Source organism: Saccoglossus kowalevskii, chromosome 3 (genome assembly GCF_978046115.1).
Source record: "Saccoglossus kowalevskii chromosome 3, keSacKowa6.1, whole genome shotgun sequence".
Taxonomy (NCBI): domain Eukaryota; kingdom Metazoa; phylum Hemichordata; class Enteropneusta; family Harrimaniidae; genus Saccoglossus; species Saccoglossus kowalevskii.
This window is the reverse complement of record NC_140643.1, coordinates 28,273,810-28,417,988: the sequence shown is the minus strand read 5'-3', so window position 1 is coordinate 28,417,988 and position 144,179 is coordinate 28,273,810. Positions and strand designations below refer to the sequence as shown.

Genomic DNA, 144,179 nt, shown 5'->3' with positions numbered 1-144,179 from the left:
GCAGAAGAGATTTGTTCAGTTCCCGCACGGTGATCAAATAAACAATGTCAACTCAGTAAAATCATTTAATTGCAAACATAATTGCAATGTCTATGTCTTATTATTGCTTAGGAATATTGAAACGTCGTGCCTAGTATGGATCATGGTAAAACTACTAACATCGCCGTACAGACTGTAAAATTTCGTCACTTATTTCAATGTGGCTATCATTGTTTCTCAATAGAAGCAAATTTTGTAGCCATCAAAACCCAGAAATTCACATATCTAAGATATCGAGATTGCGATGTCTTGATGATTTTTTCCCAAATCTCCATTTCATTGGATGCTATCTTTTGCTATTAGTTCTAACCACCGCTATCTTTTTCGATCTAGCGAGATTTTCATTTTCTTCTTTTTGATTTCCAAATTCTCTGTCGATTTTTTTCCCGTGCCGTGATCTATGATTCTTGTAAAGAAGAGGTGTGTTTTGTTGACTACACACTATCTGGCAATATTTCTGATGTTGGGGCTGTTCACGCCGCCTCGAAAGGTCAGCGGAAAGCTGTCAGAGATGATGTTGATTTCCCACTCCACTGACGAGATAAACGTAACATACATGCAGTGCAAAATAGACGCCGTGTTAACATTTGAAAATGAATACATCACATACGCGATGTTCCACAGATTGCAAGCCGACGATGCTGTTTTTAGTTTCAATCATATTTTACCCTAATCTCAGCGGATAGCAAGATTTCAAATATTTGCTGATTAATGGTATTTTTATCCTTTTTAACTGTGACAAATATGAATAGTATTTGCGCAACGTGATCAACTTTAACATTTCTTTCTTTCTTTCTTTCTTTCTTTCTTTCTTTCTTTCTTTCTTTCTTTCTTTCTTTCTTTCTTTCTTTCTTTCTTTCTTTCTTTCTTTATTTCTTTATTTCTTTATTTATTGGTTTGTTTTAAACGTTTATTTGTATTTATTTATTTTTAGTTGTGACACATGACATGATTATGTGTAGGTGGTGTAATTTGTCTTTCCGTTAAAACGGATTCTAAATTAAACTTTTTTAAACAAACAAGGAAGTAAAGAAAAAATGCACCATCGCTCTTGTCTCTGTATGTGTGTGTGAATATCCGCCCTCTATTGTCCAAATTATGTAAAATAGTAAGTCATTAGCCCATGTGACGGTGCAAATCTACGAACTTTATAACACACAATCTCTTCCATTAGTTTAAAAATAATGTTGACAACAATTCACGTCGCTGGAAAATGTATTCAGAATAAAATGTTATGTATTTTGTGATAGTAAATCTGATCCTACAGCGTATACGACCATTTAATGTTAAAGTGTGTTTTATGGAGAAGATGAAGGGCACCGACGCCACAATCTTTCGTAGGAAATCGATCATATCCTTGAAAACGGTGCTAAGTTAAGATGGACATCAAACTTAACTCGCCGTTGATAGTTACACAATTTGTCATGTCAAGCGTACGCGGGAGATGTCGAAGATTCGGCACATAGATGTCGCCATGCAGACGTTTCAATAACAAGTGCCAGGTGAAAAAAACTGAGAGACAAGTCACTGTTCTGCAATTTTCCATTGCCCTTTTAAATTGCGAGGTCGTGCTCAACCTAAAAAGTAAATGATGTGTTGTGTAAATCATGTGGAACTAAAAAATACGATGAGTCACTTCTAGCAGTGAAAGGAGCTGTTCCGAAGAGGAACAGAGGAAAGCAGTCACCACTACTGCAATTAGCTCTGCTTCAACACCTCCGTGAAATACTTGATGTGTTTCATAGCAAGAAGAGCCTGCACTATGTACACGGACCCTCACTGGCCGCGTAATGAACGCAGGTAAGTGTTCCTCTAACAACACCCCGTTATTCCGACAAGAAGAAAATGAGTTTTCGGTCACGTGATATATTTATAAAAAACTAAATTTATGCTTTGTGGGCACACACGAAAATATATGGTGACAAATAAACGTAATAGTAAGAAAATACGTTGGCGCCAATTTCGACTAGTTTAATAGCCGAGGTTCTCGTTTCAGAACAATGTTTTTTTTTAGATAATTGGGACCCCATCTCACACATACATACTAGTACATGACTGAAATGATTACCGAGTTGAAGTCCTATTTGTAATGGCTGACACTCGATGTACTTAATGATACTCGGAAAAAAAAACATAACATAAGTCCCCTTTTGAATATAAAATTTTGTCCGTTGAATTGTCCCTGGCTTTAGGTGAAAACCCGAGGGAATAAACATCGTCAACTTTACGATTTTAAAATCTGTATTTAAAAAAAACACGCTAATATCAGTATGTTGTATACTAACTCTACTCCGACCCGTAGTGGAACCATAACAGAATAAAGATAAATAGCAACAAATCCAATTTCGCTGATTTTAACGACTTGACACAGGTTAGCTTGAGATAAGGCAGCATCAGCAGTTGGTGATATGCAAATGATGACAGCGGCCATTTTATCGAATCAGATCACTGCACAAAGCTATTAATAATTAATTTATATTCGATAATACTTTCGATGATTTTCATTCCTTTATGATTGAACAAAATCGATGCTATTGTGTGTTTCTGTGGTATGATTGCACTGGCATTGTGATGAAGGCCTGCCGCACAACAAAGGATTTGCCACAAAGTACCATGTTATTTCTAACCGGAAGACGGTTATTGGTGACGTGTGCGCGACTAATATCATGTTGACTTTCTTTTTTAAATATGACTATTGAAGAAACGTAGGACAACGCACTTCCGAAATAATTTTCGCCCTGTATGAACAAAGTATTTGTCGGGTATTACTAAATCATCCTTAACGAACTCTCGTGTATATATCCGTCGGCGCTCCACTGCAAAATATAGAACATGCACTTTCTCAACAATCTGAACAAAAAAAAAGGTGTAGTATTAACAGCAAAGGAATTCGTCATGGTTCCGATACGGAAAAAAAACAGTATTTTATAACTATAAAATAATAAACCACATTGTAGCTTCTTGCCTGAACGATTTCTCGGATTCTTTGTTCCGTCCCCACTGGGACCTCACTGAAAACATCTTACACTCGCACTCCGAATAGATCACTACCCGAGATCTCAGGCTAGGATTTCTTCCACAACAGTGGAACTTGTTTATTTTCTTTGAAAATCACCTATCCACTTAGATTTACACGCTGGAATGCACACACACACGCCATACGACGAGCACAATGTACTGGATACCCGTTTGCCAATGACGAATGCACGCAACCCTGCTATTAAATGGCATTAACTTTTGAATAACATCCACCGGGTTATCGTGAAATTTGTCAAAATTACTCAAAATCACTATCGCGTGTTATTTCGCATACATTTAATACGGAAAGCACTTTTTGTCCCATATTCCGCTCTACTGAGAACAGGCAATAGTTGTTCCGCCGACCGTCTGTAATTCCAAACACACTGAGAAAGGTGTGAATTTCTAGTTCGGGGGAAGAATGCAACAACATAATGTGATAATGTATATTAAACGTGAATTCCAGTTAGCAATTCGTACACTAACTTATATTTATTGCGAAAAAATGTTGTACATGGAACAGCACATCTATATTCACTTCGTGTTCTGCATTTGCATAAATCAGATATTTATCTGCGGAATTACCATAAAACTAAGAAAATGGGAAATGTGCTCCGATAACGAACCTCACTCGATTCGAGAAAAAAACAAAACGTCGATTGCTGTTTGTTCTATTTATGCCTGCTTCTCAGCTGTAATTATAATAATTCGCACATAAAATAGAGAAGCAATAATCGGTAATGATAATCAGACTTTGGCGAAAAAGAATGATATAGGGTTTCGTATTAATGTGGATTGGAATGTGGAGCTTATCTTTCGGCCAAAAGAGTTGACGCCTGTAATATTGCTGAAGGCAAGTTTTCTCATTTCTAATGTCAAAAAACAGCGGCATAAGCCTGGGGAGTCTTAATATTTGATCACGTGTTGTAATATATTCCTGTGTACGGTCACTGTATATGGCAGGACCTCTTTCATAATTGAATTGTTTTATTATTATTTATATAGATCATTCGGCACTGTCGCATCTCAAACACATGACAAAACGCTGTTACGCATTACTTCGACAAACTGCAATGTCTTGTTCAACAATAACATGCTCCGTTACGCAGTTTTAGCCATCTGTACAAAACCGATGCCTCTATGTGTTTTCCTCTGTGAAACAAGAGAGATAGTTTTCTGGTCAAGTGATGCGGTCGCCGATAAGTACGACGAGAGAGTTTTTTTTTTACTCCAAATGTGTATTGAGCACGCCACGCTGTGAGGGGAAAGCGGGCCGCGTGTGTGCTAGAATCCGTGGGTAGATGTGAGGCGCGACGTAGCGTCGCCAACAATCGCCTGGCTCACAGACACTACAATGGAGGCTCACTGATTTCAAAGCTCCACCGCTGACACTTTGAAAACAAAAAGTGAAATTCAGTACCAGTCCGGGCTGCCATGAGGGGATAGAGGGGTTAAAAGTGGGTCGCTGGAATACCGACTGAAATAAGATAACAACTCGTACATGTACGGGTTTTATGTTCGTCTTTTATTCGAGCAATGGGGAGAGTTTAGACGAGTCTTCCTGTCTCGGTTTGCACAACATGCAGTCTAATATCAAACAGATTCCATGTCAAATACAATTAAAACCTCAAATGAGAGATTAGCCGCTCACAATCTGGTCAGAAATATGTGTTAAAAACTTAGCGCGACCAACTCATTGCTCCCACTCGTTTCCTTTCGTCTTTATTGAACTTTGACCTCACTCACGATGGTAACTTCAAAGTCACTGTTACGTTCAAATAAAAGAAACGGGTCGGGAAATAACTATATCTATCAAATAACGCTCTGTCTTCAGTATTGCTCTTTCTTGGGGGTATAAATCACATTTAAGTACACTGTTTGTTTGCCCCAATGCACCTTGCGACACTATAGCCAAAAGAGAAAACACTGTCGCCTTGACGGTCTAAACACTTATTTATTGTGTGCTGACGTGTGCCGCTACCCGTAGTATGTAATTGTTCTTTATTCGCAGTCCTTGGAATAAAAGACTCTCGCTAACAAATACCCCTCAATCCAGCAGTCACCAGCTAATAGTGGGACACTGATACTACTAATTCGTTTGCATAATTAGAGATACCACGGACAATATCCTCTCGCGGACCCCACGTTTACTCATCGTCTACCTTAAGTATCTTTACAACGTTATATTGGTCTTGTCGCAGCGAATAACGTAAGTCGGAATTATTTTCTTTAAAATTCATACGGTAATTTCAAATTGAAATATCCTACTAGTCACCGGATTATCTGTCAAGTTCTTAGTGTTACATCGTAAAACTATAGCATTTGGGAGAAAGAGGAGTTTTGTTGGATTAGCTGAAAGTTCATGCCTTCCGGCCAAATTTGTTAGAATTGTCAATTTGTGGTATATTTCCAGAATATATATATATATGCAGATGTACAATGCTTATGTGGTGGCTGTTAGGAAGGTGGTATGGCTGGTGGTTGTTGAGTTAGATCCACATCATCTAACTGCCGTGTTATTGTATAATGTGATCTACTTAAAACGCCTTTCCCCCGCTGCGTTTTCCGAGTCAGACTAAAAAAACACAACAACATTCAAACTGAAGAAATTTGCTGCGGTTCGAAGTAATTTAATTGCGAGCATACTCTGAGTGTTTTCTGGAATCGACTTGGAGATATACACGAAGACATCTCTGTTGAATGAATTATTCAAGATCCGAACAGCCCCCAGTCATTTGATACTATCAATACTACGACTTGCCTTTAATTCTGTTTTACTGGAGTTTTATTCAGACTCTCTACTACATTAAGCGAATGCTCCCAGGGCCGAGTATTGGTAACCGTTCTCTTCACTTGTCACACATAGCAAAGAATACACCTGATTCGGGGTGGGTAGGGGTGTTGGTTTTATTCATTTGTTTTATTTATTTTTTTCCCTGGGGTATCATTCATCGCTTCAATGTTTCTAATGTTGGTCGTCAACTACAATTGCTACAAAATCTCTTGAGGCTAAGTCAATTTTCCTGCCATCTTCATGGAATCGCGACATGACTAAAAAGTCTTTCTTTCTTCGCATCTATTTGGTGGATTTCTACTACGCTTCTTCACGCTACTTTTCAATGGCACCAACTTTATATGAAATTCTCCTATTTGCTTTGCGAGTTAATGAAACCAGTGTTTGAAAAGAGTGTTGCCCACAAGTCATTTGGTGCTGCAAATGAAAAAGACAATGAAGTAGTAATTTTGTTTACTTTCCAGACAGAGGGACAAATCAAAACACACCCGATTTTACAAAAAACGTGTTAAAAAAAATCCGCAAGAGTAAAATAGGGTTTTGGTTTTGCACACGAAATGTAATTTGGACACGAATGGCTTATTAGGCACGCGCGGAACAGGATCAAAACTGGTATTGTAACGGAGACAGCTAACACCGATTTGTCAGTATTTAGAGCTTCACTGGCGTTTTAGTTAAAAGTCAGAAAAGCTTTTCTTGTAGGGAGAAAGAAAAAAGTGGGCTGAGTTTACAGCGATGATTACTCCGCATTATGCCGAGTGGCTCAATTAGGGTAAGGGGAGGGCGGACAATACAAAGCCAGCAAAAAGCTAATGAACTCCTCCACTATTCACCGACTATGGATGGTCGTTTTGCAGGCCGATTGTCCGAAAGAAAAGCTTTAGTTTACAAAAAGCCCGTGATCTAAAGCCCGTGATCTAATTAGGGTGGTGGCATGAATACAGCGGCGGCTAACGGAGCACTCAGCGCGCGGAACCTGGCCACTTGTGAAAAACGAGATCTTAGTCACACATGATGGGCTTGTCGGTATTGATCTTGCGCGCTATGAAGTGACATGTGCGACCGTGTCGGCTACACTCAGTCTTCATCTGAAGACCTATATAGCCACAAACGATGTATATATGTACAGTAATGGAATCAAAAATCAACCGTGCTAGTTCCTACCACCCAAGCTGTTCGGCGATTGCCGTCATCGGGAGCCGTGGAGCGCATATTACGGGCTTGCTGAGTGTCAAAAGTCATCCCAGTGCTTTCACAAAGTCACCAGACGTGGGACGCATGAGACTGAATTTAGAATAACAATTCTACGCCCAATCTTTTTGATCAATTGTGTACGGTAATCCAAACAGATTTCCCGTGAATTTACGATCCGCAGTGCAATGGGGAGAACTTTGTAATGCACAATACTCGCACGATTACCGAAAACTATTTGTTTATAATGTTTATAATGTACCACGAAATTTCTCCGGATTTTGGTGCACATTTTTGCAGGGCGTCTGCAACGTCGAATCTGTTTTCTCTGATGATAGTACTGCACACGTTTTTTGTTTTATTCGGCGCAATTACGATGAATATTGATGTCGGTTTCATCTTACCCGTTCAATTTCATCCAACTCACATGTGGTAAATACAGATCGAAGATACGTAAACACTAAGTTGACTTCAATTGAAAAATGTGATAATAAATTGAGTCGATTTTTTTTCGTGGCCGAAATCCCGTCGATTAAGGTCACTTGTAGCTGCGTGTCGTATTTTACATTACCACTCATATTGCAATTACGCTGCCGGATCGGCCGACCACCGGTTAGCGTCGATGAAGGCAGTCCATTTCTCGTTAAATAACGACATGTATTACCTCTGGAAAACACTACAGTGTGAAATGCACTTTAAAACCGTCACTGACACCTCTCTCCCAGTTACACACAACTCTACGTATGTCGTATAATCTTTGCCACAAAAGATGAATTGCAGCCAAGGGAATCTAAGCGTCTGCATTTGTCCCGATTCTCTAGTTTTTTTTCTCGCGAGAGCCTTCACTAATATACAATGTTTTCTGAAAACGAGGAGAAGTGTTGGTATGAATCGCTCTACTTGACATCTGCCTTCATCATCGGGCAAAAGTGTCGTGTGGCTGCTCTCGCTTCCAAACACGATTTGGCTATTATCCATTCCGACGTCAATTGGCAGTTCGATAGGAACATTTATAAGCGAATGTCGTTCACAGCAACAAGCGATTTGACAGAGAGAGCGAGAGAGAGGACGATTTTAGTATACGCAGGGCTTTTATTATTTATATAGACAGCATCGAAAACATACTAGATAAGGTTATCAAATTATGCATAAATATTCTTGTATTTTTTGCGCTTATATACATATTTACACATGTGTGTCTCGTATGAATCCCAACCTTAAAGTCAAGTTATTCGGTGTTTTCATTGATGTACTTACAGCACAGAGTGTTAGATGCATGTTTAATATCCATCATCTTATTTAGTTGTTGAACAATTCCAACCATTATATTATTAATAATCTTACCGTTATGCTTTAACCCCCCCCCCTCATACACACACGTATTCTCACGACAAAACACACAACGCGTGCAGGTCAGCGCTCAGACCTTTTTTTGGCAAAACCTGTGTTTTCCATATTAACGAATCTCGTTAAATACTGCCAACATAAATGGCTAAAATGTAGTTGCCTTCGTCAGTTTGTTCTAAAATATGATTCATGTAAAAAGTGATGTGTTTTACGAGTCGCATTATAAAGTTGGACGCGCGCGCAATAAAAAAAGTGCGATGTTTACTGATTCAGAACGCCACACCGAGGCATTTCTCCAAGGGTTGCTGGTTTGATCCGAACACCTACACCAAGGTAACATTATTTCCTACCCTGTTCGCTGTACCCATAGTTCCGTCCGTCGCCAGCTGCGACAGATCTCGGTAGTGATATTCAGCAAAATTACCGTTATCGGGGATGTACTGAAATGTGCTATAACGTTCTTTTGTGGTAGGATGTTACAAACCGGAAATTGTAACCATACCTGAATAGAAAATGACGTCAATGACACGGTTTACGATGAAATAGCTCTTAGATCATAATATTTGAAGTAATATTCCCATAACATTGTCCTGTTATGAGGACTTTATTTACGTGAAATACAGTGACCGCCTAAGGAATTAATGTCACGTGTCCTGGCGACTGTGATACAATCCCAGACACGTTAGACACAAGAAGTAAATAATACACAGAAAAATATTACACTGTACCCCAAGTTCATCAAATTAAAAGCCTAAGTAGGCGGTAATCGTGGAACAATGTTTTGATTCCTGGGATGTATCTATTAAAATATAATATGTTATATATTATACCCCCTCCTCTGCTCATCATCTGCTCCATCTCATCCTAACAGAATTTAAAGCGCTCGCTACAGTCGTCGTTCCGCGTCGGGTTCGTCGGAGATACGACGCGTGTAAAATACGTTGTTTGTTTACATGATATTTAAACAGTGCTGCTCGAGGACTTTGGCCCTTTAATGAAAATTTTGTAGAGAAAAATAACGTCATATAATCAGTATGTGTAGTTAAGTGTGATGAATGTGACGCTCTGTTAGGTGGATGCGACAACATTGCTACATTTGACGTAGGACCAACAGCAAGACGAATATCATGCTTTAAGCAATTATGGAAAATGGTACAAATGAATGAATTGTAATTTATTAGTACGGTGCTATCCCAGTCATTGTTCCATGGCCACGTGCGCTCCACTTCGGCTTACATTAGATATTGCAGCACAATTCGCTGTATACCAGTCGCGCAGACACTTCTAAAACCAAACTTGTTCTTTCCATCATTTGGCAGGGTTTTAATGATTTTGCCAAGTGAGTGCTTTTGCATGTAACATGTTTAACAATCCGATATTAAATCTCTAAGCCCCGAATTGTGGCTTGTTGTTTGGCATCGTATTTGGTCAAATCAACCCAATGAAGAAATGGCATAAAGATAGTTATCTTCTGAAATACGGATCAGAATCATCTTCTTATGGGCTAATCTGACTGGTTTAACCTTTAATATAATCGCACGCTGGTTTACCGACAAAATGAGATCCCTGTAAGTTCCCCTTAAATTAATCGATTTTACGATTTCATCCTGAGCTGCTAACTTTAATCAGTTAAATATATCAAGACCTGTCTTTTTTCAGAGCAATCTTTTAATTGCTAAATTTCGCGTGTTTTTTTTTTCTACCATCAACTTCTACCCATCTTGAGACTGGCAGCTGTTGTGGTGGATCTGACAATATCATGGCTTTTATTGCAGATTTGACTTCGCAATGAAAAAATGCAAACACACAGTCGTTGTAAATTTCCTAATTACATAATTGATCCGGCACTTAGGATGTGTATAATTTGTTTACGCCATCATCGTGTCATACTTGGAGTCGCCGCCATTACTCATCGCAACCACATCAGTCTCTTCATTGCAAAATTAACGAAATGTCAAAACATTTTCAGAAATTTCAACTAATTAAGCGATCTGTTTCATTTGCGTCTATCTGGTCCCATTTATTGATGATTCTTAAAGTTGTCAGTTGTTTCTACATCGTGGAAATTTACAAACAAAATTGAATGAACGTCTGTCACTGATAGATTGCCATCGAGATCTAGGTTCAACATATTGTTCGTTTTGTTCAGCTAATACATCATCGTAACCTGTCACATTTCTTGATTTTTAAAAATGATCAATGTTTTTTTCCTTCTTATCCCGTCTTGTTTGTTTCACCGAGAATTTATCTCAATCGGCGAGAAATATCGCTTTTCGTGGCGTTGGACGTCTACTTATAAAGTTTCGAGCAATCTGCGTGAAACCATGGCAACTGGCGCATTATAGCCCCACCCGTATCGATAAACTCGAGATGGCGATGTCTGAATGGTGATAAATGGCGACCTTTAACTTTTGTGTTGGCTTTTAAGCCATTTTGAGGTGTCCATGTTGAAGGCTTGATTTGGGGCCAATCTAACCCTTTCTTTGAATTTGATTCTCTGTAAGGATGACATTCGTGAATGGCGACACGTGACCTTGTTTACATGGCAATGGCCCTAACACAAAGAGTGAACCTTGTACGAACAATACGCTCTATGCAAAGAGAGCCTAGAGTGGGGGTACTTTGTGCACTCCTCGAATTGAGTATTGTATTGACTTTGCATGGGGCACTGGGGAGGCCTCTTAAAATAGGCAAAGACCCCACACCCTGTTGTATATAGTATTTCGTTGTCATGTCATTGCCCTTCATTTGAGCGTCACGAAACGCAACATATGTGTCCCAGCTAAATGTTATTAGATCCATCTAGAAATTAAATTTATTTATTTATTTATTTATTTATTTATTTATTTATTTATTTATTTATTTATTTATTTATTTATTTATTTATTTATTTATTTATTTATTTATTTATTTATTTATTTATTTATTTATTTATTTATTTATTTATTTATTTACTTACTTACTTACTTACTTACTTACTTACTTACTTACTTACTTACTTACTTACTTACTTATTTATTTATTTATTTATTTATTTATTTATTTATTTATTTATTTATTTATTTATTTATTTATTTATTTATTTATTTATTTATTATTTTTTTTATTTATACCATATGTGTTTCCAGAATGAATATAAAACGCAAGTTAAATTAGGTACTTGAACATGGACTATTTCGTGAAGTGGTACCTTAGTTGTGATCATGCACAAACATTGTGAAGAGAGGTATTGATTTAGAAGCAGTTTGGAAGGAAAACCGTTACCGTGACAATCGCAATTCAATGTAAATTTGTTCGATTTGATCTTCGTTTAGTAGATATTAAACAAATTATTACGTTAGACACATGTTACAACTTTTAAAGAAGCACTAGGGTGACATGAAATGATAAGCAATCTGAAATCAGTTACGCAGACTCTTTTATCCTCGTCTCATCCGCGTCTGCCCAACTCATGCACGTCATTTTATCAATCAGCGCTCCGCGGATAGATAGATAGATCGGGGAATCGGAAAACTTTTTGTTAATTTTTCACATCACGACATGAATTCACAAATGATTAACAGTTTCAGGGGGAACTCTACTTGAATAGAAAAGAACTTGCTACTTGGCAGTTAACTTTTCTTTTATTTACAACGTGTGTATTTGAGGATACACGTGTGTTACGTCATTATGAGGACAGTTACATTCGCCTGATAACTTGAAGTTTGACGCTCTTTTGCGCAATTATGCCAACAATGCGATGAAAAAAAACATCGTTAATAATATTGCCACAGTGTTCAATGTGGGTCCCATGCTACGTTACAGAGCATGTTGAAATACGTTGATTATTTACAAGAAATCTGACTGTGGCGCTTTAACCAGAGTTCGGGTAAGGGTAATCCACACATACTGATTATACGGAAAACCGGAGAGAACAAAGACTCGTGACTTGTTACGGTGTCCCGAGAGAGACGAAAATATAAAGCAAACAAATTATTGAGTACATCGTATTTACAGTCAATGTGCTGATTTTGCACTGTGTGTTTTATTCATTGTAGTGTTTACAACATTGTAGACTATTAATTATTATATATATTAATATTTATTTGGTGATAATAATTCTGTTCATTCTAGAATTTTAAATATATACATATATATAAATATATGTCATACCATCGAAATTGCAATATAGTAAAACTATTTCCATCGTCATTGTTTGAAACAACGTGTACGTGTGACATTGTATTAATTAAATATCTATATAATTATTAAATAAGAGTATTCCGGAATGATGAGGAATCTTGACCTTTCTCGTATACTTACAGCTTAAACTTAACTTCGAATTATGATATACGATGCAGCGACAAGTAAAGTATTCATTATCGGCGCAAAAAAAATGTGCTGAAATATACACACTGGTGATTTGTACCATACCTCATCGACTCCGTGGTTCAAGCAACGCTGTTACGTCTTTAGAATATTTTTTTAATTGAAATGATGATTATCTATAACTGTGTTATTAAAATGTGCAGGAGAGATTCCTGCAACGTTCTAGGCTTCGAACCAGCTGTATAGGAGATAAGAACGCTCAGTGCGATACGACCGTTTATTGTCTGAGCCGACCGGAAAAACCGTATGCGGAATTCAATGAAATCGTCCATCGCAATTTCAAACCTTTTTTCTTCGTACTGGCCCAAGATCAGATAGAATTATTCGTATCTTCGTGACGGATACAAGAGATGAGAATCAGACATCGCAAGAGTCGCCGCGTTTTATTAAAAAAATGATGTCCCATCATTCACTGATTTCAATAAGAACAACGCGGGAGATGGCTGTCACAGATTTGACTATTATTCGCTTAAGAACAGCGGAATGACCATGCACAGCTCGTGGCGTTGTTTTGAACAAATTGTTACTTTCTCTTCAACATATATAACAGGGTGAAATCAGGAAGTGAAATCAGAGAAGAAGATCGAGCAGAAAGACAACGTATCACATCGTCGTGAGATACTAGCACTGTTAGAGCTACCGAGTTTTCCCCACACCACGATAAGCGGTAAGCATTTTCTTTCTTTATCGCTACAGTTTGCATTTTTTTCTTTTGCTAGTTTATCAGCGAAACTGGCAACTGATCAGAAGGTTTTTTGGCGATGAACTTGGCTTTTATCGTTTACGTACGTGTTTCGTGCAATATCATGGGCAAGGATATCGATCTATTGATTTTTTGTTTATCGGTAATTTCAACGTTGTTACCTGGGATATAAAACTCCTCCGCGAGTGTAATGTGTATAGTAGCTGATACCGACCCCGGACTTGAATGTTATATGAACTTCACGTGTTTATTTGGGCTGCACGTTTGTCACTTTGAACTACTAATACCATATATTTTACAAATTCACTACACTCATTTCTTGACTATAAATTTCTACCGAGCCTCGCACGTGAATGTCAAATTTCAACTTCGTCATTTTTTTTCCACTGGGGTAAAATTTGACAGCGCGGGACGATGTTATTGGCATTTTACAGGTTTGCGAGTGGAGATCCAAAAACGCTTTCGTCGTTTGGGGAGTACTGTAAGCGATCAATTACATTTCCGCAGTAGACTGGACAAGTTTGTCGGGGGATTGCGGAACATTTGTAAAATAAATAAATTTCTCATGCCTTTTTGTCTCAGTGTGATCAGCTAGTCTCCACTGAGTCTAACACACCAAGTCAGTAGCATATGTATGATCATTTTGTTAGAATCTTCTTCTACACCTGAATGGTTTTACAGCCGACACGGGGATAGGTTCTCTTTTTAATCGTGGCTTTTAAGACACATCGCTGACCGTCCATAATACAAACCGTGATGGATGGCAAGCAGTGTCGGAAGAAAGCTCTCATTGTTTTTTCTCTCTCTTGATCTCGTAAGGCTAATTTCATTTCCGTTAAACGTGACAAAGTGTGATCCATTTCCCGATGACTAAGAACATGCACTTGCCTTTCATTCTGTATAATTGTTGCGTGCGTCGGTGTGCTGAGTCGCGTGGCTACAGAGCCCGATAGTCGCTCAGGTGCTGACTAAGTTAAACGCGAACGACACGCAAAATAAAAAATAAATTAAGAAAATAAGATAGGGGATTTTTATGCGGCCCTATAATGACAGACAATGCGAGTTTGGCGGTAATTATACCCATTCGTTTTTTGTTGACTGATCGAGAGGAGTGCTTTATAGGTTCCCTAGGGTGGGTTTGCGACAGCAGCCATTTCAACAGGCTCCAGTAGCATCAGTGTTAATTCCCTTGTGTCCAAGTTTGCTATACCAATGCTCAATTGCGCTCTCCCTACCAAGCGCTTCTGCTACTTGCAAACTGTGTGGCTTTTAACGGAGAAAATTTCCATGATTGCGAGTCTAGACGGTTTGTATAGATTGCCAGTGCAAATCCTAACCGGGTGTTATCAGCTCAAATCTGAGACCCACCATCTGAGGGAAGCAGGGTCTGATTTTCACTCGCAGTCACTTAGACCCGGCGAAGCATTTCTAATGTATTCCTCCAATATTACCTGGTTAAAAATGTAATACGGCTGGCATAGACAGTGACGCTCTTTTTTTCTGCTGGTGGCATCACTGACTTTACTACGAGTACCAAATAGTCTTATATATCAATGTAGTTGTAATGCTTCTCACCTTTACGTGGAAAAGCTCGACGATTATCGCTTGCCCCTCGCCCCAGTACCGGCAGTAATCAGACACAGAGCGGGCAGATGCAACCGTCAGAGCCGCGACAAGTGAACAGATTACTTGGCAACGACAATAAATCACTGCCGGGGTCTGCTTGCTTCACTCCACTGCTCCCACTTTTCCCTGTATTCCAATCATCCATAATTAGAGCTTATTTGGCCGAGCTTAATATGATCATGGTTGTTAGAGAATTTGAAGGAGCCTCCCCTACATATCATGCATGCAATTCGGTCTATATGCCGTCACATCCCACTTTCTACCAGCCAAAATACACCCTTGCCAATAAAAGTGCTTACGGCAAGAAACTCGTTACTGGTAAAGTAAAAGCGATGAGTCCCATGTTAGGAAGTGATCAGTCTTGTTTTTTTTACTGTCCTCAATGACACCAGCCAAGCGTAGTTTCACAACATGAACTTTAATCCGTATTATCTCAGATATTCGAAGTTGTGTGGTGCCAAACTGAACGCAAGGGTAGATGTTATTTTCTCTCTCCTGACATGACTTCGGATTTCTGGCATGTTTTATCTCCTGCTATCGTTAACTTGCTCTGCATATTTGATACCCGCGGTGTTCTGTTTGCCAATTTTCCGCACTTAATCCCGTTTTTAATGAAGTAATCGCTCTTATCTTAATAAAATTTATACTTGTTCTCGGATTTCCTTTCCAAGTACAAAAAGTCGAGTTCGTTATTTAGCCGTCCGCTAGGACCCTCCTTCTCCTGTAAGTACTGAGTTTATTTGGAGTGGAGCGAAAATATCATATCATTGAAGTGAGCTACATGTGACTCATATATAATTTAACAGTCAATTTTACTCATGGACAATTATTCGGATAACGTTTCACAATTTCAAACCATCTGAAATGATACGCGCCACGGCCATTGCATTTTTACTTATTTAAGTTGAATCTGAACTCGGTCGCCGTTGTTGATGATGACAATTTTATTGTATAGACCGAACTAGTTATAAACCCCTTCTGACGCGCCGAAAATTGATGCAATTTTCGTATTTGTTTTCTGTATGTAAATATTTAGAGTAGAGGGGGTAGCCGAAGCACGACCTCGTGTCTCCAGATCCGACTTGGATACTGCTTATAAATTACTCATCACGATACCATTCTATCCATATGCCACAATCTTTGCAGCCCATATGCCGTTCTTTTCTCTCGCTTCTGAATAATTCAGCACGTTTCGTATAGACCTAGAATTTCCGTTAACATTTTGTTGCGCTAAATGCAGTTCCGTTACACGCTAAAGGCTTGTTATTGTTTCGCAACAACATTCAGATGAGTATTTGTTTGAAAAAGTCTGAAAATTCGTAAGGTTTTCTGAACACGGAGAGACGGGCAGAAATGTGAAGTGGTTCGGTTACAACTTGGGTGAATGAGTCATCGGAAAAGCAGCGTCTTGTAAGTGAAGAAATCAGCGAAGGCGAACAAATGTGGTCTGTTTCAGATTTAAAAATCAACAACAGCTCGAATAATGATTGCGTCGAAGAAAACTATTAACTCACTTTACTCATCCTTCTTTACAGTGTGTGGATAGTGCAGTCATTTGGCAAATTACACGGCCAACATGCCGACTACGCCTTTGTAAATGTAACAAGCTATACAAAGGCGACTTTTCTGCTAATTTGCCGGTCAGATGTGTGCCACAATGGTGTGTATGGCTGTCTCCAAATTTGAAGCGCTTTGCAGCGAACGCTTGACAGATAGTGAATGGAAAGTTAAAAAAGGACCTATAAAGCTGAACGAAATGGGCCAATTTTCTTGCTATATACGCAGCTGTGCCATACGTGGCATATTTTTCGTGTTTTAACCACAGACTTCTTTGAATTTGAGAGTTATTAATACGACAAAATTTGTTTTGTTTTACTTTGTTTATATTTTTTTAAACAAGCAAAATACGCGGATAGGAAAATATTTTTAAAAATGCAAGAAAAACGTACATATATACTCAAGAAATTCTGAGAAACAAAGGAAATAAATAAATAAATAAATAAATAAATAAATAAATAAATAAATAAATAAATAAATAAATAAATAAATAAATAAATAAATAAATACAAATAAAATAAATAAATAAATGAATACAATTTGAAAAAAAGAAAGATAAATGTGTTGTGTCTGATCTTTGAAAATTGGAAGGAAACTAAAGTGAGGACAATTGGAGGTCACTTTTCAATTGTGTTTTCCTTCAAGTTCGGTTTATTAATGATACCCCTTGAAAATATTCGGGAAAAAATCCAAATAATACTAAATATTATCATGTCAAAAAATGTTGTTGTTTTTTCAAGGAAAGTGTGAATTTTATTTTGTATCGGTGATTATATTTGACATATTTGATTACTGCATTGCACATTATCGGTTCGGCAAAGACGATTGAAATCACAATCTCCGTTTTTTTTAGTCGCAGTATCTGCCCATCTTCAAGTTTAACGCAGGTTATCTTACCGCTGAGGGTAACCCGGTAAAACAGATACCAAGTTAAACGTATCAATTAATTGGAGTAAGTTTCCATTTCCACTTTCAAGTATTATCGATTGCTACTGGAACGGTGTACAAAACACCAATTCAGCAGCGATATCACGACCATTCATTTGTGTTTACGCTTCTTGTTCTTGTTTGGCTGCATTAAGGCAGAGGCGGCGACAGGCAATTATGTAAATATTACAAATAGAAAATATCCGAGTTTTCCCCAAAACTGGCTTTTATCGGTGTTCCGCATAGCATTAACAGCTACTTAGCATATGCTAATTACGATGTGTGGTCTCAGTGTAGGACGCTGCGCAACCAACAGCATCTGTAGGCTGTGATGTCATTTCTCGTTCATCGCCGCGTTGTGTCGCCACCACTAGGTTGTAGCTACTACCGCACACTCACGGACAAGAAGACGCAACGCTGATAAGCAGAGAAGACCATAGGTGAGATGCCGCCGGCGTTTTTGATAAACCAGGTCCATAAATCCTGCCTCCCTTAACAAACCCTGCATTGTTTATTACATCAACTTTAAATGGTTCGTGCAAATTTCATTAGAGTATTTCATATTTATACAAACCTTTCGGGATTTTGACATGTGAGCCAGATATATTTTCCATTGTTGAGAAGAGGGTTGTTTGCAAACCAACAAAACAGTTTCTGGTTAATGCTGAAATGCGTGGAATCTTTATATATATATATATATGAATGCTATCTGTGTGGAAGACCTTCCACTGTTCGAAACCTTGATGCAAGGGGATTCGAAAAGCTATAGAACGTCGATAATATTGAGTTGCACCATATTATTATACAGTAATACTATTTAATCTGGCCATATCTAAATTAAGACTGGTATTGTGTTGGTGAGTTTGAAATATACATCTGTGTTAACCACTGCAGCAAACCTTTACTAATGTACACGCACACAATCTTCAAATCAGAGGAACATATTCAGTTATCGTCTTTCGATAAATAGCCTGAGTGTGACCATCCTCCTTATCGTAGAGGTTGCTCTAGTTCGCTTTTCATCAGATATCCAGCGATTCGTGCAGCGATTCCCCCATTCACTCGATGGGCCATTACATGCATGCTTCTAGAACGCTGTTTGTGCGTATTATATTCGTGACCGCTCAGAAAGAAAATGTGCATCGTAATTCATTATATGCGCTGTGTTTCCGTTCATGTCTCCGTAATACGTGCATGGTCCACTGACATATTCACCTTCTATACAACCACTGTGTTTTACGTAATCTGCCGCATATTATTTATAACATACGGGCGAAACATACTGAAGTAAACGTGGCGGAGACGCGTTATAATGGCTGATAACAATATAGGAAAATGTCGAAGTTAGATATCCCGTGGATGGTAATATTTTCAAATACTGTATTAACATTTAATACATTACTGCAAAGAAGTACACGCATATACACGTGACTTAAGTTTTCATACTTGTATCTTGTGCTGCAATTGAATAATGATGGTGCCCATTTCTATTGACCGTATAATGTACACAAGAAATATTCATATTATGAAACCGCCATTGTCATTAACGCTACAGTCCATTGTATGTGCGAACCAATCTATAATCTACCGCTCTTTCTGTGGACTAACAAACGACCGTCCGTTGTATGAGCTGTCCGACCAACAATTGGCCGTTGTTCGTGCGGACAAACCAACAATATTCTGTTGTTGGTTCGGATCAACTTACAATCTCCCGTTATACGTGCGGACCAACCAACGGTTTTGTCACTCTCGGTGTGGGCCAACCCAACAGCCTCACGGTGCCTGTGTGGGCCACCCAAAAATCTGCCGGTTTCCGTGTAGACCAACCAACAGTTTCCAGGCGTCTGTGTAAACCAGACAACAGTTTCCCGGTGTATGTGTAGGCCAGGCAAAAGTCCCTATGTATGTGCGGACCAACAAACCATCTCAATGTAAACCAGTCACGGTGTAAAGGATGTGTTTGTTGATGGCTGATCTATGACGAGATGCTTCTAATAATAACACAATTACGTCCGAGAAAGCCATGCTTATCATCATCATTATGATTTTTTTTTTATTAAACATGAACATAAGTCACTTTTACAGCTCGTATTTGCTATCAGATTGAAACTAAAAAATAATCACATAAAACGAAAAAGAAAATTGTTATTTTGGAGAGGGTATGACAGCAGCGCGAGACAGCTATCGTGGCTTTATGGAAATAAATGGCAGCTATATTATAAAATGCGGTAATTAAGAACCTGGGCTGCAATCTATCTGCGATTCCGACTGTAAAAGTATGTTAAAACGGCCTATCCCAAGGGAAGTCGCTTGTAATGTAACACAGGCAGATTCCAATCTCCGTGTACGCCGCACCTTTACCAAATTGTTTGAAATACTGAAAAAGGATGGCCTTTTTTATTTTCTTGTTTTCGAAGTTTGTGTATGCCAATCGCATCGCCAACTTGAGCATTTCAAGTCTACACCTGGTGCAGATTATCGTGGTGTGCATTGTTGCAGCCGTGACGTGAACTCTGCTTGTATATGCAAAATTAATGAATTTCAGCGAAAATTGGGTGCACGCCTATTTAATAAATATATATATATATATATATATATATATATTGTGAAGAGGGCTGTAATTATAATCAACAACATCTATTAGTGGTAATTAGTAATTGGGGGTAAATATCTCACTTGAGTGTGACAGATACTTCTCATAGCGCGGATTATCCTCTTCGTATTTAGAAGGGGGTGTAATGACTATAAATCCTATAATATGCCTCTTATTGACACTGTCTCCATGTATTCAACTTAAAATATCCGACATGAAAAAATAATGAAAACAAAATATATGATATTGACATGAAAATAAAACAATACTGAAAAAAATGTCGATATTGACATGAAATTAAAACAAAACTGAAAAATATAAGTTATTGTTGTGAAAATAAAACTCACCATATTTATTTATTTATTGACTTGCGTTGTTATATTTAATTCGCGGTTACGTAATCCAAATAGCAGAATTTGACCAAAATATCGTTACGCTAAATGTACAACATATCTGCATATGTTCAACCATCGACAAAGTTTCTTTTTATGCAGCATTAAATTGAGACTACTACATGACAAGATCTTTTTATGGGGCGCTGATGATAACGCTGATGACAATTCTGAATTCAGATATCGTCATTAAGGAGAATGTATCGACGAGTTAGAGCTTAAAGATGTCTACAAATAAATTAACTTGTAACTGAAGTAATTACACTTCTCTCCACTGAAATGAAACACTTGTGAAGGCAAATTGAAATAAACAATTGGAAATGTCATCTTTTATTTAGATTCACTTGAAATCGACACATTAACATTGAAAAGGACATGATTTACGCTGCCGCTGGACGTTTTTTTTTTCACCGAGGGAACGACTAATATTGATTTATAGGAGGCGCTAGTTCTAAAACCAGCCACGTTGGACGGCAATTATTCCAAACACGCGACCCAACGGTGAAATAATTGCAATGGCTTTATTGTATATGAATTTCTTTTACGCGAAACAAATCACTTAATATTAGTTAAGACTGGCAAAGGAGGTCTGATGGCGTTGATATCCGATAGATACGCCAGAGTGAGCTATCTTTAGCGATTTGTGTTACACTAACAAAGGTGGGCACAGTTCACGCTGATATCTCCTCTTCATACATCGTAGTCCAGGCGTGTCGGTTTCTCGCGTTTTATTCGTAATTAAACTCATTTCCCCAATGTTTTATCTCCGTGTCGTCATCAATTGTTGGATAGTCGTGCCTACATGTGTCAGCGCACTCAAACCACAAGTGTGCGGCTCAATATATGCTCACTGTGCCCGTGATGAGGGAGAATGGAAATTAAAGTTGACTTTAATTCGAGCCTTGTGAATTGAATTGAATCGAGTCGGGTTTCATAATTCGCGATCGGTTGGGCAACAAGTATGAACTATCTATCTGTGGTGGCATATGATCTGGGGCTTAGCGTGCTTACTTAAATACGGAACCCGACAAAGACGCTGCTTCCGAAACAGATCAATGGTTGTCGCATCGAATAAAATAACTCATTTGTAGTGGTCGTCATAGTGGATGACTTTGTTAGATAGAGTTAGATTGCATGCGAAATGAGAATGAGAATGCGTGTGATGATCCTCGGTGTCCGCGCAGATCAACTTGTATATAGTATTACGTCACTAGTTTTACCTGGACACGGGGGTAAATTCGCTGTGGTACGCAATGTGGCCATCAGTTTAGCCTATTCAACTGTTTTATGTTCATATTTCTCGTTATCACCGGTGAAAAACAAACAGGCTTCAGGGTTGAGTTGGCAGCCCGAGTCAAAGAAGGGAAGCATGGATGGTGTCCCGCATGGCTTGCCGAATATCACATTATAAATACGGTGCACGTAGCCGGGAGATTTATCGCGAGTAGCCGTCCATATAGTTTCCTATTAATTAATCGACCTAAGTGTAAGTTATTGATTTATGAACACCGCAGAATGGTATGCCCATCCATCAAGCACCCTAACTATGTCAGTATCTAACTCGCGCTGGTGATCCCGACGCATCCCCAGACCCCGACCCTAAGTCTTCTGGGGATCATGTTATTCCATTGCATATAATACATGTATATGTGAAGAGTAGAAAGCCTGGCGTGTATAACGTGGATCAGTAAAAAGAATATTTCCATCAACTCTACACACTTGGCACCACATAAGCCTGGTAGAATAAAAGCCCCCCCCCCCTATCCCGAAAAGATGAGCCTCCTTACTCGAGTGGTCCTTCAGTAAAAAACACTTTACTTTCCGACTTTTTCTTCAAACAAACTAAAAACGTATTTGTTCCTTGTTAAGCTGAATGACATCAAGCGTTAGCATCTGAATTATAAAGTCATCAACGAAAATCATTTTCAATTCGGAAAGATTAAAGTTGCTTTCGTTTGCCGCAAGATAAACTTTCAACACTTAGCCGTTAAAACCATTGCCATAATGAAATTAGTCAGGCCTTTGAGCGCCTTATCTGCTTTGACATATAACAACAAACACCCGTCGCTATAACCCGACAATGTTTTAATTCTCATGTTATCGCGCAATCATTAAATTTTATTAGAAAACGACAAAATTAGCTGAATCTCAAAAAAAAAGTGACTACTAAATTGATAGTTCGTTTATTCGACGGTGTCAAAGTTCAGCGCCTTGTCGATATACTACTATGCATACGTGAGCCAGGGTGCATTACAGCATGTTGCTATTATGGATATTTTCACAGATAAATTAATATTTCAGACGCTCGTAAGCTTTCTCCATTTATACTCATCAAGCGTCCCTCGTTTTCTCTATCATCGGTGCTAACTATGATTTATATTGTGCAATTAATACTTATAAGCGTAAAATATGTCAAACGACTATCGCCATCATTCCGCCTGTATCTCTGTATAAACGTACCATGTAAGCTTTGTATACCCCGTGTGGCTATTGGTCACCACCGCATACATTTGCATTCAAACCAGTGGTAAGTCAATATTACCAATATTGTAGTACTTCATATCGCACAATCCAGGGCAGATATACCTGGAGAGTTATCATCATACTGTACCCGTAGGCGCACGGTGATTATGACCAGAGAACCTCTGTAAGTAACTTGTTTACAGTAAGGTTGTTTTATTCAGCCCATCGCATGATTCCGTGAGCGCGATTCATCAGACGTCTATGTCATGATATTAGATTCAATGATTAGCGACCAATTGCTATTTTTCAGTCTCGGTTTACTAGAGTCGCGATTATTTGTTATTCATTTATTTATTTATTTATTTATTTATTTATTTATTTAGTTAGTTAGTTAGGTTGTTCAAGTCCGCTCATATTCAAACTAGAGTATAATTGTACCTGCTTGTATCCTATTCGTCGATCCGCACAAAATATGATCGGCGATCCGGTGACAATCATTTCAAACATGAATTGAAACAGACTTTCTATTTCAATATAAATTATTCATATGACTCTATATACAGTTATTCATTTCAATTCCACCAAGCATGACCGGAGTTAGTTTGCGTTGATGATTATATTAAGCGCATATCTACTGCGCATGCGCATCAAGACTGTATTGATAATAAACCTATGTTTTGAAAATAGGTGGAATTCGTCATTCGGTCACGTGTATTTGGTTTCCATAAACGAATTATCTCTTTTTATTCATTTGTATTTTTTCTCAAAGTACTCGCGTGTACTGTTTGGAACGTAAAACAAGTATTCGGCACTTTTTTTTTCTCCCTTCCTAGATGGCTGAACGTTAGAGCACAACAGCACTCTCGTGAAGTGGTGCTGCGGCGCACCTGTCACTACAACTTTGTAGTTTTGCGCTATGCACAATAAAACAATGAGGGAACACGAGAAATCGATGAGAAAGGAAAGAAATTGAACACCTATGTGCACAATGCCGACGTCCTGGCTACGAAAAATCTTGCCAGTACGTGGCAGGATTACTCTTAACAGTGTTTTAATCTGATGGGCACCTGTTTAATTTACTGGATAAATTGTGCAAGAACATGAATGTGATACAACAAACACATATACGCATTTCGTGCTATGTACTTTTTATTTATGAGTTTGTCATATTCGCCGCTCCGTGTACGACGTTGTAGACGGTCTTAGCAATTTACACCAGGCAAATGTGAACTTTTTTTAAAAGTTTTATTACGCTATTTATTTATTACGCATTGGTCGCGCCAGGTTTTGGCTTCAGTGATTCTTGGACACTTTTATTCAATCCGTATATGGCGGCAATATTTTACGCGCGGTTCGAAAAGTAAACTACATATTATTATATGAAATTATCAATATAATGAACAATTTAAATTGTTAATCATTTAATTAAATGCATAATTAGCTAATATTATTCATTTTCAGATTATAAACACCGTAGATGTATTATCTTGCGTACTATGTGCGACTTTGAGCAACATCTCTAACGATTGAAAACACACCGAGGCTAGCATTGCCCGCAGTTTTTTTTTTTTTTTTTTTTTTGCGGCAAGTAGCCAATTTGGAGGGCCTCCTGCAACTGCTCTATGACTCAAAAGATTGCAAACCGTGGCTGGGGACTTGGTGAATGAAACACGTGTTCGCCATTATGGTGATGAAAAGGTGCACCAATTTATATGAGCCGTCACTAACCCAGTCAGACAAAAGAACACAATACACCAAATATTGTACTGGAAATAAAAAATAAGGCAGCGAAAATTTTCTTTGATTTGGTTAGGAGGTCGCCCTGGGGTCACGACTCACACGGTGCACGTGGTGGGGACGACGCGCAACATCCAACTATTCCCTAAGATTTATAGTTCGTTTATATTTTTTCACCTGAAAATAATAAAATATAAAAAAACATAGCCGTGTTTTGACATGTACACGGTGCGCGCTTTATTGAAAAGTTTAGTTCTAACTGCTAGTACAAACATCTAAACGTGTTGTCAACTGATAGTAAAAAAACATGGATGAAAACACGTTTGAAATACGACTTTCTTATTCCTCAAAAAGAAAGAACGAAATCAAGCCTTCATAAAAGTAAACAAAAGTGAACAAAAGTATAACTTGAATTACGGGACAGTTATAAGGCTGTATTTATCATTCAAGACACTAGCTATAGGGGGGCTGTGAAATACAGGTGTGCGTACAAAGTAAGACATCAAGTAAACAACGGTCGAAGTAGGGTTTGCGCAAATCTTTTCTTTTCAGGAAGCAAACAAGTATTTGTTTAAACGATTTTTTTTTCTCTATATTTGTCTCGTCTTTCTTTTTTGCGCTCACTGATTTGAAGGGGTGGAAAATGGGTGCCGTGCTATTAATAAATGCCCGCTGGTGGCCGGTACTTGTTGAACATACACATGCATAACTCATGGGTCTTGGTGCTCGTTGTGTAATTACTGTGACGGTTCTTGCTCAGATCCCAGGCACCTGCTGGGGACCACTGTCATGCAAATGAGCTCGGCGCGTGTTGGAGCCTATGAAAAAGTCATAGATCCACCTTTCCGTACTTGTGTCTATTTCGCAAGAGCTGTGTGCTGTCTATTTCTTTATGATTGATGTTGCATGGGTTGTTTTGATCAACCCAGCGAAGATTTCATTAAAGAAAAAGAAATCATGTTCAACGCGATTCTGCGCATGTATTACTTTTTATATGGACAAAACTTTTACACATCTTTTTTGGGGGCATTTGTGCAGGAAAATTGTCGATTAAAACATGATAAACAAAATACGCTGCGTCATAAATAAGTTTACTAAAATAATATAGCATATGCTTGCCATTCGATTGAAGTAGTATTGCGAATGAGTGCCACAAAGCAAAACCACGCAAGCTAGTTAATGTGGCGCCGCCCGGAGGCAGAGAAACAACAATAAACTACGTCCGATTGGATTATAGTATCGCCGAGTCCACCGTTTCCGAAATGTTAGACTATCTTCCCAATAATTGCCGTCTTCTGTCTGCATAATTACAAAGTTATAAATGTATTCAAATGTGTTTCTACACCGATAGTTTGGCATAAAGCCTACCACAGATACACGAATGACAAATATGCCACCTCACGATTCTGATCACCAGTTGCAGCGTGCCGTTGTTAAAAGAGTAACTCTCTGACTGTGGTTTTCCTCAGCGGGGCGATCGAAAAGCGCTGTTGTCGTCCCCTCAATCACATGAACAATAACGAACAATTTCGTGATTATTAGCAGTTACAGTGGAAGATTGGCGTCGGCAATCACGATCGGCCAATAAAAATCGCCTTGGTTTATAATAAAAAGGTGAACCCCCCGGTGCCAGCAGATGACAACGTGACAAAATCGAACTTTTCTGACTTCACCATTAATCGCATAACTGTAATACTTTGACCCATAGTACAACAGCGCACATATTGATCTTGCATAGAACATTAAACCATTCATTTATTTATTTTGGATTTCAATAGAAAATAGTTTACCACAAGTTTGTTCGATCGCCACACACCACCTTTTTTGCGAAAAACTTTAACGAAACACACGGTCATATTAAAACAATAGAATGATGCAAACGTCAACATTTCGGCGTTTAAAGGTTGGCATAGGATTAGAGCATTGATGGCGATGCCTGCGCGCGCAGCTGCCGCCATATTACCAAAATTGCTTGCGTCCATTTGTCTGTGGCCAAGCTCTTGAAGAACAAACTGTTTTTAAAAGATGACGAGAGATCGATGGCGCGAAAATAAAGTTCAATTTCAATAGTCAATTGTGAACGTCAAGTGCACATTACAGAATCAAATTCTACCAACTGTCACCCTTCTAATCCTGTATTAAATTCACTGAGAATGTTTTAAAAGCCAGGACAATTGTACTGCAAAATCTATGGCGATGTTGCCGTCGAGCCATTCGTCAAAAGAGGAGACAAGTGTGGCAGAGTTATCCTCAGCTCCCGATCCACTGGTATCTGGTCATTTGGACAGACTATATTTTTCCGGGGTTATTCGTTCAATAAGGGAGATATTCGCTTCACGCGTTACAATATTTGTCACTTTGTCGTGTATACGACAATAACTTGACAACATTTCCTATCTATGTGGTATCAATTTGGATACGGCTCGTTTAAGAATCTTATCAGCGTTTTGGATAAAAATCGTCTCGTTTACACTTGATACTGTGTCACTATGTAACGGAAAATCCACTTAAGATACATGTCTGGTACGAGAAGCAGTTCGAAATACCTGTGAATTTCATCCAATATCACAATATATTAAGTTAAACGGCAGCAATGGACTTTTATCGTGAGCTTTGCCGTAATAAAAAGCATTCTTCTCGTTTTCATATCAGGATGTATCAAAAAACTTAATTTCATCGCTGATATGAGCTGAGTGTTGCTAATGGCGTTACATTTTGCATTGCATTGAATTTGTCGTTCTTTAGCTACCAAAGATAAACTACCAATATTTCATCTATAAACTAAAAGTGTGTGTTATGCTTCACGCGATTAATTGGTCAAATATCTTTGTTTTAACGCGCTCGTTCTTTGATCACACCAACTCAACCTGGGTCATACTAATATTATTCGTCGCTCTGATTTTTTAAACGCAATTGTATAGCGCCCATGTTGCACCGCGCACATGTTTTCCGTCCTAATATCACGTGATTGAAGAGGATAAAACTAGGAGTATCTGGAAGTATATTCCAGACTAACACAGTATTGAGGAGTATAAACTATAAAAAAAATGTTTGGAGACTAAACAAATCCAATTCTTTCTTTCGACTACCTGAACGGTCTGAAAATAATTTTCTCTGCGAAACCAATTAAACATTTTTTAATGCAATAATATGAAGAACAATTATAGTAACAATGGCACTTGATAAATGCCGAAAACTGGGTTTCGAAACACAGGCGAACAGGTGCCGTGTCTCCGTGTCGGACACTTCCCGTGAAAAACCATCCAGAACACTTTAGCGCATGCGTCTCTCATCGACGATAGTAAAGCGGTTCTTTGGAACCATACAGAGCAGCGTAGGGAAACAAAAATAAAGGGCTTCCAGAGCCTTAAATAATAACTCCTTTCAAAATACATGTAAATTTAGAAATGATATGTTTTAGGCATGCTTTGTCCAGTACTTCGAACAGTATATAAAAGCTCACTGGTCTGCTGCTGGTGTCTCACTTGTATCGTCCTTGTCTTATTAATATGCAGAACTGAGCAGTCAGGGCCACGCGTCAGCATAAAAAGGCCTCGCCCACTCTAACCACACGAGAGAGATAGAGAGAGCCAAACACGAAGTCGACTTGAAGCGCTAGGAGTCGTAGACAACCAACTCTTAACCGTGACGGTCATACTAATAATTCGTTGTTTCAGGTGAGTAGTTATTTTTCCGTTTTTGCTATTTTATCTACTTGCTAACCACACACCAGTCTTACAAGTGCTGTGCCGTTTCTGCGAACGTAGAGGAACACAGGTTGCGCAAATTGCGCTATCGCATATCCAAATCGCATCGAAATTTGTTATCATCTTCATTGTCAATTAAGTTGGCTGCGGCAAAAGATAATGTTCTTAACGTAGCACTACTGTGAGTTCCTTGGACCCGGAGATCTTGGAGAGAGATGGGTTAACATCACAGAAGATCGTCAAGCGATTGCATTTTCAGAAGTCGGTCGATGTCGTAGCGAGTATCGCTGTGACGTAGCTATATACTCTATTACTAAAGGAAATAACATATACAACCCTCAATGCGGGTCAGTGTGCCTGATCATTGTCAACGTCACCGCCATCGCCACACAGTGAATGCCCAAATGTTGTCCACTGAGTGGAGCGTGTGTGTGCGCCAATTATCTTCGTATATGTTGGCTTTCCTAAACGGTTTACGCGATAATTCGATTATATTCTCATTCATTAAATTAGCCGATTTCTTTTTTTTTTTTACTTTTTTCCCAACTACCATTGTTCTAACTTTGTTTAATTACTTTTTAAGTTTTTTTTCTTTTGTTTTTCCCTTTTTTTTGCCGGTGTATACTCTCAATAAGAAAGCTGGGTAAACTGTATCTGTTTCCCTGATCTTAATACGGTTACTTGTGTTGGGATTCGTCGAAAAAGTGCACGCACACTTTCGAGAGACTGTTGGAGATACATTTGAGCTGCTAAATAGTACAAGATGTCGCGATACATGAGTAGTGTGCGGTTCATTTAAAAAGTAAACACTTCGAAAGTAATTGCAATCATGAGTATCGACAGCCAGTCAAGCTAACGACGATAATATCGCGTGTTTTGTTGATCGGTAAGTGACTGTCGCGGTGGTGTTCGAATTATTGATACACGTATTGCGTCGGATCGCTCATCTCCACTTTCTGTAATTCGCTCACAACTCTCTGATGACTAGACGAACTTCTGTATAAATTGCCCAATTGACAAAGAAACCGTGAAATTTGATTAATATTTCAAAAGGTTTGAAAGAAGCTGGAGCACCCGAGTCGCCGCCTAGTCGTTTTTCATAGAAAGTCCCATTTCTCTGCTTGTTACGCTCATTCACGGCATCCGTTTCACTTGTCCCTTCTCATCGAGTGCACGCTCACTAAACTCAGGCTCCCCCGCCTCATCGCCAGTGTTTCTTTTTAAAGGGTGATTTCACGGACATTTGTGTAGTACAGAAGGGGATGGGGTTGGAGTCCACTTTAATAATTCATTTTACTAAAAGCACTCTCGGTGCGTAAGTGAATTTCACTGCTTTCTAACCGCCTAAAAGCGAAGGTTTGTGGACAACCCCTCGAGGTGGTGGCTGTAAGATCTGGTCTGCGTCTTCACACCGTGTCACGCAACACACAGTCGCACACGTTGGTGAATGATTTGAGCGTGCTTCCGCGACGAAAAAAAAAAAAAATATGCAAATGGTAAAAACAGATGAAATGGGTTATCGTTACGCAATAGGAAAAGCGCACTGGGAGCATTGTGTGTGTATTAGAGCGGAGAAGAAAAAAAAAAACAATAGAATGGGAAATATTTGTTTTGTTGATGTTGGCAAAACATGACATTCGGTGAAATAATACCCAACGAAACAATGGATATATCAGACTAGTATCCTGCCACAATTTCCATAATAATGTCATGATGTCCTATCAATCGCCCAAGACGATTGGAGATTAAAAACAAACGTATTTCTCACCATCTTAAAGATAAATAATATCCTGAGGGGCCGGATAAAAATTCAACCCCATTCTAGTGAATGTTATTTGCACTTTTCCCGATGGTACGGATGGCCTTTGTATCGTAGAGCTCTCACCCCATGTCATTGAATATGACAAATTGAATGGACTTTAGCGAAGCAGTGCAAATGACCCAAGAAACCTGTTTGTTGGCTCATTGCTTCTGTTTTCTTTTCTTTTTCCATCAACGCTATTTGCGCAATGGTTTCAACATTGGGGCCGCTAAATGCACGCTCCGTACTGGGTTTTATTCGACGTGACAATGCAACAAAGAAAAAATTTACACCGGGCAATTAGTACATACAGAAGTCAGGCCGAATCTGGTGATCGATGCACCTGCACTGAGCAGGCATTGCAATTCAGGCCGAGCTGCAAAGTACGGTTTGACGCGTTGCAATTATACTGACAAGAACAAGCTAGAACAGTAGCACAGACCCTACTTTCCATTATTATATACATAGGGACCTGAACTCTGTAAGCTATTCGCCCGCACTTTGTTAACCAGTGTAAGGAAAACAGACTACACCAACGTGTTGTATGTGTACGTTGCCAGTTCCAAGTGTAACGTGCGACCGATTAGTTGAGACAAAACTCATGCACCTGCTGTATCCAGTGTGTGGCAGTACTGTACTGATACCATTTCATAATGCCCCTCCTCTCTCGAGGTCGAGGTGAAATCCCAATTCATTGTGCCTTATACGGGTGCGGAGATTTCATATATGCACATATATACCCGCTAAGTTTTTTTTTTTTTTTTTTTTTTTTTTTGGCGGGCGACTGCTGCGACTCCATCGAGTAATGCGGCGACTGAACGAATGTCGGGCCCCTCGAATGAAAGAGGGCCGAACCCCGTACTTTACTGGTTCCATTGCGGCAATTTGGCGTAGTGCATGCTTTTGAAAGTATGGTACCTCGGGGAATAAAAATAAAGAAAACTATAAAAATCAAAATAATTACACTTATAAGTATCATCAATCATATTCGTATCGTCTGCGCGGAATAAGCACTAAACTATAACTTTACAGCGCAGCCTGATCATCACGCCCGGCGTTGCGCCATTTCAAACCGGTAGTCAGCTGCGAAACTTTGATGCACTTAATAACTGGTGAAATATAACACGATTTCGTTGGAAAATGTTAAATACAAAAACTTATTAATTTAAATCTCACGACCAATATGTCGCGTTTCATTTAAAGTAATTGTTATATCGTTATTAGTATTAATCAAATGACAAGTTACTAAACTACCAATAATATTAATGTTTACATCAATATTGGGCATTAACTACAAATGTAATTTCTACAAATTGAAAACAAATGCTACCAAATTGAGCATGCGTGGCACCAGACCGCCCTTCTACATTCTAATATTAATATCACATTTTATCGTCATTATCCGTTATTTCTAATTACATTCGATGATCAATTGAAACATATCCGTAGTTAAGTTACAACAAGCCGAGATAACTATGTGTTTACGTTCATCACAGGAAGTGAATAACAAAAACGTGTTAATTAGCGTCGTACGTCACTCACCTGCTGCAATGATCGAAGGGCATCAACCGCAAAATTTGGAAATTTATTTTTTAGTACGCCAATAACTGTTTTCCCTCGGTTCAATTTTTAATTAACGTAATTTTATTTTGCAAATATCGTTCGACGGCTGTCAAACAATGGATGCTGCCGGGAAGCTAATGCACAGAGAATTAGACACCGCGTCGCTGGTCGAACGGAAAGATAAAAAGCTAACGACACTTGTGGGAGTTGGTGCCCGCGAAACTGGATAGATGTATGGGCATATAACTACTTATTGGGAAGCGCTATTTGCTACGTGGAATATTCATACGTTTTACCTTCTAGTCCAATTTTGCAGCCGCCTGTTCATTTGCATATATGTTTACTGGGAGTTGTTCTGCACGATTCAAGCAACAAACTTTTGGTAGAATTACACTAGAAGCCAAAATTACTTAGATGTAGCGTGTACGTGTTGTTCACGAAGTTTAGAGTGGCGATTACGCATGTGGAACGTCATAAGCTCAGGGCAGGAAAGAACAGGTCCTTTTTGTACTCGTTATTCTCCGTTGGCAAAATGACAAGAACCTTGCGGCAACTATTTGCATTAAGTAACGGCTTCTTTCCTCGCTCGAAATTTGTCGCGTGTTTGCCTTTAGCCTGCCCCAAAGGAGAAAGACGGTCCAGTTGAATTCCCTGTGTCCCTGCAGGCAGCAGGTGCCAGCGAACAACTCCATATACTCAGTTGGCGATGTGAAGTATGGCGTGAAACTTGAAGCTCACTCTAGCGTCACAGTGCCCGTCGCAAAAGGAGAAAGCGTGAAATTATTAATAAATTGGGTCATTATATCGAGGAGAATAAACGAAATTAACGCCACGCTGAGTGTTATGACGATATTACCGTCATTTACCGCGACTTGCGTGTCAACTAAACACATTTACACCTCTGACATTCGGGACAGGATAAGGTACGGTCATCGGGAACCTCGCCTCACACAGACACTTTATTCAAGACATATTTTCATGACGTGAAAGCTGGCAAAACATTGTCAATTACAAAGAATACCTCAACCGTTTATAGGCTTCGGGCTGTCACATCATATAGGTTTGGATGAGTTGTGACTAATAGATATGATGACTGGGAGCTGTATGAATATGGGTGCATGTGGTCTACCATTGAGGCGTAAACAAACTAGTGAAATTAATACGGACTAATCAGGTTTATGCAGTGTCATAATAGCCCCCTTATGTTGACTTTGGCCGGGTATTAAGGACCGCTAAGTTAGTTTACCGGTGATTTTTTTTGCTCACTTCTATCCCTAAATAGGTAGGACAACTTATACCATAGACCCTCGAAAAAGTGCACGCACACTTTCGAGAGACTGTTGAGGGTCTATGCTTATACGCAGTGTTTGTTGCGTAGTTGACACCTATTAAGTTTGGTTCGGCGCCAACTACGAACTTATGTTAATAACTACGATTATTAAATATTATTACTTAATTTAATTTGCTTGTTTAAACAAATAATATATTTGATGCGGTACCCTGATATTCACCCTCCCCCCGTGTACATATATATTAAAATAACTCACATCAGTAATAATTAATAATGACGTAATCTTTTTACAGCTTGTGCGTGCATGAGTACTATTCCCATTTAGTTTGCAATGAGAACGCGCAAACCATAACATACAATCTCAACAACCACACATCATTATTATTGTACATTCTTTTCGTTCTTCCTAAAATTCATTTCTGATATCGTCAGGAGTGCAACTGTTATCACGATTGAGTTGGTACTGTCTAAGTTTTGGCAAGACAATGGTGTTTTAGCACATCGGTCACGAAGGATCTTGCATTAGGATATGCACAAGTAGAATTCACGGTTCACCTACATGCGTAGTATAAACTATTAAAATATAGATGACGATAACTACATGATTTAATACCACCTTTCAAATATTCATGGAGAGCCTACTTCGGCAATAATAAATAGCATTCACACTCCAGAGAAGACACTGTCTTATAGTTGGCTATCTGATCAATGTTTGTAACACGATAAGAATGTTTTCTCGAGTTTAATATTTGATGTAAGTTATAATTATTATTTTATTTCTGTATTACGGGAAACTTACCTCGGCAGAAAAAACCATAGCGATATTCATATTGCGGAAATCTTGACACATTATTGATTGCGAGAAATCGTATAACAAAGTTAGAGAAAGGGAATGTACATACAGTCGGTTCTCTTTAGAACTCTTATGTCGTCTTTTGTTTTAATGTTTACTACTCTAATATGATCAAAGATCATATTTTAACAGATCGGATTTGAATCGAGTTTGTGTTGCTCTTAACAACATTTGTAAACTTGTGTGCAACGTGAGTTGTTATATGAGTGTTTTGAGTTCAATGTAAATTCATTTACGCAAGACTTCTTTTAACTTCTCGGAAATAATTACAAATATTGACAATCATATTCTGTCATTAATTTTGAACAGTGACATGTTTTATAGTTCCTGTATATGACAGTTATGAAGGAAGCACTGCCTGAAATAAAGTAATAATAAAAAAAGTTGTAAAACGTCAAGAAGCGAAAATATCTATCTTCAAGCGATATATCACGAAAATTGACATACAATAAATAATGTAATATACAATGATATTGACATGATATTTGTAAATTACTTCTTCCTATTGCCGGGGTCACGACTTACAATCAGTCATGTTATAGCTTGACTACAACATGCATTATATTTACAGCGTTCTAGGTATGATGAGCGTTGGATACGAAATGAAAGTAGACGGCATCAGAGGCTAGCGTCCACATATCTATGACGTAGTCGTTGTTGTGGATAACGAGAGCCGAGAGATGAAATCAAATAACGATCGTGATGATTCAGTTTGTTTTTGAAAAATCCCATTTTTATGGGGCTATACAATTCCGGTTAAATGACGTTGTCGTTGCAACAAATAACTTTATATTTATATAGAGGCTTCCCGGCACAGATATAAGATGTCTGAATTAGTTTAGCTTGTCACCATTATCCATCCCACAAGAGAATTACATATACTGTTATAACGCGCATTATTAAATGTTTGGTTTGGTAAATGATCTGGATTGCTAAATCTCTGTTCTAGTTGGTAAAGTATAAACTGTTTTTTTTTCTAAACCTCTGTTAAGATTTTCACCTATGAAATCACGGAATGCGATGATCAGGATGTGCGCGTGCGATCAATAAATCTCCACTCTTTCATAAATGCTGAGTCTAACACCAATAAATAAAACATTATATGTTTCATAGTTCTCGTTAGGCGGTGACCTCAGACGTGGCCTGGTCTGAAGGCTCTTTATACCGTCCGTGTTGTCTATGCGAGTCACGTACTGATGGGCAATTTTGTGTACTCGAGAAAGCATCCTCTGGGGCAAATTGATTGAAAATAGGCGTCACTGCCACAAATGAACACGACTCTGGACGTCTTCTGTACTTCATTCCTCATTCGCTTTCCTAAAAGCATTTTTGCTACAAACAATAAAACCGACAGCATGGATCAACTTATCGATTACTGCGGGTTTTCAGAGTGAAAAGCCTCAGACAACCTTTCTTCGTTACGTGTATTAGTACAGGATCCGCCCTGTCGGTTAAACATTCCGTTACTTGGACGTCGGGGACTAGCGAAGCACTACGTCGAACTAGAAACACGTGTACTCTCCGATTCAAATTGGAACAAGCACGCGATTATGTCGCCACTAATAGCTTGAACGGGGAGTGTACATTGCCTTCAAATTACATGTGTAGACTGGTAATCGAGTCTAATGGTTACTGGCTAGTTCAAAATAGAAAGTATTGATAATATGAGTGTGTGTTGTTTTTTTAAAGAACGATTAAAATTCAATCGTGGATGTATACAGAATGTATTTTAGCTGCACATAACTGCAACACTAACATTGCTGTGGGTTTGGATGTTTAATGAACTGTCGTGTGTTTTAGTTCTGTTTATTTGACTCGGGATATTGTGATATATACCTATCAATAAGTTATGTATGGCATAATTTCCGAGTTAAATACGAGAAAGGAAATTTAGGAGATGCGTGTTTTCATCATTAGTTAGTTGTCCAATACGTCAAAAGTAGTTTATTTAATATTTTGCGATTAATACAGATCAACCTCATAAGACATAATCGGTTGATGGAAGTGCCTGATGAAGGCGAATTTCCCGCCAGAACATGTCGATTTAAAGTTGGATTCTTCCGCTCAATAACACGCGCAGAAATTCGTAGCCAACGATGAAAAAGATCGGCCTCGACTTGTTTTACTTATATTATTTAGTCGCCGTGGCGACAAAGGACCCAGCCGAGATAGAGCAATACAACACACGTGAGGGGGTTCAGGCCGCTTGATTGAGCTTACAGTATATTTTGAAACGACTTGGCTGATCATCTCCAGTCGAACGGAAAACTACTGATAATAGTAGTGAAGTATGCAGCCATGATCCTTTTCACGAACCCAGTTTACTTTAATATTAATGCGCTAGTTCTGTCAGGGGATAAACTGCGGTGTACATCGATGCAGAAACCTCCCGCTTAAAATATAGTGTTCATTTTTATTTAATGGATCTATGGAAGAGAATGACAAACTTTCGAATATCCAAAAATATAAACAAGGTAAGAAAAAAAAACAATATCGTACATCGTAAGCAAATTGGAATTTCTGTTCAGCTTAAGCTGTCTTCATTTATTATACTTGGTACTTAATCGTCGTTTGCTAAACACGTTTTACAAATTTAATCTCGTATATTTTCACTGAGAGGTACCAAATTAAAGCTCCCGGTCGTCGCAAAACGTCGTGTTTGACGTTGGGTTCAACGCGACGTAAACAACTCGCGTAAAATACATTGTTTATTTACCGAACATTCGTACGCGCGCTACGTGACGTATGTGGCGCTTTAGCGTTGAGCACCACGAACCTCAAACACTAGTGTTTCTACTAAGTGTGAAAGTGCACCACTAGGCGGTATCCACGTGAGAATATTTCTAATTTATGTGCTTAGAATGGTATGTAATTCAGTGACGTGTGAGTCTAGATTGTTTTAATAACAGTATATTCAGAGAAGCAAAAAATTATAATAATTGTATATTTGACTTTAATATAGATAAATAGATTTTACATACACCATAAGTGTAACAATTCAGAGTATATTTATGTTTCATCGCTTGGGATATTATAATCCTCATTAGCTATATAACTACCCGAAAAGTTGTTTCGCTTGTCACGTGACAAGTATGACCCCCTGCGATACCGTGTAGACCATTCCCGAGTGCCGAGATGGCGCCTTCAGGTGCCCAACTTGAAGTCCAACAGACCACGACATTTTACATTGGTGGATTGCTGCCGGAAATAACGCAAACATTTCCAACACCGGTTAACATTAATTAGCTTATTTCAACGATGATGTTAATAAATGTAATTGACATTAAAAAGCTGACGTCACGGCACATTGGATGCTTTTCATTGGATATCTTGATTGGAAACTTATCCTTATTAGAATTTAGATTCTAATACATTGTCGTAAAGATAATAATAAGTCACACACGAATCGCATAGTATAGTATAAAGCAATGGTACTGGGCATGTTGGTAATACTCGCAGTTGACTTCATATTCGTTCATTCATTTATATGTCAATCTCAATTTAACCGTTGATAAAACAAATAGTGGTGAAGATTAAGAGCCTCTCTCTCATGCCGTACTACTTGATATCTGACCCATAATGCGCCGCGGCTCAATGATGCCTCAAAGAAATAGGTGGAGCGTCCTGCCGGCGCGGACGTCAAGTAAGTAAATACAACTCCCCACCCCGCGACGACCACCCTAGTCACAAAACAGGAAGACATGTTCGTTTTCACACCGATCGATTATACATGCGCATACCAAGTTTGGCACAAAGTAATTCAGTCTGGCGCAAAGGTGCACCGCACCGCTCATGTACTTAAAGCATTATGATTACTACGATAACACGGTTGACATGACAATGAGGCTTCTTTTAAAGTTGCATAAATATTTAGAAGGTTGTGTTGCAATTAGCAATAAGTATAGAATACCACTTTATGTGCGACCGGAACAAACCTGCTCCAGTGCTCCAGGAATCACCACTCTGTCCCGTTTGCAAGCAGGGAATAATTTACATTTTAACTCAGCAAAAAAATTAATGTTGTCACACAACTATGTGTGCGTATATCCTGATAACTGTTATGTATGTACAAACGTAGCTTCGCGTTATCATTCAAATGTGTGTTTTTCGGTTAAACGTCGATTTTCACGGTCACTGACCTCTGACATCTCTCTCAGAAGCATTTCTGCGATCAAATGTGGGTTTCAAGGTCCAAATTTGTTAATATTAAACATGACTTGTGGTATGAGATCGTGTATCGGCCTGAACAGTCACGCCGCACCAAGTGCATTACACCAAACCACAACTCGTTTATACATGGCCGGAGTTGCCATGGCAAAGGTGGTCCCCGATCAATGCATTTACATTACATTAAATTAAAATTCGAATTAAGCAGACGCCATTTTTGTCGCGTGCACTTCACCATTTACATTTACACAACTATCAAAACAAGGCAGTGTGGAGTTAATGACGGGGAAAACTCTGTACCACAAGCTCGACCAGGGACGCGAGATCAGACTCATGATCCAATACCGGGATTCAATTCCCTATTTTCATTCACGGTCATGGGTATGCTCCCAATACAAATACACGGTGAGGGACCCAACATCATGCGTAAAGTGTCTCCTAATCACCCTCGGGCGACCTTCGAAACAAATGTTAACAGAAAACGGGGGGCAGACGTTGTTAAATAAGCTGAATAGTTTTGATATTCTCCGTAAGTTGTCATTTTAGTTGTCCCACACCAATTGTCACATGGTAGTGGGTGTGTCCTGGAAGGCAACGGTCGCGCGGTGAGTGTGTCGTGTTTGGCTATGTGCGTGTGTGTGTGTGTGGGGGGGGGGGGTCTGGCTTGTATGATTCATACATTCTGCCCTTGCTTCATGTTAGCGACAATCATTATTTCTAAATGCATGGCAAATTAGAAACTAAGCAATGTAAAGATTTCCAACTTACACGCGTATTCTAACCATTGTATTGGTCATAAATTCAAGTTGAATGAGCACACTGACCACGTGTCCAGCGCAAATTGTTTGCATACATGAACGAATCTCGCGAGAATATACGTATTATGTTCATATCGCCACCATGGCCTCTTATAGGCGTGTGTCGTTCCATTATTGAATTGAACAAAACAGCAGCAGAGGCCTCGAGGCCCCATGAACTTCGACACAATGAATGGATGTGATCTCACAGAGACAAGGGCGCCAAAAAAATAAAACTAGCCTTGAATGTTTCATTTTTGTGAAGTGATATGTTCCTTAACACGTGCATACTGACGCCAAGCGCCGTCCCCTCTTGTCGAGCACTGGCATATGCTTGAAAGAACATCGAGACAAGCTTCGTTTTCGTATGACATCTATTAATTGAATTCGTCCCACACTAAAACGATTGTTTAACTCAAATTCAGTAAATTTCTCAAAAAGTGTAAGACGATTCGGTCTATTTAAAATTCAGATTTCTCGAACGAGTGATATTATCGAATTCGCGAATCCTTTTTGTAATTCCCCGAGCATGGAACTTTCCCAATAACGCCTGGTTTAAGTAAGTAACATTCACGATCGTCCGATGGCTATCTTGTTCTGTAACGGGACTCAAAAGTTTCCTGAGATAGAATTTTCTCAGGTCTCCGGGACATTGATGAATCACGCGAAGAAAAGTGTCGAAATGAGACATGACCCACGTGACATTTCTCTCACCATGACAACCACATATCCTTTGTCGGTGAGATCGCAGGTGGGCGAAGCTATCCCGTGGTGCAGTGCGATGATAGAGCGAAATACAATGATGCACTTGCAGAAAATAGTTAATTATTATTTGATAATGAAAACAAAACTATAGCGGATCTCCGAACAGGTGCTATAGAGACAAATAGTCAGAAGTTAATTTCGAAAAATAAGTGACCTTCACAACCCTCGCTGTTTATCCCACAACTGCTCACAACTTTAGAAACTGTTCTTGTGTGCATAAGTTAGGTCGCGTGGAACCAGTGTGTTGATTTCTACGCGCAAACTGTCCGCAGTAACATTACAAACCACGTGACGTAGTACGTCACGTGGCCTCATATAAGCCGGGTCATGTTTGCATGGTGTTCTACCGAGTCTCATTACAGCCAAATTGAATAGCTTTGTCAGAACAAAAAGTGTTTTGAAAGCCATCGATCACTTCCACTGAGATTATCGATTTCTAGAAAAAATTAAAAATGTCGGCCGGCCGCTTAAAACACTGCAGGAAATGCTGCAAGCAGAAAACTCGCCCAGCAGGTGCCCGACAGTACACCAACCAACGCCGTTTCGCCTATAGTACCGACGCGAGGTTCAGATGCAATTGGCTAAATCTAAAGCTGCTAATGGGCTTTTTTATTTTGTTTTAATGCGATTTAAAGATGGAAACTATCGCTCCTATTGAAAACAGGGCCGGGTAACGGTGGATGGTTGCGCACAAAAGTAGCCTAACTCCGGTCTGCCAAACGCGTTTTGTTTTCGAGCACCGAAAAGTAGCCCTCATTCGAGTTGTGTCAACCTGTACAAGGGTTTACACAAGCGACGATAAGCTATCTCACTGTCCGCTGATTGCTTATGTCAACACTAAAATAGAAACATTTTGGTAAATCGAATAGGTAAACACTCCAGTACGAAACAGCGTGTCGGAAAGTTTTGTCGGGAATGTGGTGAGTAAACTGACGGTGATTAGCCTACAGGATATAAAGCTCATCACTGTCTCATGCCTGCATCAGGTAACGACATCGTAGCGATCTGGTCTGTCTTGCTCAAATCACTCCGGTAACAGACGCGTAAGACAGCAATTCAGCACACTGCCTTGATAGATATCAGAGACAAAACCCCGACTAGCGAACGCGTAAAGAAAGTGGTGGCAGTTTTCTCTCAGGTAGGCTACGGATTTTAGTCAAATGGTGTCTCTTGACAGGACTTGCATCTGATAGGAGCGATGTATCAGCTATTTTACTGTGATGTATGTATTATTATAACTGATAACGGCTGTGTAAAATATCCTAATGATACCTCACTACACGATGGCATCTTTTTCCTTTATCTACGTCATTGAAATCAACAACGAAATCTACAAATCACCTTACTATTGCTCAGCTTTTCTTATCTCTAGTTACAGTGTGCACATTTCTAGACGCGTTAAGAAAAGACTCGGAGTATGTGGGTGAAAAAAACAACAAATATATTACTTTGATAATTACGTCTTAAACATGTGCCCAAAACGAGCAACGCGTTTTTTTGGTGTGTACGCGGGTTTCAATAGTGATTATTTTGCTCCATTTATAAATATTTATTATAAATAATATTATTATTCGTCGGCACTTTCCTTCTTTTAAGTTGACGTTACATTTCTTGAAACCGCGTTCTCAGATCAGAGAGTGATCTCTTTGTTCAAAAATTCTGTGCTATGCTACACAGCGCCCTCTATGGTTCGTTAAATGTTAGTAAACTCAGAACACGTAGTGAAGTTGAATTTATAATCAAAATCATTCAATCACTCTCCCTTGAACTTTATTTCCATCATCTGTTTCATTATTATTCACCATGTTCACTTTTTTTTCCGTTTGCGTTAGTGACTAGACTGCAGCGTTAGAAATATCTGCGTCACCTAGCATGAATACGATGCATGCGAGCGCAACACGCGACACGTGGAAAATTAATATTCATCTAATTATGTTTTATTTTTCGAAACAATGTTTTAAATTGATTACAAATAATATCTTACTTACACTTTAAGAGACTCTTGAGTCGGGCGTTAGCGTCCGATTCAATGCGGAAAACGAAAAATTTAAAAATCTTTCAAATTGTCTTAACTCCGTCTGACTGGAGAAGGTGAGGTCATACGTATCCAAGCGTGTTGGCTCTCCCGGTAACGTGTGTCCACTCATTGGATCGCACCCTTGGGTTTTAAAGATAATGATGACTAATATTGACCGAGATATGAAGAAACCATTATTTACCTATACCATCGACCTCATCCAAACGTTATCGCCAAGTGAAGTCACCACACACTCACCCTATCACACGTATAACTACGTCATTCGTTATCAGATTTGTAACTGGTATAAAAAAATACGATAAGAAATTAGTGGAAGACATTTCACCTGGTCTACCCAGGTGTCCGTCCGCCATGTTCTTCTCACGCAACTTGAAGACAAATGCGAGCAATCCAGCGTCGCGAGGTTTGAGAACAGGAAATGCAAACACATCTGCGTCTATGTGTAGATAATGTAGGTTTGTTTACTGTGGTTCGTGCCCATACCGTATAACTCACAGTCATACGTGCCAAGACAGATCGTGGACAAGTACAGGACACGTACGCGGAATGCTATTTGTCAATGTATTGTGAACCGTCTTAGGACGTGTATGCGGAGTGATTGGGTGATGTTTTCAGCAGGTTTCTTGGGTGCGGTTTGCAACGTAATATTAACCAACTTAAATATATTGTGTGCACGCTTTCTTGGCACGACATCCGGCACGACTCGTAATTTTCCACAAAAATGATAACAAATAAACCATTAAAAACGATCAGCAGCAAAAGCAGACACAGTAAAGACAGTTTCGTGTTAACTCACCACAGAACAGAAACGTGGCGAGCTCAATCGGAAACCAACGCATTTGTTGACAAAATAAGTTACTGCCGGAAGGGGGCGCTAGCACTGTGAACGTCGCCCAGCCAAGCAAATCATTCAGTTGATCTGACATTGTCTTCACCTACAACATCAACATTTTCAGTCGACATCGAGACAAACTAAATCTGGTGATCTTACTCTAATAATTAAGATTGCTATTAAATCGCGTTTAAAGATATTTGATATCAAATATAGATCATGTCCTCTAGGCAAAGTCTTATCAGACGCGAGCGGAGCTGATGTCGACCAATACTGTTACTTGTCATACATCGCCGCTGTTGAATTCGATTTTCAATATAACTAAGGGATTCGTTTGTTTATGTTACGTCGGACATGAATTTTCAAATATATATTTCAAACCTCGCTGTGTAACGGCAACATTACCCATTCGTCATGTTGAAACTGTTGGCGTGTTGCACTTTGTTCCATTAAACTGATTGAAATGGCTTACAAAAACCCCTGAAACGGACAACGCTCCGTTAATCAAGAGCAGAGCAACGTCTTTGGTCAAGTTGAATATTGGTATAGCAAGAAACCAGTTCTGATGAAATGAACAGTTACGTGTTATTTGAAATAGTGATATTGACTAGCAGTGAATGTACACTGGCTTACCACTACCGTAACACGTACTTATCATGGCGTGATATTTGTATTAATACGATCCCGTGAGTGGCATGCCACAACACGTGTAATTCCGTGAATTGTGCACGATTTAAAAGGCGAGTAGAAATATACTTTTCATCCCGAGTGAAATTGCGCGATACACTAGTAGCTCAAAAACAACGTTATGCTATACGACGTCGCTCATTTGACGCATATGGTAAGCGATGGCTGAGTTCTAGCGGGCATCTATTAAATCTTAGGTATTAAATAATAATGAACTCATTTTGATTTTACAAATTAATCTCCGCTGCAAAATAATGGCATATTCCCTTCAGAAGAGAAGGGGTTGGTTGCTGCTGCCTCGAATTACCATCGGCGGGGCTTTGCTTGTATGCGTGTTTTATCCAAACTTAGACGTCAGGACAATGCTCTTAAGAGTATGTGGAGACAACTCAACCCCAAAATGAATATTGTGATCCAATGCGCAATGACAGAAATCATTCAATTTCCGTGATTTGTTCCGCAGAGTGAATACACAGCAATTTTCTTCTATGGTGTCTCATGTCAGTTTAGTCCTTAAATCCGTGTTCTGAAGAGTAAAATAACATGTACATATTGATCGATTTTCACATCGTTGAACAGAATTATCTTATAACAAAGTGTAGTAGTAGATTTAAGCACATGAATCTTCGCGAAATAAATGAATTCATTGACTCATAGCGACCGGTGTTTATTATACGGTGACGATCGACACTCGTCCAGGAATGGATCGCGCTTGATGGATCGATTTGTTGCGTAAACGGACAGGAATTGACGAAAATCACCTGAAAAAGAAGCACCTTCCGTCACTGGCTAAGCGAATAAATGGATTTGTTTGCGTTTTGGGGTTTTACTGCAACCCGTAGAACGAAGCGGCTTGAGGTTGCTGTTGAATTCAGAAAGGCGGCCACTTTACGTACAAAAACTATCGCCACATTCTTTGGCATCTCGTCTGAGTGTCGATTTTAAACAAAAATTACATAACATTTTAGGTGGTAATAAAAGCGTTGTGAATGAAATTATATAACGTCATATCTTGATTTTTACCCTGATAACTGTACGCCTACGGGTCATACGGTGATTATGCCAAACGAATTGACCTTTGGAACACGTCTCTGACAGCAGGTATACGACACTCGATGAACCCTAAAAGGGGAGATTAATTTCAGATGTAAAACTGTCTGAATAAAAACAAAGAAGAAAAACAGTTGAAAGTAAAGGCCGCATTCTATTTTACAAATTTGAACATTATTGGTTTATCAAATGTTGTTTTCCACTTGGTGAAACAGCCCGGCACAACCGACAAACCGTTCTCTATTGTTCAACTGAATATTATGATCGATTCAGGTAATCTGACCATCTCGCTCTGTCTTCGCGAAAATAGGGGACGTTTTTTATTTGAACGGTTGTCGTTCTCAGACTGTGCCAATACATTGTTGGGATCGCTTGGCTGAGCAAAGGTATCCGATTTCTAGCCATATGTAGCCCGGCACTATCGGTTGAACTTGAGACCCCTGTTGAAGGTAAGGGAGGTGTGACACGTTCAAAACTCTGCAAAGTACTAACACGACGGAAAACAAAATAAACGCAGAGACAAGGTATCGTAATTACAAAAGCCCACAACAGCTATAACATTGCAGCTTAGTGGATGCACTTGATAAAGTAAACGGAAATGCTGACACAATACGGTGTAAGGCATTGTCGCATTGGTAGCAGTGGGAGTAAAACGCGAGTGCTAATGTTGGGTCATAGGTGCTACACGCAAGAATAAATGCAATATTTTTTTTTTATTTTTAGCAAGCCGCCCAATACCCCCTCAAGAGAGTGCATTAACTATATATAATTCTTTTATATTTTCCAGGAAGGTAGCTAAAATCAAATATTAATGAGTCACAAAATTAAATTCATACGTCTCATATGTTTAATATATATCTGATGACGGTGTCGCGCATTCGTAATCGGGACAACGGTCAACTCTGCAATCAGTGCAAGGCTGCGTCACTCGGCAGTTCGTATAGAGACATAATAGTCTTTAGAGACGTGTTTATTAAAAAGAAAACTATAGCGCCAGTTTTTGAGAAAAAATAAGCTATTGGTAAATGAAGTATAATACGGCAGTTTTTGAGTAATCAGCCAAATTAATCTATAAATTATTTAACAAAGGAGTGCTAATATGATTGTTTGCAAAGGGTGGCTGCACAATAGGTTATAGGACGGCTCCGAATAGAGACGGAATCAACTCATTTAACTGAGTAACTCTATCATCAATAAACGCACAGAAAGTTTTTAGCATACCCGCACTACATGGTTAGTTGTTTGAAAGCGATCTGATTTTCAGAAGACGTTGAGTTTTCATTTTTAAACTGTACACACTTTTTGGTGGCCAGAAAATGGACGCTGCCTGCTAAGTTGCTACATTTTGGGGGTATTTATTTAACCGATGACGTCACATCCCTGGCGTCGGAGTGGCGGCGTATTTAAATTAGCGAGACCATCAAAAGCCCACCGCACTATTACCCAATTATGTGACTGTCAATCGCGAGTGCGAGTGGAAACCCAAGCACTTCCCCCCTCTCCCCACGGCAAAATAGAACGTCGTAACTGCCTCCCCTTCTGCTGTTGCTCCATGAACTATCACAATACTACGGGGTCCAGTCAGTAGTTCCAGAGTACAGGTCGAAGTTGCAAGTTAAGAGGTCATGAAGTTCCTATTGATGTCTGGGCGTGTCGTAAAATAAAGAGTGTGTTGTATATATTTGTATTGAGAGGGGATAAGAATCTGTCCGACACGTGGATCGCCCCATTCACACCTTTTGATTGGCTTTAACCAATCATTTGATTGCAATCTACACGTTGACACAATCCACCAAGTAACGTCGACGAGCAGCAACGATAAAATTACGCCACACACACACACAGAAACTCGTTAAAAGTTCTCGATTTACCCTCGTTATCTGGAACCACTTTTCCTCCTCTACTACAGATCTGTTCACACGCATCGAACTACGAACACTATGTGTCAGGTTTAAATAAAAAGGAGTCTATATACTTGAGACGAAAGATAATATTTGTGATAAGAAAATCATATTGTGTTCAATTACATTGACCTCTTACACAGCAAATACAAGCCATTATCCCTGGAAACCAATACCTCCACTTCGCAGTTCTCTGGATGAATGAAATCTCCCGACTGGTACCACTTTGTAAACAATCAGAAATCATAGTACTTTCATTTATATGCAACACTTCCAGTAGAAAAGTTCTTAAAATAATTCTATGTGCATATCCAAGTAGTTTCACGTGAGAGTGGCAATCTATTACCGGGGATGGCAGTTGCCTGCTTTCTGTGATTGACAGACTGCATTTATAAATCACTGCTGTGCTTTGTTAACCAATCAGGGCGGGGCTTTCACGGGGCACGTCGGCCAAACGTCAAAATCAACATTCTAATAGAGCCCATGATTGGTCATTAGTAGATGCGTCGCGCCATGCTTGTCTGACTAAGCTTAGCCCACTGGCGCCAGCATTGCGGGAGAATGTACCGCAAAAGAGATGAGTAACAAACGCTTTCTTGTTTGCAGTTCATACATGAGGTGGGGAGTTTTCCTTCGCATTCGGTTGCCCACAACAGTGAGTTCAAGCCATTCTCCGACGATCTTGCAAGTCTCGTCGTTTTGCACCGACTATTTTGCTCTCCGTCTACACAGTCTGCCAGGCGCGTGTACCACTCGCATGCTTCTGTGTTTACGATAACTTCGCCGATGTAAACACAGTGCATAGTAGTTTGTCGCACGTTTAGAGAGAGAGAGGGAGAGTGAATAATTTACTCCGCTTATCGTGGCAATTATATCAGTGACTTTCAATACAAAGTTCAGAGGTACTTTTCCCGTTTCTGTAAATCAAACCTCCTAATCTATTGCTATTATTGCTCAAGTCAATTTATTTGCAAGTTTTTCTACAACTCGATGGTGTCATCAACTCTCGTAAATGGGCTGATCAGCTGCACCAAAACAGTGAATGAAATTCTTGAACATCGTGCATATTTACATATGCGCTGTGTGTTTTACTGGTTATTTCTACACGTCTGGGCCGGTGCGCTCACCCTCGTTAACTTATTCAGTTTCTTGTCCACTGATTTGTTTTTATTTCTCCTTCTTCCAGACTTTGAATCCTGTTATATATCCGAGCACATCGTGTTATTGTACTTCATACTGCCAACCGATCCAATCGGCTACTGAACTTGGTATTACGGTATATTACAGTTGTTGTTTCTTCCGCCACTACATATATAACTACTACCGGTTATTCACAGAAAATGGATGTATCACACTCAACGTCTGTGACCGAACACTCGCGGTGGATGCACTCTGTCATGAACGGCCAACACGACTCACACTCCGTGACAGCAGAGCGCATGCACGCAGCGCACGCCACGGGCCTGAATTTCGTGGAACCATCACAGTTGCTACCTCCCGATGAAGTGGACGTTTTCTTCCACCATCTTGACGGCAATGGAAATCCAGTTAACCCTGCAAGTTATTACGCTAGTCCAGCTGCTGCCAGAGCCGCCGTTCACAGTTACCGCCCCTCGCATCACGGTAAACACATTGTATATATCATTCTATACTTCAGCCAGTATCCCGTCATTGAGACGATGTGCCCTCTTTAACCAATTCAATGCGTGTCTGAGTCGAGTAATTATACGGCATCCGATTTTAAGTGGCCCGAATTTGAAAGGGCAATTTTATGTAATAATTTTGCAGATAAAGTTGTTCCATTGATAAAACACTGTCCATTTCCTGCAAGATAAGGGAGATTCATTTGGTGGTCGCTTGTGGAAGCGAAACCAGATCGTTCGAATTCTCTTCCTGTTTCCGCTGCCATGCTCGGTTCGTGACTGGCAGTGAGACGAGTAGCATAGTTTCCGGTGCTGATGCGTGACACCATCCTATTCTTATCAAACTTGAAACCATACACAGCTTTTGTTTGTCACAGATTAACATAATGTTTCCTATCTTCCCAGCAGCTAGAGTAAATGTACCGGGCAGTCAAGTGTGTAGACCACACTTCCATGCACCACCAATTCAGTGGACCAGTGGACACACAGCTTGGTGTGCCAATCCGTTCAGCAAATCGCCGCATCATTCCAATCCTAGTGGGCCGATCGCCGTGCATCCAGCCAACTCAATGTCTTCGTCATCCCACGCTCACACAAGTCCACATCTCTTCAATTTCCCACCGACACCACCGAAAGAGAGCACGCCAGACAATCTGACAGGGTCGGGAACCACTCTCTTAGCACTGGAGTACGGAAATCAGCTATCGGATGATAAATCCTCGAAATCCAGTTTAATTGGAGGCATGTCAGACAACATCATGAACAATTGTTCAACTGCCTCGTCGATGCCATCATCGATGTCAATGAGTTCTTCACACAGTGGTTTTACACAGGCCCATCCAATGCCAACTTACCCCGCGTACGTCACAAGTTCTGACTTCAGTAACTCGCTAAGCTTTCACCCCAGCGTTCTCAGTGCTAGAAACGTGAACTTCCCTTCATCTGCCCGACAAAGAACGAAAACTCGATCTAATTCTGGTAAGTGGGTTGATTCCATTACGATAAACCAAATGGTGCTCTTGATTAGTATTGTCTTACCGTTAACTTGTTTTCCATTTAATACTGTAAATACAAGTGTGGGTTGTTATTGTTGTAATGGCGATTTGCCTGATAACTGCATTACCATTCCCATTGTTACACACCGCTTCCGGGAAAACGTCCTTCTCGTTGACTTTTCACCTCATATAGGATCTGTAATTTAACAAGAACAAAATACTTGTTGGTAATTTGTACGTGTACACCTATATATCCAAGTACACGTGTTGTATGGTGTACAGGTAGGTAAACGTGATGTGACTCATACAGAAGATGTGACAATCAGTGCGAGTTCGTTCCGCATATTCATCACTGCTACCACTTGAGAGTTAGCTTAAAATTGGCGTTATTGATGAGAATAACACCGGGGATAGTGGAACCCATATATCCAGCTAGTAAATTTAATTACAACGCAGATACGATCTGTACACAGTAGAAGGCGTTAACATATTATTAAATTTGTCACGCGTTTGTACGTATGTGTGAATTACCTTGTCACCGTGAACGCAACTACTTCACACCTTAACTATTGGCACACTTTCGAATATTGTTGTTTTTCGCAGCCCTAATTTGACATGTAAGAATATTCAAGCGATGACCCTATTATATACGAGCTGAAATGAGTTCTATGCCTCTTCCAACAGTCAAATTACGCTTTGCGGCTGTGGCCGGGGAGAGGAAAAAAATACCTGTCTGGTTCGCTGCTATTCCATATTTGAAAAGCTTAACACGATTCGGAGTACCTACAGTTGTTTTAATCATCGAAAACAGTAAAACGTGTTTAGTTGTTGCACTTGTCAGTCTGAGTTAGTTTGTTAGTTAGTTTGTGTTGTTGAAACTATGCGACTCGTGTTTCGAGATCAGTTCGCACCCACAACAAATTGAACGATTGCCGTTTACTAAATAGTTGGCAATGTGTCATTGTGTATCTGGAAATTTATAAATCAAAATAAATAGGATTTCGCATTGTTGGGCATGTTAGTTGATAACGACTAAACAACGTCGTTGTTTCAAGTGCCCAATTGTGAACGCCATTCAATCCGTGAGTGTTCTGACACTCACAGAAAAAACAAATCTTACGCCGAACGTAATTTTTAAATCTCGATGGGGAAAGTGTGCGCCGTGCACAATCAACGAATCGTTTCATATCGTGCCATCACAGGAGTAGATTTTAGTCTCACTGTTGTATCGGGTGTTTGGAATGCAGCAGGCAGCTGGATGAAGGGTTGATACAATGAGACATAGAGACGGCACTTGGGTCGGCAAGACGAGTAGAAGTTTTCCATCTGGCGTGAAAGTGTTTTTGCATGCCCCGTTTCAAATCTTCCTATAATTTTCCGCTAGCGGATTAGGGTGATTTCATAACAACCACCCTATTCATTAGAATTTAGTGGCGGCACCACGGCTTATCTAACGGCCGTCACGGTTTTTGGCGTAATATGATTGCATAATTGTCAGACATCACGTCAAGCATTGTCTCCAACTGTATTCATGTTCTTAACTACTAGTATTATACTAATGTGCTGCTGTCTTCGATGGTCTTCGAACGCCTGTTTTCGATAATTTCGAGTATATTTTTAGCATTAGATAGTATATTTGATAATTCCAAGAAGGGGAAATGAAAAAATATGCTTTCGTTCAGGGGAAACCATTGCTTACCGAAACGGGTCAGTAACGATGATTTTTTATCCTTTTTTGTAGAGGGTCGTGAGTGTGTGAATTGTGGGGCAACATCCACTCCGTTATGGAGACGAGATGGCACTGGTCACTATCTCTGCAACGCATGTGGATTATACCACAAGATGAACGGTCAAAATAGGCCATTGATCAAACCAAAACGAAGATTGGTAAGTCGATTTTTTTTTCTAAATTTCTCTCCGTTTTTTCTCACTTTTCTTAGATGAGAGAAGTCCAAGTGGGCAGACAGATGGCTATTGCTATGCTGGAAAATCATTTTGTTCTAAAAAGCGAAAGGTAAATTATATCTGAGACAATACTTTGAACCGATCACGAACAATAACAAGAACAGCATCTTCTCAAGTTGCTCTCTGTTACTGAAAAAGACAGATTTGCGTAAAAAATGTTGATTACCAAAAGAAAAATGAAAAACGACTTGACAACCAGCCCAATAATAGTTTATTAATCATATTTTGTCAATGAGCTGCTATTTTGTTGCTAAGCTCTCACCTCCCTGCTTTTCTGAGATGCCACAGTCTTGTTTTTTTGACAAGCACGGCGATTTTAGCTGTGATGTTCCACGTTACGCATCCGACTCTGACATCGGAGACAGTCCCATGAAACCTCTCAATTCTCATAGGACCCGTAAAGTGGAATGTTTCGAAGAATGGCGCTCTGATATACGAAACTAACGACACCTCGGGCAAAACGTTAACTTTTTTGCTACTTCTATGAGCTTACTATTACAAATATAACGTTCGGCATAACTTGTAAATTGTGTTGAGGTAGAAACACACTGTTTTACTTGTTAAAAATTCTTCTACATGCACGAACCTGTGTTCTAAACCGAGTTGTACGCACTTCGCTTTCAACCAGACAGACTTTCGGCGCCTCCGCTCAAGTGATTTTGAGTTAACCCCTTTTATAGTAAATTTTTAGTGAAGTTTTCAGTGAGTTGATGTGCCAAAACTGACAAGTTTTCAAGGGGGCAATAATTCGTCATCTAGGGGGTGATCCGTGTCAAACCCCACTTGATCTTTTGTTGCTTATGCCTACTCGATATTCGCAGTCATTTGGAAATGCACTCATATTTGCCTTGTTAACATATTCGTCCAATGTAGTTAGGCTGAACAAAATCCTTGTATTTTAGCCGCTTTGCTTTTAACGGCCACTCTTTTAACAGGCTCGTTTTAGTGGTCATTCTCTGCCTTTTATAGTCGGAACAAACACTTCATCCAGTCTTTTGTTTGGGGTAAACCAGATCATTAACTTAATGCGGCTACCGTGCCACACAAGATAAGCAGGATTAGTTTCACACTGAATTTACCCAATTGCAAACCAATGCACAAGCCCCTCGGAAAATATTTGACTTTGGTGCTAAAATAAAATATGAAAAAGTACACATATTAAACTGAGAACATTATGTTACGTCTTGTGTGGGTATATCTGTGAATCAGGCCTCCGATCTATTGGGGCGTCCGCATCACCTCCGGCTGGCGCCATTTTGTTATTTTTACTAATAAGTCGGACATGCGTCTCATCAACATACGTACGATACGGTGTATTATTGCAGTGGAATACGTGTTTATTTCAGGCTGGAGCAACAATCGTTAATCCACTTGGAAAATAAAACGTTAAATTGATTTAATAATTCACAGAAATTGGAGGATAATGTCTGGGGTTGATGCTGCGCGTCACTGCTTGCCTCAAGAAATAGTGTGGGTGTTTTTTTCATGTCCCCCGTGGATGTCCAAGACGTCTGTTGGATTCTTTCACGCTACCATATCAATAGGCAGTGATTGAGTGTGCGTTATAGGTTCACATACGTGCAAAAGAGATCCACTTACAACTCTTGAAATTCAAAACGCCGTATCTGAAGTGTTTTGTGTTAGCTGGGAATAAGTTTGGAGCGCCTGTGAATTCTCAGTGTCAAGCTCGTGTCCACTGACACGTTTTCTTTTCTCTTCTTGTTTGAAAATAAGGATCAATAATAAAACATTTTCTGTATTCAAATATGTGTTGCTTTCTTTTTAACAGTCTGCTGCACGGAGAGCGGGAACAAGCTGTGCGAACTGCCAAGCAACGCAAACCACGCTATGGAGACGAAACGCCAATGGAGATCCCGTGTGCAATGCTTGTGGGCTTTACTACAAGCTTCATGGGGTAAGTTTTACGATGATATCGATATCCCCACTTGAGCTCGTTGACAGTCAAATTAAAGCTCTCTTTGTCGACCCATTGAGTCATATGCTCCTACACTTTGTAGCTTATTTGACCTTTGTTACTCCCGTCGTAGTTAAAATATTTTGATTTGTCGCCAAGTACATGATTATAGTTTATAAACTGAGTAAAGAAGTGGGAACTACGTAAAATATAGTGTGCCTTAACTCCGTCGTTTTGTCTTCGTGGTGTAAGGAACAAAACTGCTGAGTTCAATTGTATTTGTTCGGAATATATGGTTGGAGTGGTCAATACTGTCACTACCGCAGCCAATAAATCGCCGCGATACGCAATAGAAATGATAGGAAAACATGTGTTTAGTTTGAAAGTTTCCGAGTTAAGTTTCCAGTCTATGTATTCTTTAGTTCGATGAACGTGCTTTCTTCGAGAATTCTAAAGTGGCGTCCTGTATAGTCTAATGGGTTCTGCACTTGTTACGCCCAACACGGCGAGACTGGCCAGACGAGCCAGTGCACTCGGCCAAACGATATGCCGTCGAGAGTTTGTCTCAAAGAATTTGTTGTTTGACAAATTAGCCGAGTACAAACAACTTTTAGGTAGACTTTCAAGCTATTCTGTGCAGAGCGACTTAAAACTTCTTTGTGCCATTCTTGCTATTCTGTTTTCAGCAAGCACATACAAACACTGACGTTTGCTCAAAGTATTTGTATTGTTATGTACGACTACGTCGGGGGGAGTGGGTGTGTGATCTGGATAGGGTGCCTGGGTTGAAGAACAGCCTCCCTGTCGTCGCCACCACGATCAAAATGAAAAGTAACCTCTATAGGATGATTTTTTTCATGAAACGCGTTCCCAGACTTCTTGGCTCGTTGTAAAAACCTTTACATGCTTGATTAAGTTTCAATACTCCACTTCGATGATCCTGCCAAGCGAGCTTTGGAGATGACAGAGTAGCAGGCACCACAGCACCCTCCGCTAAAAAATATACATTGTTCTAGTTTGTTCTCGATTCTTTGCGAAATAAATGATCACATACTCATTGCATACTCATGAATCGATCGCGTCAACCATACTTCTTATCCCTGATAACACAAAATCGATAGGTTGTACATTTCGCGGGAAACCACAAGACAAGTTGGTGAAATTTGACATCGATGCCATAGAGTAGTTGGGGATATATTTATACTGCGAGTGTGGGCGAGATGGACCACATTCCACGCTACGGCAAAAACATACATCACTACTCGTATTGTCTTACAAGTGATCGGCGCCAGTGTAATTTAATTAATCAATTCACACCCGTCTGCGCATGAATAGAAGCAACGTCAGACGTATTTATTTATCCAACTATTACCCGGTGTTAATTCATTAGCACGTTCGATTGTAATTTGCATAATAATTACCCAACCATTAGCCCGCCCCAACGACTCGATTTGTCTTGTTACGGGCGCGTGGTATTGAGATAAAGATCACTGTGCTATATGCACTAACGTTAGATGTATATCTTATCTGCTTATCGAAGCATGTCCAAATACCTAGTTTATTTTTCTCGCCTGTGTGTTTTTATGAGACAGCTATATCTCAGATTGAGCGATTTTCATTTTGGGATGTTTACTACCAGTGTACGTAGTGTGTTTGGACATGGACATATCGCGGGGCCAATAAGCAAATTGTTATCGCTCTCATCGTCTTTAGATCGTTATTTAATAGATATTTGTATACCTTAGGTAATGTTGATAGTCCTTCTACCCCCCCCCCCCCCGGCTTCTACCATGGAGCTAAAAAAGATCTAGCTCCATCCTTCCACCAATCGCCACACATTCGTGTTTGTCAGTATAAACGTGGCGTGAAGAAACAATGACAAAGTCCTTGCAGCCGAAACTGACATTTTTACTGGCTTTCATTTTCGCCGGAAGTGAAATCCGGTAAATTAAATCCACGTTAAAAATGTAAAATAAACAATACAACACACTGTTTCCTTGGCAAATTCGTAAACTCAAAAACCCAATAAATATATTTAACATTCAAAGAAAATTAAAAAAAATAATCGAGACCTAGAATGCAAATTCAAATATAAAACAATATATATAATAGAAACATCAAGTGATTACAAACAAAAATGAAACTATTTCAGTTATTAGTTTGCCATGAATATATAAAACAATGAACAAACCCGGAATTGGGCATTTAACTCTGAACATAATCATGAGGACACATTAATAAAAATAACTTTCATACACGTCACTGTATTATCAAACATTTGACCCATAATGGCTGTTTATGATCTTGGCCAGGTTGTCTATGGATGAAAATAAATAACAACTACACAGTTCATAAATCAAAGTTAGACAAAAGAAAAAAACTTGTTCATAGCCTTTGTCCGTGTGCATTTTTTGCGAGATTAGTTTAAACAATTCACACGCCAAATAATAGAAAATATTACTATGTTCAAAATAACATCCAATGAGAGTGAAATTCTCGCACTGTACAACACTGTTCATTTCTAAAAATAGCCCCCACAGTTTTTACCGTATTTGCAGGTTGTCGTGAGAAGTTGGGAGTTCTTATCTCGCCAAACGCACATTTCCGGTTTTAAATAATTATCCCTTGTATGCAACACGTAGAGCGGAAAGAGACTCGTGTCTGGTTGGTGACCCACTGACATGCAGTGACATCAAAGCAAAATATAAAAAGACAAGCATCCTTTATCCGGCATCAACGAAATAGGATTTAAGCATAATTGTCTAGAAATAACGTGACACTGAATGTGTTGGCAACATGTTATTGACAATAGGAAATGGGGGCATGTCTGTTTCCTCTTCCCGTCTCGTAGTTCTTGCATACGAAATAAATGGCACTGCTAAATATTTTAACAGATTCAAAAATCAAGTTTTGAGATGGAATACCGTTCAATTAAAAAAATGATGTAATATAATGCAAAAAACCACGAAATATTAGCACATTTGGAAAAATTTATAACCGTAAATGTCGTTATTTCTCAAAATGTATAATGCGTGTCAAATGCCTGTGCATATAGAAGTCAAAGTGAGATTTCAAGAGAAAACCACTTAACTAGTGGATTGTCCGATCACTTGGAAAATTCGATTCGTGAGCTAAATAAATGCACTATTGGATATTTACAGACACACAATACATCGTGATGCCCCGAGTTGATTTAATTTGTGTTTATATCGTATGTTAACATATATAAACTGAATTGGACATGAGTGCTTATTGATTTTTTTTGTTGGTTTATTCACAGGTGAACAGGCCCTTAACCATGAAGAAAGACGGCATCCAGACTAGAAATAGAAAGCTGTCGACCAAATCGAAGAAGAACAAGAACAAACACGCAATGGATGATCCCCTCAAAGCAGGAGAATCTGTCATGAAACAAGCCGCGTTTGGAGCACCACAGAGTTCTCCCTATCACCATCATCACCACCATCACCACCACCAATCACCCGGCATGGTCAAATCGGAAGACTACCACAGCGGCATGAGTGCTCTCCATTCTTACCAGTCAACGGCAAGCAGCATGTGCGCACCCCTGGTGCCACCACCGACGGCTCACATGGCCGTGCCGTCCAGCTTGTCACTGTGCCCGCCGACAACCAGTATGGTAGGAGCTATGGCCTGAATTAGACTTTCAGAAAAGCTGGTCTCCTGGGCGGAGGATTGAGATGGCTGGCGGCACTATGCGTTTGCATAACCAATAACAGAGTGATTTAATGTATAAAAGCAATCAGAGGCAGTACCCATGGAGACTGTAGCTAGGGAGGATGAAGAATAGTGTACTTGGATTGACTAAAATATCTTAAAGGAGTTGAACAATGTACTGCTGATATGTGTAATTGCTCTTTTAAGCACAGACAGTGTGGTGAACATCAATGTATATTACTAGTATACCCATTTTAGGGAATGTAGTTACTGCACACCGCGTAGTTCATCAACTCATCTTTATAGAAGACACCTTTTAAAAACAAATAAAGATAGACATCAGCTATATGAGACTTTCAAGAGATTTAATATATATACATATATATATATATAGGGCGAGGGAAGAAGAAGAGTGAGAATTGAAAGACAATTGAAAGGACATCGAATAATACATTGCATATGCCTGCCAGATTCGCATAATGTGCTAAAGTTCTCAGCTCAATGCCTCGTATGCTGGAGTAGTGGGTCTTATATGATTTGCATTGGTGGTCATCAGGGAGCTGATTTGCAATGGCAGACGATTCGGGAGTCGACCCTTCACCCCCGGTGTCGAGAGTGGTCATGCTCCTTCATGTTCAGTGTTAGCACGTCGTTTGCAGGTCTTTGAGGACATTAACGGACATAATTTCGCGACTAAATATTTTAAGACAATGCTCACTGGCCGAGCTTGTATTATATACGTTTTAATCACGACTAGACCCATTGGTTGTCATGCCAACCAGTTATCATCTAGATTCAGCACTTAAAGTGTTTTATTCTTTTTCCCTCCCCTTTTTTATCTGCTGTACTTAACACATCTAGAATTATATTTAAGCGTCATTTAAATTTAAAGATAGATTTATATTTCAGAATCTCTTTAAATAAGTGCATATTTATTCCACCATGTTTCATTTTTTAACTTAATACTGCCTCATGAAAGAAAGACTGACATTTTACACTGTTTTGTCAATTTTTATCGGTTCTTTTGTTAGATTTCTATTTGCAGTAAAAAGCTATTTTTATTTGTGCCAATGAGTTATGTGTCCAAGTTTGGCTTGGGCCCATATTGCCTGCTTGTTGTAAATACACGTGCGTTTAATTAATAAGTATATTATTCACTGTTATTACCGGTAGTAGCAAGAAAAATAAAAAAGAGTACAATGCTTAGTAACTATATTTACTTGCTCGTGGTTCCATTTAAAAAAAATAATCGGTGGAACCAAAAGAAACGTTCATATTTAAATTTTCTTCGATTTTTATAATGAAAAGAAGATAACCTGTTACAGTGTTCATTTTTTCTTGTAGATGTAAGATTTCTCCGGTTCGTAAGAATTCACACACATCTTTTCACACACATTTGAACAAGTAGAGCTCGACGTCTTTATTTCATGATTACTGATGATGAAATGTGAGAAGAAGGTTTATTTAAATTATCGGTGCAATATATACAAATGGATGACCGCATTGGCGTTTTTTCATGAAATGTTATCGTTTCAATCAATGTTCATTGGTGAAACGTACAACTCCTTGGTTGATCTCTATTAATCCGTGTGCATTTCACATTAAGAAGTGGTAAATGTTTTCTTTTTATGTGTATCTTCAGAAAATAGAGAACAACCGTGAAATGACCCTTATTTTTTGTCTGTACATGTTGTACAAATTATATTGTCTATTAAAATGTGACACTTGAAAAAAACAAACTTTTGCAGAAATATTATTTGAAGTGTTATGTCGATGATGTTGTAATATGATTGTGGTTGATATCAGCACGCGACGCTGACATAGTGACAATTCTCGTACCTTCACGCGAGATGCCAAACCCCGTGACACACGGTTGAATAGTACTTGTTTCAATGTTTCACAATTAGTAGCCATGATCTAGCTCACTGCTTGCATCGGAATTTGCGATCACACAACAAAATATTATGAACTTCTTGTTCCTTTTGATGAGCAGTGTACAAATGAACTGTTTTACCGATGGAATAATTTCTTCCGTGTTGTCGCTGCCTGAAACTGCGTTATTAAAGTACATTAGTAAACTTGTCTCGCCCAAACAACAGCGTTTCGCCATTCGCTCCAACTCTTGTCAATTTCAAAAATGTTGTGTATCGTATTACAAATATAATTAATTAAGTTTAAGTTAATAAGTCTACATATATAAAGTAATTTATTGAGTGAAATGCCAATCGTCTATAGTAAATACACACATGTGCTATCCAATATTTATCGTATGTTTGCTATTAATTCAGTGTGTCCCCGTGTTATAATAACACTTCATATAGATGGTCTCGTGTACCATGTTACGGCACGTAATCTTTATATGGATCTTTCAGCTCGGATATTTCCAAATCTCCGACGAGACATTGTTCAACTTTATTTAAATTATATCTAATACGACATTGTTTTGCGACCTCATTTGCATTCATTTCCCTAATTATTCACGTTACCAATGCATTGACATGTATGAATTCGTTGCGAACTCCCAAGCAGACACACATAGTTACATAATTTTTCAATGCGCTTCCACACTTTGGAACTAAGATATTCCCCTTTTTAGTTAACTTGATGTCAGATTGTGGGCCATAGTGTAGTGATTATTCGCCAAGCAATTCAATTCAATGAGTGTATTGCTAACAAAAAAACAAAACAGAATGTTCATTACATAGCACTTTTATTGTAATCTCAAGTGGAATGTCAAATTCAGCGAATAATTTAGTGTATTGTTTGTCAATACATTGATACTACATTTCACATCACCATGGGAGAATACTTCATTGAAAACAGACTGCCTCGGATGTTGGCAAATTTCTGCACAGCTCCGTGTTTTCGTGGACTTGGTACATGTATTTACGACCCCATCTCCACCCCGTGCAGTGTGGATCGATGATACTACTGCTTAAACGAGTGCGTGAAACAAAAGCAAATACATATCATTCGAGAACAATTGGATGTTGCATGATGCGTTGCAACAAATCATGTACCAGACCAACCGACTGAAATAACCTGAAGAAGATTTCTACACCGCACCCGACATGTGAACATCATCAACATCGGGAGTGTCAAACTATGGATGTGGTAGGTTAAACATCAGTATCACGGTGGCGGGGCTGGAACGCCCATCTTACAAAGCCTGTCGCGATCAACGATAATAAACGCAATTTCAATAATCACCGACTAATGTTGGATAAACGCGTATTATTCGTGCCACCTGCCTGATTCCACTGTAATAGACATGCATCAGCTGTTGTCTATTTCATATTCAAACGTTTCCTTTCCCCCCTCAATAAAACTCTTGCCAGTGTCAGGGAATCCAATAAACGGGGATTTGTATACACTCGTTAGCAAAATGATAAATGACATGATATTACCACTTTGGAAAATTAACTGTGGCATTCTGTGCGTTTTCCCTGACGACTGATGAGGCACAGCGGAGTTGCTCTTTGCTCAATAACTGGGACGCCACGTTATCCTTGGGTGTTTTAAAACCTCGTTAGCGTTAAAATTAAATCCATGTACAAAAGAATGTCGGTTCTATTATTGTGATTTTCACAATCTGAATCTAATGGATCTGCTTAATTTAGTAATATTGACAGTTAACAATAGAATAGTCCCGAGTTTCTTACAACGATCCAGTCTTCTGTTCAACAAACCAAAACAAGTGCGCTATTGTTAAATGCGCCTAGTCGTTATGAAGGTATAAATAGTAGGTGTAGATCGTATAGTTCCAACGACCAAACATACTATTTTCACAATAATCCAACAAAGCTAACACGGTGGATGGATATTGATATATTATAAAGTTTCAACATACAACGATATTCAAGAGATTCTAAAAAAAAAAACGTGTACTACGTCGCCCGTGATTAAAATCCACCTTGTGTTCGACAAGTAGTATGGAGGTATATTAGTCACTCATCCTACACGAGTATACTGACCTGGCCTTGTCATTCTAGAGGTACCTTTTTATTATAACCGTGTATTGCGGGACTTTTTAGAGATTGATATGACTCGCCCTTCCACGTGTACTGTAAAGTGGTCGCTGTATGCACGGGGAACAACACTGGGAATAATACCCGAAACAGCTGAGAAAGCAGGTCGACAATGCAAATTACAGATGTATCGGCAAAATGTCTTTTTTAATCCATGATGGCATGATTGCCGGCTACGAAATTACTATATATTCAGAGTAAAATGCCATTATAGTGGCGACGAGGTTTCCAGATCGATAGTAACGTTGGCTTTTTGATTTTTTATTAGTCTGTGGAATAAATATGGGGTTACCGCAGAAACCTTACACCAGTAACAACAGAACCGAATTGTATCGAGCGAGTTCTCCTTAAAGTAATATAATAACATGAAATGTATACACCAGTAAAGAACTACAATTCCAGGCGATGATAAAATTTAGAAGTATGCCTGAAATAAGAGAACACATCGATGTGATGAACCTAGATATTATTAAAACGAGTGACTGTTTCTTTATAATTTACGATTAGCGATTACTGTCGTTTAATTAACGATATGGAAAAGAAGAATGAGACTCGAACTAGCACATGCCAACCTGTACATAGATAAAAAAAAATATTATATATAAATGTATATATATAAATCATACAAGACGCCTACACAAACACTAAATTTGTTAGTTTACAAATAAAAAAAAAAAACATTTGAAAAAAAATAAACATAATAATGAAATAATATGAACCAATTTCAAAACGAGCCAATGTATTACTTAGTCCGATTAATTGATATGAAAGTTGGCACGAACGTACAAATAGATCATTCATGTAGCAATTCGTAATGGAAATAAAAATGTCCCCATTATAATCATCTGTATGGGAAAAAAACTTATAAATATAACATAATATAAATACAGATAACAAAATATGATCTTTATATCCAACTTTAACGGCGTTAATTTGCCAATCTCTACTCACTACTGCATTTGTTCTATTTCCTCGCTCATATAAACAAACGTCACGGCAAAATGGCTGCTCTCACCTTTCTTGACTGGTGCCTGGAAGGACATGGGAAAAATGAATATATCATAAGATAACAATATCGGGAGCAATTGTGAAATTGCCATTTGAGCTCTGCCATTCAGCATTTGAATCATTTATACAAATTCTAGAATAAATGTTATCTACGAAACTACAAGTGGGTCGAGCCCTTGGCTCTTATCTTCAATGCACTCTATTCAAAACAAAAAAAGATATGACGCGGCCTCCAACTACACGTATCGATCTTACATATCCCCGGGAAAGAAACAGATCATTTCAACTTCGCACGGGGTAAATAACTTATACTAGAACAGCCAAATACACGTATACATGCTTATGTGAGTAAAATTTTGTTTTCACGAATATTAATCATTTCTATCAGCAACTTCGATTATTGATTTATTCCAATTTGTCGATCAATTAAACAGTTACTAAGCATGATAAAGAAAAATATATAGGAGCATGTGCACGCATAATTGGGGTTATATTAACGCTACTATTACTCCTCTTGTTGATAGTGGTCATGTAGTGTTTATTACCCTTATCTAAGTTAATGTAGATTATTTGCACCTGATTTGCATATTATTGGAATACCAAAAATAGTTCGACATATGTCCGAATTGATGCAATGATTTGTCGTAAAGGAATCGCCTGTCAATTTGTGAACGGTGTTTACATGAATCATTTCCTCGTTTGTTATGAATATATGTATTTATATTATTGATATTCACACTTCAGATGTACTGTTACAGTAATGGATCATATGCAGCCGGCGATATCGTCACAGTTGGGTGTACATATGATTATCAATATAGACGGTTGATATTGAACATTACACAATCACCAAATCTGACTACGGAGATGCATAGATTTACTTGCTGTACGTAATTGATTGATTAATTAATTAATTACGTTCGCGCTCTTGTGATTTGTTCATTAACATGTATATGTCACCGTTCGAATATCGCTCGAAACATTAGTTCAGAAAAAAATGCACCGTGAAGACCACCACCGTTTTTAGATGATCTTTATCGATTGACGAACCAACAACTTGTTCGATTATAGATTATGATGGATATTAAAACAGATAATCTTGATTTCAGTCGATTAATATCTCGGTATGTGCTTGCGCTACTGTGCTATGCCATGATGTAATAGGATTATACTGCACGACAGACGCCTTTATTTGAGACGCCATTGTTTGAGCAGTCAATTAAGATTGCCGTGTTTTTGATTGAATTATTGATTACAGAAAGACAAAAAAGAAAATAAAAGAAATGGGAAGACCAAAACTATTCTGTGATTAGATTTTAAAAAACACATGTGTTTCTATTTTTGTAAAAATTGTATGATAATAATGGATTGAAATATATGTTAACTGTTCTCTTTATAGCGTGTTTTCCTGTGTCTGTGTGGCTTAACAAGATTGGGTGTACACCACAGTGTCTACAAACCAGTGGTTTTACAAAAACAAACTAGTGAACGTCTAATCATCATCGGATGAGATGATACCGATCTGTAAAAAACACGTAATCAAGTATGTTGTCATTTCACTATATCTGTACAGCCGTCATAATGTATTTGTACGACTTCTAACGAGTTTAACTCGATGTAAAATATACGCGTGACTATATAAAATCCGTCAATCGGAGATAGAATGACAGTTATTGACACACTTGGTTTTTGACCAGCCCTGAGGACGAAATTCCGTAATCAGTGTCTCGTCCTTTCATTAATTACCAAGCCTCGTTTTATCTGTAGCAATAACCATGGGTGCGTGTGAGGAATTACTGTGCTTCTATCGGCTGATTTCTCTGACCCGGGGGCTAGGGGAGAGCGCAGATTACTTGTTTAGATTAGGGAATCGCCGGAATCTCGAATTCACGACGGAGCTTTAGTTTTTACAGTGCTACTCCCTTGACTGAATTAAACTAGCTGCGCTCTAAGCTACGATTTTCCGGTCAAAAGAGACGAAATCCAATGTAGTCGGATAGCACACCTTGTACTGATAGGCAAGTGATACTTGTTTTACCGACAACAAATATAAACCAACAATCAAAAAATTACAGACTGACAATTAATGCGTTCATGTTCAGTATAACAAGCTAAGCAATCCAGTCCAAGTGTATAGATCATCGACCCAGGTGTTTATATTTACACAAATACAGCAAAAAATACGGAACTCGCCGTAATAGAAAACCTGAAGAGTTCATTGGAAAATTATTGCGTCGTTTTGCTATATGCGAGTGTCTGATTGGACCAGCAGTTAGTGTATTTCGTACAACCGATCGCGAGTTATAGTCAGTAGAAATGTCGTGCCATCGCATCGTCAATACATACTTACCCCGGGGAAATCATGTTAAAAACTTCAATGTGAAAAAAAAACCACTGAAAGAGAACAAAGATACAAAAATAAAGAAGACACAATTTTCAATCAAAGACTGTCCAAAAGATTGCCCCCAGGTACGGGGAGTTGTGTAGCTGCGGCAGCAAATACGTGATGAATATTTGATGGGCAGGGGTATGCATTAAAAAGATTAAAACCGAAGATGAAGAAAAAAAACTAGCTCTATGATGAAATGAATTACAAATGAAATCAATGATATTCATTGAAATTTAAAGCCTGGGTATATTTCACAAACGATTTCAGTTGGGATAGACGATCGATGAAGACACGACGAAGACAGGCCGGCTGATTATTCAACTTCTTTCAAATCCTTTGGGAATAGCATACTAAAAGTGTGGTCTCTTATCTGCACTGACCCGGCGCACTCAGGAGGAATCTTTAGTCGGATGTTCATAATGAAAAAAATACTTGCTCCCAAAATGTTCCTTGTATAATGCGGCGGAAAGTTGTTCGGGAGATGCGCAACTAAAACTCGGCGGCTTCAAGTCTGTTGTCGAGTCGCGCGGGTAATGACTACCTGAAATGCAGAATTTTAATTTTGAAACTCCGAGATAGCTGGAATTTGTAACAAATGCATGAAATCAACAACTTTTTACACCCACCAGTATCACGATATGCAAGATCGATTTTCCTGCTTGAAACGTGTCGGTTCGTTTTTCCAGTTGACCTGCGGCCAGGACTTGCCGCCTCGTATATATATTTATATGTTATATAAAGGAAGGTAACATGAAATTCCAATGTTTTCTCGATTTGACTGCTTTTTCCATAATTAATTGCAGCCCATTCATCGACAAAGAGAAGTAAACGAGTAAATGATGGTTGTTTCGGGCCATAATATAATCACATCCACCTAAATACTTGTTTATCGCACATTGTATATGAAGGGAAACGACCAGTGGAACCGATGGTGGGCGAAGATAAAGCACAGTATACGCGAGATAAACTATTATTGAAATTAACTATCAGCAATACTATAAATAAAATATGTCCTCACGGCGGGCTTGGCTGAAAAGAACAATGGGAAAGCGGGCGTGATATATGCGATGAGATCGATTTCATGTCCCGAGTTCGCGTTTCTTAATTGTGATTAGATTTTAGTATTCGCTTAGCAACGTATACACGATGTGATTTGATCAACTGACATACAGTCCCCGTGGTAGTTACTGTGATATTTTATCTTTAATATTCCTGATCCCACCCTCTAATTATAGATATATATATATATATTATATATGATGAATTTAATTAGTTTTTTTTTGATTTTGCTAAAATCTTTCACTACATTATGCTATGACTGAAAACATTAATTTTATTGGAAATCACCGCAAGGACAGTCCATGAGACTGTTTTAAATTCAATCATATGAACAATACAATCAGTAGCCTCGTCATTATGCCGATTGGACGGGGAAGGATCGAATTTCACTTTTATTCCATTCGCCTAATTCGGATTCCGCGAACCCCGGCGCCCTTCCGTTTCTTGCGCTAAATATTGTCAAATTCTCCGGGGAGTACGTACGAAAATTGGTCCAAAACAACACAAGGGGCGAGCAAGTGTTCGCAACGAATGCGTCAAAGTAGCTTGGGAGATGTAATTCCTCCAAGGCCTACTCCTATAGGAAGGACGTCTTGTTCAGGAGGATTTCTCATTAGTGTTTTCAAATTTGACAACATTGTTAAAGCTGCCCCGATCACTGCCAGAGTTACTCCAATTCCCCCGGAAAATAGTCAAATATTTACTGTCTCAATGTTCTTCAGTTGATATTTTTTTTTTTAAAGAACATTTAATTACAAAATATTACAAATGATTTTTCAAAAATGATACTTTTTCACCCGATATGTATTTAAAGAGGCAATACAGTCGTATTACTATCATTATATCATTTATTGCGTCAATGCGTAAGCCTTACTAGGCTAAATTAGTTAATATCGTGATTGCCCATTATATTTCTCATATGTTTTTTCTATCTTATTAGATTTCGGCTACAGTGTAGGTAAATCAGATTAATGAATCAGACAACGGTAAGATGGAAGAAAATAACACGCATGGAAGTTTGCGGGAATGGAAAATGAAGGGAATAATGTAGTCTTTGTGGAAACATATATTGAGTGCGAAATTTACCAGGAGACAGTCATTAGTGATGAACGAGGTATTCATCTTTACATAATTATCAATCACGGCTTTTTTTTAGTCAGGTTGGGATCAGTGTAGTCTACCAATACCCTGTGTGTCCCATAACCGCATTGTAGGAAACTACACATTTTACTTTATGACGTCATTTACCTCCAAACTGCTTATTCAAAAAAAGATTAACCGGCGACGACGCTGCCAGAAAGTGAAAAAAAAAAAAAAAAACGCTGACCAACTGGCTCGCTGGGGATCGCATCTTTGATTAAATCATTAATAATGAATGTGGATATTATAGTTAATACAGCCATAAAACGATAGCATGTTTAGCCTTTCACTGGAAATTAATATCATTCGACAAATCCAACTTAATACCTCGGAAAAATGTTTAGTGTCGCCTGAAATGCATTCAATATGAATTGTAATCCCCCATACACTTGGAGCTCAACTCACGATGATTAGACAGTCTAGGCGAAACCTGCTTATTTGTAATAATAACTCCATGCCACCTCGCGTAGATTTCACACAATATGAAATGAGCAATATGATGTAACCACTTTTGATAACGACGAGCCCAGCTTTGAAATATGTTATTGCTTTTAATTTACCGTTACTGTGCGTTTATTTGGCGTAAATATAAACATGTCGCTTGCAATGCATATCGAGTGAAGCGTAGATGGAAGAAACGTACAATTTTAACCGCACTATTGTATATGGCATGTGTAACGACGCCGATTTTAACGTTGCACTTCGGCGACACTTTGGCTCAATTCGACGTCGGAGCACAGCATAAGTATTTTCTTTCTTTTTTTCAGAAATTGCACGGAACCGATGTCTTTTTTTTTTTTTCTTAAGTGTAATGGTATGTATTGAGTATATATGAATACTACATAAAATCATATTTTATGATAATAATAAACATATAGATATTATTACTTAATAATTATTATATGTAATGCTAATAATGATTATTATATCATTGTTGATGTTATTATTATTGTAATTAGTTGTATGATAAGTTCTTGAGATTGAATGGGGGTAATCTGATCCTTTCACTAACCAGTAGAAAGGTATACTTGGTAAGCTATTTGATCGATGGAACTTGAAATATTCGATTGTTGGGAAAGAGATCTAGAAGATGAAATTGAGATAGGAGATAAAAGTAATTGATCGGACTCAGTATCAGACGATCAGTTCCATCAGTTATGCATGGAAATACATTTACATATTGTTTTGATAACTGGTGGGGAATGGATGTCCTTTAACAGAGCTTTAAGTCTAACATCAACATCCAATGTTATTATATTATTCTTGTGGGTTGTCATCTGGGGCCACCTCCTGCCAGCATTCCCCACTCCGCAAGATCCGACCTGGAGACGAGAATCCGTCCCGTGAAACCGGAGACAGACGCGTCGTTTGCCGGGTAGAAAGTGAAAGCAACTCAGCCTTCATCCTGTGAATCGAACATGAGCAATTCTACACCGAGATGGGCTTGTCAAATTGGCCACGTCGCTGATAATATCAGCAACGCAATTTATACGCGCGTTGAACACGAGCGACACAAACTGCGGAGAATTATCATTACGAAGAGACAGATATGTGACGGCTACATCTGACATTATCTGTATAATCCGAGATGCAATGGCTCATTATCTGCACAGTAAACAAGGGCGAGTGGTCGGTATCTCTGATCGCCTTCCAATAACCCGTATAATATCTCCATCTTAAGTTTAGATAGCGTCGGCAATTGCGCGGCTCTTAACACAGATATTCCTTGCTAAATCGCATCAATTTTCTTTTCCATTTAATTATCTGACTAGAATCACAAACATTTCAAAAGTGTGTACTTACACCAGGTTTAACGGGATGATTGAATGTATTTAGTTTCAGATAAAGAAAAAGATATCGCGATCACAATGACACGTCAGTGACACTATCCTTTTTTTTTTTAACTTTTGTCTTATTTTGTTCATCTTGATTTACGTCGTCTATGCGCATTTTTACACAGTAGCCTTTGGTAAATTTTCATTATTTCACCAGTAATAAGTCTTTATTAAAAACTCCGCGGTGCATGGGAATCGACACGTAATGTTGAGCATGTCATGGGTTGTCATTATTCTTAATAAATGTTTTCATACAAGTAACCATCTGGTGTCTCTGTTCATTTTCATTCGAGTGATTATGATTTTTTTACAGCACGATCGACCATATCTCACCGTGACTGCAAATAAACGGACGTCAGTTTAACGAACAAAATATTTAAATAAGTGCGTGTAACCTCAGACGCGAAACATTTCATTCAGCGAGTAGTTAAGAGGCAGTAGCGGACGTGGTCGCTTTCTGTGCGGATAAATGTAAATTCACATTCAACAATTCTGCAGTATAAAACATCATATCGTACTATTGGGTTGACCTTTGACATGCACGTATGCGATAAAGTATGAAATCCATAATCGACCAACAAAAAAGCGCATGCGTCGTTGGCGGGAAATTCAGAATTAGACCCGTCGTATTGGTAACAGTTTGGTGGAGTCTAAAATTGCGGAGGCTATAAGGTGCGGCAATACTTAGCGCTGTTTTTGTGCGGATAAGTGTCTTTCTCGTCGATGCACTCGTCCATGAGAAGGGTGCAAGCTTGAATGAAGACGGCGAGTAAAATGAACAAAAAGAATACACACACTTAACAACTCACTGGGGAAATAAATTCAGACTTTCCAAAGCTTCTTTAAACAATTCGTTTGGTACACTTCGTCAATATCACTGGGAGGCAATGCTTAATGATGATGACAACGAGCAAGGGGAAAAAAGCAATTGGAAAAAGATGCTGTTCAATCTACAAGTCTATATGATAAAGGGCCGATGGGAGAAGAGTCTCTATTAACTAGTTCATACCTTAAACATATGCCAAGAGAACACCTCAATTAATGCCTGGCTATTAAAAAGTCCCCATACTGGCGGCAAAATGAAACAAGGTAGTTTTGGTACAGGCTGTGTGGGTGCCAAAGGCCAAACTAATCTCAGTGTCGAATTGTTGTACTGTCTGTGAAAATGCCGCAAAGCCAGTCCCACTCAATCTGCCTGTTAATCTCCAGTGAATTGGTGATCCGTGTTCAAATAAATGAACGTTAACTGTTGTTATTACTACTACTGATTAGTAAGGTTAGAGGTGGGATGAACAAACTCTGCAATTGTCGAGGAGGAAAAAAGAAATATCGGTGAAAATAGAGATCAATTGTACTCAATCGACTGGAAAACGTCCACGAATCGAAGTCGCGCAATGTTGTCTGCGTGTTAACGTCGCTAAGAAAGTACATTTGGGTGATTGAATCGGCGCATCAGGATTTTGGCTATTTTTTTATTACAACTTGAATTGACTGGAAATACTAGTAATTATCACTATATTCCCGAGTGGGCGCACCTGTCCGTTGCTTGTGCGCATTTCGGGTCCTGAGTAAACGGTTTCCGAAGATAGAATTAAACATTAGATTCTTAGTAGTATTCTGTACAGACAATATTTGCGAGAGAACATAATACAGTGTCATTATTAAAACTGTTAAAATGCTAGCCCTGACAATTGTTATTAACATTTAGTAATTGCACATATGCTACGTTCATTTCAGTGTGGATATTTTTCAATTCAAACACACTGTGTACATCGAATGCGTTGGTGGCGTATTCAAATGCTGGACTTTGAATGAAATATGACCGCGTACTGAGGGGACAAATAACTGACATAGCTTCATTAAGGAAAATGGGGGCATCAGTGTCACCATGTCTGTTTTAACTAATACTATAAATCCATGTAATTAAGAAACAGATCTACTGGGTCGCCGCATCGTTGATATTGGCACGGAAATGAAAACTTGCAATACCTACAGCTGCGAAAACGAGGGATAATGGTCATGCAACCCTTCAGAACGTCAGCATAGCCGCACTGTAATAAGCTGCGCCGCCTCGAGCTGTGTGCGATGAAATTAAGAGTTAGCAATTTGCGAGTCGAAGATTGGCGTTTCTGGTTACAATGTCTAAAAGAATTCTTATTTAATAGTCACTAGCAGCGTTCAGCTCAAGCGGTTGCTGTCGCTGAAATTAAAGAAGAAATTAGAATGAAAAAAAAATGTCATGTCAGCTGAAACCACTGCGCGTATACGTGACGCATACTCACCCCATGTCACATTCATCAGATGGGAACTATGGAATTCTCACAATCATGGATTGCATAACCCGGCGTCGTGAGCACTGCTTGTAAAACGAGTGGGAATTCTTTGTTTATATCAGAATGAGAAGAAGGACTGGTGTTAATTTCATCGCAGTGAAATGAACAGCGAATGGAAGCGTGGAGGATGTGCGCCGTTATCTGTTTTTACATATCTTATCTCACGGTGTAAATGGTTCTTCTTACAGCTTTATCGTATCGTGTTCGCTGTAACGATATGTGTAGCATTAGTTCTGACTTGACAGGGCGTTGTGTCCTGCATATTGCCAGTACAATTCATGTAATCCTATCGTAGAGCCCCGGTAGTGCAAGTCTATGGATTTCCCAATATTCGCCAGACGGTGTGTGGTGGTGGTGGTGGTGGTGGTGGTGTGTGTGTGTGTGTGTGGGGGGGGGGGGGGGCTAGTGAATTGATTTTTTTAGGCAGGTCACGATGGAAAGGAAATCACAAATGTAATGGCTGGGTTATACGATATACTATATATAAACCCGAAAGCTATGGCAACGAAGGATGTATATGTTTATATAACATACAATACAAGGCCTTAATCGACACGCTGTGTATGCTTCGGGTGTATAAGAACATGCTTCGGTCGGGATTTTTAGACCAATTTTAAATAACCTTGCCGGCCCGAGAAATCACATGAATACAGTCTCTCGGGTAATTGACCCGGCTAGATATTGGTGCGTGGCTTGCATCAATCAGATCTTCAAAAAAACCTTCAAGTTCAATACTCTTCCATATATAATTAGTTCGATTAGTGCCAATGAATGTATACAATAAAGTCATATACATTTACAATACATGTGAAGACGTATGTATTTTTGTTATTAAAACGATTGATCTATTTTATCACGATGTTTAAGTTACCTGCACTGACTCATTTGTATGTAACTGTAATATAACAGTTATCAATATTATGAGATTCCTTCACAACTAATGGGATCAGTATCGGCATAACAACCTTTTCCTCTGTCTTTTCCAACATGACGTATGAGTGTGCTTATGGCACTGGTGATGCAATCACTGTTGATGATGATCTCTTTCATATAAGGAATTGATGAAACAACAATTTAAAATTTGAAAAGTTCCGACTCAACGTGAATATTGTGTTGATCCGATTTTTATAAAAATCGATCATTTCGAAACCAAATTCTCCTCGATTATATCACCTACATTGAAGTGTGAATATTATTAAGGTTCCTCTGGCAAACGCGCCACGCTTGTATACACGTTAATATTCGTAACATTCACGTAGCAGCAACGCCGAGATACGTATACAGATAAAAAAACGGATCAGCGTGCAACCTAAGAATGACCAGAAACAGTGGGCTACATATCGATGTCTGTGTTGATAGTCAGAATGGCTATCGTTCATGACTCGCTAGTGGCAAAGAGAAGGCCGTCACTTGTCACAACTTGTTCACTGGTGAAAACGTATTGGTGACTGAATCAAACTGACAGGCGAATTCGTGATTTCGTCTTCCGTTATTTGATGCCCTATAAATTCCATTGTACCCTTAGCTGATATGGCTGTCATTATGCATCAACCACCCCACCGACTTGACGATACCTCCTGTTGCAACGAAACTCACCACAGTTCTAGTTAACAGTTAAACAACATGTTTTTTTTCGCCAGAAGGCGATTCCGTCTGCCTCCTTTTGGTAAATACTTTAACACACACTTTGCCAGTTTGTCTAGACATAGCTTGCGTTCAACCGAAGCACTGGCATCCAGCCCCACTGACAAAACATTAAAACCACGGGAGGGACTAATGATAGTAAACAACCTGCTGTACAGTTGATATAGAACCTTTCGTTAGCTAGACCGGACAACATCGATGCGATAATTCAGCCAGTCAGATAGTCAGATAACGTCGTCAGTATTGATCCGTTGAACAAGGCGAATAAATTGCTCAATTATTAATGTTTGCAATATGTTTTAACGAAAATGTTTTTGGACATTCTCCAATATCTTATTGGATAAATGTTTTATTTCATATAATGACTTACTTTTTTTGACTGTCATTAAATATTATTTATTTGTTTTACGTGATAGGAAATTTGACGAACGCGAACAACAAAGCAGAATTTGGAATATCACGATTTTGAAAATTGTTTACAAAAAGGAACATTCGGGAAACATTCGATGCATGTAAGACAAGAGCACGGAAGTCATTCCGTAAAAGCCTAATAAAGAAATGAAAAAATAATTGAAGGACAAAATATATATAGATCTCAATCTATCGGTACTTCATTAATGAAGTCCCTCGTGCATCATGGTATTCCCATAATGCATCACACCTCTTTTACTGCCGGAGTTTAGTACTACCCAATGTAAAAATTGTATCTATCGTGAAGAGCAGCACGCCGTTTACTTTTTTGCATAAAACAATGAACAAATCACATGGCTTCAAAATCTGTTGGGATAAGTTGGATTTAGGTGATTAAGGAAATTTGTCGCAAATTGGGGTTAATCTCCTTCACATACACTGAACTGTTACACAGGAGAAGCACATCAGTCTGTATTTTTTGTTACATAATTATTGATTTAGACAAAAATTTTCAAACTTTGGGCTTTTTTACACGGTACGAAATATTTAAAAACAAAACTGTCTGTAATAATCTGTCCCATCCATGTTTGTATAGAGTCATAATAAACAACCCTACTCGAAATGAAATGTACATACAATCAGAAATCAGAAATCGTGCGCGATAATAAAAGTGATAATCATTCAGAAATGAACAGGCTATAGTAGAGTAAAGTAATATTGTTTACAAACGGGATTTATCTTACTCCAAGGTTTTGTTGTATTTTATTAAATATGACGCGACCTTGATATTTCAAAAGTCTGGAAACAACTCGATTTTTACACATATGCATTATTCACGTGACCTTATATATTACACAATTGATCGAAAATGTTGTGTCATGTATCACATGAAATATTATAAATTACATTGTATGTAAATCTAAATATCTTTTCACAAGGATAGACCCAATGATCGGTGCTCAGACCGTGTTAAAACTAGTATATTTGTTTTTAAATTCCACAAGTCGTTCGAAAGTATCCCAGTCATTACAGCGAGAAACCTCTCTATAGGGACTCGGTTGCATTACTGATACTGACAACACACGTTGAAGATCGGTTACTTTCATGGTGAACAAATAAAATACTCCCGCATTACTTTCCCGTAATCATCGCAGGCAGTATCGTTTATTAAATGGAATGACATCGACTAGAGATGGGAATTGCGAATCATGAAACATACAACTCTTCATTGTAAGACATCAACAAAGCGCTCATTAAATATGCATCTACACCGTGCATTTCAATCGCAGAACTCTGTACAATTATGAACGATACACCAATTGGGTATGTGAACGGTGAAAAGAAGCGGTATATTCCATTGGATGCAAAAGAAAAAAGAAAAAAGCTTCTGAAGTTGACCGGCATCTATGTATATATATATATGATATATATCATAGGTTTTTACGCCGGTGTTTGAATTGATTGAAACGTTGAAAAAGGGTTTAATTCAGAGGATTTGAAAAGGGGCTCTACGTATATGATTGATACTTTTTTTTCAAAAAATGGATTTGATTATTGTGGGAATTGATAAGAGTATACATGCCGACACGAGCCGAATATTAGTGCTCTGGAATCATCGTCGCCGGTACAATGTGAAGAATCGAGTATAGATCAGAAGATTGGCCACTACGTATATTTCGTAAAACGGTTATTCAACACGAACCCATAAAACAAGACCAAGAAAAAAGTGGGATTGGAAGTAATACAACTATAATAACAGAGCAGTTGATATGATATCACAACGCCTTTGGGAAATGGTCATGTAATATTCGGTACAGTGGAGTCTCATAGGAACTCGCAATCCGTTAGCAAACGTCAGATGCTACCTGACTACCTACCCAAACAGTACAAAGGTCACGAATGAAGAAATATATTAATTACATAATGATATCCCCCTTTTGTTATGTGTCTCTTTGAAGTTTAAGAGGACCAACTCCCGCAGGATGACTCCGAGTCGATATAACAAATGCTCTTCCTCGTGAAAGAAATGAAAACTCGTATCAATAAATATTTGCAGATTGAATTTAATTAATTTCACGCAAGATACGAGGACCTTGTAAATACCATCAATGAGTTCATTTTCTTCTAATGACCCCTGGTAGATTTCCTCCTGTCGACCGGGGAGCAGTGCATCACTTTACGGCGGGGACTCCCTGGATATGGTAGTAGTAAAAAAACATAAAAGTAAAAACGACTTAAAAGAATACAAATGTTAATTAAATGAGGGAGTCTTCAAAGTAAGAGTCAAAAGGCTAAGCCTGGGTAATCGATGTCAACGAATGAAAATAAAAAGATTAAAATAAAAGGAATCCCTAAATCTAAATGGCCGTACTTAGAACCTCAAATATAAAAAGAGCACCGGCTGCACGCCATTTCCTTTGATTGCATTCCTTCTATTGTCTATAGTGGGCTTAATTGCAATTTAAAACCATAATTAGCAACGTGATGAACCCATCAGTGAGACAGAAAGATAAGTAGTACTTAAAACACTTGCATAATTTGGTTCATTTCAAAAAAGCAGATTACAGTTATGTCTTTTAACCAACAATATTATCGCATTTTATATCACGAAACCATGGTAACGGCTGTAGATACCTAGAGAATAATGACCATGGCAGTAACACAGGTTTAGTATACGTCTAAAAGTACAGAACGCTGCGTTGATAGCATAACAATATTAATTAATTGATTACAATAAGCTAATTTCGGTTGTTTGTCAACATCCACTTCTTCTTTCTATCAAAAGGGGAATTAAATTTGGATGAGTCGCATTTAGTTCAAAAATGTCACACCGTTTTTCAGAAACGTTTTATCCAGTGCGAGGTTATGAACGCACTTGTTTTATAAAAGGATGTGATTTTCCGGATTATAACGTAGTATGATTGATGAAAAATGTACCATCATTCACGCTAAATGTGTTCACTTGTGGAACTTCAACCATTAATTTCCAGTTCCTGTGTAGGGGGCGGGGCGCGCCGTCACCAAGGGAAGTCACACGTGAGAAGACCGGCGTTATATTTTGATAGATCCAGTACAAATCTAATGTAAAGCCACCAACAAATACAGTATAAGGTATATTGTCTTGATAGAGATGTTGCCAGCGGTCGCGGCGACTATTTTCTGACATGATTGACACCTTATGGCATTTCAGTCGACTCTCTTCAGATTACCGCCTTAATCCTCGAGCCAAATCCCAGATGATGCTTATCTTTGGCTATCAAATAGCTTAGCTCAAGATTATATGACCTTCTTACTGGGCTGTTATTCCCTTATCTCTTCATCACTATGCTAGGATGATATTAGAAGGCTGATAACTGTAGATATCATCTGTGACGAACCAAATTGCACATTGCATTGCTAGTCATTCACAGCACGGACCCCAGAGTGCGAGTCTAGCTCGATGAGGGCGCGCTTCGTAAATATATGTGCAATGATGACATTGACAAATGATTTTAATCTTTCACACTATTTACCTTTATGCAGAGAAAGACCCGATCTAAAATCCAAATTTTATATTAATATTCCTTTTGTTGATCTTCTGATATTATTCAGAACAGATGGCCGACCTAAACCGTCTTACAGTACATAAATGTTTACATGGCCTCTAGGTGGCGACAGACTGGTCAATTTCTTACGTATATCCTCGGGGGGGGGGAGGCGGACATCCGGGCATTTTCACCGCTTGGCAACCCTCGCGGTGAAAACAAAGGCCAAAAACTCGCAGAAAACGGTACTTTGAGATGGTAACAACATTAGCCCTACGTGTGTAACATATATAAATTTGATTGTTCAGGATTACTCCAAAGTTGAGTTTGTGTTGTTTTCTCGAATGTTCACCGGCTCGACCGGCGTTCCACATCAGCGCGCACAGAACCCATAGAAATGCATGTACAGTGGTCCGCGTTTTAGCAACGTGGAACGTCTTGTGACGTAGCTCCGCCCGAGGAAACTTGTATACGATGGAGCCAGTGTCTACTAATCTCAGACTTAAAAAAAAATCTTCTCCCATCCAGTTTTGAACGCACAAACCTCTCAATAAAATGAATATTTATAAAAAACAAAACTTAATTTACCTTTCAATTCTGTCAACCCATTATATCTTAGACGCGTTTGTGTCTAATGTTTGGCATGTGAGGGCGGCATTGTTATAATCACAGAAGGAACTACACAAGATTGTCATTGTCTCTTGATATACCTGAATGCAGGATGACAGTTTCGGGGGGCACCTTCACAATGATGAGTACTGAATCAGGAAAAGCATGTATGAGTAACAGTTTTATTGGAAGACATGCTATTTCAAGTTCTCCATAGCAAAATTTCAAGCAAGATCACAGACTTCAGTTTATTGAGAGACTTTATATCCAAAAAAGAGCCCCTGTACCTGAGCTTTATCTATTAAATTTACATGATTTGCCACCCAACACCCTGTTGCAAAATTTCACACTATTGTACGGTTATTATCCAAAGGAATAATCACCAAAAAATGAGGCTAGATCACATGGATGTGTAGTTCTAGAACCACCCAGAGAATTCACCTAAACATGTCCGGAAAAGGAAAGTTGGGGTGCAACTTCCTTAATTTTAAAAGAATTGTTTTTTATTGGTAATACTCAAACCTAGTTATCTTTGGATCAACCAAGTAGTAGGATTTTGACTACTGACCGACTGAGTGATTGGCGAGTGATCAGTGATGAATAAATGCATCTATCAGTACTGTAAAACATGCATTTAATTTCATCATTTTTATAAATACTATTATTTCACATAGATTTAATTTAGCAGATTGCACTGATCACTGAAAATAGCAAAATTAAAACCAGTGAATAATTAATATGTTTACAGTATGCTGTGCCATGTACATCAAGAAAATTTTTATCCACACATCAGAAATCACAAACAAACATTTCACTTTTAAGAAGGCTTTATTCATTTTTAGAACAGGGAAATGTTGCTCATTTCCCTCAAACCGACCAATAAACACTTGGTTCTGTAAGCACAAGGTGTAAAAGGGGCAAGACATTCTGTGAAATGTACTACAAAATACACTAACAGTTAGTTTATTACAGACTTGATTGAAATAATTTATTAGTTTCAATGAACTAATATTTTAATATAATTAAAAGGCAGAAAAAAAAAGGATACTTAAAAACATACGAACATTGATGTAATTGTGCTGCGAGTGAAACATCCACAGTTTGAAAAGAACACGTATAAAGTATCTAATTACTCTTTCGGCTTGGTCTGTATATCTGAAGTATATATAAACCCTGGTGATGTTTCCCAGCAAACAGTGGCCTCAAATATGCCTTTTATACACAAAAATACTCGAGAGGGAATTTGCCACACCGGAAAAACTTACGACATTACTCATTGAAAACTGAATAATTTTTTGTGTGCATTTCTTTTTCATAATAAAATTAATTTTTTCAAAACAAATTTTAAAAGAGTAGTGTGCCCATGCCACCCATTTCACTTTGTTCTTTTACGAAGATTTCAAAATATTGGTAGATGATAGTGACAGCCAAGAGAATACCAGTTCCAGAACCAATTGCGCCAAGGAAGTCAGCTAAAACAGAAAGTGCACCGATACACAGACCACCAAATGCAGCTGCTGTTGGGATATATCTGTAAACAACATTGTCATGGTTAGCATATAAAATAAAGTTACCATCTAGTTTTCAAAAAAATACTGATTAGCAACTTAATTAATATACACAAATCCAGTCACCAGAAAGTGATGGCATACACATCTAAACACACTAACATTCATATTACTGTAAGCTTCCCAAAACATAAAGTTTGTGTGGCGTCCAATGTATTCAGATGAGCGGAATTATTTTAAAATTGATAAGTAGCCATTAATAGTCACTGTGCGTAAACAATACACTACAAATCTATCACAACATACATAGTACAAGTTGTAAGACTAAAACATAGTTGAACTCTGGTGACCTTGCCCTTTGTTATATAATATAATTCCCTTTATCATAGTTTGTTTCAATATAAATATGCATTGTCATAATTAATTTTGAATACAAACAAGTTTTGGGGTTGAACCAACAGTGGGGAATCAGTCTACCGAATGTCCTTAAAAGATGTAAATATCTTACAAAAACATTGGTGCCTTATTTGTTTAATTATTTTAAGGAACATAATTTCCAGCTTTATTGAAAGTAATTGAGATATTTAGAATAAAAACAAATGTCTCATTGCAAAAAAAAGTGCTGCATTTAGATGTGAATAGATTCATAAAACATGCAAGATAACAGAAAAATTTAGCTGGCTTTAGTTCAAGTATTTTGTACAGGTGTCTGTCAAAAATGAATGATTCACTGAGACAAATATGAACTGCCTCATTGTGTGACTACTGTATTATATGAAAAGTAAAAAAAAACACCCTTTATGAATAGCTATCATGTTGCAAGCTCTGCTTTGTATGCAAATCAACTTAGATAGTTGGTGTCCAGTGGAGGGAGAAGTCAACAGTACTGTTGCCTCCTGAGAAACTACATCTTCAAACACTGCAGTCTCTGAAGTGCGTTTTTAAACTAGTATTATAAAAACTCTATCATTCTGTTCTAATAGCTGAAACATATTCCTGTGAGTTTTCATTTGTCGAATGAACTGTTTGTCAAATACAGAATACATATATTTTAGAATAATTTTCTTTTTAAAATGTGGATGAAATGTTTTGCTTTTAATGTATTTTTTATGTATTGTTTTTGATTTGATAACTTTTGACTAAACAGATTTTCTATTAGCTTCAGATCTTGATCAAAGTTTGGCACCCAGTTCATAGCAGTGCTTATATTGATTTTCTGACATCTTGTTTTCTGTAAAGATTTTGTTGGTAGGTTTGCAAATGTGTATCCGACTGTGCAATCTCTCCATGAGTTGGTTTTGAAACCCAGTATGGGATTCTGAGATACATTACCAAGGATATTATTACAAGATAAATCATTTGCTTCATTGAACACATACAACAATGCATATTTCCACTGAGATCAGTGACCTTTGATGTGTATCACCAGTGATCAGTCAAGTAGAAACAGTCAAAATATTTTATCAGATTTTCTCAATTTTTGCATGATATTTTCATACAGGACATCTGTTGTTCAAACTCAGGGAAGACTTTATACTGATGAATAAGGTGACCAAGTTTGATAAAGTTTGGAATAGAATTAGTAAAGTTATTATGCACACAATAACAATTATTAACGACGACAACAACAACGACGACGACGACAACGCCGGACAAAATTTTTCCCTTAATATACCTTTCCCTTCCATCTTTGATGGTACGGGCAAGGTAAAAATCAATGATTTTAACAAGTCATTGTCAATGACACGTCATATTTGAGAGACATATACATTCAAGCAGATCATGACCAAAATCTCAGACCACTTTCAGTGGTCTGATCCGAAATGCACCTGCATATGTACAACAGATTGTACTAAATCTGAAAAAATCCATCCATGCATGACTGAGATCCGGTTCCGGAATCGTGAAAATACGTGATTTTGATGCATTTTCGGTCTTAAAATGGCCATCATTCAGCTATTGTTAAGCGGATCTTGAAACAAATGCACATATCTATTTGTGACATGATGTACCATGTGTGTGTGAAGTTTAAACTTGATCAATCCAGACATGTCTCGGATACGGATCCAGAACTGAATTCTTTAAAACAAAATGGCCACCAGTCCGCCATTTCGAACTAGATCCCAAATAAAAATGACGTGCATCAAGGTCCTATTATGTTTAATGTATGTACCAAATTTGAACAAAATCAGTCTATGCATAACTGAGATCCAGGTCCGGAATGGTGAAAATGTGCGATTTCAATGTATTTTCGGCCTTAAAATGGCCGCTATTCGGCTATCGTTAATCGAATCATGAAAAAAATGCATGTGCATATGTCCCATATAATGTGTGATGTATGAGTGAAGTTTGAACCTAATTGGTCCATGCATGTTCGAGATACAGGTGATCATGGATGCATGCACGCACACAGGGCAAAACATAACTCCCCCATTTTCGGACTACGTCGGAACAGGGACTAAAAAGGCATTCATTGATCTCGGCAACTTCTCTCACCTGTTGAGTTCATGGATCATGGATTTTTCCCGATGACCTCTCATTACCATCTGTTGTTCTTTTAATTGTTTTGCAACCTAAAATGAACGAGATGTATAATTAACACAACAATTTATCACTTTAAACAGATTACTTCTAATCAAACCAATCACAACCGAAAGCGTTCACAAAAACATTGATCAACTTACATCTTTTGCAGATGATCCGGAAACTTCAATCCACGTCTTTGAGAAGAATGCACATGAGCCGAGCATAAAAACGATATAGAGGATAGCATGGAGAGGATCAGCAGCCATGTGTGCTATGTTCTCAGGAGGTGACATGTAGTAACAAATTCCGCCAACGGGATAAGAACGAGCTGGTCCACCGCCCGACGCTTCCTGTTAAATTAATAAAAGTAGATTCACCTTTTATAACTACTTTTGCATTATAGAGACAATTCATGTCACAGTTCCAGACACTGAAAGGTGCAAAATATAACTTGAGATGTGCTAACCATATATTATGTGCAATATGTGCAAGAGAAAGCATATTCCAAAGTTCCCCTGAAGTTGCATCCATTAATAGCTTGACCAATTTTTGATGCTTAACTATTGGCCAACACTATTGATGATTAGTAAATTATTTATGGTAATAGTTTTTTTTTAAATAAATGAAAGATTTCTACTAAGTAGACACAGAGGGCGACATTTAGAACGTACATAAACTAAGCAATAAACTAGACAATTTCAAGACTCCAACATTTGTCCCAGAACTGCAGACAGTCCAGAAGCAACCAAAGACAAACATAACTATACTTACATCCCACACGCCCAATAAGCTGACAAAGAAGTTACCGGCAAATTTGACAGACAGCATCTAGAAATGAACATAATGAATATCAGATATTGGTGTCAAAAATATTATTGTAGTGGGTATTGTTCCTTGATGATGAGAGTAGGACTTCAAAACAGCCCATCGATGTCTTTACTATGATGTAACAGTGACATCTGCTCATGATATTCCCATAACAGTCTCTTGTACAATTTTATCAGTGTTAATGCTTTAATACAATACATACCTGAGATATGACGTATAAATTAGATACCAGCGCACTCTGAAGAATAATTGGGATGTTTGAGGTGTAGAACAACTTGATTGGATAGGAAGCGTACTGTCCACGGTAGCGAGCAGACTTGATTGGAAGATCCACTCGGAATCCCTACAAGAACATTAAAAATTTAGAATTTGCACATTATAATATTGTAATTATTTAGCATACCACTAGTAGCTCAAAACACAGACATGAATGGTAGAGGATATTTACCTGGAAATATATGACAACACCAAATACCAAGACTGTGGAAAGCAGATTCATGAGGTTGGGAAGGTTCTGTCGATAAAAGGCTTCACGCAGACCACGGACCTTATCGGTACGTGTTGCCAACAAATGGAACAAAGCAATAACTGCTCCTTCAAACTCAGTACCTGTTAAAGAACATACAAGATATATTAGATCAACTATACAAAGTCAACTACAGCAACACCAGGTGTTAATGTGATATGGAAAACAGTTTACATAATACAGTCAAACCTGTCTATAAAGGACAGTCAGTGGACTGAGCCAAACTGTCCTTTATAGACAGGTGGTCTTTATATGGAGGTGGCCTAATTTATTAATTCAATCATGAATATTAATTAGGGCGTGAATTTTAAGGGAGATCATAAGCAAAGCATAAAAACAAACCTACACATTGTACAATGAATAGGTTTCTTTTAATAAAAGTCACTCATTTTCATCTGGATAATTACACAGCTTTACTTTTTTACTACAAATTATATCATGTAAATTCACTGAAACCAAGTGACTATGCCCATGGATTCATTGGTGTATTTAATGCACAAGAACGATTGTCAAAGATCGGCCACATTGGCATTTCCGCTCAGACTTTCACACTCTCGCCATGCAGTCGTATTCCCCAGTCTCTTACACATATTCCATCACAGGCGGTAATCAGTCCCATCGTTAGTATTTTCGATTGTACACTGTGACAAAATGCACAGGCAAAGTTGCCGTGTTTGAAAAAACAAACAAGCATTAAAAATGAAGAAGCATTGGTAATAAACAAAATTAACCAAACGATTGCTCCAACTCTCGGTGTTGAATCAGAAAGTCAAACGAACCGGAAATGAAACACTATGATCGTACACACAATTTTACAGTTATTTGTTTCAAGCATAGACATGTCAAAACTGCCCAAACGAAACAAATTTTCTCGATTGCGAATTATTGATATTACTGTTTATAAAAAAAAAAATAGGATCAAAATAGAAAACATCTTTCGTTGAGAATAACCCTGAGATGACCCCTCAGTAACAATACGTTTTGCCCATGTGCTAGCTTCATTAGCATAATTATAACGATCAATAACAAACAACATGGCGGCCAAAATAGGTCGGATTTTGCAATCCCGCGATGAAAACGATATAAACAAATGTTTTATTATTTTGTTTGGATATTTCATGTCGACAAGGTAAATAAAACATCTCTCATTTAATAAAACTGGTTCATTTTTCTTGTTTTCGAGACGGGAGGAATTTGCTCTTCATGTGCGAGACAGTCCACAGAAGTGCCACTGGCCGGCTAGGGATCGATAGTATAGTACCGATCAGAAACAAGCTAGTTTTTCATTTCAAATTTGAATGAAACTGTTTTAATTTGTTGTTAACATTTTTTCCAGTCTCCAGACGTTACATTCAGATGATATTCAACTTTTTTTTTTTTTATTTTTTCGCAACTTCACAAACCAAGTTGCGATGGTCACCCATGTCTATTAATCCTAAAGATTGTGTACTCTGTAATCTGAACGCAACATATGGCCACATTCCTGTTAGCGATTCGCAAGTACCGTATTTGTCTTCAGTTAAGCGCCACCTTCAATTAGGCGCCAGTGCCACAAAAACTTTGTATTTTACACCTCAATTAAGCGCCAGACAAAGTTGAAATTTTGGCACGTAATGATCGTGAATTGGGCGCCGGCGGATCGACTACCGGTTACCGGTTCGTAGCGATGGACGCGATCGCGGAAGTCCCTCGCTGTTACTGTACGAATGGCTTTTATGTAAAAAAAATTGGTTTTGTTTCTAACAATTTTTAAGAAATCGGTCTATAATCTCTTGAAACATGTCTTTTTAGTCTACTGTAGAAAATATCAGCGTGGTTTTTAATTTCACAGTAAGTCCATAAAAACGAAATTAAAACAACCCGAAAATGTTCTGTTTCAAATGCGCTGTTGTCACAGTAAACAGTGTTAAATTATTCTTTAAATGCTCAGTTTACTTTCCAAAAATAACTAATTTCTTGATTTGAAAAAAAAATCATGCCGTTTTTCCCACCAAAATCAAAGCCAAAATATCGCAAACATCGGCAAATCACTTCCGCATTGCGTTCATACATTATTTAAATGAGCTATGGTAATTTGATCACGTTGGCATCATCCAGCATTTTGATTGGTTAATTAACGACTTGACCTATCAGGTCAAAAAACGCGTTCCAGGTCAAGTCCTAGACAGGAAGCATGGCAGACATCGAATCGCGCCGAGCGTTTACATGCGACCAGAATCATTTGCTTACGATGAAATTAAGTTGAATTTTACTTGCATTTTATTTTTTGTACGTTATTATAACTACTACTGAGTAATAATCGTAACCGTGGAATGCAGCATGACCGGATTTTGCTACCGTGATCATTGACTACTAAGCGTTGAATTTGTGTTTGTTTTATTTTTCTGTTGATTGTACGGCAAACTGTGAATGTTTTCTAAAGAATGATATTTTTTGTATAACTTTCTAAACTGTCTGAAAACGGGTCATTTACTCAGTATTTAAAATAAAGGCTACAGTGACTAAGCGTCAGACTGTAATGTAAAATATTGTCAATAATCTATCATCAGAATGGAGCAAAAACAATGGCTTGTAACACAATTACCGGTACTAGAACTTGAAGTGCTTGAAATAAGCGCCATTTGAAACAAAGTTGCTCAAATTTAACCACAAATAAGCGCCACCATGACATGAAAGTGTAACAAAGTGGCGCCTAATTGAAGACAAATACGGTAGCTATTGTCTTTTTGCTGAGACCGTCTGATGGAAATGTTGGTGGTCGTTATACAAAGGTTAAAGTGGGAATAGGTCTACAATAGGCTCTGCACAGGTGGTCGTTAACACAGGTTTGACTGTATATAGAATTTTGTTACCTCTTCCTGTGTTGATAGTTGCTGGACTGAAGGCTTTCCATACAATGGTTTCACAGATATTTGTGGCAATAAATAGGGAGATACCAGAGCCAAGACCATAGCCTTTTTGTAAAAGTTCATCCAACAGCAGCACAATAAGACCAGCAACAAATAACTGAAAACCAAGAATAGCATCAAATGAAAACTTATAACTCAAGAGAAATTATTTATCTTAGAAACAATGGAAAACATCCAATGACTAGATTATTTAAAAATACATGGTTAAATTCAGGGAAAACTTGATATGGATTTTGACATGTACAACCAGGAAATGATGTCAGGTGTTTTGAAAAAACGAAACAAAGCATGCTCCTTGTGTTCCACTTGTCATAAATCAACCAGTCGTAATTGAATTGCTCATGAGAATCTATAGAAGAGAGACTGCTTTTTTTTTTTTAAAACTTAGTGGATAAACTTACCTGAATAATGATGAGCAAACAGATTCCAGCACCCAACTCTGATGGCTCACCGTACATACCAGTCATTACGTATACAATAGCTTGACCTATTGTTATCACCATACCAAACACTGTCAAAGAAATTTATAGAAAGTGAGCCTCATGACAATATCTGTGCAGTAGTATCCTATCAGGGTTCTCCACGAGGGGTTTTTACAGGGCGCCGCGCCCTGTTATCTGAAATTGGCGCCCTGTTTAAATTGTCAGCGCCCTGTTATATTTCCTGTGCGCCCTGCATGGTCCCAGACAAAGAATTGTTTACAAAACGGGCCAACACTCATCGTCTTCCGAAGATGATTCATCGTGCTCAGGGTAACTGGTTCATTGTTTTAAGGTGCAACTGTGAAAATTCCGGTTTGTTATCGTAGCAGGTCACCGTGAGGTGATAACACCACCAAACAAAAAGTTACAAGTTTTTTCAACACTATTAAAAATGAACATGTGGCCCAGACAAGTGCATTACCGTACCCATATTTTTACTGCCAGGGTGACGTCAAATATATAAAATCGTTATCGGTAAAACCATTCGCTAAACCATAAGGTCTATGGTTAAAACCAAGTTCACGCCGTGACTAGGTAGCAGCAACATCGTCACCGCCGAGTGGAACAAACGACCAGCGCAGCCGACGTACCATCACAGACATTGCTGATCACTAAGAAGTCCACACGAATGCTTGCTTGAACATGTAAATGTTTATATTTAAATGTCACTATTTAAAGTTGAATTTTCTTTAAATCACGATTTAAAAACCCCATTAAAACGGCCATGCTTTCATCTCGCATCATAAGTGGAGGAAATAAATTTACTTGTGTTCTTTTGGAACAAATATTCTGATTGGTTGTTTTTCGTGTCAATGCGTGGCTTTGGCCAATCAAAAGCATCGTTACATAGTATCAGGGTGCACACAGTAAAATGAACTGTTTCCGGGTCATAGCTGTTTTCAACGAAGCAGACATCAACAAACTTTCGATTTCGAATGAAAATTATTCTTTTAAGTATGTATTTTGTTTTTTTTTATACCTAATTCTATTATTTTTGATAGTAACTGTTAACTGCAGATCGAAAATCTTCTATTGTGTACATTTTATTTCGTTTGATCACCTTGGTTTTTGGTGCCATTCATGCAAGTTTTTTAATAAACCAGTTACGAACGTTTGTGCGACATACATTTTATTTTGCTTCGTCCAAATAAATATAAATCATAAATATAAATTTTTGCTAAAAATTAAATAAAGCATGTATGTATCTATTTGGGAAAATAAATTTACAAACTTGTTACGTTATTTTCTGGACGCGATCATTACTTGTAAACAACTGATGTCGCCGCTTGAGGAATCGTGCAGCTAAAATCAGCTGATTGTACGTGCTGACGTTTACTTAATAATAGCTCTTCAAAATTCCTATTCATTTTGTAATAATAAATATATGTTATGCATATGTAATAATATATGTAGATTAATAGATTTTTTAGTTTCCATCCTTGCCAATGATGCAAATGTGCCACGCCCACTTCACATTGGCGCGCCCTGTTTAATTTTCAAACCGTGGAGAACCCTGCCTATGTAGTCAATATTGGAATGGCGATGTGGTGGAGGTTTTTTATTTACATAGTTCAAAATACTCACATTTCTGTGCACCGTTGAAAAGAGCTCTGTCTTTTGGAGAGTCACCAACTTCAATAATTTTAGCACCCGCCAAAAGTTGCATGATGAGACCCGATGTGACAACTGGGGAAATACCCAATTCCATCAATGTACCTGAGTGAACAAAAATAGTGTGTTACATAAATCATAAAATCAAATTTCATTTTATTGGGAGTTTTATTTTTTCATACAAGAATAAAGAATTGATAAAATACACAAAAACACTTGGTGACTGAACAGACATTGCTTGAATGTGATCACTACAAGTTAATATATATTAAAATAGCCAAAGCAAATTGTCATTCCAAGGTAACATTGGAAACAGGTATGTAGGTTTAGTTTATTTTGTTTTTTATATTAATAAATTTTTTAATTGCTGGCATCTGCTGGGCATGTTGGACCATACTATAGTTATCAAAATTAACATTCCTTAGACCTTCAATATTAGAGTGCCAAAAGAACAAGTACATCAGTAACCTTCCATCTACTTTTTTTTACCAAGTAAAGATGGATTGAAAACTGATTTTAAAACAAAACTTTGCAGTGAACATCAAGTCAATGTCGGTAAACTGTACTGGGTTGAAGCAAACATGTCCACGATACAAATTAAGAAACTAGATTTTACATACCCCTATTTGAAGCCATGATAACTCTCATCCAGTAGAAGGGATCTGCTGAATCTGATGACATGATACCAAACAAAGGTATCTATTGGGAAATAAGAATGCAGTATAGTTAGTGAACACCACAACATCGCGACAGAAAGCAATTTCACAGAAAAAGGATTAGATAGAAAATTACACAGAAAACTGAGAATTGTTTTTATTAATAATGGACACATACCTGGCAACATACTAAAAAAATAAAAAGTGTGATTGCTGTCCATAGTACTTTCTCTCTAAATTGGATCTGTGGATGCAAGAAAAAGGGAAACACTACATTCATTATACAATATATATTATAAAATCTACTAGACATTTTAGATTTTCCAACTCATAAGGTGAATACATAGTAAATACATAGCAATAGTATCTTGATTTACTACCAATATTTAGCTGCGACCGACCTTTGACCTGATGTGTATTGGCCTACCACACCATATTGTTACTTTGGAATGAATTTCTGCCCAAGCTCACTCTTTGTTTTCACATGTAACATATGTTCATTGAGACAATTACACATAACGAAAAAAGTCGTGCGGTAGTTTATCGCGAGAACCGGACAACATCCAAAATTGAACATATTGTTGCATCAAGATCGCTGGAAATGTGTAAACGTGGCATTTAATAGAACCTCAGGAACAGAACACATCTTGTATCACTCGCACATAACAATGGCTTTTTAACAGCCGGGGATCTCGGATATAAACGCGAACTGGAAACAACAACTGATATACAATATAACGCGGTTCAAGGACATAAAAACTATGATCGCATTCTCCGTTGATAGGCAAAAGCTCGGGGTCAAGCTACCTAATTTGAATTGAATGGATCATCTCAAGACAAAATGCAAATATTAAAACGGGATATTACCTTTCGCTCTGGCTTTTGAACTTCTGGCAATATAGCACAGAATGGTTTGATGATTTCTAAAAATTTAACTGCAAAACAAGAAAAAAACGTAGAATACTAGATATAAGTACACTTGATGTAATGTTTCGTCATACAACCCATACGGTAGACGTGGCTCTTTCCGGCGACGCTTGAGAATACCCAGGGCGGAAACGAAACAGGCAAGTTCGTAGATTAAAATTCGCGTGATAAATGTTCGAAATTAGTTGCCATAATACTTACTTCCCATCTTGACTGTTGGGAACAACCAAAAGTGAAGTTACCCAGTTGATCGTATGGTCGAAAATACGTAAGTCTGTTGAAGCCTCGGTACACAATGGCCAAAACCGATCAAAATGGCCGAGAAAAGGGTTAGCCCACGTGACCAAGCTCACTTGACACCCTAGCTTACTACGATAAATAAATATTATCATTTATACACATATTAACACTATGGGTTATTTTTTTGTTTTCAGAGAAAACACAATAAGTTTTCTTTATATACGTAAAATGGGCAGATGTTTAAACTGTAACACCACAAATTAAGCTAGCGGAAAAACAATTATACGTAAAAAAAGATTTGCTAGGTGGCCTCATTTTTGCGAATAGTGACGTCAGAAACTGTTGTTTCCAGCAATGTTGTTGAGTGTGAGGTGAGAAGCGATTTTCTCACGGAATGTCCAACTTATCTACTATATAACCCGCATGGAATGTAAATCGAGCTGGGTACCATTTTAATTTAAAATTTCAACACTGACATTTTCCGATTGTACGTTAAATTTGTTTTTCGGGGCATCTGTATTTCCAAAGAATTCTTTCACTGACTTAGGGGACTGGGCTTCTTGAAAGCCAATCATTATACCGGTAACCGATATGGGAACAAGTGCTTCCAAAACACCAACTGAACAACATGGATCAGACCCGAACCGTGTCCAAGGAATGGCCAGGTTAATGGTTGCAAGGCCGCAGAAAAAACGACCGAAAAACATGCACCCATTGCTTAAAATGCTAGACGAAGAAGACGAAAAGTACGAATACAAAAAGGTGTGTAAACATGCAGTCTACGTTGTCTTTGGTTTTAGTTTCATGTTGTGAAGAATAAACAAAGTACAAATACTACGTAAACGCATTTTATAAAAGTAATTTATGTTATTTGTTTCTGTAATTGATTTTTTATATATATTTCAGCAAAGTATGTACTTGTTAAAGCAATTATTCAAAGGCATGGATCCGACAGTAATGAAGACGGTGGGTGATGTGAGAGGGGAGATAAAATTGTCATTTAAGTATGACCAACAGAAGAATTTACTTCTAGTGAAAGTTGTTTGTGCAAAGGAATTGGTTCCTAAAGATCTCAGTGGAAAGGCAGCTGATCCATATGTAAAAGTAAGGACAGTATCTCTAAATGAAATATGTGGGCACTGAGTGAGTGGAGAAATAATAATTCAACTACTAGTATGTTTATGTTTGTCATTGTTGTAATAGTAAAGACAGGCCTGCAGCAGCTGTTCTTGTCTCCAAATTGCAACAGGTTGTATGAGCCGACAAAAATGCCTGCCTTTCCCTGTCTGTGTTTTAATTGAAAGAAAACAGTTTAAATTATGGTTTTGTTCTCAGGAGGTGTTGATTTTAAGAGGTGGATCTTTAGAAAAAGACAGCAGCTGACAATAGGGAAAGTTTCACCAGCTTTTCTATACATTACAGGCGTGAATAGATTGCTAAATTCTAGTGTGAACTCATTTCAACACTTCATTACTATAATGCTCTAAATTTAATTTGCATCAAATTGTTTTACATCTCTGCTGAGTAAAATAAAATATTTTGAAATATACTTGTGTTTGTAATATACAATTGTGGTGAAATTACTGAATTGACAAAATTGCTACCACTGAAGTATTTTTGAAACTACTCCTCCAATTATGAACAATTTTCTTAAACCTTTTTAATATTCAGAAAAAAATATAACTTGTAAATAAAAGATAGAGAATGCAAGCATAATAAATTGTAGTTGATGCTCTACTAGAAACATTTATCAAGTATTATTTTATTGGTTTAAACATAGACCCTTTTTAGAGGGTCTATGGTTTAAAGTACTTATTTCTACTCATTGTAGGTATACTGTTTTAAAGAAAAAATAACCAACCAGTTCTTTTTAACCTATTCACCACCAAACTTTCTCACCCAACTTTTTAGCTCCGCTGTCGACTTTGTCGAGCGAAGCTTATCATATGAGTGATTGTCCGTCGTCGTCCGTGTCAATGTTTTACTTTTTCGACTTCTTCTTGAAAACTACAAGCCTGAATGCTTTGATACTTGGTGTATATGTACCTTGGGTAGACCTCTCTCAGATTTGTTCATTTCATGATCATATCTTCAATTCTCTAATTTTGATGAATATTTTTGTCATTTTGGCAAAAAGTGATATTTTCGACTTCTTGTTAAAAACCGCAAGTCCAATTGCTTTGATATTACATATATAGGTACTACATGTGGACCTCTCTCTGATTTGTTCATTTTGTAATGATATCTTTAATTCTCTAATTTTGGTGAATATTTTTGTAATTTTTGGTAAAAAGTGATATTTTCGACTTCTTGTTAAAAACGACAAGTCCAATTGCTTTGATATTATTACATATATAGGTACTACATGTGGACCTCTCTCAGATTTGTTCATTTTGTAATGATATCTTTAATTATCTACAGTAATTTTGGTGAGTATTTTTGTAATTTTTGGTAAAAAGTGATATTTTCTTCTTGTTCAAAACCACAATCATTTATGGTGAAAAATAATATTTTTGAATTTTTGTTGAAAACAGCAAGTCCCATTGCATTGATACTATGCATATTGTTCATTTTCTAATGATATCTTCTGTTCTATAATTGAAATGTGCATTGCAAACAGCGGAGCTATCTCAGCCGAGAGGCTGCTTGTTTCTTATATTTTTCAATATTTCTGGACATGAGCCAACAGACAAAATTTGAGTAAAAACATGCTCAGCTTCTAAATGGGACTTTTCATTCCCACATAACTTTTCATATGTGTGCCTTATTAATACTTACTATTCTGTTTCCCAGCTTGAAATGATACCTGACACAAGCTCAGAAGGAATTAAAAAAACATCCGTAGTGGAGAACACTCTCAATCCTACTTACAATGAAATATTTACATTTCACATTCAATCGGAAGAACTTGCAGATGCTAAACTACGATTACAAGTATGGGATAAGGATATCTTCAGTAAAGATGATTTCATGGGAGAGAGAATCATCGACTTGGGAAGATTCAATTTTTCTGAAGTAGTGACTAATTGGTTTGATCTTGAAGCAGAGGTGATTTTTTTTTAAATACTACGGTATCTCTATTCAGCGTGTAGCTGTTAGAGCCATTTAGTAAATACCCTGTAATGACGAAGGTGGCAAGTGAATACATCAATGTTGATAATATCTGAATATATAACAAATATTTTAGACCGTTTGAATGTAATTGTTAAAACACTTGAAGTTTGCGAAATTTTCACAAATCAAACTCGGTGCATTGAATCATACGATCATTAGTGAAAATACAGCTTAACTTAATAGCTATATACCCCCGGTAGCTAAAAAACATGCGCTTGACAGCAACTATATATATATATATATACTACTCGCTCGAATACCAGGAAATTTGATTTCATACAGCCATTATCATATCGATTATATGCAGGATTTATGAGTTTTAAATCCAATAGTTCTCCACTAATATCAATGATAGGATAAAATAATAGTTATCATGCTATTGACTATTTATTGTCCGTTTCTGTCAGACTGATTTGAGCATTACTGGTGACTTGGAAGTTAGTTTAAACTACAGACTACCACAGACATTGCTAGTGACAGTAAATCGGGCTAATGACTTGGTAAGAAGAGATCCTGGTAGAAGTGCTGATCCATATGTCAAAGTATCCATACCCGGTATACCAGAAATCCACAAGACAAAAGTATGTTTTTTGGTCATGGGGAATATTGTTCTTTCTGGTACCATATTTGTTCCATTAATAGGACATGTACTTGCGTAAAAGACGAGTATGTTTATGGTTTATGGTTTAAGACATATTTCAATAATCCAATTTCTTGACATGTTGTAGCATCATGATTATCCATTGCACATTCTGATCAGAATTTGTACTATATTTATGTGGCATGGACCCAGTATGAGCTTTGTGACTACCGTAATAATACAAGGTTATCACCCAATCTCTAGTTTGTGCTATTATAATTATATACATTACTACAGCGACATCATCCTTACGTTGAATATTTTTTTCAGATTGCCAGTGGTACACTGAATCCTGTATGGGATGAAACTTTTGAATTTGATGTATCTCAAGAAGAACTTGGTGAAAGGTAGTCATGATGCTTTTTAATTCCCACTTAGTGTTGTATTCACTTATTGTAATCACCATGGCAACACACCACATGGCAATAAATCCTGAAATAAGCACTGAAGCTAGCCTATACAGAAACAAGTCTAATGGCCAAATCAACAACTCAACATTTACATGCCGTCATGTTTTAATGCTTGCTTGACTTACTTTATTTAAAATAGGGGAGAGGTTTCTAATTTTTATTTAGGATTATGCTTGATAATAATTCTTTTGAACTTCCAAAAAACTAAAATCGCTATGATGCTTACAGGGACCCTTGAGATGTGTACTGCATATCATGCAAAGTATGAATATTTTATTCTCAGCTTTCCTGCCATTTGTAATTGACTTTTAAATTTAATATTAGCAGAAAATGAGTTTACATTTATACTGAAAATTTAAATAAAAAAACAAGTTTGCTTTTGTCTCCTTCTGATGATGCAAACATTCCATATAGTTATATACTGTGAAGACACTTTTAGCAGATTTGGCCCCAAAAATAGGATGTCCACTAGATTTCAAAGTTTAAGCCCAATAATTCGTGTCATCTCTATACCTCATGCCCAAGATCAGAGTTGATCCTTCATTTATTCTGAATAAAGATTTGAAGATAGCCTTGGGCATTCAGAACCATGCAGTTATGCCCTTCACACTTGTCAAGACCAATACTAGTTTGCAGGCAGAAAATAATCTTATTTTTTTAAACAAAGGAACAGGGGTGCAGCACCCTCATGTCATGGCCATGCGTCCCCTTACACTGGGGAGCAGATCCTCTGGCAACCATAAAATTCTGATTGACCCAGGGATCACATGTGGCGACAGTCTTGAACTGTGACCTGTCTGATAGTAATTTTGGTCTCAAGGAAGCCATAGAATGCTTCATTTTAACTTAGAATTAATAAAAACTTCACACCCTGGGAGGGAGAACCCTATCTCCCCCACTTGGTGGTGTTGCTGAATTGTAGTGCTCCCTCTTGCAGTTTTTTCTAGAAAAACTCCTGTATTTATTAACATGCATTTTTTATTTTCCAGGTATATTGTGTTTCACGTCATAGATCGTGATATTGTGAGCGATACTGATTCAATGGGGCAGATTTGTTTTGATTTGGATAATTTTGATATTGAAGAAGGATTTAGAGGGAAATTTCCACTAGCTGACATGGTAAGCCACTTGTGATTAGTAAGGCAATTATAGATATGTTAGAAATAGCTTCTGTACGCACAGGCAACTAGAAGTATTTAAATTATTCAAAAATTGTTGGCACTGTATGATGCATATAATCTTCAGAAATGAGATCACTAGTTAGTTTGACATATAATTCCATCTGGCCGAATAGTTATTGAGATATGAATTGAAAACCAAATTAAATATGCATATGAGTCATTAAAATGCTTCATAAATTATCTCAACAAAATGCCAACACATGTGCATTTGACCTGATGGATGAAATGGCTGCCTGTTCACGAAAGTAAGCAGTCAATTAAGTTTAAACCACACTTCTGATTGATTGGCCAAACAAATTAGCAGATATTAGGGAAACTCAATCAATTTAATATGCAAATGAAGCAATATTTACAGGACAATGTTCATTAAACTAATTAGGTTTATAAATTATCTTGTAACAATACCTCAGTAATGACAAATTCGTCAAAATGGCGACTCATGAGATAAAATCTCAAATAAGCTATAAACATTAGGACACATTGACCTACGTACAAAATTTCACTGAAATCTACTGAGTTCTTTATGTACTGTAAAATACTTTATATTTGCTTGGAATTAATTTTCGATGAAGGTATGATTCAGTGAAAATAAAATCAAGCGAATATCAATATGCCTTTTTTCTTATATTTTACATTCAACTCACCAAAAAATAAGTGAAAATAAATTCGATACAAAACACCAAAAAAGTGCTTTCAGCAAAAATTAATTCCAGCTAAAATAAAGTCTTTCGGAACAGACATTCAAACAGGGTAAAGTCGATGTCTCCAATCATGTACTTGCTTTGTACACTGGAGCCAAAAGTCAGAACTCGGAAAATATTCTCGGTAATGTTAGTACCTGGTGCATACTATGATATTCACATTGGGCTATTCTTGTTATTTCTACAGAAAAATAATAATCGTGTGAGGACAAAATGGGCCCAGAAAGCCCTTGTTCAGGAATTCAAAGAAGCCATGTATGCCCATGCAGTGTATGGAAATCCAGGATTTCTCTTCCAGAAACAAGATGGAAATAAGGTGAGGGGGGTCAGCCATCTTCTCAATGAGTGAAGCGTTGACGTGGTGTACTGACCTGCTAGACATTTAGATCTTTTACAATAAACATATTCTATAATAAAGCCATCAGTGCACATTTGAGGGATAGGGAGGGGCACTGCAGTTGATTTTATTTTACAAGTCTTAACATACTGTGAGGCATTAATTTGGAATAATGAGGTTTTTAATTTATAACAAATACCTTCCCCTCATCATGCACATTGGTTGAAAATGTGCTTCACACATTTACATTGCAATTGTGCATACTGGTAAAATTCAGAGTTTTAAAGAATGTTTTGTTGATTTAAGTAAACTTTTAATGCATGTATTTGGAAGTATTGTTTAATAAATGTTAATTGTTGAAGATGTATCTTTCTTGTTGGGGTATTAAATAATCTTAGTACAAAAAGGAAGGTAAAACCTCGTCGCTGGGCTATTTTTCTATTTTCTTTTTTCATTTTGGCCTTTATTTCTAATGCTTGGTCAAAATGCCCCAATATTGGAAATATCAACATGACAGTTGTGAATTGAATACACATTTTGTTCACCTCCACAATGCACCTAACATCACTGACAGTGAATGCAATTACAACTAATGACAGTACAAGTTAAATTATAATGGAATAACCCACCTTTGCAATGTATGATGCATTACCAAATCTGTTTATACTTTATGTTGAAGCTTGAGGAAGCTTGAGGAACACAAACAAATGATAAAACATAAATTTTTGTTTTTCACAGGTGTTAAGAGTAGAGAGCAAGAAAGCAGGTACGACTACCAAGTTGCGCACTGTTGATGGTGTGCCACTGTAAATGCAACCCACTCTACACACCAGTTTGAATGCAAGGTGGATAGTTAAACATTCCAGAATGATGTTTTAATATTACTTTTTTGTACATGTATATATAATATGTTGATATATATTGTACATAGACAATGCATATTTTTATATAATGTTAAACTTTTCTATAGTTCATACTTTATTGGTACCGATGTATATATATAAATATGTTACTTAGTATGCTAACTAGCCATAGACACATAAATAATAAGGAAAAGGTTAACAATGATTATCTCAGTGTCCAATGGCACCTAGTGTTGATGGGGGATTATTGTGATTACCAGCGTCTGTCTGTGCTGAGTTATAACGGACACAATTCAACACACATCATTTTTGAAACAGTTCTAATGGAAATCAGATGTGAATTGCCTGCTGATTTGCATATTTATTACAGAATACCCTTCGCACGTCCGTCCATACACGCACACGCACACGCACACGCACACGCACACGCACATACACACACACACACACATACATACATGACTAAAAGAATCGACACTCCTCATTTTGAATTTGGTGATACCCTTGCAGTGGAAACAGATTTGAATAACATGTTATTTTGCTCATTGAAAATAGTATGAAACTTGTTTGTTCCCTTTGTATAAAATATATGGTAGAAAAATTAATACCAATAATTACAAAAGTCATAATTTACCCATAGTCCTTTGCTGGAGAATCAAGATGATTGTCTACATAATTACTGATGAAAAGTGACATAAAAAAAAAATGTAAATTGCACTCCCCTATATTTGTGGAGCTTCTTCTTCTGGGAGCATTGTGTCTTCTCCTTTAATATGTGTGACAGGCATTTCCTACTGATGTGTTATCCCCTGCCCTACTCCCCAATCAAGATACGATAGTAAAGAGTTGCTGGTACACCACTCCAATCCTGAAATGAAAACCGTGACCCCCTACTACCGGTACTCTACTAATAATGGATCTCTGATTGTTTTCTTAAAAATTTACTTGCATACTTTTATTGTTGTATATAATATCAGAATTATGCATTCCATTTCCACAGTATCACAAAATAATTTACTGATCTAACATGACCTGTGTTGATGAAATACTTATTCCATAAGTATATGTCTGTGCTTGAGGTATTAATAATCATAAATTGTTAACCCCCCCCCCCCCTCCAGTGTGTCAATTTGTTTTCTCTCTTGTATTTTAAATGAAATTTATATAAATTCAGAGCTGGACTCTGGTGGCTGAAATTGCATTTTTTGAATTCCTTAACTAACATCTTTATATTTATATCCATTGTTATATTTTGTATTTTTTTTTGTATATTCTGCTTTAAACTGTATTCTATTTTATCTGCACCTCACAAGGGGATGTCAAAGTATTTACAATGCATCAAAATATTATAAAATTTATATAAAAAATTGTTTATTTACAATGTGAATAGAACTATGTATGTATAAGAAATAGTGCAACCTGTTTGTCAGAATAAATTACCTTTTTGAAATATTTGTATTTTCAATGACGAAGAAATAAAATTGTTATTTCTAAAATTAAAGTGTTAAATATTTTGATTTCTGTCGTTATCTGAATTCAAACTGTCTTGAATCAATGATTTATCATGGTTTTATCTGATCTGGGCGAGATTCAATGGAAATTAAGTCTCAAATTCATTAATTTAAAAATTGCACCCATGATAATTTTACACAATATTTTATCGTGCAGAAATGGTATGATCGTCTCTGCATAAACATACCCTTCATTGTTTTGTACAATTAACCTTTAATCATCAAAGCCAAAATCCAAGCCTATTGACAATTATGTTTACGTTTCTCCAATTTCTTGTACATGTGCAGATAAAAAAATGAAAGAAACTTACAATCATTAGACTGGAAATAAAAACGTCAAAAATCCAGATTAAACAATAACAAACAAGAGGGGGGAAAAAAGAACATCAACAGCCCCCTGTGAGATTCGAACTCACGACCCCTGGTTTACAAGACCAGTGCTCTAACCACTGAGCTAAGGAGGCGTCTCTTGCCAGGTTGCCTCCAAGTGTCAATAAATATCTTACACATAGACTCATAATTTGCACGAAAAGTATCTGTATAATTTAAACGAATACTAGCATGTGTCCCGGTATTTATGAACGATTTGATTATTTTTTTCAAATTCGTTGTTGCTGTAACAGAGGCTGCAATGACCTGGGTTACAAGTAAAATTCGTTACAATCACTGCGCAATCAAAGGTACATTTAACTAAATCCAGTAGAATTGTCCTTGATTTAACGACTTCACGTTATTCCAAAAAAACGCAAGATTCACACGGTTTTGGTTAATCAACGGTTACTAGTAACCGTCGTTAGTCCAACTTTCCTTTCCATCATAATCAACGGGTATTGTGCCCTCTACCGACGATGAATGTACGCCTACCGTAGATGGCGTAATACAAGTTTCATCCTGTGTCTACAAACTCGACTCGTTTATTGTCAAAGTTTTTTTATTACCTGTGTGAAGGAAGGAAGATTGTGCTAATCAAGGCCACAGAAACAGCAGCTCCTCAATTAAAAAAACAAACAAATCTTATCAAATCTTTGTCAGGTCAAGCCAAATGCAATGTTTTCACCACTGAGCACTTTACGAGGCACGGAATGTAAATTTATTATTTTGTGTATACTAGAAAAAAAACGTACTAATAATTCAAAATTTCGTACGTATTGGAGGCCGTGGCGTGTGTGTTTTAAAATGATGTGTGCATTTAAAAAACATAGTTGAACTCTGGTGACCTTGCCCTTTGTTATATAATATAATTCCCTTTATCATAGTTTGTTTCAATATAAATATGCATTGTCATAATTAATTTTGAATACAAACAAGTTTTGGGGTTGAACCAACAGTGGGGAATCAGTCTACCGAATGTCCTTAAAAGATGTAAATATTTTACAAAAACATTGGTGCCTTATTTGTTTAATTATTTTAAGGAACATAATTTCCAGCTTTATTGAAAATAATTGAGATATTTAGAATAAAAACAAATGTCTCATTTCAAAAAAAAGTGCTGCATTTAGATGTGAATAGATTCATAAAACATGCAAGATAACAGAAAAATTTAGCTGGCTTTAGTTCAAGTATTTTGTACAGGTGTCTGTCAAAAATGAATGATTCACCGAGACAAATATGAACTGCCTCATTGTGTGACTACTGTATTATATGAAAAGTAAAAAAAAACACCCTTTATGAATAGCTATCATGTTGCAAGCTCTGCTTTGTATGCAAATCAACTTAAATAGTTGGTGTCCAGTGGAGGGAGGAGTCAACAGTACTGTTGCCTCCTGAGAAACTACATCTTCAAACACTGCAGTCTCTGAAGTGCGTTTTTAAACTAGTATTATAAAAACTCTATCATTCTGTTCTAATAGCTGAAACATATTCCTGTGAGTTTTCTTTTGTCGAATGAACTGTTTGTCAAATACAGAATACATATATTTTAGAATAATTTTCTTTTTAAAATGTGGATGAAATGTTTTGCTTTTAATGCATTTTTTATGTATTGTTTTTGATTTGATAACTTTTGACTAAACAGATTTTCTATTAGCTTCAGATCTTGATCAAAGTTTGGCACCCAGTTCATAGCAGTGCTTATATTGATTTTCTGACATCTTGTTTTCTGTAAAGATTTTATTGGTAGGTTTGCAAATGTGTATCCGACTGTGCAATCTCTCCATGAGTTTGTTTTGAAACCCAGTATGGGATTCTGAGATACATTACCAAGGATATTATTACAAGATAAATCATTTGCTTCATTGAACACATACAACAATGCATATTTCCACTGAGATCAGTGACCTTTGATGTGTATCACCAGTGATCAGTCAAGTAGAAACAGTCAAAATATTTTATCAGATTTTCTCAATTTTTGCATGATATTTTCATACAGGACATCTGTTGTTCAAACTCAGGGAAGACTTTATACTGATGAATAAGGTGACCAAGTTTGATAAAGTTTGGAATAGAATTAGTAAAGTTATTATGCACACAATAACAATTATTAACGATGACAACAACAACAACGACGACAACGCCGGACAAAATTGTTCCCTTAATATACCTTTCCCTTCCATCTTTGATGGTACGGGCAAGGTAAAAAACGGCGTGACTGTGCGTTTTAATGGTATGTCCTTTAAAAAATCATGTGTGTATATTAAATGGCGTGGGTGTTTTAAAAAACGCGTGTTTTAAAAATGACGTGTGTCTTAAAATGACGTTTCGGTATCCTAATGAAACTAATCCACAATAATAAAAGCATGAAAAAATGACATAAAAAGACAATCTGTGATGTGATGTGAAAAGAAAAAAACATTTGAATAAAATATTTAAGAAAATTTTATTTCACATAAGATACATTGTAAGCATACAGATTTCCTTTTGTTTTGAAGAATGCCTTTGTACATAATATGTGTAATGAATCATAAAATTTGGATTTACTGTCAATGTTCACACAATTTTGTAAATCCACACAATAGTAAGGATATAAGTGTTTGGTTTTAATAGGCATGAAATGAACAAATGCGATGTTTTCAGTATAATCTAGCTTTTGCGATAGTCCAATGAGTTTGAGGTTTAACTCTTTAACTTTGCACTGAAGAAAATCATTCTGAATCAACTTAAATGTGCTGTTTAAGTTGAAACACCCCCCACCCCACCCCCCCACCCCCACACACACACACAATCGAGACTACTTCATAAATTTGTCGCCTTGTTCAGCTAATATTTTGGCTGATGACTTGGCATCATAGAATAATTCAGTAATCTCTTCAACGTCATCTTTGTTTATGCAATCTTTACCATTGATCTTGGCGAGTAGACTGGCTGGTGTCAACAACTGAATTGCATATCTGCAGAAGATCAGGGAAATAACACATTAGTTACATGTTAATGTAGAACAGGTGCATGGTGTTTGCAAATAGACTCGCTAAAAAAAATCTTTAATTAAACATGGCGGTTAGTTTGCACACAATTACTTCAATTTCTAATTACTTCTTTTCTAATAAGCCAATGAAAAGAATGGCCTTGTTTGTGTACGTACATAATGAGAGCAATCTTAACTAGGGTTTTGAAAACAAATAATTGTCACGAAATGACAAAACTCAAAGAAAACCAACCATAGGGTAAATGTAAGAATATTTCTATCGAATATGTATGGAAAACAATACTAATGTGGCGAATTTGTATTATAAAACAATATTTAAAAGAACTTGTGATTTCGAGTGACTTAGCGAAAACATAAATCTCAATGCTGGTGTACTGTGTCGTTTTTTTTTTTTTATTAAAGGCCAACATTTATGCACCATGGGATGGGTGGAGCTGAGTATTACCGTGTCCACTACAATAAATCCCATCATGCATTGCTGTTTTGGGAATGCACTAAACACAACTAACCTAGGACACATATGATGTTCAAAGTTCACTCAAACATAAAAAACAGACTAATCCTAATGAAAAATTGATTTTGTAGTATAGTATTGTAGTCCATCTTCAAGAAATCCCATGCGTGATTTGGTTATTTAACAACACCCTGACATGCTATCACAATTGAATCTACGAAACTACATGCTTCAAACAAAATATTGCCGACAGTTAAGATTGAGAAAAAAATAAATATATTAAAGTTGACGGATAGATAAAATTCAATCACCTTAATGTGCTTTTGGCACCAGTTACTCCAAGCAATGCCAGAGATTCATCATCTATCTGTAAACCTTCAGTCTGCGCTCGGATACGTATAATCTAGAATTAACAAAATAAATATTGTAGTTTGTGTAAATTTGGCATTTCAATATTATCATTGGTATTGCTGTTTGGCCAATGAATAACAACAGTGTTTTTGCCAGTTATGATAAGGTGAATAAATCTGCAAATTTGAATATATGCAAATGTTGAGTCCTGCATATTTGGCTGAAATGGTAACTGTGTATTTAAAGATTGTGAGCATGGTTGTAAAGAGTGTGAAGTGTGAAATGTGACATATGAAACACATTATTATGCAAATGATATTTGAGATGAAACTATACACATGCACTTACTTGAACCATTTCATCCTGTGAATAAGGTAGTGTTCTAATGATCATCACTCTGTCTAACAAATCTAACGGAATGCCATGTGGAGATGTTATGTCATCTGTGCCCCTGAAAAGACATGTGAACAAATATTAGAAAACATAGAACGAAGACAGTGATATTTATAGTGAACTTCAAATTTGAGAGAGCACCCATTTTCAAGGCTGTACTTTAAAAAATTATTGCATAAAGAAATTGTATACATAAAATCTGTATTTTTCGAAGGGCATCAAGACAAACTGATTGGACATCAGACCCTGCACAAAATATAGTATCCGCTGCATAGCACATAGTTTCTTTCAAATGATGTAATTTACACACGTTACATATGCTATACTGGACCCATGATGCAGGGACCTCCATCCCTCATAATACCAAATAAAAGTTTACTTTGAAAATAAGTTTTAAAAGATAATAAATCCTGATGATATCAAGTAGAGTCAGCAACTGCATATAAATTGAAAAGCTGATTCCTACATATGTTGTTGTTTTGGATATAATTAGGCACAGAGAAAAAGAAATGCTATTCTGATTACGGTAAACTGTTTTACAAAATTGATGCACACATTTTTTTTTTTTAATTTGTAATACTTTTATTTTAATTTGTCATGAAAATTGAATTTTTCATAAGTGTTTTTTTTTTTCGCTTAACTGCCATGAAACATGAACATTTATTTTCGCATTTATCACCCACATTCATACTTTTTTTGAGTGAGGCAACATTTCCTTACATTGAAGTCTGTTTCTCCTGACATTCATCAGTTTTTAGTGCTAATTGCAAGTGCATGTGCGAACCAGTCTACAAAACCTAATGCACATGTACCACACAATTTGAAGGCAGGGCAGACTGTAATCCTGATTTTCACTGTTGAGTAAACAGTCAATTAGCTTCAGTCTCTATCATGCAAAGCGAACACTCAGGTCCCTTAGATTCATACATAATACATCTTACAAAATCACTTGCAGCTCTACAAACAAGAGATACCAAGTGACAACCTCATACAAAAAAGATGACTAATTTTTAGATGACAAGAAAGAACACAGAATACAAAATAAGAATAATATAACAAGCAGCCTCTTGGCTGAGATAGCTCCGCTGTTAGCATTGCACATTTCAATTAAAGAACTGGAGATATCATTGGAAATGAACAATATGTATACATGTAGTATCCAGTGTTCGAAATTAACGTCGGTCCGTCGGCCTCACACCGACAGTGGGTGTAAAGGACCTAGAGCTGTGAAAAACCATCAGTCCTTGTGGCCGACCATAAATTTATATTTTAAAAAAATGTTCCATTTAGTATGATTGTAAGACCAAATATATAATAGATATCTATAGTAACTCCGGAATTGTTTCAAAATTGCGTTTTCTTGCACGTTTGATCAACAAATGGCATCACTCATCGACCTGGGCATACGAGTCATAATTCAAGCTCGCCGAATGATAGCGAAATGCGCCGAACGTGGGAACTGTAACAAACGATCTGATTGGATGTAGGCCGAACAAGCCTCCGATTCAAACCAATAGAATTCACGCATACATTTTATGTTCCGCCATCTTTGATTTGCATCGAACACGCTGGTATCAATAGTTGCAGAGTTACGTTTACATCGAAGTATGTGGCAATATTTAAACTGCCAGGAGCCTGCTGCTAAACGTGTGAAAACTAAACAAGAAAGGCATGACAAACAGCAAGAATACGAATGGTCTAGGCGTAAACCACGCACATTCCAAGTTAGCTGGCAGGCGAAGTTCAAAGACTGGTTACTTTTTGATAACAACAACAAGGTGATGTATTGCCTTGATCCTTGTAGAAGATGAGGCCGACGCCAATGATTGTGAACACGATGCAAAATGCATGTCAGATTCAGAGTCGGCCAGTGACCATGACAGTGTTTTTTCTGAAGATTTTGATGAGTTTAGTGACTATGAAAGAAATGACGATGACCTCATTGAGGCTGCAGATAATATATCTGATTAATTAGTAAATAAAGGTTTTACAATTGCAAGCTTGTATTATCCGTTTAGTCTTTGTTTAAATATCAGGGCCTAGAGTTAGCTAGAAGGACCTACAGTTTTAATTTGACATAGGTCCTTCTGGCCTGTTATGATTATCAGTTAATTTCGAACACTGGTAGTATCAAAGCAATCAGACTTGCTGTTTATAACAAAAAGTTGAAAATATCACTTTTTACTAAAAATGACAAAAATATTCACCAAAATTAGAGAATTAAAGATATCATCACGAAATGAACAAATCTAAGAGAGGTCTGCTCACGGTACATATACACCAAGTATCAAAGCAATAAGAATTGTAGTTTTCAAAAAGAAATCAAAAAAGTAAAAAGTTGACACGGACAACAACAGACAATCACTCATATGATAAGCTCTGCTCGACAAAGTCAACAGCAGAGCTAAAAAGAGAGTCTCTTACCTAATGGCACATTTACCTCTATTCGTCGCAAATACAACAATAGGAGCGAGTGAGGATTCTAATGCTCTATGTAGATAGGTAAAACATTCAATGTCTAACATATGAACTTCGTCAATAAATAGAACACCAGGAACTAACTCAGCTACGCCTTGGTCAATGTATTTATTAACTACTTTGTTGATTTCTTTTCTAAGTTTGTCTGTAATTTCTGTTTTCTTGGGTTTCATCAGCTGCCCCATCATTGACATTATGTCATGCCCTCCCTACAAGCAATTAATAAAATAGACGTCAATATATTAGATTCCTGAGCACCAGTTGTCATGTACTATGGTACTATTATTATATATCATGTTTTCACAAAATTGAACATGTACCACGGCTTTTAATAAAATGGTACAATACACAGGGGATGCGCCTTCACATCTTCCCATACAAGAAATGGTGAATTTTTAGTTCTCAATTTTTAAAAAAGAATGGGTGCGATTTCTATCAGCTTCTCAGGGATTTTTTTTAAACAAGGGAACAGGGGTGCAGCGCCCTCATGCCATGGCCATGCGCCCCCTCACCCTGGGGAGCAGATCTTCTGGCAATCATAAAATTCTGATTGACCAGGGATAACATGTGACCACAGTCTTCAACTGTGACCTGTCTGATAGTAATTTTGGCACCAAGGAAGCCATAGAATGCACCATTTTAACTTAGAATTATCAAAAACTCCACACCCTGGTAGGGAGAACCCTATCTCCTCCACTTGGTGGCGCTGCTGAATTGCAGTTTTCCCTCTTTCAGTTTTTTTCCTTGAAAAACTCCTGAGCTTCAAATACAGATTTCAAGCTACACGTTCAATTTTGTGCAAACAATGGTTTTGTCGTAGGTTAAATACATCGTAGGAAACCCACAAAACATGGAAACTGGGTTACATAAATCAAATGAGACCTGCATTACATATATCGCACAAGCCCCACAATACATACATCACATGAGACCCTTATCAAACGCCACGTCTGTGACAATTAAGTAAAAGTATACCGTATACTAAATATTTTTTAATTCCCTGAATATAATCTCTGTGGAAAATATACAATGTCACTGACATCATCAATCGATCACTCCACTATGAATAATCATTACATGACATAATTATCATTCAAAGCAGGAGATGTCATCAAGAATGACTTACCTGTGGTCTTGCATTGGCAACATCTAAATCATGTAAAGTGACATCTTGAATAACTTCCTTCTTTTTATGCACATCACCTTTTGGTAACGGTACGTACTCTTCTGCTTCTAAATCAAACTCTGTAGCAAATGTATCAGATCTGCCTTGTCTCTGTTCATGGCAAAGGAAGATGGCATTACAAACTTGACATTGAAGACAGTATTCAGTTGTAACGCTGTTAAAATTAGTTTGGAATAAATACAACAGCTATGGTATTGGCACAACACCCGCAAGTCTTGCCATAAACAAATGAACATCACTGAGCAGCTCTGTGGATCTGATTGTGACCGAGTTTTCACAATCTTAGGATGTCATCAAGTCACCGAATTGCATGTAGGATTAATATTGGAAATGACCAAAAATAGCTCCTGGCTCTAAACGCATCTAGGCCATATTTATGTGACACTTCTTTCAAATCAATTATTGCGTGTTAACACCAAACCAGCGAAAACGATCTAACATAATAACTACCTTAACAGCTCCACTGTTTGCTTCAATGTATATAACATCTCCCACTTCAACTTTTTCTTTTTGTAAACTCTCATAGATTGAAGGATCTAGTTTGAGCTGCTTTGTACCCTTGGCTGTCTTCAAACCAATGATCACATGGCTTACAGTCTTACCATAGCCTAGTGAGAAAAATAAACACAGTTTTGATATTTGTAGATGAACGAGTTCAGTTTTAATGCACTGTTTTTGTTGATACATATGTGATCATCTGTACAGCAAATGTGTAGACTTTAATGAACGTCGTTCCTATTTGGAGTATTTTTTATTAGCTAGTTGTATTGTGTTTTGTCGTTGTCTTACCTCCCATTGGATTTTCCGTTTCACAAGGAGTCAATTCAGTAACTTCCCCTTCATAGACTTCCTTCACTTCTTTGATTCGAAGGCCTGAAATATATGATTATAAAATAACTATTACAGATATTCACATGCATTTCTATTACAGCCTATAAACTCAATTCAATCATGATCTCAATTGATTAATAGTTAATTTTCAAAAACAAATTATTAAATTCATCTTATTGATTCATGTTGTTCCATGAAAAATGTTAAATTGTATCTTTTTAGTTTGTACCTGTACTGTAACTTTTAAGGATAACACAGGACAGAAATCCTTACGAAATCTTGACATTTGCACTATACTTATTGAGTTATGTTCACCATCATCTCTCTGTGAACTTTGTGCATGTGGCCACAGCACAAGACCACAACACACTAGAACAACACATCATACTGTCAACAATTTCAACAAAACATGAACTTAATTCTTTTACTCATGACATAAAAGTTAGTAAAGGACTGTGGCAAGAAGATAATTACTGCAGGATTCTGCGTTACTGCATATCATTCGTCTTGCATACTTTGTATAATCTACTATTGTCAAGAATGAAAAGAAAAAATTACCGATTGCTCTTCTGAAGTTCTCCATGAGCACCTCAGTTTTCTTTATCTCTGTTGAGAAAACTTCACTTCCCACCATTGGACAAAATGGCACTTTTGAACCCAACTCTTGAGCCATGGCAAGAGCCAGTGCGGTTTTTCCAGTACCAGGAGGACCAGCTAATAAAATAGCCCTACCAGCCATTTTTTTGGATTTGATGAGATCAACAACCACACCACCAGCCTGTAAATGAAAAACAACAAATTTACAATAACTCATAAATATAATTAAAGCTATACTGTAAACAATTTTATCACAATCAGCCATCTTGAAATCATATTCTGAATTTTGATTTTGTATTTTATGCAGTTCATAAGATAAATAATATTATTGATTACACAAAAGGTTTATAGACTTCTGCCAAATTACGACTACAAAAAAAATTAAAATTAAAAAATGTTATGGCACCCAGAAAGAGATTTTATAAGTACATGTAATTAGTAATATTTTGCTAAATATGACATCTGTCATTGTGTTGATTTCAAGCCTTTAATGAAAATAAGAGTGGAATACATGTATGACAAACAAATATTTTTTTTATTCATCACCACACACTACTATCGTCCACCCACAAAACCGTTTTTTTTTTTAGGGACTGTGGTTTCCCATGGTTACCATCTAGCAATTGCACCATCAATACAAAAGCAAGTGTCTGACACTCATAAAACTTTAAACAAGACCAAGTATGTAATTATATTTACCTCAGATAAAAGTCGTTGCTAGTCACAGTTCAATAATTTATAATGTCATGTTGGAAAGATATTGTTTATTAATATCCAAGATTCCAGAAACTTCTAGTGTTCAAAGTGCAAGTTTGAACATGGTGAACACCAAAGCGAAAGCGTTTCTGGTTTTTATTTATAAACATACATTGATTTTCTCGTTTTATTTAATTTTTATTTTAAGTAAAAGTGAAATATGTAGCGATGAAAAGATCACTGGAAAAATGGTTATTTTTAAGTTATAAGTCGCTAACAACACATGCGTTCCATACTAGGAAACACTAAGAATCATTACATTACCTCTCTTGCCAACTCTTGTCCAACGAGGCCGGCTGCTGCCTGCAAGGCCGCGCCACTTTCATCCAAACCCAAACCTTTCACATGGCTATGAGTTGCGATCCTCTGTGTCTTGGTAGTCGATTGAACCTCTTCAATTTTCATATTGACGCTAGATCACATGTACTATTACTCCGACAATTTAACCAGCTCAAAAATGGCGGATTTAGAGGAATTCCAATTTGTCATGCGCAGTAACCTTTACCTATAAATGTTTTGAAGAGGTCCAGCTTGTAAAACGCCTTTTCATTGGTTGTTCGCTGGAAACCGAGCAGTACGCAAAGTGGATCGTCCAATTAGAGCTATGTTTATAAAAACCCGTAACGAGTTCGTAGCTATTGGTAACTTCGTATTTACGTTTTGGTAAGCCATTTTTGGACACTCTTTTATACATTTCTGTTGTATTTCATCAAAATTCAGCAACATCAGGGCTATAATAGCCCACACACAGTTAGAGAAGATCATTAGCTAATGGCATATTTGCAAATATAATCTGTAAGTATACGATCTATTGGAATATTGTGTGGTTACAGACACCGAACGATCGGAACTTCGTATGGAATCGATAGAGCTGGACGTCTATACAGTCGCCCACAGGTCACTAAATCGAGATTTATTGCTAAAACTCTGCCGATCATATGAAAATAGCATCAGCGGACACCATGTGTTGTATTATGTGGTAATGTTTTTTTTGGATTAAGAAGCCATTTTATGATTATAGGTGTGCAAGTAAATCGTTTAGTTTTACGTTCATATTCTTGTCCAAGTTCAATCTTTCATGGCAGTAGCTCCGTCTGTCATTGTGGAGGTGATTGTTTTTTTCGGGACCTTGTCGGTACCCCAAACACACCGTTGTGTTGGAATGCCGTGAAGTTCTAACGTGAATACCACCCCTATGTCAAAACATGGACGTACATGGTCAAAATAATCAGTATCATTATGAATGTTGTAATACATATGTAGTACGATTGTCTTTGCTCCCACATAATAATACCAAATAATTATATTATTTACTAGTACTTAGACACGTGAAGGCTGCCTGTGTGTTCGCAGCGCTATCATGGTGGAGGTATTTTATTATTAGGATAAAATTTTTAAAATTAGGTTTTTCTATTTGATAATAACATATATATTGTGTAGTTCTTTCATTTGTGTCTTCACTGAATATCTTTCATTGAATAGGGTTCCAGAAAAACCTAATCTAACATAAAAAAAAAAAAAAAAATATATAAATTACTTTGTTCCTTTGTAGATTGAATAACTATACAACAACATCTTCAATATGAGTGCTGAACACAGTGGAGATGAGGGTGAAACCGAACCACGTGAAGTTGTGCCATATGAGGCACCAATTACACCGGCTGCGCCTAAAGTTGTTCTGCAAGAAGAAAGTCAAGTTGAAGTGTCAGCAAGTCCAGCTTTCCAATGCCTTGATGAGGTATGTATTCTTCATGTTGTTAACAAATATTCTGAGCTTCAATAGTTACCAATCTCCTTTGAAATATTCGAAACCTCTGTCAAACCATTTATTTTCACTGACATTTAATTTCACTATTTTGATGTTTTGAGCATAGAAGTAAAGTAGGATGTGATCGTATGCTATCGATAAAGAGCCATTGCTCAAAACGTCTAGAAATGTTATTAGTTACTTAGGACAACGATTACCAAATATTATCTACTATATATCATATTTATCGGTCTGTTTGTAGAGCTGGTTGATTTGAGTGTCAACTAGCTCTATGAATGAGTGATATCAGATGATAACCTTTCCATCGCACGGCCAACTCATAATACTGTACACTTTATTTTCGCTTGGAATTAATTTTCGCTATTTTCGCTGAAGGAATGATTCAGTGAAAATAAAATCCAGCGAATAAACCTTTTTTTCTATATTTTATATTCAAATCGTCAAAAATCAGTGAAATAAATTCCATACAAAACACCTAAGAAGTGTTTTCAGTGAAAATTAATTTCAGCTAAAATAAAGTATTTTACAGTATTACAGAACTATGTTCATAATACGCTAATTTATGCTAATAAGGAGTGATGTCGAAGGAAGTTTTATCTACAAAAAACAATGATAAAACATTTTGTAAAAAGTTGCCTAAAATGAAAAGGATAATTAATATGTGGATAATATTTGGCAAATGTCTACTTTCCATGACAATCTGAGACTGTATCCCAGTTATCAAAATATGCATGAACATGATTAAAAAGTCTGCTTCAGGTTTTAGGCTCTGTAATTCTGATAGTCATCAAAACTGATAATAATACTATGAACTTGTTTAAATTGTGAAGGAATTACCTGACTATTTTTACAGGCACTAAAGCAGTCAGGTGGGGCATCTAAGGCAATGCTCGTTTTGGCCCTTCAAATCTCCTGCTACTTTGCATGTATGTAACCATAGACATTATAAATAAAATAAACTGATTATTGCATATTTTCTTTATTTTTTAGCTTTTTAAAGAAGGTCGTCTAACTGGTACAAAAGTTGCTTTATTGAAATCCAAATATACTGAGTTGTATAAGACCTTAGCCAAGTGAGTGGATTTATTAAAATATAGAATGTCAGTATCAAGTACCTGCTACATCAATTAACATAATGAAGGAAAAAGTACTCATTTTATTTGTAATTAAACTAGGAATAGTCAAGAAAGAACTACTGGAATTATTTCACTGTTTATTATCTTTACAGAACTCGCGACTCAGAATCAACGTTGCTTCAGGAAGCCAAGGACTTTACTGCTGAACTTGAAAGGCAAAGATTGGAACTAGAAAAGGCTGACAACTTCCCTGAAAGCTCTAATACAGAAGTCACAAAACTTAGAACCCAACTACTCAAACATAGGAATGAATATGATGAAACCGAGGAGAGAAATTTCCAGTATGATTTTCAAATTGAAAGGTGAGGTATTACATTAATTATTCTGCAGTATTTGAAAGTTAAATCTTGAACAACCTCCAAAATAACTGTGTTCGGACACAATCCTTATATTAATGGAGGATCCATGAATCACTGTGAGCCGTATTTCAATAATATCTTTGACGAATTTATCGTTCAGTGTACACTTTAACAACCCCTAAAATAACTGTGTTCAGACACAATCCTTATATTAATGGAAGATCCCTAATTCACTTATACAATGAGCCGAAGGGGGTTGTAACATTCTAAACGCCATCAAACAAAATGATATTGCTTGTTATATTGATATATAGAACAGTATAAAAAGTGGGAGATCAATCAAATTCATGTATTAATATAGCATGATGTGTGGACATAGCTAATGTAATTCTATAGATATGTGTAGTTTTTTACTATTACTTTGTTAGTGAAAATGCTTTACAATGTTTAACCTGTTTTTGTCCTATAACAACTAAATCAGAACTATGAATCATATACTAATTTATGCTAATTATTTAATATGGAATAATAATGTGAGGTTATTATGAGGATACCTCAATGTATGCATGAAGACAGTACAGCGAGAGTATCGATTGTCGCGTAGCGAAGGTCGATGTGACCGGTGTACTGTCTGAGTGCATACTTTGAGGTATCCTCGTAATAACCTTATTATTATACATCTTTTCCTTCCAAGGATACATCATGGGAATGGCGAAATCCAAAAAGTTTAGAACAGAATCAGCGAACTTCTTTGTGTGGAGTCTGGTCAAACTCAAATGTTTTTTTATTATTAGAGTAGGCGCGTAATCATTCCATATTTGGAATTCGCATTTCCTAATATGGTGGGATGAAAATACCCCATAAAATACTGCAAAATTATGACACGATGTAACTTTGCATTACGGTGACAGATGTATAATAATATTGAATATTACAACATTGACACAAATATATGCTTAGTGAAGCAACTTTAATGTAAATAAAATATTGTTGTTTGCAGTTTACAAGAAGAGAATAAGATGCTGGAAAGGGAATACTCACGTATGCCCAAGAAAGAAGAAATTGATAAGCAGACAAAAGAACTTGAAAAGAACATAAAAGAGCTAAAAGTAGAAATAGCGCAAAGACAGCTGGAAGCAAAAAACTTGAGGGAAGAGTTAGAAAACAAAAATAGAGTAGTTGATGTTGAGGTAAAAGAACTTGAAAAAGAGATTGAAAAACAGGAGAATTTGAAAGGTGAACTTGTGTCTGTGCAGACGTTACCAGGGCAGTATATTAAAGAAATGGATCGGATGAACAAACATAGGAAGTAAGTTTTGGACGTCGCACATTGCGTTACACATTGTGTGAAACCATTCGTTTTCACTGGAATACAATTTCACTATTTTTATATTTTAAGTAATTTCACTGGATTTTAAGTCCTTGAACTTGGCAGAAAAACAATGTGTTCTATACGTTCAGCAAATTTTACTTATCTGTGAAAATAGCAAATTTAAAAACCAATGAATTAATTAATGTATTTACAGTATCATGTAAATCAGTATCCATCAAAAAATGCAAATATTTATGCTTGTTTTTGTTGCCCTTTCACACTGGGATCATTCCTATGAAACTCAAACGATTCTTAGGACTATTACGGTATGTAATTTCTTTAATGGTATGAATATGTATGGAATAAATTTGGGTCATCAGACAATTTTTCAAGATACGAAAGTCAAAAATATTATGGAAATCGGTCAAAATTGGCATTTCTACACTGGTTTCCATAGTGGGATTATCTCTTCATATCTCAAAATTTTGCTCTGTGACATAATATGAAAAAGTCATATATCATATGACTTTTGCTGGATAATAATAGTATAGTATAGTAATTAATTGCACATCTGTGATTCAACACGGACCAGCTTTCCATAGAATTGATCAACAAACAGTACCGTAAAAATTTCTAAATCTTGGTGTTCAAAAAAAAGATTTAAATTTGTTTCCTTAAATTCATACTTTTATGCAAAACATATCACAAAAATCATTATTGTCAACGAATTAAAAAAATATGTTGTAAAATGTGACATCCTTTGATGTATTCATCACTTCTACAGAATTTCAACAAAACATGGACGTCAATCTTTTTTACTGACATGAACAAAACTTGAGTGGCAAGAAAAAAAATGCACATAGGATTATTAGAAAGCATTGCTCTGACAGTGTCATGTTGTTGAAAAGTTGAAAGTTTATCGCTACCATATATGGATGTGACATGTCAAGAGTTACCCAATTCATATGATTGGATTGCTGCTTTACACTGTCGTTGCCTATGTTAAATTCTCTCTGATGATGTTGATTTTTATCTTATTAATTTGCACTCTTGAAATAACAATTATTTTACTACTGCATTAGTTTTCATAGTAATTGTTATTGCAGCACAATCCACAGTTGCTGGTGGGTGGCCTAATTTGCATTTGAATTTGCATACAATATTCTAGCATTTGTATTCGTGAAAATGTCAAGCTATATACACACTGACTACAGTTATAGATAGTTATTCACTATTTTTTTGTCTTTTCTTTAATTGAAACTTGTTTACAAATTACAACTTTTAGAAAAACAAACAAATGAAAATTATAATTTGCATATTAATAGTTTATGCAATGCTTGGTTTGATGCTGGTGATTTATACGTTCTCAAAATATTCTGCGGTCATGGAATGCAGTGTGTTTGATTTGTAAAGAACAAGTACAAAAACTGGTTGCTTTGTATATTGTAGAAAATATGATGATTTGTCAAAATGAAATAACCACAACATTTTTTTGACATTTTTGGCATCAGTACAGAACATACATTTGCTACGACATGTTGTGTTGAACTTTTAACCAGTTTGCCATCCTAGATTGTACAAACTATAAATATCTTTTAAAGGAAGACATTTTATTAGAACAATACAATTCAACGTGACACACTTACTGTTTCAGTTGATTACTAGTGGCAAGTAATTTTAGCCAATAATTCACTTGATTTCTTTATTTTAACCAATGACTATTGATTCATTGGTTATTAATTCATACTACTATATGGGAGAAAAAAAAGGATTGACATTTAAGAACAACAAACACATTTTTCACTTAATAATAAGCAGTGAACCAGATCATTTCTTTTTACATTGAAGACAATTTCTCTCTGTCATAAGTAGATGTGAACACTGTCAGTTTTACATGTACCAGTGGATGATGCATACAGTGAATATACGATAGTATTCATGTTATACTTTATATATGCCATGCTGTTTGTATGAATAATCAAGACATTAAACATAACTTGTCTACACTTGTTATTGGTTTGTAGTGAAGTAGACAAGAAACTGACAGAGCTAAATGAACAGTATACAGAACTTAAAACAGCATTACAGATGTATGACACTAAACAAACTACTTTGGAAGATGACAAATTTGACATGGAACAAGAGCTGGAGAAGCAGAGGGGAAAAGTGGAAGCACAACAACGTGAATTTGATGGTCTGATGAAAGATTATGAATATGCCAAGGAAAGAGAGGCAGTCTACTTAGGTGACAGGTATGTGATTTCATGATTTATCTTTTTAATAATGCATGGATCTGTAACTTTGGAATACCGAATAATTTGAATAGCAGATGTGATGACCAGGGCTTGAAATTTCCGGAGGCCACAAAGGCATTTGTTTTGATACCCTGTCTGTCTTTTTTTGTTTTGATAGAGCTACTCTGGATCTCAGTCTTAGACACATTCACCTTGAAAAGAAAAACCAACATGATCTTCACGCAAGGAAACAGAGAGAGAGGGATCGTGACTTGAGAAATCATAAGAAAACTGATCTGCAGCTGAAAGTGGCGCTGGAAAATTTGCTGCACACGCAGTCAGTGCATGATAAAGTCAAATCACAAGCAGATGCCGCTCCAAAAGATGATGGGGCACTATTTGACAAAAGGAAAGAATTGCAAAGAGAAGTTGATTCTACTAAGAGAATGCTTGCTCAACAGGTAAGGTCGATTGCAGTATACTTGGTTGTATTGTTTCGTTTATGCACACTTTTAATCTAATTTGACTGTGAAGACATAAAAATAATCTGATAGCTGTGTTGTGTTTTCACAAAAAGATGCAAACCGAGTTTGTATAATATTTAGAAATGTTGGTGACAGATACATCTGATTTATACCGGTATAATCATACCATAGTAGCCAGCTGATAAATGTCGCCGGGCATTTTTTTTTCAAATAATTTACTGAATTGAATTATTTGTTAATATTGATATCTTACTCTACAGGGCTTGCAGTCACTCACAACTAGCAATTTGACAATCTTGTGAATTATTTGTTTTTCATTTCACTTTGTGACAATCCAGAGATATGTTGCAAGTATGGTGCTTTTGTTTATTATATCTTTTCTTCTTGCCGCAGAACTCGCTCACTGCAGTGGAACAAGTCAAAGTGGAACAGAGCATTGCTGAAGAAGAGAGACTTCTGTATGAGCAGAGTGATCTCAGAATAGAGGTAGTGGAATTGACAAGATTGGCTGCAATCAAGGCTGATGAAAGAGAACAAAAAGCCAGGGATTTCATGCGAGCTGAGCTTAGATTCCATAGGGCAATAGAGGACTTAAAAACTAAAAAACTATCAATATTAGACAATAAGAAGAAATATAAAGAAATGACAGTAAGGTGTGTAGAAATATGCAGATATTAAAAAGAAAATTTTAGCATAATTGGCTCAGTGCATGAATGTCCAACAATCTTTTATACCTTCTGTTGAACTGGCTGGCTAAAATAAAACTGGACAGTAAATACACACAGACTTTTCTTATTATTGTTTATACAGACTTAAGGAGTTTGCTAAGATGTATGATGTCATTAAAAATGAAAGGAACAAGTGTGTCAACCTAATACAAACCAGTACGCAAAAAGCTGCAGAGATGAGAGAGAAAATAAAAATCCTGCAGAATGAAATAGAGATCCTGAGAACATCAAGTAACTCAAAAGAAAGGTTAGTTTAAAAGTATAGTTCCACTTCTGTGACATCTGAATGATGTATATGGGTGAAGGCAATATTATTCAAATCAACATCTGTGTTCTCAAAAACATTCTTTCAACTGACTTTGTATCCCCCATTTATGTCATAGAGTTTCTTTGTTTACACCATTTGCATTTAAAGTAATTTGAAGCAATTTAGCACATGAATTTAGTGTAAACAATGTATTTTATACATGTTGTTTACGTCGATAAAGGTTCCATATCGAACACAACGTGGAGCGACAAATGCTGCGTTTTAATGTTTTGCAAGTATGATGTAGCTGAAACAAATGTAATTTAGCCTAAAGTCTAATCTATTTTTGATTTTGCATTCCCTAGGCAGTTACAGAAGGCACGACTGAAGCATGTGAATGCAGTGGTAATAAGAGACCAGTTAAGGAATGAGTTTGCTAAGCAGAACAGGCTGGAAGCCGAGAATAAAGAGAAACGAAATCAACAGAGAATGGATATAAATAAGCTTAACCAGATGATAAACCAAGCTGAGGAACAAATGGTGAAACTTAAGAAAAGATATGAAACTGCCGTACAACATAGAAATGATAGGTAGGTGTCATCTTACACCATTGCAATGCATATTCATGTAAGCTAGGTTCCGTATATAATATGGGACAAACATATATGTATAATAAACATGACTTTATAAAGATAGATTGTATTATGATAACCTGAACCCCTGTATAGCATTGCAGCTTGAGAATAACCCTTTAATTACATTTTTCACAGAGGTGTACAACTCATAGAAAGAAACGAGGAAGTTTGCATATTCTATGAGAAAGTCAATATCCAGGATGATATGATCCGCAAAGGTGATATGGAATTACAATCAAGAGAAGAAGAAATTCGTTTTATCAAGATGAATTTAGCAGAGGAGAAAAGAGCAATACATCTTTTATGGAAGTCTCTTCCCAATAAAAGATCTTTGGATAATGATCTTGTTACACTACAGATTCAGGTACGTACAATGTCTGTGTGCTGTTTCTTTTTTATTCAGTAAATACCAGTGCAGATAAAACATACCATATTTGTTGTATATGCGATATATTACCATATCTATATACATTATGATATAAATCTCAACTGCATGAGATATGAGATTACATCCAGATGTAATTGAATCATGTTTGGAGTATATCCTAAATATATGTCAATTATACTGTACAGTACAAAATACATACCAGTAGTACAAGTAGATAGATTCTTTGTTTAAGATTGATTGTTCTGCTCTCCATAAATGGTTCCATCTTTTTTGTCATTGTGAAACTGATAATTGAGACCTGATAAAATACCGCATAAAATAGTTGGTATAACAAACAAACAAGGAAATCAGTAGGATCGCCAATCTGTGACAATGTGTCACTAAATAGATACATCAGGAGATGTTCATTCAAGACATTCACCAAGTTGTGATTGTCATTAATCTTTACTCAATATATCAGATTGATATATAATTTTGACTCATCTCAGCTGAAGTCAAAGTAACAATAAGTATATAATTACATCACACTTTACTAAATAATGTTTGTATTTTATTGTCTACTTTCCTATTAGAAACACTATTTTCATTTCTGTATTTGTAATTTACCAAATGTGTAATCAAATTTATGTATTTATTCGTTTGTGTTGCAGCTGTCACAGTGTCAAGATCGCATGGCTGAACTTGAAAGAGAACTAGAGAATCCTTACAATGAGGATAGAGTTAGACTGTTGGAAGGAAAAGATCTTACTCCACATGATCTCAACAACAAAATTGAAGAAGTAAGAACATTTTGCTGTGGTCAGACATCAGATGGCATGTTAATTCATGCAAGATTGATTTTCTTTGTAGAACTCTTGATAGGTGATTTTCCTCTCACTGCGTGATATTGCGTAATGTGGGAAAAACACAGATCGACAGTCTGTCAGAAGAATCAAATGATTTGATTTTGAATTAGAATTAGAAAATGGTCCAAATTCCTATCTTCTGAGAGGAATATTGCATTGAGATATCCTTCATCTAAATTGACCATCATCAAATGTGTATAGCACATTATTAAGCATGGAATGACCCAGGGAATAGTTTTGCATTTGTTGAATCCAATTCACGTTTAATTTCACTCGTAATGCAGGATCTTGCAATTAGCTGAAAATAAGAATTCATTTGTCTATTCATGTTGTTGTATTCCTCAGCTTGAAATCAGGTTATCAGATAAAGAAGAACAACTCTTGGAGAAGGACCTAGTGTTTGAACAAGTTACCAGACTATCTGAAAGGGTTCGAAACAAAGCAGAATCTGGCAAGCTTGATACACTGAACTTAGCCAAAAAGGTAGTTCTGTAGTTCATTATACTGTTTATACTATCTGTTTGCACTACAGCAACATATATTTAAAGCTTTTGCTTTGTGACATTCACATTATATTTTGTATGTAAGTTTATTTCTCATTTGCTTGCAAGGTTAATGAATTCCAAGCGAAGATCAAGGAAGTAACTCGAAAGATGATGGCAAAAGTTTCGGAACTCTCCATGAATCAGGCTCAGGCTATGAAAATGCAGCAAGATTTGAAGTCTAATGAAGCAATTCTTGAGCAAGCTTACATTCGCATGGAGCAAGGAGAAGCACCAACTGAGGAAGCAGCGATAGAATGGGAAAAGATGATTAGGGATGAAATGCGAAGAGGACGAGAAAGAGAGTATAGAAGAATGGTTAGTGTTGTCTCAGCTATTTACTAATTGGTTTTGTACAATGACTTTGAGAGAAAACAGGGATTATTGTTGATGTCTTGTCGCTGCCATTTTCTCACATAAGGATGGACCAATTTTGTTCTAACTTGCACTCATATGAATACATATGAATTTCCATTGTAAACAGATTCAAGATTTTTGTTATAACATTCCCTATACGACTTGTATTAACAGGTTGGGTATGTTATTGATAATTGAACCCGTCAACAACTTGGATATGTCTGGACTGATTTATTTTTTCAAAATTCGTCTTCCAACTTTACATAAATGTACATACACTAGGTTGCTGATGCATTTTGCTCTTCATGGTCAGATACAATACATCTGACTGCTAATCAGTTTTATCATAACATTTATCAAATCTTACTTTACATCTGCATATTACTAGTATTTAATTGCATGGATATTAATGAGGTGACTGTGTATATTTCATTCAAATTTCCGATAGAGACCAAACTTATGCAAATTATTTTTTCATGATTCTATTCAGTATGTATGGCCAACTGGTGGCCATTATGCTTTTTTTATTGTGGCCTTATTAAATTGCAATTAAATACTAGTAATATCGTTTAAAGTTGACATACAATGTTTAAAACTTTTAATACTAGTCATATAAATTGCAAATGTCCCTAAATCCCTGATTTTATACATTGTATATCATGGTGATCTGTCAAATTGCAGCTGATATAAAATAAAGTATATAATACTGATATCATTGTGTTTTTTTTATTCACCTACAGACGGAAGAAGAAGAAGAACAATACACTTTAGCTGGTGGCATGACAACAACTGCTGAGCCAAGACCCAATGCTTATATACCTGATGATGACTCTGAGCTTCCTGTACCTAGACCATACGGTTCCAATGCACCATTCAAACCCCAAGATGCTGGTTCAAGTATGAGACACATCAGGAAACCTGTAGTGAAACCTATTGAAATTTAAACAATTTCTAAAATGAAAACATTGCAATTTCTACACTGTTTTATTATTACAACTGACATATACCAGTTTTGATAATACATGTTTGCTACGTTTATGTATTAAAAGAGGGAATAATAATGATTTTTTTGTTTTTTTTCAAATAAATGTACAGGATAAACAAATTGAATGAAATGATCTCTTTCTGTAAATATTGTAGATTTTTTTAAAAACATTTGGCTGATTTGAACTTACTTGCCCAATTGTTCAAGTTAATTGTGTGAATAAATCATGCAGGATATTTATGTGACTTTGTAGTACTTTGCGTTTATAATGATCACGAAACCAGTATACCATTCAGCAATGGATATGGAAACAGAATCCAGTGTTATTTATTTAAAGCTTATACTACTTTTGTGCATCATTGATATGGCTATACATTCCTTTCCATTAACCTAGACAACCAATAACGTGGTATTGATATGATGATTGTATTCATATAAAGATATGGCTGATTAATGTTTCATCGTGATTGTTAATTGACCATACCTCCCAACTAAACATGTGCAAAGTTTGGAGTTTTTCAAAGATGGTCAAGGGTGAGGTTTAAAGTACAGCCCTTATTCAATTGCGAATTTGATAAAATTAGCAATGCAAATCATACACCAAATATAATTATACTTGAATTATTAATGAGCAAATTATATAGTGTTCAATGAACAATATGTGAGGAACAGGTAAGTTGTTGTTGACTCAGTTGTGAACTTTTTTTTTGTAATAACATTCAAACTATTTTTATCCATTCTTCATATTTGGATATATTAGAAACCAGTTTGGGATCTTAGTCTTCTCTACTTGTAGTACGGTAATTCAATTGTAGGGGAATGACGATCTTGTACCTGGATGCATACTTAGTATGCTCAACCTTACCCTACATTTGATGAATTGAAACAAATGGGTTATCAGGATTATTTCATTTCTACAACTGCCATAAACTAGTCCATGAGCCAGGTCTTGGAACATGACTTATCATTACCATCTCAGGGTAGAAATTAGATGGTAGTCTTAAAAGTTACCAATGATTTTCTTGATGTATTTTACATTTGTATGATAGCAGTGTCATGGTGGAAATTCGTCGTCTCTACGTCACGTCTGCTTGAGGTACCGGACCGGGAAAGTCACTTAAGCTTTACAGTCAAATAGACGCACACAGCGAAATACGTTTCAATAGCTAGTCTTTAGCCACATCGAGAACGCCTCAAGGCAAACTGCCTCATTGGAGACTCTGCCCAGGACTGACCAAGACTCTCTCGCCTCGTGGAGCTCTCTGGGCCCAAGGACTTATCCTGTTTATTACGTATCAAAACTTAACCAATTACAAAGAAGTTGAAAGACATAAGGTGTAACCTTCACACATTCAACTTGCACATAGCCAATCACACTAAGTACTGGACACGTCATATCTACTGATTAATCGTTCATTATATTAATAAACTACAAATACCAAACTCTCAGAAATAGTAGTCCGAATGGCGACGATTATATCGTAATTAGTTCCAAATCACTGAGTCAAGTTCCGTCCAGAACCTCGCATGAGCCTAAATGATGTCAGATATAACACAGCCATTCACTAGTAACCAGCTAACCAAGTCTGTCAACAGATACGCGAAAACCAGACTCAAATCAGTAGCTTTTCATAACACGTCGCTCAAAGTTCACATATAGTAAATTTCAAATTATGCTATTTTAGTAAAATATATTAATTATGGACTAGTAGAGTGATTGTATGTGATCATGTGATCTCTTTTTGTGACCAAGGTTTGACAGTTATATACCAGAAAGGTATACGCAAATCAAGACTATTTTTCACACGTACATGAACGCTACCTGGCTTATTTTGTTCAGCAATCTCATATCAATTAACAACATAGTATACACTGATGATGCATGCAAATAGTAATATATAACAACTTAAAATCCATATGAAGGAAACTAGTGGTTTTTGTCCACTGTGTATTTCCACTTGTCTTCCATTTGTCATATTGTTCAATATATGACGTATACCTGTGATCGCACGCATCTATCTCAGTACACAAGTGACAACATAATTAAATATGTTAATATATCGATCATAAAGCATTTGGTCACACACTTGATTCGCTTTTATCAACTAGAAGTTCGTCACATTCAGGTCTATCACTGCTTTTACTATCTTTTTTCTGCATAGCATCCGTGAAACTCCGACAAGTAACTGACTCCTTAGCCTTAGAATGGCTGTATTCAATTCCTCGCAACTCAGTATGTTGTCTTTGCTTTTTCTTATGTTTATGATCGACTACATACTGTCCTACCATTAGAATCAACACGCTGGCAATGATACAACATCCTCCGAAATAAAAAGACGCATCATAATTCCCAGTAACATCATATAGATAACCTGGCGAAAAAAATACAAAAGCATTCTTTTTAATGAATTCCTAATGCAAGTTAAGTCACTGTACAAGTAATAATGTCACTGTTGGTACTTGTCTTAGATTATCACAATATTATACCTGCCTCTTTTAACTATATTTAGATTATTGTTTAATTGCCCAGCACAGCAACCGAGAATAAATATACCAAATATTGAAATGAAATGCACAGTCAAGTCATCGAGTTAGTAATGCATGAGTATTTAGTATAATTATTTAGTATATTTATTGCAAAGCAAAGGGCCATTGGCCCAAAGAGCAAATACAGTTTCACTTAACAATGGTAACAATAGAAAAAAGCATTGAATTATGGGTATGAGGTGGGTAAATTATCAATTACACAAAGACAGGCAGTGATATCATTACTCCCTAAAGAAGGAAAGGACCTCAGATACATTAAAAATTGGCGCCCCATATCGCTGTTAAATTTGGATTATAAGATTGCGGCTAAATGTGTTGCCTTGAGAGTGGAGAAAGTATTACCCTCCCTTATTTCTGAACTCCAGTCTGCTTTTGTTAAATGTAGATATATAGGTGACTGTGCACGTCTGATAGATGACCTTATGAACTACACAAAAGACAGGAATATACCTGGAATTTTATTTTGCATTGATTTTGAAAAGGCATTTGACTCTTTGGAATGGCAATACATTTTTGCTGTTCTAAAGAAATATAATTTTGGGGAGTCATTTATTAACTGGATTCATTGTTTCTACTCTGATATCTCAAGTTGTGTAATGAACAAAGGCTTTTCAACTGGGTATTTTAACATGAATCGAGGTGTAAGACAAGGTGACCCTTTATCTCCTGCTTTGTTTATTTTAAGTTTGGAACCTTTACTAAATGCTATATCTGAAAATAATAAAATAAATGGTATTCAGATTGGTCCAAATCAAGTGAAATACACTGCTTATGCAGATGATCTCACCACTTTTGTTAGAGACTTGGCTTCTGCTACGGAACTATTTAGCAAATTGGACTGTTTTAGTACTGTATCTGGGCTGAGGGTAAATGCGGATAAAACGGAAGCAATGTGGATAGGTAGCTGGAGACACCGAAAAGACGAACCTTTAAAATTAAAATGGTGTTCAGATTGTGTTAAAATTGTCGGTATATATTTTTCATATAACGATGATCTTGCGACTTCAATGAATTGTGAAAAATATCTTGTGTCAGTTGGAAAGCTTTTAAAATTTTGGGTTTGTCGTAATTTATCTTTACTCGGTAAAATACAAGTTATTAGATCCTTAGCTATTTCCAAATTACTGTATACGTTTAACCTTATTTCCGTTCCTAAATCAGTATTAGTTAAACTCAACTCGATGTTTTATAATTTCCTCTGGAACGGTCCTGATAAGATCGCCAGAAACACTGTGATTGGTAATATGTTAAATGGGGGTTTGGCTATGCCGGATTTATTGAGCATGTGTGTTGGAGCAAAAGCAAATTGGGATAAAAAGTTTTTTGATAAAAATTACCATCCATGGAAACAAGTTTTTGATTGGTATCTTAATTCGGTAGGTGGAGCAAATTTGTTGTTCCAGTGTAATTTTAATAGGGAAATGTTACCGATAAACTTGCCACCCTTTTATGAGTCTGTTCTTCATGCATGGTCGTCAGTAAATTTACATAAACCCCCGGAAAATCTTCAAGAAATCGCAAGTGAGATTATTTGGAACAATCAAAATATTATTATTCAAGGAAAATCTATCTTTTATAGGGAATTGTATAACATAGGTATAGTTTATATTACGGATTTATATGATAAGAATGGTAAAATTCTATCTTGGGATCTATTGGTTAATCGTTTGGAAGGCACGACAATTTTTTTAAAATGGTTTGGTCTTGTGGATGCAATTCCGAAAACTTGGCATATTAAACGTTCTCTCCCGGTAAGTGTTCCTAGTGATGGTAAAATTATAGTTATTAGCAAAATGTCTACGAGAATATTTTCCCAAATACTAGTTAAAAGGAAATTCCCCCCCCCGAAAAGCGAAATATACTACCAAAATTTGTTTCCTACTATAACTTTAGACTGGAAAAAATTGTATGCACTTCCGTACAAGGTTACAATAGAATCCAAGTCACGTGCATTTTATTGTAAAATTTTGAGAAATATTCTATATATTAATTTTATTTTATTTAAAATGTCCCCAGCTTATGCATCATCTCCCCTGTGTACTTTTTGTAAAAAAACAGATGAAACTTTACTACATTTATTTGTAGACTGCCAATATTCAAAGGAGCTTTGGGGTAAAGTATTTCATAACTGGGGCAAATTTTTAAATCTAAACAGTCTTCCAGATAAACATCAATTACTACTTGGGGATGGAAATTTTAGTACTATTACAAATCAGGTTATATTACTTGCTAAACGGGCTATATACACTGCTAGGTGTCAAGATACCTTACCCAGTTTCATAGTATTAAAACATTTAGTGTTGAATATTTATAAAATTGAAAAATATATTGCAACTCGTAAAAATATTATGGAGCATCATGTTAATAAATGGAGTGATTTTCCAGTCGAATAGGTCAAATTTTATGTACTTTACCTTACTCTGATAATTTTTTGTATTTGTGATTGTGTTGTACTTTTAGTTCTGTTTCCTTTTCATGTATTGTTAATTGTATAATAATAATAAAAAAAAAAAAACAATAGAAAAAATCATTCAAGTTCTGAGAGAGTAATGCATGAACTAGGTCGAAAAAGGGATGACAGGTAAAGACAATTTTCACAAATAAATTTAGAACTAACAAGTATCATGGAAAGCAGAATGTATCGTACGAACCTGCAGTTACTGGTCCTATCAATTGGCCTAGTCCAACCATGAAAAGTGAAAGTCCATACCCACTCGTAAGCTTCTCGGGACCGACAACAGCTTTTGTGGCAACAACCTGCAGTGCAGCAAATACACCTCTTGCTACACCCATAATTGCCATGACAACACACATAGAGATGAAGTTGTTTGTCATGGGTATGATGAGAGTACACATTCCAAATAAGAAGCATGCAGCTCCGTACGACTTTATTTTACACAAATGTAAAAAATCAACAACAAATCCTTGTGTGACTGCAGATACCATCATCGTGATCCCAAAAACAGACAACATCACAGCAGATTCCGATCTAGTAACCCCAATGTTATCAGCTCGTTTCACGATATGTATTGCAGGAATGTTAACTCCAAATCCGAATAAGAGTGAATTTATCATTAGAATCGAAAACATTGCATCCGTGAACAGATGTAATCCTAGGTGGCGACATACAGTAAGAAAAGTTTCAAAGCACCATATGCGAACATGTTTCTTTTCCAAATCGTTATTAGTGGTCACATCAGCAGTATCGTGTGCAGCAGATTCTTCAATCTCTTCCTCTAACCTAAATTCATCTTCATCATTAATAATTTTCGCTAAATAAATTGGCCGAAGGAGTAATCCACTGATACATAAATTCAGAGCAATCCCAGCTACCACAATAAACGCGCCACTCCATCCATAGTAATTAATCAAGAATCGTTGTAACGGAGCCAGGACAAATGAACCACATCCACTACCAACTGCAGCAATACCATTGGCTATGGCGTAGCGTCTTTTAAAATACCTACCAACCATAGCAGCTGAGGGAGTACGTGCTAAACCATGGCCGACACCTGTAAACGACAAAATCGTTACTTCGTCACATTTAAAATTAAAACGTAAAACATGTACAATCACCATCCAGGTACTGATACTTTGTGTGGGGTTGGTGAACGGCGAAGAGATAACCCTTAACAAAGTTCCAGATTGGTCAGAAACATATGAAACATAAACACTTGCAAAACATGTCTGAATTCTGTTTGAAACATAGATGAAACATTTCCAATGAAAGTAAATATTTTAAAACTGGTTTCAGACGACTAATTTGTTTGATGCAAGCATATGTCGAACCAAGTGTTGAAAACGTCCTACATAACTTCACTGAAAAACTACAAGGATGGACATGGACATTTCCCAAATAGTCTAAAAATGTCCCAAAAAGTCTTGCATAAAGTCTCACAAGAATATCTCCCGAGAATTTGGGAGAATTCGAGTCAGCCATGTTGGATTTTTGGGTAAACAATGTATAGTAGCGATCAGCGCAGTAAAGTTCAGACTTAATTAAAGGTAAAAGAATCATTGTGGGTTTATTTTCCATGATTTGTCCTGTCCATTTTTTTAATTGCCATCTAAAGTATCCAATGGCCAACCACTAACACAACGACAAACACTGCGACAAGTGCGCTTATGTAATCATTTGCATACGAATACAACAGAACGCAGGAACCAATTATTGATCGGAATTTGAAATATGACAATGCCTTTGACACTATCTTATTATATCCAAATTTGATTGGGTGTTTACAAATATAGTATTCAAACAAATGCAATATTTAGCTAATTAACGAGGTGATGATGATGATGTTCTTTGAAGGGTACCTTAAAACGCGGTGGTCGTCGCGCAGCGCGTGTCCGAATGTATTTTACACGCGTTGTATACGTCGCCATGAGTCCCATATCGAACAGGGCGCGGCACAACGACTGCCGCCCTTTAACACAGGCTTTCATGTATAATATTTGGCTGCAAACAGTTTTCTATAAAATAACGCTAGTTTACCTGTACGTATACTATTAGGTAAATTCGTACGCATTAGCATTTCATAAAACGGATACTGTCATTTGTATTTTATTATTCATCGTACCCTAATGTTTTATCAGGATGCAGTATAGAACATACTTCAGACATGCTCAAAAATACTATGTGGTTATCACGAGAATCGTGCGAAGTATGCACAGATAGTGGAATAATGAAAACGAAACTAAAAATATTCGTAGCCATGGGTCTGACTGTGTTCCATGCCATGCAGTGAACATGATTGGTTAAAAGATATCGACCTACCGACAAGAACCCCATACGTCACTGTAATAAATGCAATATTTGGAGCGAATGCACTGACAAACAGAGACATTGATGTTATCACTCCCCCGATGAAAGTAACACTACGATGACTGAACCGATTACTGAGAGCAGCAGCTATAGGTCCTGAAATATGAATATTTAAATTAATAAAGTTGTCCGAGAATCATCAATGACTTCAAATTACAATCAACACCAATAAAATAATAACCATGTTTATTTGACCATAGTGTAGGACATTGATCCGATAGCAGCTAGATCATAAGAAAATACTAACAATATACATTCTTTAGTTCAAATGCATGGCATATATAAAATGCGAGACTTATGACAACAACAGTGGTTTTGATCCCACCATTCTTTTCTTTTTGAGTCGCACTGATTTTAAACTCATTTGTAAAAGGTTTACATTCATATTATACCACATGTTATAGGTTTTTCGTGGTAATCGGTAATCCGTCATTTCAAGAATGTGGAGCCAATACTTATTGCAAAGAGTCAAGTGATAACAGTAGATCGGCAATTGCCCACAATCCCCTAGAATTGAACAGTTGACAACACCGTTCACGGAGTATGAAAACGTGGAATACCCTCCCCAAAAGTCAGCTTGGCATTCTGAGATAATGTGAACCTTTGTCGCCCACGCTTTTAAAAGGCTATTTAGTATGCTTGGGAAAAGTTTACTAAATATGGCGAGTAATGTGACCGCTCTGCAATTTTCGGATTTTGTGGGATAGTTTGTTCTTATATACGGGTACAATAGTACCGAACATGCAGTCACTGGGGAATTTAGCTGAATTTAGCACTGTCAGTATTAAAAAAAAATCTTATACTTGGTTTATAAATACAAATCGTTTCCGACATCTTTTAAATTAAAAACAAACATACCCATACAGAGACTGATAGCAACTTGAGTTGATACCATCCATGATGTATCCCCGGCACCCTCATTAAAGTGATCCATTATCGCAGCAAAGAATAAACCAATAGAGTGATGAGACCCTTTGATGATAAATAGAGTCATAAACCTTGCAGCAACAACCATCCATCCCCAACCACCGTCAGGAGCAACAACACCCTGTCTGTTTGTTGCAACTTTGGCTATGCTGTCACTGTCAATAAAATGATAATAATCGTCGTTCACCACGACGAACTAGTTACAGGGGACGTGCTGGTGGGAATGGCCCCGTGTTCATGATGTTTTAGGTTGATGTTGAAAACCGGCACTTGTATAATACGATGAAGAATCTCTTTCTTGCATGTTCATAAATATTGTAAGCCTCACAATATTTGCATAGGTACACAAAAGTATTGAATTTTAAAAATAATTTAAGAAAAAGAAAGAACGAACATGGCAATGCTTTGGTAGCATTAGCATGCGCTTTGCATACATAATTTGTTACAAACAACGATTTGTTCACCCGCTGTTACGACTGATTGTACAGAACCCCAAAATCGTCAATGTGTAGTCCCGACCCACTCGTGATTAAGCTTTTGAAAATATTTTAGAAACCATGTTTATTGCTGAAATTGTCATTGTGGATGATTCCATAGTTATTATTTACACTTAAAGCACCGTTATATGGCCCGTGGTTTGAACCGGATTGCTCAAAATGTAGCAACGATGACTTATTCATAGCTTCAATAACTTTTGACTCTTTGAATCAGGTGAGATTTGGTTTGTCACAAAATATTGTGACGTAAATTGTAACTGGGAAGTACTTGGAAAAGGGAACAGAGCCCTGGATGTGTGTGTGGAAAGCACACATGTTTGGATACTTTGCCACAACTCATTGCACATGTTTATTTTTAGACTGCTGATACAGTAGCTGGATTGGGATTGGGGGGATGCAAAATTTGATATACATACGTCCTGTTTCCCCTTTGGGATAATGGTATGTCCCAGATAGTGGTGTGGTGATTGTGAAATACTTTGGAATGTGCTGAGCCCAGTGTTGTTGGCAATGAAAATAGATATGACATCATTGACCCAAGTCTCCTACTTTAAATTGGTAGAGCTTGGATTAAGAGTGGTTTATTCCACTACCAAAATTGGCATCCTCTGTACACTGATTTGTCGACTATTTCGAGATAACCAATCATTTCGTTATATACATTTTATTATTTGCATGGCCATAAATTAGCTAGGGTATTTAAGTTGAGACATAAGGGAAAATCTTTAGTCAGGAAGGTAACCTGACTTGGTCCCATAACATCCTGAGACGCTGATTCCTGACTCCAGTGAGCTGTACCCTATACTGTGGTACACATGCAGACGTGCTGTGCAGTAACCCCTGCTGATCAACAGGAACCACTGAAGCTCACTGCCTGAACTACTCCCGTTGTACCGGTGCTACCAGTAGCAGCAGATAGCAGTGAAGTTGCCGATACTCCCTGGACACAGAGCACGAGTTTAAATTGTAGTGCAGCTGCTGAGACAGTGTGCCAGATACGAAGGAACGCAACCAGGTACATTGCTGTTAACCGGAGAGTGGAGTGTTCCTTGCAGCCTCGATCAAGTCTTTTTAATTCTATTTATGTACTGTATACCCCCACCCCCTGCTGTTATTTGTTCATTAAAGTACAGGAAACCGTATATATTGTGTTGTGTTAATTTGTTATAATCGTTACTGGTATATTTCTTTCTCTGCACAGTCTCAGTTGTGGTGATATACATTCACCAAACGATCCCCACCCCGTGACAGCGGACGAGCTGAGAGGGAGGAGAGTTATTAGATAAGCACGCTACCAAAGACAAAGACTATTAGACCGGTATTAAAAACAAGCTCCCCAATCCTGAATACGGTGTAGCCCCATAAAGGCCCCCCCCCGCATTTAACGTCACATTGGTGGCAGCGGTGGGATACAACTGGTGCAGAGGAGGTGAACCAGAGAAAGCAGATCATGGCGACTCCAGATACCGATCCAGATATGGCAGAGCAGATTCCAGTAGAGAGTATCCAGATTGAACCAGTAGCTGATACAGAGCAGGGAGATGATCAGCAAATTTTTGTTGATACATTAGGAGAAATAGAGTTTGCACAAGCAGCAGCTGGTGATATTGCAGAGTTTAAAGAACCAGAGGAGACTGAAAAGGAGGGGGTTGTGCAGCCAGAGGGTAAAGCGGATGAGCTGCCGCCACAGGTGACACCAACCTCTGGCTATGGGACCCAAGAAATTAGTAAAGCTGAACTGTTGACTGGCAGTAGAGTTACAGTGGAAAAGCGGAGTAAGCCAGCAGTAGCCGAGAAAACAGATATACCATGGAGGCTGGATACAGCCACACCACGGTACCGATCAGCATTGAGAGGGAGACCAGCTGACAGAGCAGATGACCTCTGGCTTGGGTACCCCCGGGCACAATCAACTGGCAGACGGCTGACAAACCCCACCTCAGATTTATTTGGGGGAATAAAAGAGGATCCAGAGCCAGTTGTTAGACCAAAGCTGCGCAAAGAAAAAGCACTGAAAGGAGAGGAGGCTTTCCGGCAGAGGGGCATGTATCCTGTGACGAAGCCTAATATAATTCCAGAAAAATTTAATGGGAAAACACCATGGAGAGATTACAAGGCCTATTTTGAGCAATGTGCACTTGTAAATAATTGGGATATGGCACATAAGTCCAGGTATTTGGCAGTGAGTCTGTCCGGTCTGGCGCAAAAAGTGCTGACCCAGGAAGCAGATGGTGGAGAAATACCGTACCAGGAGTTAGTCACCAGACTGGACAGGAGATTTGGTCCCGGTGGGCAAGCAGATACATATGCGGCAGAATTGCGGATTAGACAGCGCAAGAAAGATGAAAGTTTGCAAGAATTGGGTGAAGCTATACGGGAGTTAACAGAGATGGCCTACCCAGGTATGGATCCTGCTTCCCAAGAAAGGCTAGGCAGGCAGTATTTTAAGAATGCCATCCCTGAAAAGGAAATAAGAGACGGTATATTCAGAGCAAATCCAAAAACATTTGACCAGGCGATACAGGCTGCATTGGAGACTGAATCACACGTGATGTCAGAGAAAAGGAGATTGGCTGAGCGGTGCCCCAAATTTGGCAGGGTGCTGAATGCTGAAGGTGACTCGGAGATGGTAGAACTAAATGAAGGAATAAAAGAAACGGGGGTCGGAAAATTCCAACCAACCCAGATAGGAGAGCAGTCATTCGGTGGAGGGAAAGATAAAAGACCAAGAAGGTGGGGCCAGATGGGAATTGAGTGTTACAGATGCGGAGGACGAGGGCATATTAAGAGAAACTGCGCAACTCCACCAAACGGGTATGCGGGAAACGAATCACGACCAACCCCAGGGGCCAGGGCTGGGTCGGGAATGCAGACAGGCCCAGGCAACCCCAACAAGCAGTAAAAATGGTGCAGGGACGGAGGGGACAGGGTACGCAGGCAGGGGAGACAAAACTAGAGGAATCAGATACAGCGACCCCCCCAGCAACTGAAAGTAGACCCCTGCCTACCGTACATGACTATACAAGGGCAACAAGTGGTATATTTGTGGCAGGCAGAATAGGACGATTACAGGGATATTTTTTAATAGATACAGGGGCATCAGGAACCCTGTTGTCAAGAAAACATTATGAGCGTATACCTGAGATGCAGAGACCTGCATTGGAAGCCATGACGACTCGGATCCGGCAAGCAGACGGTACCTTGATGAAACAGCATGGTGGAGCTAATATGGAGGTACGCATAAGTAAATACAAAACCACAGCCGATGTGATTGTAGTGGATATGGAGACTGATGCAATATTGGGGATGGAATTGCTGATTACCTTAGGCTGTGTAGTGGACATAAAGAATCTACAGCTGAAATTTCTGGATGAAATAGTCCCATGTTATGACTGGAAGGCCCGTACTCTTTGTGCCAGAGTGGTGCTGAGAAAAGCCGTTGATATTCCTCCTGGCAGTGAAATGTTAGTAAGATGTGATGCTAACAGAAAGATCCCAGGCTCTCGGCAGGGAATGGTGATACCGACAGATAGAAACCCGATTGCGGAAAGAGGAATAATGGTGGCAAGAGCATTAGTATCAGATTGTAATGGGGTAATACCAGTACGGTTGTTGAATGTAACCCCACACCCGATACATGTAAAACAAGGCACTGCGGTGGGGATGTTGGAGCCTCTATCAGAGGGGAAAGGTGTGGTTACAGCAGAGAGGGATAAAGAAAATGAGGTACCACTGAAAGAAAAGCAACTGCCAGAATATTTGCATGATATATGGAGGCGGAGTACAACAGAGCTGGATGACGGTGAAGCAGAAAAGGTAGCGGCATTGCTGATGAAGTATGCGGATGTATTTTCCAGGGGTGATGATGATATGGGGTGTACCAATCTGGTTAAACACTCCATTAATACAGGTGAGGCAGCTCCTATTAGGCAACCCTCAAGAAGACTACCAATTTGGCAGAGAGAGGAAGCGGGGAAGCAGGTGGAAAAGATGCTGAAAGCCGGTATTATTGAACCAAGTTGTAGTCCCTGGGCTTCACCAATTGTGTTAGTAAAGAAAAAAGATGGTGGGACAAGGTTTTGTGTTGACTACAGGAAGCTGAATGATGTAACAATTAAAGATGCGTATCCAATTCCCAGAATAGATGACTCTCTGGACAGTCTGTCAGGCGCTTGCTGGTTTTCTACCTTAGATTTGGCTAGCGGTTATTGGCAAGTCCAGTTAGATGAAGAGGCACAACAGAAAGCTGCTTTTGTGACCCGTAGTGGTCTGTATAGTTGGAAAGTGATGCCCTTCGGCCTTTGCAATGCGCCCTCTACGTTTGAGCGGCTTATGGAGCGAATAATGGCTGGATTGCAGTGGGAAATACTCCTGTTATATTTAGACGATATTATTGTATATGGCAGAGATATTGATGAGGAGTTGGAGCGTCTGGAAATAGTGCTAGGCAGATTACGGGCAGCCGGACTAAAACTCAAGCCAAAGAAATGTGACCTATTCAGAACCAGTGTAATGTATTTGGGTCATATAGTGTCGAAAGATGGGGTAGCCACGGATCCAGACAAAGTTAGGGCCATAAAAGAGTGGCCAATGCCAACAAGTGTGAAGGATGTAAGAAGTTTCTTGGGGACAGCGTCCTATTATCGCCGATATGTAAAAGGATTTGCCAAGATAGCAGTACCTTTGCATAGATTAACGGAGAAGGATAGAGTGTTTAACTGGGATACCGAATGTGAGATTGCTTTCCAGGTGTTAAAGGAGTGTCTGATGTCTGCCCCAGTACTAGCGTATCCACAGGAAACAGGTGAATATGTGCTGGATACAGACGCAAGTGAAACAGGTATTGGTGCTGTCTTATCACAGGTCCAGGATGAAAAGGAAAGGGTGATAGCGTATGGCAGCAGGTCGCTTAGTAAAGCGGAAAGGAATTATTGCGTCACAAGGAAAGAATTGCTGGCATTGGTGAATTTCGTGAGATACTACAGGCAGTACTTGTATGGCAGGAAGTTCATCATAAGGACTGATCATGCAGCTCTAAGGTGGTTGTTGAATTTTAAGTGTCCAGAAGGGCAACTCGCCAGGTGGATCGAAGTCCTTGGGGAATATGAGTATAAGGTAGTACACAGGCCAGGGAAAATCCACGGGAATGCTGACGGGTTATCAAGAAGACCATGCGGGCAATGTGGTTGGCAGGGGAAACATAGCGCTGTGATTTCCAGGGCCGGAGAGTATAGCAATGAATTGCAGGATACTCCCACTTGCATGAGGGACACAGAAAAGGTGAATATGGGAACAGGAGTAAAGGAAAAAGGAATAGTGGACACCAGGATGGTGGACACAGAAATGGAGACCCAGATACGGTCTGTCAGAATTCAACCAGAGGTGAGCGGTGATCAGATAAGGGAAGCCCAGGAGGCTGATGCGGATATAGGGCCAGTAAAAAGGGCGAAAGAGGGCGGAGTCAGACCAGGTTGGGAAGAGATTTCACGGTTGGCGCCCGCCGTGAAGGCATACTGGGGAAGCTAGAAGCAATTGAGAATAAAATAGGGCATTTTATATAAGTATAGAGAATCAGAAGATGGGAAATCGGGTTGTTACCGATTAGTCCTACCGAAAAAATACAGGAAAATGGTTCTGCAGGCTTTACATAATGATGTGACAGCAGGACACCTGGGTATTACAAAGACTGCGGAGAGAATAAAGCAGAGATATTATTGGTATGATTTGGGGACTGATGTGCAGTTATGGTGTCAACAGTGCACCGTTTGTGCAAAACGTAGTGTTTTACCCCGAAGGCATAGGGCACCACTGCAGCAGTATGGGGTAGGAGCCCCAATGGAAAGAATTGCCCTAGACATAATGGGACCATTGCCAGAGACCCCCAGGGGGAATAAAGTTATCCTGGTGGTTGGTGATTATTTTACTAAATGGATAGAGGCATATGGGCTCCCAAATCAAGAAGCAGAGACAGTGGCGCATACATTGGTAACACAGTTTATTTCACGGTTTGGTGTTCCTAGAGAAATACACTCTGACCAAGGGCGGAACTTTGAATCCAGGTTATTTGCAGAAATGTGTCAACTATTGGGTATGAAAAAGACACGCACAACAGCCGGGAATCCGAAATCTGATGGTTATATTGAGCGGTATAATAAGACATTGATAGATATAATTGCCAAGTATATTAAGGTGGATCAGTCCGATTGGGATTTGTATATTCCCATGGCAACAATGTCCTATAGGAATGCGATACAGGAATCTACCTCATTTACACCAAATTTGCTGATGCTGGGAAGAGAGATTACACTCCCTATCGACTTGACGATGGAAACGGATGTACCTGAGGGAGAAGAGACAATAACAGATTATGTGGAAAAGCTGAGGAATAATTTGCAGTGGATACATGAGAAAGCTAGAGTTAGGTTGCAAGGTAGTGCAAAACGCCAGAAACGACAGTATGACCAAAGACTTGCTGGGAAGCAGTTGCAAAGAGGCGATTTTGTGTGGTTATTTGACGCCACGAAAAGAAAAGGGCGCTCCCCAAAGTTACAGCAGAGATGGCAAGGGCCCTTCATAATAGTGGAAAAACTGTCAGATGTTGTTTATAAAATACAGAAAGGAAAAGGTGGTAAAACGAAGATAGTGCATTTCGATCATATGAAACCATATAAGGGGGAGGAAATAGCAAGCTGGCTGACGGACAGTGAACCCGGGAAGGTGGCAGAAGCTGAAATTAATTTATCCGAGTACCCTGAATTGGTGACACCGGAAGCGATATTTACTGACTCGAGCAAGGCAGGCCTAAATATAACTCAGTTAAATGCTGAACCGGAAATACGACGCGAGGCCCAGGAAGGTGGTAACGGGAAAAATGACATGATAAAAGATGAAGAAAAACTCACCCCAAAAGACACGACGAAAGATGCAGGTAGTTCAAAGCAGCCAGGAGAAGCAGAGACGCGAAGGAATCCCCCCAGAACGAGAAAAATACCTCGTCGGTTTCTGTATTAGTAAATAGGAAAACCAAGATGACACCCGATGACGTAGCACATCGAGGGCGCCCTCGGAGGTGAGTTAAAAATAGCCCAATTGCTACGTCATTCATGCATACTTAATTTATAGAATCCGCTGACAGAGGAAAAAGTTTTTAACTTTCAAAGTTGCACGCTTGATACATCCTGGTGACCACTGCTGAAAATTGGAGACCCGCTTGCATTGCTAACGCGGAGAAAGACGTGAAAGGAAAGAACAAAAGAAAGAAAGAATGTCCGGCGGCAGGAAAAGAGATTGGGATGGCGAAAGGAAGCGTTGGGAGAAAGAAATGAACTTGAGGAGGTGGGACAGTCAACAGCCTGATCCGGACACCGTAACCTGTGAGAGATGTGATGCAGTTTTTAAGTCTAGGAGGCGAATGAGAGACCACATGGAGCGGCATCATGGGAATGCAACCGGCGGGGAGGCGAGCCGTAAAGCTAGGAAAGAGAAGACGGATGGTGAAAGGGATGCAGAAAAGCCGTCTACATCGTCACTCGGGGTAGCAGTTGTTGGTGTGGGAAAGCTGCACAGTTATACTATACCCCGAATCCAAAAGTCCCAGGAATGGATGCAGGGTGGGCCCCAATGTCGGAGGGTAAGGAGAGAAGAAGAGAAAGGAAAGTCTGGAAGGACGCCGCCAGAAAGACGTCCGACAGTCAGATCAGGGGGAAAGGATATAGAGGCAATGAAACAAGCGTACGTGAATGCCTGTGAGCGAGGGGAGGTGGAACAGGAATCTGACGGGGTGTTGGTATCGTCGGACTCGGAGTCGAACCCAGAGGCGACGCAGGGTGAGGAGTATGCAGCGGGAGTTAAATATCGAGACGTGAGCACACAGACCCCGGAATTACAGAGATGCTGTGCTGGAGGTTGTGGGGGTGGAAAATTGAGAGTAAAGATTAGAAACCGGTCCGAGTGCGTTTTTGTTGATTTGGAAGAAAGCACGGACTCAAACTGAACTGTGATAAACTGTGAAGTGCACTGCCCTGTAAAAGTATTTTTAACTATATTTATAATCTGTTTTTTAACTATATTAACAATCTATTTTAACTATATTTATATGACATATATATTTCTATTTTGATATGACTAAAAGTTTACAAGTAGATAAATCGCACTTGTGCGTGAGTAGAAAACAAAGTTATTATTTATTGTTCTATACTTGTTGTTATTCGATATTTATTTATTTTATTCTTTTGTTATACCCATGAAGTACAGTCTTTAGTTTGTTTTGTAACCAGAAACCAAAGAGATCTCAAACCGAACTCGTACTGCTGGGCTGCAGACCAGCATTGGGAGTTTGGGGAGAGTGGACAAATTTATCAATAAAGTGGAAGCCGAAGTTAACTGGACTGTGACTTTTTGTCCTTGATTTTATGTACTACTTCAATGCCACACCAATGTATAACCCCTTTGAATTTCCCACAACAGTTTACGTCTGTTTAAAATGCTATGAAATCAACCCCGGTGTGTTGAACTCAGGGGGGGATAATGTGACGTAAATTGTAACTGGGAAGTACTTGGAAAAGGGAACAGAGCCCTGGATGTGTGTGTGGAAAGCACACATGTTTGGATACTTTGCCACAACTCATTGCACATGTTTATTTTTAGACTGCTGATACAGTAGCTGGATTGGGGTGTCAGCAAAATTTGATATACATACGTCCTGTTTCCCCTTTGGGATAATGGTATGTCCCAGATAGTGGTGTGGTGATTGTGAAATACTTTGGAATGTGCTGAGCCCAGTGTTGTTGGCAATGAAAATAGATATGACATCATTGACCCGAGTCTCCTACTTTAAATTGGTAGAGCTTGGATTAAGAGTGGTTTATTCCACTACCAAAATTGGCATCCTCTGTACACTGATTTGTCGACTATTTCGAGATAACCAATCATTTCGTTATATACATTTTATTATTTGCATGGCCATAAATTAGCTAGGGTATTTAAGTTGAGACATAAGGGAAAATCGTTAGTCAGGAAGGTAACCTGACTTGGTCCCATAACATCCTGAGATGCTGATTCCTGACTCCAGTGAGCTGTACCCTATACTGTGGTACACATGCAGACGTGCTGTGCAGTAACCCCTGCTGATCAACAGGAACCACTGAAGCTCACTGCCTGAACTACTCCCGTTGTACCGGTGCTACCAGTAGCAGCAGATAGCAGTGAAGTTGCCGATACTCCCTGGACACAGAGCACGAGTTTAAATTGTAGTGCAGCTGCTGAGACAGTGTGCCAGATACGAAGGAACGCAACCAGGTACATTGCTGTTAACCGGAGAGTGGAGTGTTCCTTGCAGCCTCGATCAAGTCTTTTTAATTCTATTTATGTACTGTATACCCCCACCCCCTGCTGTTATTTGTTCATTAAAGTACAGGAAACCGTATATATTGTGTTGTGTTAATTTGTTATAATCGTTACTGGTATATTTCTTTCTCTGCACAGTCTCAGTTGTGGTGATATACATTCACCAAACGATCCCCACCCCGTGACAGCGGACGAGCTGAGAGGGAGGAGAGTTATTAGATAAGCACGCTACCAAAGACAAAGACTATTAGACCGGTATTAAAAACAAGCTCCCCGATCCTGAATACGGTGTAGCCCCATAAAGGCCCCCCCCCGCATTTAACGTCACAATATCTTTCGATTCGTGGAAGAATTCCTATGCAATCCATTCATTCTGAAATCCAGCTGGCATTGGTAGATTTGGTTTTTCGTGGTGTACTTTTTTATTATTTGTTGCAGTTTCCTTTTCTTTGTTTTTGGTGATTGTTTCGTTGCCTGTTATCATATCTAGGATCCAGAATTTCTGAGACTAGTAGCTTGCATTATTGTCATGAACACTGCGCCCTCTAACGTTGACCGAATGTACGACGAGTTCATGAACCGCAGAACAATGTATAAAACCAAACTAAGAACACGACACATTTTAGTTATTGGAGGTGAGTGATAACAGAAATCTTAGTATTTACATGTAACACGTAAATCGCGGGTCTCATTTGAATCATTCCTATATATATTTCCCTGTGTACATGTCTGTTGTTCCGGCCGCTACGCCAACTATATAGAGATAGAGATCGTGGGTATTATTATTATTATTGGATTACACAGACTTACGGTTCTGCACAATCCCCGGCGCCCACATCCATGTCATTGTCTTCTTTCGCGGCCTGTTCCATTTTCAGACGGGTCACTCACACCTACCAAGGCGATCATTCCTTCTTACAGCTGATCGTTACAATGAATAGAAGAGTTCAAAGGTCAATCAGTACTGGTATAGTTGCAGGAGTCCCATATAAATCGGGTATGTCCAACATACCGTCCACGCTGGTCATTTATCGTCGAGTTGACGTCATCAAAGGCGTCAGAAAATTATTATTTATTGTTTGATTGATTTTGCTGTCACGTGCACAGGATTATGGCACAGTCAGCTGGCGCACTCTAATTTTTATTTATTTATTTATTTATTTATTTATATTTATTTATTAACACTTACTCACTCCCCGGAGAGAGTGGCAATGGTTACTGATATTAGTAAAAGTATACAGTATTAATACATAAATAAGGAAGTAATAAAAACAAAAAATAATAAAATAAAATAAAAAATAAACTAATCTACAAAAACAGAATATTAATGGAGAAAAAAAAATAATAAAACAACTCCTTCAATTAATTACCTGGATGGCAATGCTATCATTATTTAACAGTGGAGTGAACTGTTCTTCAGGAGGCAGGTTGTGAAAGGAGTCAATCACATCAGCCGCTGTATCAAACAGAACACTACGTCTATTACTGCATAATTCCAGAAGACGTACCTACACTTTTTTAAAAGTATGCTAATATGTTCATGACGTGGTAGTTTCTGTGCCTAATGAATATTCATTAATTTGTAGATCATCACATTCTAAAAGGGGCGATATATTATTTTTTGGAACAAGAGTTAGAAAGGAGGAGATTAACAAACCTTAGGGGGTCAATGCAAAAAAAGAGCAGGGCATTTGAAGAGCAGCAATGTCCTTACCGAAATGGGACGAGTGTGATTCATGTTTGCGACAAGTTTGAAACATGGTTACTGTGTCTGAGAAATACTTCAGATGTGTTCCATAGAGCTTGACTGAAACATTTTATGTAAACATATCTGAAACGTGTTTCAAACATATCAGAAATATAAACAAGTTTCAGACACATTTTAAAGTGGTCAAAATGAACAGACTGACTGACATCAGTATGAAGATTCAGCATGTATTCCCCCAAAAGTCAAGATAATTTCTCTTTACCTCGTGTGTAAAACAGGTTATAATTAAATAATTAATACAGATTTGTATATTACTCCAGTAGCTGTATTCCCGGCTGCAATTCGCCACAACAAACATCAAATATCAGGAAATGTATACCGGCCTGTCACTGAAATAAAGCTATCCGCTAGTAACCACCCATCAGACAGTGTTGTCCAGTTACAGATGTTATGTCTATTTCTTCAAGCTCTTTGAATTGTGATTACCCCAACTATCAACTATACATCCACTAAATATAAATAATATAATCACTAGTACTAAGGGGAAAAATACCAAATGATGTTTTTGTCATATTTATTTAATATATCTCACCTGAGAGTATAATTCTGGTTGGAAAATTTACATCTGTTCACTATTAAATTTCCTTCCTAAATTAGAACTGAACGCAACGTGTTAACATCCTAATCTTTATGAACAGGGTACGGCTTATGCGGCCGTCGGTCGTGCGGCTAACACACCCTGGCAAGCTCCAAAGGCCTTATCCAATCCATAAAGATTATCAACAGTACATTATATAGCAACTCCTTAATCATCGAAATAAAATTATTTAGAAAGGCATTTTACTGTGACATTATTTGACAAAACACTAAACAATACATACACTAACAAACAGGCATAACCATATTTACTAATACACTAGCATTTTTACATACCTATATTCAGTAATACACCAAACATTAGTACAACATTGTACGACAGTACAATGAAATAGTAGTACACCATTATTTAGTAATTATCAGAACAATGTGCAACATCATACTGACACAGTCGCACAACATAATATATCAATATATCATTATTTATTAAAACGCAAAATAATAGCACAACATCCTGTACTAAACATCCGCATAACATCAATTTAAAAACACACCAAACAGAAAAACAACAATTTGGAGAGCACAGTGAACATTATTTTGGTACACGCTATACAAAAGCAAAACATTATTTATTTATTTATTTATTTATTTATTTATTTATTTATTTATTTATTTATTTATTTATTTATTTATTTATTTATTTATTTATTTATTTATTTATTTATTTATTTATTTATTTATTTATTTATTTATTTATTTATTTATTTATTTATTTATTTATTTATTTATTTATTTATTTATTTATTTATTTATTTATTTATTTATTTATTTATTTATTTATTTATTTATTTATTTATTTATTTATTTATTTATTTATTTATTTATTTATTTATTTATTTATTTATTTATTTATTTATTTATTTATTTATTTATTTATTTATTTATTTATTTATTTATTTATTTATTTATTTATTTATTTATTTATTTATTTATTTATTTATTTATTTATTTATTTATTTATTTATTTATTTATTTATTTATTTATTTATTTATTTATTTATTTATTTATTTATTTATTTATTTATTTATTTATTTATTTATTTATTTATTTATTTATTTATTTATTTATTTATTTATTTATTTATTTATTTATTTATTTATTTATTTATTTATTTATTTATTTATTTATTTATTTATTTATTTATTTATTTATTTATTTATTTATTTATTTATTTATTTATTTATTTATTTATTTATTTATTTATTTATTTATTTATTTATTTATTTATTTATTTATTTATTTATTTATTTATTTATTTATTTATTTATTTATTTATTTATTTATTTATTTATTTATTTATTTATTTATTTATAAGCACGGCAGAGTAAACATGCGATCAGCCAATGGATTAAGGATTAAGTATTGCCACTACTAAATACAATTAGTAAACAATGTATTTGAAAATTCCAGTAATATATGTTTATGACGTCTCGCTTAGCATGCAAGTTGTTGATTCTAAATTATATTACAACGTCGTGTAAATTAAACGTGCGTACGTGATGTTACTGTGCGAACAACACACTACAAAAAAACTGCAAAACACATTTATTAACACAGTATATGTATTAGTCACCATACATCACCTGCATTTCAATTGCTGTGACCGTTAATTGAACTTTATTAAATGGTTGAATGAGCACCTGTGTTAATATATATATTATATATATATAATTGTTTCATTTTGTTTAAATTAAACTGATAATAAACTCGAAATGTAGCAATGTCAGCACATTTTGATAAATAAAATCTACATCTACATAAATAAAATACAAATGACAAGATTGTACAAGATATGATCGACAACTGTCACAGTACATCAGTAAATACACCATGCAGAACAAACATATCGCGTAAATGCATCTTTGGTAAATATTTATAAGTTTACAAACTGGTTACGTGTTCCGCTACTAAGAGCTCTTCGCACGGAGGCATGTCATTGCTTTCAATACGTGTCGTCTGCGTAACGTTATTATCACTTTTAGTTATAGTGTATCTTGTATACCCAAGCTTCTGCAACTCGGTTTGCCTGTCCCTCTTCTTAGCTTTATTTTTAACTATATATTGACCTATCAGGAGGATTAAAACGCTACCAACGACACAACTTCCTCCAAAATAAAAAGACGCATCATAATTGCCAGTAGCATCATATAGATAACCTGGTGACAAATTGCAATAGAATTATTTTAGTCAAATCTCAATTCGCTATCCAGAAAACCTAAATAAATAGATATCAGTTTGGAAATAAAATAACATTAGTGTTTACATTTAGTGTGCATGAAATTTATTTGTGAAACAGACACTTAACTAAGTGCGAAGAACTTAAAACTACTAGTGTGTGACTTACCTGCAGCGACTGGTCCTATCAGTTGGCCTAGTCCAACAAAGAAAAGATAAAGACCATAACCACTAGTGAGCTTTTCCGCACCAACAACAGTTTTTGTAACAACAACATGCAATGCAGCAAATACACCTCTGGCTGCCCCCAATATTGCCATGACAACACACATAGAGATGAAATCGTCGGTCGCGGGTACGATTATAATACACAGTCCAAATAAAAAACAGCCAGCTCCGTACGACTTTATTTTACACAAATGTAACAAGTCAACAACAAATCCTTGCGCGACTGCAGATATCATCAGCGTGATCCCAAACACAGATAACATCACAGCAGACTCCGATCTAGTAACACCGATGTTATCAGCTCGTTTCACAATATGTATTGCGGGAACGTTGACTCCAAATCCGAATAAGAGTGCATGAATCATTAGAATAGAAAACATAGCGTCCGTGAAAAGATGTAATCCTAGGTGGCCACATACAGAGAGAACATCCTTGCAACACCAGGCCCTGTTAATTACATGGTCCAAATTATTCGTGCTCACATAGGTGGATTCGTGTGTAGCACATTCCTTAACGTCTTGTTCTATCTTAAGTTCATCTGTGTCTTTGATATTATTTCCTAAATGAATTGGCCGAAGGAGTAATCCACTGATACATAAATGCAGAACAATCCCAGCTACCACAATAAATGCGCCACTCCATCCATAATTATCAATCAAGAACCGCTGTAACGGAGCAAGGACAAATGACCCAAATCCGCCGCCAACTGCAGAGATGCCACTGGCTATGGCGTAGCGTTTTTTAAAATACCTACCAACCATAGCACCTGAGGGACCACGTGTCAAACCATGGCCAACACCTGTAAACGATTATACGGTTGTCGTATCATTTAAAATATGTCACATAATTGGGCTTGCTTTTGTCTGATAGAAACGTTTTTAAATAGTAGGGGGAACACATTGAGAGGTGAGATGCATGTATGAACCAGGACCATGGTACTACAGGAACTTATTAGTCTAAAAATATATTAACCTACCATCTAAAGTCAACCACTAACACAACTGCAAACACTGTGTGTATACTAGGTTTTTGCTCCGTATACATATAATATTACTGTGCCCCATGCCATGTATTGAACATTATTCCTAAACAGATATCGACCTACCGACAAGAAACCCAAACGTCACAGTAATAAATGCAATATTTGGAGCGAATGCACTCGCAAAGAGTGACATAGATGTTACCAATCCTCCGGTGACTACAACGCTGCGATGACTGAACCGATTACTGAGAACGGCAGCTATAGGTCCTGAAATAAGAATATTTTGAAATTGGTCAAAGAATAATCACTGACTTCAAACTATAATCAAAACCCGTCGTGGGGTCGGATTCGCTCACTAAAATAAATGAAACAAAAAAATAATTATACATACCAAAACAGAGACTGATTGTAACTTGTGTCGACGCCATCCATGACGTATCTCCGGCACCCTCATCAAAGTGATCCATTATCGCAGCAAAGAATAAACCAATGGAATGATGAGACCCTTTGACAATAAATAGAACCATAAAGGTTGCCGCTACAATTACCCATCCCCATGCACCGTC

At 37.4% G+C, this 144,179-nt stretch overlaps 7 protein-coding genes, 2 long non-coding RNA genes and 1 other non-coding gene across 10 annotated transcripts in view; 4 read left to right on the top strand and 6 right to left on the bottom strand.

The window, feature by feature from the left end:
* Positions 1–47,738: 47,738 nt before the first annotated feature.
* Positions 47,739–58,138, top strand: Gata2 (GATA2 transcription factor). The gene is given in 5 exon segments (NM_001168079.1): positions 47,739–47,830; positions 48,259–48,828; positions 50,587–50,732; positions 52,600–52,725; positions 56,006–58,138. Coding segments are annotated over 4 exon segments (1,059 nt in total). The 5' UTR covers positions 47,739–47,830; positions 48,259–48,419; the 3' UTR covers positions 56,384–58,138.
* Positions 58,139–77,192: 19,054 nt separating this feature from the next.
* LOC100377121 (protein transport protein Sec61 subunit alpha) lies at positions 77,193–88,712 on the bottom strand. The gene is made up of 13 exons (XM_085496992.1): positions 88,558–88,712; positions 88,297–88,364; positions 87,608–87,673; positions 87,394–87,472; positions 86,747–86,878; positions 85,082–85,191; positions 84,624–84,777; positions 81,694–81,854; positions 81,448–81,588; positions 81,189–81,245; positions 80,576–80,767; positions 80,388–80,464; positions 77,193–77,914 (listed from the first exon to the last, which is right to left on the bottom strand). The coding sequence occupies exons 1-13, from the start codon at positions 88,562–88,564 to the stop codon at positions 77,728–77,730; spliced, it is 1,431 nt and encodes a 476-aa protein (XP_085353118.1). The 5' UTR covers positions 88,565–88,712; the 3' UTR covers positions 77,193–77,727.
* A 216-nt stretch (positions 88,713–88,928) lies between these two features.
* On the top strand, positions 88,929–97,343 carry LOC100377270 (synaptotagmin-1-like). Its single transcript, XM_085496991.1, has 8 exons — positions 88,929–89,358; positions 89,503–89,700; positions 91,390–91,644; positions 92,118–92,291; positions 92,621–92,697; positions 93,750–93,879; positions 94,830–94,958; positions 95,718–97,343. Exons 1-8 carry the CDS (start codon positions 89,188–89,190, stop codon positions 95,787–95,789), a joined length of 1,206 nt encoding a protein of 401 aa, XP_085353117.1. The 5' UTR covers positions 88,929–89,187; the 3' UTR covers positions 95,790–97,343.
* Positions 97,344–97,744: 401 nt separating this feature from the next.
* On the bottom strand, positions 97,745–97,817 carry TRNAT-UGU (transfer RNA threonine (anticodon UGU)). Its single transcript has one exon. It is a non-coding gene; the product is annotated as a tRNA-Thr (tRNA).
* A 2,332-nt stretch (positions 97,818–100,149) lies between these two features.
* LOC100378466 (ruvB-like 1) lies at positions 100,150–108,247 on the bottom strand. Its single transcript, XM_002734614.4, has 9 exons — positions 108,025–108,247; positions 106,966–107,185; positions 106,366–106,449; positions 106,027–106,184; positions 105,517–105,666; positions 104,337–104,599; positions 101,868–101,970; positions 101,480–101,571; positions 100,150–100,679 (listed from the first exon to the last, which is right to left on the bottom strand). The coding sequence occupies exons 1-9, from the start codon at positions 108,163–108,165 to the stop codon at positions 100,520–100,522; spliced, it is 1,371 nt and encodes a 456-aa protein (XP_002734660.1). The 5' UTR covers positions 108,166–108,247; the 3' UTR covers positions 100,150–100,519.
* Positions 108,248–108,402: 155 nt separating this feature from the next.
* Positions 108,403–119,966, top strand: LOC100376818 (coiled-coil domain-containing protein 146-like). Its single transcript, XM_006816303.3, has 15 exons — positions 108,403–108,555; positions 109,313–109,498; positions 110,519–110,601; positions 110,757–110,966; positions 111,964–112,272; positions 114,300–114,527; positions 114,688–114,970; positions 115,388–115,647; positions 115,805–115,969; positions 116,335–116,559; positions 116,740–116,968; positions 117,643–117,771; positions 118,183–118,320; positions 118,449–118,697; positions 119,477–119,966. The coding sequence occupies exons 2-15, from the start codon at positions 109,343–109,345 to the stop codon at positions 119,678–119,680; spliced, it is 2,868 nt and encodes a 955-aa protein (XP_006816366.1). The 5' UTR covers positions 108,403–108,555; positions 109,313–109,342; the 3' UTR covers positions 119,681–119,966.
* Positions 119,967–121,800: 1,834 nt separating this feature from the next.
* Positions 121,801–128,027, bottom strand: LOC144351891 (monocarboxylate transporter 12-like). The gene is made up of 4 exons (XM_078009147.1): positions 127,952–128,027; positions 127,046–127,189; positions 124,920–125,780; positions 121,801–122,093 (listed from the first exon to the last, which is right to left on the bottom strand). Exons 1-4 carry the CDS (start codon positions 128,025–128,027, stop codon positions 121,801–121,803), a joined length of 1,374 nt encoding a protein of 457 aa, XP_077865273.1.
* Positions 128,028–134,495: 6,468 nt separating this feature from the next.
* Positions 134,496–135,548, bottom strand: LOC146747703 (uncharacterized). The gene is made up of 2 exons (XR_014928882.1): positions 135,420–135,548; positions 134,496–134,857 (listed from the first exon to the last, which is right to left on the bottom strand). It is a non-coding gene; the product is annotated as an uncharacterized LOC146747703 (long non-coding RNA).
* A 2,871-nt stretch (positions 135,549–138,419) lies between these two features.
* LOC144351886 (uncharacterized) overlaps positions 138,420–144,179 on the top strand; it is an 11,141-nt gene continuing 5,381 nt past the window's right edge. The window contains exon 1 of the long non-coding RNA XR_013420473.2: positions 138,420–138,497. This is a non-coding gene — a long non-coding RNA (uncharacterized LOC144351886). The remainder of the gene's footprint in view (positions 138,498–144,179) is intronic.
* LOC100377723 (monocarboxylate transporter 12-like) overlaps positions 141,757–144,179 on the bottom strand; it is a 2,800-nt gene continuing 377 nt past the window's right edge. Inside the window, exons 2-5 of the mRNA XM_078009145.2 lie at positions 144,005–144,179; positions 143,737–143,880; positions 142,573–143,430; positions 141,757–142,384 (exon numbers count right to left, since the gene is read on the bottom strand). The exon at positions 144,005–144,179 is cut by the window's right edge and continues 49 nt beyond it. Of these exons, the coding sequence (XP_077865271.1) occupies positions 142,110–142,384; positions 142,573–143,430; positions 143,737–143,880; positions 144,005–144,179 (1,452 nt within the window). The 3' untranslated portion in view covers positions 141,757–142,109. The remainder of the gene's footprint in view (positions 142,385–142,572; positions 143,431–143,736; positions 143,881–144,004) is intronic.

Bases quoted from the DNA above. Each gene is read 5' to 3' on its own strand.
- LOC100377270 (XM_085496991.1), top strand. From the start codon at position 89,188: ATGGGAACAAGTGCTTCCAAAACACCAACTGAACAACATGGATCAGAC. The intron at 92,292-92,620 runs GTATGTTTTTTG...TATTTTTTTCAG, and splicing joins CAGAAATCCACAAGACAAAA to ATTGCCAGTGGTACACTGAA. The intron at 93,880-94,829 runs GTAAGCCACTTG...TTATTTCTACAG, and splicing joins AATTTCCACTAGCTGACATG to AAAAATAATAATCGTGTGAG.
- LOC100376818 (XM_006816303.3), top strand. From the start codon at position 109,343: ATGAGTGCTGAACACAGTGGAGATGAGGGTGAAACCGAACCACGTGAA. The intron at 114,528-114,687 runs GTATGTGATTTC...TTGTTTTGATAG, and splicing joins GCAGTCTACTTAGGTGACAG to AGCTACTCTGGATCTCAGTC. The intron at 116,969-117,642 runs GTACGTACAATG...TTTGTGTTGCAG, and splicing joins TTGTTACACTACAGATTCAG to CTGTCACAGTGTCAAGATCG.
- LOC144351891 (XM_078009147.1), bottom strand. From the start codon at position 128,027: ATGGATCACTTTAATGAGGGTGCCGGGGATACATCATGGATGGTATCA. The intron at 127,190-127,951 runs GTATGTTTGTTT...TTCATATTTCAG, and splicing joins TGCTATCAGTCTCTGTATGG to GACCTATAGCTGCTGCTCTC. The intron at 122,094-124,919 runs GTTCGTACGATA...TTTTTTCGCCAG, and splicing joins GATAGGACCAGTAACTGCAG to GTTATCTATATGATGTTACT.
- LOC100377121 (XM_085496992.1), bottom strand. The intron at 81,855-84,623 runs GTAACAAAATTC...GTTCTTTAACAG, and splicing joins AACTATCAACACAGGAAGAG to GTACTGAGTTTGAAGGAGCA. The intron at 80,768-81,188 runs GTAAGTATAGTT...TTAATTTAACAG, and splicing joins GCTTATTGGGCGTGTGGGAT to GAAGCGTCGGGCGGTGGACC.
- LOC100378466 (XM_002734614.4), bottom strand. From the start codon at position 108,165: ATGAAAATTGAAGAGGTTCAATCGACTACCAAGACACAGAGGATCGCA. The intron at 106,450-106,965 runs GTAATTTTTTCT...CATATATTTCAG, and splicing joins GAACTTCAGAAGAGCAATCG to GCCTTCGAATCAAAGAAGTG. The intron at 105,667-106,026 runs GTAGTTATTATG...TGCCATGAACAG, and splicing joins CAAACAGTGGAGCTGTTAAG to AGACAAGGCAGATCTGATAC.